The sequence below is a fragment of the Girardinichthys multiradiatus genome, chromosome 11, assembly GCF_021462225.1.
Source record: "Girardinichthys multiradiatus isolate DD_20200921_A chromosome 11, DD_fGirMul_XY1, whole genome shotgun sequence".
NCBI lineage: Eukaryota > Metazoa > Chordata > Actinopteri > Cyprinodontiformes > Goodeidae > Girardinichthys > Girardinichthys multiradiatus.
The window spans coordinates 17,558,799-17,680,694 of record NC_061804.1 but is presented as its reverse complement, the minus strand read 5'-3'; the positions used below and the strand labels follow the sequence as shown (position 1 = coordinate 17,680,694).

Here is a 121,896-nt window from a genome sequence, read left to right as displayed (position 1 = left end):
TTTCGTCTAGGATTACCCTGCATGTATCTCCATCTATCTTCCCATCAACACTGACCATCTTTTCTGCCCCTGATACAGAAATGCATCCCCACAGCATGATGCTACCTCCACCATGTTTCATGAAAATGATGTGTTCATGGTTATGTTTTCTGCTACCTATGGTAACTCCTCCAGAGTTGTCAGTTTGGTGGGTTAGCAGTTGTGCTATAGTCTGTCTATTTTTGGCTAATGATTGAGATATGATCTGTGGGATGCTCAAAGCTTGGGATATTGTTTTATAACCTAACCCTTCCTTTAAACTTCACAACAGCATCCCTCACCTGCCTGCCGTGTTCCTCTGTCTTCATGATGCTATTTGTTTACTGATGTTCTCTAACAAACCTCTGAAGGCTTCACAGAACAGATTTATTTTTACTGACAATAAATTACAAACACTGACTCTTTACTTGATCACTTGATTTTATTTAGCAGTGTTAGAGTAAAGGGGGCTGAATGCAAAATGCATGCCATACTTTTCAGATTTCATTTTGTTAAAACAAAAATGTCAAAACCATGTGTTCTGTTTCTTCCACTTCATAATTATGTCCTACTTTGTGTTGGTCTATCACATACGATCCCAATAAAATAAACTTTGTGGTTATAAGATTTCAAAATTCAAGGGAGTATGAATATTTAATGCAACGATGACACGCCTGCCTTTTCAGTGCTTGTCTGTAAAGTCTGTATTACACTAAAAAGAACCCCAGATGGCGCTATAGGTCAAAAAATAGACCTGACTGCTCTCTGATACAGATTGCGTTTGGGTGCTGTGAAACACCTTGTTTTTTTTTTTGGTTTTTTTTACATATAGAGCCTACGTATATATTTATTTCTAACTCTGTCAATTATTCAGAAAAATTATAGCCGGCATTTTGTGAATTATAAACAGTTTAAGTATCCATGCGGGGGATTTGTGATGCGAAAATCATTTTTTTCAAAAAGTAAAACATTTTTTCCCCTATTTTTAAACATTAGCTTTATTAAAAAGTACTGACTTTGCAATATGATACTCTCTTTTCCCATTAATATCAAACCGTTCCACCTTCCCAGCATGGAAGCTAGAATTTACGAGGCACTGTCAAAAGCAACATTAATTCGGCTTCCACTTTAACCAAACAAACAAGATCGGGGGATTAAATAGGCAAAACATCACTCTAACGGCCAGCACCTCCAGCGGTTGGGTGTAGCTCCACGGAGAAGAAGGGGCTGTGCTCGGATTAGGGGGTTGGGCTGCCTTGCTTGACGGAAAACTCGCAGCCAGACATCCAGCTTGTCCTCGGCGGCGCAGCGTTGGTTTCCCGCAGCAGAAGCAGCAGCGACACCGCAGCGCAGCCTCCAGCTTCACCTGCTCCCCAGAGCTCCATCCTCTGGTCCGCACTCAGAGCGCTGCCGCAGCACAGACAAGGACGAACAGCTGGAGGTAAGTGGCTTTTGCAGCACTTTTCCATCCTAAAACCAGGAAAGAGAATGTGTAGTATGATTTTATTCCAAATCAAAGATCTTGCGTAAAATGTACGTTTTTTTCTCTCTCCATATGATCGCAGACCCAGAATCATTTCTGCCTGTAAACAAATCCACAATTTGACACTATATCTGTTAATAAACTTATTTCTCTATGATTGTTCCGGATAGCATAAGATATATTGCTTTTGTTTCTGAATGGCTTCTGTTCCCAGGAGCAGCTCTTGAGGGAAATAAAGGGAGATAACAAGGCTGAAGATGGTCAAACTGGGGAGTAATCTTCAGGACAAAGGGGCCAAAGCTGTGAGTGTTGAGGACGGCTTTCAGAATGTGCCCCTCATCACTCCTCTGGATGTTGGCAGCCTCCAGAGCCAAGCACCTGACAAGGTGAGACACAGCCCACCAGCTCTGTAGGCTTCATCCATATTAGTGTGTGAGAGACTGCAGAGCCGGCCTGAGGTACAAGCAAACCTGGCGAGTGTTTAGGGGCCCCAAGAGAGATAATAAAAAAAAAAAAAACATGTTTACAAATGCATCAGCTGAAAACTAATAAAGCAAAGACGTTATATCAGCCGCAGAGGGAACAAAAAGGGCTGCGTTATGCTTCAACTGAATTGAAAATAAGATAATAATAAGATTATCACCAATTTATGTATTAAAGCATATGTTCCTAATCTGTATATGATTTTTTATTTTTTGCAACATTAACATGCTGTTGGTTGATACATTTAGGAATAGAAAGTGATGGGAGCTCTTACCTTTGATGCATTAAACAAAGGCGGCAACATATGTTATTGTAGTTTTTTTTTTTACAATAAACTTTAAAATAAACTTTAAAGAAATTGGACTTTAAAGCATAAAATAAATGTATAAAGTTCCACTTCCAGAATGACAAAGGCAAACTTAAAATGAAGCCTGTATTATTTATACGTTCACAAATAAATAAAGGCTGAGTATTCAGAATTTCATCTGTGCTGAAATAAAGATGGAAATATATGAACACACGCCTCAGTTCAGATATGAGTTGAACCCTGGAGGAAAATAAATCTGTGTACATGACACCCTTTGTTTAAAAGGTTATAATATGAAACCATGACTTACAAATGATTTTTGTTCATAAACTGTAAGTATTATTAGTTTTCTTGTTATAATTTGATCTATTTTAGTTATTAACATTAAACACACAATTAAATGTGATTAAAACAGAATGAAGAAACACTGATTTGGTTGGCTGGATAAAGTCTGCACATTATGTTAATCAATCAAACAAAACCTTACAGAGCTTTCAACCCCCTTAATATCAACTAAAATTACGCTTGTATTTTTGACCAATACAGGCTTTAAGAAGTTTGAAGAACTTTTATAAAACATTTGAAACTTTATCCCCTATGTTGCTATGTTGCAATAGCCCTAAACCTTTATCCTTTTTTAAAAAGTGCATCAAAGTGAATGCCATTGGTTAATACTTTCATTTATTGGAAATACTGGTATTTGGTAGACTTTATGCATTTAATGAAAAGAGGGGGGAAATATTAACATTTTTTATAGAATAACCTGCCTTAATGCACAAAGGGGGAAAACATAAAAGAAATAAAATACTGTCAATAAAAGGTAGGTTAGTAATGCTGGAGTGGCTGGTGGACTTAACCAGAAGTTGGCCTCCGAATGACATTCTACACAAGATCTCTTACAACTTGGGCCGGCCCTGTTTGAGAGTTTATGTCAGGTAGAGCTTTACTGGATCTGCATCTGTGTGTCTCCTTCTGTTGCCATTTACGTCGATGTTGTTGATCCATACCATCCTGAAACCCTCTTATCTAGAATAACCTCTTCCTCCAAAGTACACACACACACACACACACGCCTACAATGTTGGATTCATTCACTCATTCATTCATCTCAGCTGTCTCCCAGCTGTGTCCTTTGTTTTTCCAGCTGAGATTAGGAGACAGATTTGGTGCCAGACAGCCTGTCATTTATCATCCTGACATCCCATAGTAACTCCGCCGCCGCTCGTTAATCCAGTCACCATGGCGGTGGAACAGAGACGATTGTTGCATCTATTTGTGGGGTTGGGACAGAGAGCTATGCTGATTGGACATTATGGAAATGAAAGGAATGAGGCAATAGGCAAGCTCATTATCACTTCCAGCGCATTTGGGGGCTTTATTCATGAAATGTGTTCCAGTGTTTTGGCGTGTTTCTGTGCAGCAATTACAGCTCGATTATTTCATTTTTCTGATGCCTAAATCTATATTTTCACTTTTGTGCTACTCATCATTTAATTGAAGAAAATTCCTTTTCCAAGTTGAAAAAACATTAGAAGCCTTGGGGTTGGTTGCACTGATGAGTCAACACAGCATCATCATTATCACCTAAATATGAAGTCATCCTCAGCTTTAGGAGCATTTGGTTGACAGTTTAACTGTTTTTTTAACCAAATCACACAACATGCTCAACCATAAGGCTAAACCAGATCCAGCAACCTGCAAAAAAATTGGTCAACGTAAATAGTGGGGTTTTTGTGGGCCACATGGGCAGTTGCCAAGGGCAGCATTAGTTAGGGGTGACATATCTGTCTGTTGCCCATTGAACAGGTTTTCATGTTGCTTTCATGCGTATTCATTCAGTGGGCATCTTGTGTTTCCTGCAGGGTTTGATTCATTCAAGAACCACCACCGGTATCTTTTAGAGCTCAGCTAACTCATTTTCAAGTGTAACACATTGATGAGCTTATCAGAACAAGATCTTTCAGTCTTCTCTGGGAAAGGCCTTAAATAACAGCTAAATAACCACAAATTTGTATCAACAAAGTGATTCTAATTGTATGTCCAATATCAACAGTAAGCCAGCACTCCTGCAGAGCAAATAAAAACAATTTGTTTTCAGAGACCTTGTTTCTCAGTGTGTAGTGTACCCCTTTTTAGCCATGAAATTATGAACACAAACCCAATTTCAAGGAAATCTTGCTTTTGCAGACCAAAAGGTCATGACCTTCCAGTGCAATGGATCCAGGAAAGATGCATCAGGTTACTGTTCAATTGTGATTTTGACCCTGCTTCTAAAAAAGACGCATTTCACACGCTTATTTGATGGTTTTGCTGTCGACCAATAACAGCAACGTTATGAAGGTGTAAGAAACATTGGGATTAAACATCTAAATAAATCTGATGAATTTTGAAATAATGAAGTCAAACTACCTTTTGAGCATAATCAGGAAAGTTACAGCATGTTTAGAGATGATAGGGTGATGAGTTTCATAAACAGATTAGTGTTTCAGTTCGTAAGCACAGGGGTGAAAACATTCTCTGTTATCAATGCTAATCAAATAGCATTTAAATACAAAGGACATTTAAACAACACAGTTGACCCCAACATAAATAGAACTGCTAAAGTCTAACCTTGAGGTGATTCAAGTTGTCACGGGAGTGAGAATGGATGTCATTTGCAAACATGTCTGAGCTTTATCACTAGAACTCCCAGGGCCGTCAATTTGACGGTTTTGAAAGTTTGACATGCCATAACTCTGGTTTATTAAAACTCTTATCTTCCCGGCATCCTGACTTCATCTAAACTTGTGTCTTGTGTATTCCTATGTCTCTATTTTTAAAAAAATAACAAAGTAAATAAAAGATCTAAGTATTTCTACCTCTAACTACCACGCTATTTTGACGGCCCTATTATTTACATTGATATTTTTTTCCGAGGCTGAGTATATGCGTGATCGTTGCCTAGCAGCTGCCAATCTAGAACGCAGTCTGAGAAGGAGATTGTTGGCATCCTACAAATGGCTGCCAGATGGATATTTTCTGCTCAAGAGGCATGACATGCTTAAAAAATTACATGATTGTGATTCTAGGGTCGAGAGGTCAGTCAGTTCCATTGACAGCGGGTCAGAGAGTGAGCCGCTAAAAAACACGAGTCGTCCCATTAGCAGGAGGTTGTGGCGCATTATTTCAAGGTAGTAAAAGACTAGCCTATGTAACAATTTTATCATTTTAGGCTATAGTTTACAGATTAGTAAACTAATAATATATAAACTATTTATATAGCAACAGCGCCACAATCAGCGCAGGTTCAGAGATAGGGAGACGAGCCTGGTGCCCAGTGCCCAGCTATAACCCCAGCAATCCAGCTCACTGGCAGGAGAGAAACTACAAATCAAGGCACTGATAATGGAAAAAGAAATAAACAATAAGTTAGGTCATAGATATAGTAGCCCAGTAACAACAATCTATTCTGCACTTTCCAGACGAGCGCAGACCTGGGAAGGAGGAGATAGGAAAGGATGGGACTGTGTGGACAGTAGTAGGGGAGGAAGAAAGTAGAAGGAGGCGTCAGAGCCAGAATGCGTTGACAGAGCGCCAGATCCGAGATGCCCAGACCGCGTTCCTCTGCTTCGTGGACGTCGAAATGCTCATCCACGTTCAGGGCTGCGCCGTGGCTGAGGCCCACAGAGTTTTAGGGGATGATTCCTCCTGGGACATGAGCGTGGATGAGCTGAAGGCATTTTTAACACTAGTTTATGTCCGCGAAGTGAAAAGGGGTCGTAACATGGAACTGTCCAGCTTTTGGTCAGATTAGTAAAGCTTTTTTTTTTTTAAATGTACCCACTACTCTATTGTTTTTCAGTACTATATATAAATAACAATAAAACATAATAGGTTTTGATCAAATACTATTATTAATTCTTGTCAAAAACAAAATTTTATAGCGTTAATGCGATGACATCATCACCGCCCTCGCATCCAGAATGCCAAATTGACGGGCTTGGGAGTTCTAGTAGTGTTAGAGTTCTGGGAGTTCTAGTGTTAAAAAACAGCTCAGACATGCATTGACAAAAATATCAGTAAAATGTACCATCTTTCTCATTATTGTTTGAAAATCAAGCAAGTTCTGCTCTCAGGATATTCAAAATGAAAACTTTTTTTTTTTTTGCAGATTTGTCTAAACTTTAGCATTTTCCTCAAAGTACAATAAAAAACATAAAAGAGAATCAGTTTTGATTTTAATTTGTTATTTCTCTAAAAGTTGCTGTTTCGCAATTGCAGGTTTGTTATAATAACCTGAATGTTTGGGTAACAGATTTGCACATTATATATACTTACTGGGGCTGCACGGTGGCGCAGTTGGTAGCACTGTTTCCACTGTTGCAAGAAGGTCCTGGGTTCGATTCCCGGCCAGGGGTCTTTCTGCATGGAGTTTGCATGTTCTCCCTGTGCATGCGTGGGTTCTCACCGGGTACTCCGGCTTCCTCCCACAGTCCAAAGACATGCCTGTTAGGTTAATTGGTAACTCTAAATTGCCCTTAGGTGTATGAATGTGCATGGTTGTTTGTGTGTTGCCCTGCGACGGACTGGCGACCTGTCCAGGGTGTACCCCGCCTCTCGCCCATAGATTGCTGAAGATAGGCACCAGCTTCCCCACAACCCACTATGGAATAAGTGGTAGAAAATGACTGACTGACTGATATATACTTACTCTATTTCCACTGATCTGCCATAGCACAAACACATTTGCCATATTTTTCATATACTGGACTTTGAAGATGGATTCTTGGTATTTAAGTAATTCTGTAATCTTAACACAACATCATGGTGCTATTACTGCACATAGAAAGTCACAGCACAGTCTGAACCCACATTCATTCTGCATGGAAGGCAAGGGAGTCTCTTTCCATTTTATAAACTTGTTAAATGACTTGTCATTTAATGCACTTACACACATATACACACAAACCTGCGTTTTCATTCAGAACAGCGGTTGCTTGCATTCCAGCAGTGTGTATGTTCAGTGCAGGGTTGTGGATTCACACAAGCATGTGTGTGACTGGCATGTCAATCATGTCTGCGACAACCAGTTTGTGAAAGGACATAAGTCAAGCCGTCACTCATTTCCCGTTGATTAAATCAGTCTCAGCAGAAACAAGAACAGTGATACTGTAGCCAAAGCAGCCATTATAACCAGAGCATATATAGTAGCATAGAAACATGCAGGTTGATGTTTTACTGGATTTTTCTTCCTGCGAAGAATGCAGTTGCTTCCTGCTTGTGAATAAAGTTACTACCAGATATTGCATGCCTTTTCACTGCCTCACATAACTAAAACAACTGCAGTTCCAGACACTGCATGCTGATGCATACGGGCCAATTTGTTCTTGCACGGGACCCAATAAGAGTTGGAAAGGTTATTTGCCTTGTCAGCAGCTTTAATTGTTATTTGTGCTCCTGGCAGGAGGTGCATGAATGCAATTCAAGCAAAGAATAAAATAAAATCTGTAATTACACTAAGAAGTGAGATTCATGGCTAAGGTAAGGAGGAATACAAGTTCTTTGTTTATACCTTTTTCTTACAGAAACGTTGATTTCAAGCACATGGGCCATGTTCCATTTTTAAGGTATTCAAGAGCTTCACAAAGTCAGCTTAAAAACCACAGAAAAGTTTTGTTAAGATGCTTCCGCAATTTAGAATGTTTTAATTAAATCAGTCAGAAACTGTTTGCGTCTTCAACAAGCCACACAGTAGACCCCCACCTGTTGCTGCCACCTGTCAGTCAGCTGTGTATGATGATAGAAAGAGGAGAAACAACCTGACTTCTTCTTCTTCTTTAATATGAACAATACTACAAATAAAATGTCTTTGTGAGATTTGTATTGGAAGCAGTTGGAGAGGTTTAAAACAAATGTTTGCAGCATGGTATGAGACTTAGCATGTCTGTTGGTAAAATAAACAGGAGAATTGCAGAGAACAACTAATATTCTGAGCAACATTTGTTTTCTAATACTGTCATTTTTCATTGTTGTGTACATTTGTTTGAAAAAAAGTACTTTAGAACCGGTTCCTGGTTTTAGATGACGGCTGATTTAAAAAAAAAAAAAGAACAACTGCTGAAATGTGTGTTTGGTAATTTGGTGAAATGGAGGTATTTTCTACACATAATTATTTTGTTCCACCCCATTTCTGAAAAAAACAAAATTTGTTTACCTATTTTAACAATATACAGTGTTGCGAGAAAAGGATTTTCTGAGTCTTTAATACCGCTGTGGAGGAATTTTGGCCTACTCTTCTTTGAAGTATTATTTTATTTCAGCTACATTGGCGTTTTTCTAAACACAGACAGCTTGTTTTAGGTCATACCACATCATTTCAATTAGATTTAGGTTCAGACTTTTACTAGGCCACTCTAAAATCTTCATTTTGTTTTTTTTTTACCTTTATGAGGTGGACTTGTTGGTGTTCTTCAGATTGTTGTCATTCATAACCAGTGTAATCTTAAACTTAAGATATTCTTTTAGAGAGCAGGATTCATGATTCCGTCAATTACTGTAAGTTGTTTAAGTTCTGAATCAGCAAAGAACCTCCTGACCATCAAACCACCACCACCATGCTTGAATGTAGGATTGATGCTCTTTTTCTGAAATACTGTTAGTTTTAAGCCAGATGTAAGACCTTCAAATAAGTTCCACTTTTGTTTCATGAGACCATTAAATCTTTTCTTAATTTTTTTTTGCACAGAAAGAAACAGTTTTCAAAGCTTTGTTTAGTTAATCAAAAAATCAATTGTTTCATACGTGTTCTATTATTTTTTGCTGCACCGTAATAAAATAGAAATGTCTTTTAGTACATTTTACTTCTGTCAATTTCTTTCTCTATTGGAGCATTTTCGCTTTTTATTCTAATATCGCAAAGCCTGAACTTTTAAAGCTGCAATAGATGATTTTCCTGAACTCTGGGGTTGCGGCGGAAATGCTGTGAAAACAAAACTGCTATGTGCATTTTCTGCTATCTTTTATTGGCATTCGTGGCAAATGCAAATAATTTACAAACATCCAATACACATACTCACTATGCTTGGTTTTTTTCTTAAGTAGAATAAAAATATCAAACCTTTTTGGCATTAAGTACTAACCAGCTATACCTGCTAAAAAGGCATGTTTCACAGCAGGTTATGTGCAGTTTTTGAAAGCTTTTTTTTGGAACAAAGCTGCTAGATATAACATTGAAGCTGTGAGAAAAACCCCGAGCAGTAAACTCAGCAACCTGACTACATAAAGCCAATAGGAGGATGTTAGTTTTTAGAATTGCTTTTCAGTGTTATAATCATAACTTTATCTGACTTTGTTCTCAAATTAAATCCTTGGAATAATAATATCTGTATTGCTGAATTCAAAGTTCAGTCCAGTAAAAAGTTCAGTTAATCAGTTTTTATCTGCTCTACAAACTCTGATCTGAGACTGTTCTTTTAAATCTGCCCTCCAAAGCTTAAAGGGATGATTACTGGGTCATGTGATTAGTCCCAGACCTCATATCACCCTTTTGGTTCTGAGCAGCTTTACAGACATACAGGACAAACATGGCGGACTAAGTTGCAGCTGGACTATATATTCTCATGGTCACAGCGTTCTTTGTTTAGATACTGTGTAACCCGACTGAGCTGCTTTAAAAGCAACTCTTACTCTGTTGTTTTGCGGTGTACTTTTATTCTAGCTGTGTACTTACAGATTGATTAATGCCTCTGATATTGTAAGAAGGCAAACTGCGGCTTTTTTTTACCTGATGAAAAAAGGCTCAGCGGTGCTCACCCTGAGAAACCCAACAGTGCAGCAGGAAGCTTTTCTTTCTTTGAATGGGCAACGCTATTAGTCGGATTTAAAAATTTACAGCTCTTTACATTTATTGCCATTGCTGACAAAGATGTTTAAAAAGCTGTAAAAATAATTCATCTTTTACTGAAGTGGCTTAATCTCACACTGAAAGAATGAGTGTGCTGTGGAAATATTTTTCACTTGTGCCACAATCCTCCTCACTGTGCATAATGGCAACATAAATATGGGTTCTCGTCCTGTCTTCTTTGTCAGAGTCCTTTCAATTCCTTACAGTTATTTCTGCAACTGTAAATATAAGGGATTTTTAAATGAGTCAATGATTTATAGCCAATTCCTGACTTTTGAAGATCAACAAACACCTGCCTTACAGAAATTGCATGATTACTTCTGTCTTGTCCATTTTGAAAAGGGGCCAAGTAGAATGTACCTTTATGTCACATCATATTTATACCACAGGGAAACTGAAAGTATAAACAATAAAAAAATGCTTGCAGAAAATGCTACTTAAATTATCTTTAATAGAGCTGTTAGGGGTACTACAGTAATTGAAATACATAAAAAATAAATATAAAACGTGGGTATTTTTTTATTCCATGCTGAAAAACTATTTTTAAATTGAAGATAGAATTTTTCAATATGTTTCAATGTGAAATTATGCCACTGTAACAAAATATACTTAAGGCTTTTTAGCTTTTACAATCTTTATCATGAGTGCTAATAACTGCTGAGTAGGCTGTTTGCAAGAAAGCACAGTATTAAACTTTTAGAGTGAGAGATTAGGAGGGATGTTTTGCTTTTAAGGCTTCTAACTTTATTTATTTGTTATTTTTTTTTGTGGCAGCAGGTTGTTTGCAGCGTCCATATTCTCTATCTCTAACTGGCTACTAAATATGACTGCAAATCCAACATGAATGGATTTGCAATCATATAAAATAAAATGTGTTGAATTCAGGCCCCTTGTTCATATTTGCTCTACAACATGACGTGTTAATATTTACCCCAGCAATGTCTGTTTGTGGTTCTGATCAAATAAATATGACAAAACATAAAAAGAGCGACTGATTAGACATGTATCATCTTTGATTAAAATATCAGTTAATCCTCTTGGAACTTGTTTTGCAATATTTCAACAAAAGGAGAGACCCTTTTTTCTTCCTTTATTACACATGCTGTTTATTCCTTTATTCAAAAGAAAACAAAAGGATCCAAGATGCCTAGAAAAAAATTAAAGATTGTCTGCGGCGGCCTTCAACACTGAGCCGTGCCAAAAAACCTACACTCCCACAGTTTGCTCTCCAGGGATTACAGATAAAACCGCAATCACTGCTGCAGCAGTTTTAAGGAATAACACACTGGGAAAAAAAAAAAAAAAAAAACGCAGAAAGAGGAGTTCTGAAGGATTTTCTACAAGGTAGATCAAAACTGATATAAAGAATTACAGATAAAGCAAGAGTTCTCTTCCTATATGTATGCAGCATTTCTCTTCTTCATTTATTCAATTATAGAAATAATACATACAAGATATTTTAAAGAAACATCTAAAAGTTTTTTATTTGCTCACTGCATTAAAAAAGGAGCCTTGCAAATGTATTAATATAACTTGTACTTTTTCACATTTTGCAATGTTATAACCACAAACTTGAATCTATTTTAAGGGGATTTTATTTGATAGACAAATACAAAGTAGTGCATAATTGTTGAGAGAAAGAAAATCGATCCATGGTTTTTAATTGTTTTAAAAATAAATAAACAAAAACTACAGTGTGCATCTATATTCAGGCTCTCTCCCCATCCTTTGCAGAGTCACTTCTTGCAGAATGTACAGCTGCAAGTCTTTTGTGTCATCTCTACCAGCTTTGCAGATCCAGAGACTGAAAATTATTTTCCCCATTCTTCTTTGTTAATTAGCTTAAGCTCAGTCAGACTGGATGAAGAGCATTTGTGTCCCTCAGTTTTTAAGTCTTGCCACAGATCCTCTGAAATTGGATTGGATTTAGATCTGGACTTTGACTGGGCCGTTTTAACACATGAATAAGGTTAGTTGTTAGCCATTCCATTGTAGCTCTGGGTTTATGTTTAGTGCAGCTGTCTGCTTGAACGTCTCCATCCATCTTCCCATCAACTCTGACCATCTTTCCTGTTCATACAAAGGCTAACCAGTCCTCAGCATATAGCTGCCACTACCATGTTTCTCATTGGAAATTGTATTTTTGGGGCGATGTACGATGTTTATTTACCACAACACAACCCTTTTGGCCACATAGATAAAGTTTGGTCTAATCACAGCTTTTATATGTTTGCTGTGTCCCCTACATGGCATGGGTCAAGTTACAAATAGGTCTATGTGTTGCTTTCTTTCAATAGTGACTTTTGCCTTTCTATTCCTACATAAAGGCCAGATTTGTGGAGTGCATGGCAGATTCTTCAAAGTAAGCTGTGGATCTCTACAGCTCCTCCAGAGCTGCTACAGACCATTTTGGCTGCTTCTCTGACTAATACTGTCCTTGCCTGGCCTGTCAGTTTAAGTGGATGACCCTGCCCATCACTTAAAATGAGAAAGGATTACATTTATGTTTGTGGTTTGTGATTGTGGTTATGAACTGTTTTCAACGTCAAATATGCTTGCAGATGTTTTTGCTGTAAATTGTGTCTTTGTATGACAGACTGAAAACCAACTCCATTTCAGACATAGAAACATTCGAAGGTCACATGGTTTCAAGGTATCTAAAATAAAGATTACTCATGAATTTTCACTAAATAGATTCCCCAAGGCTGAAGCTTTGCCTGCCTTTTCTTGATGTTCGACAGTCTGTCAGTCTTGCTGGCAGAAAAGAAGGCTGATAGTAGGCAGTTGTGCAAGAGATGAAAAGACGGGTAGAATAATGCTTTGTAATGCAGCTGGTGTAAGCCAGCAACATCAAACAGGTGCAGTGGGTAAAAATGAGATGGGAAACATTGTTGTGATTGTTGTTTGATGGTGTAGGGATGACAAAAGTACAATTAACAAGCCGAGAAAGTGGTGAACATCTCTGAAGAAAATATGAATTTCAGATATTTTATTTGTCTTGACCATCTTGACACCTGATAACTACAGAATACCACATGTCCTTATTAGTGAAAGTGGGATAGGTTGTTTTTTGTCCTGTCGTTATCCACATTACATGTAATCACAGACAAGATCCACCTTTGATCCATGTGTTTGTTTGCTTTTCTTGCTTTCCATGACTCTTTTCTAATTGCTCTAAAAAAAAACCTTCTTTCAGTAATATGTTTATAGGCCAGCTTCTCAGGCAGACATCGCAGTCATGTCTTGAATAGTTTGATAGACTAGTCCTAATTAATCTAAGATGTTTTTCTGAAGGAACATTAACACTGCTCCCAGATTAAACTGAGTTTTTAATCCAGCTTCCCAGAAGGCAGGTTTAATATTAGATTAAATCAATTTTTTTTTTTAGAAGAAACACGATTTACTTAAGATTTTTCTGTGAAAATCAACAAATATCAGAAAGGTTGTTGGAGACAGCCTTGTAATGTTTTGATAAAAATAAGTTTTTGGAATTGTAGATTGTTTTTCAAAAGCATAAAGTAAATGCTGTTGGGATCAGCACCATTTGGAGCCACTGCTTTCATTGGTTCGTCTTTTCATCTTTCCTTAATAAAATGAATCCATTTTCTTTGATTCCAAAGGAGACATTAAACCTTAACTTTTTTTTAAATCATTAAACAATATTTTGGTATTTTTTTATTTACCCCTTTTTTATTTCCATTGTTTTTTGTGTCTAGTTTGAATTATATCTGAGCCTTTTAGGTTTAAGGTATATTCTATTTTATATTATTGACCTCTGGTCAGCCTAGCACGCATTGCCTAATTTGGTTTGCTTTTGTTAAGACTTCATTGTTCAGGCATTAGATTGTGTTTTTAGAAATACCTATTTTAAAATTAGATTTATGGTTCCAAATTAAAGGCTGAATTAAATTTCAATTTCTCTGTCTTGTCCATACAAAGCTATGAACAAGTTAAAATAAAACATCAGAGGACAGCTAAGCCCCTCCTCCAAACAAATAACGCAAAGAGAACTAATCTAAGAAGATACATCTAGGACCTGACCTTCAAAAGGTTTGCGTGTACAAAACCGCACGCAAACCTGTTTGCGTCAGCAACGCTGATCGTCAAACGAGGTGGGACTCGGATTGCGTGTTCAAAATCAGCAGTACTGCAGGCGCAAACATTTTAGTGTGTCTGCCTTCATGAATATGCAAAACATATGATAATAACCCAGACACGCAAATTTATGGAAGGAGGACATGCAAATGTCATCCCTTACCACCCGCAATGCGATTTTCAAAGCCCGAAATGGTTTGCAGGTGCAGTTTTTGCGTGTGGATTTAGCACGTTTGAAATGCAGGCGCTAACTGGGATGCAAAAATGTCTGCTGTCACTTTGGCCAGAAGGAGGCATAGAAAGAATGACAGATGATAGGGAGAGAGAATCTTCTGTACATGTGCCAACAGATTTGGGTTGTCAAAAATGAAAATAATAAAAATAGATGAGAATAAAGGATTCTATGTAGGATTATCTAAGCTTTGATTTGGAGCCAATCACAAACAAAAGCCATGATATTTCTCCTATGGTAAAACTCCTTGCAATACTTCATTCAACATCATTCCAGTCAGTGATCATCTGCTGAACGCGCACAAACCTGATCATAGCAAAATGTGCACATAACTGGTCAAGCGCGAACAGCCTGTAATCGCACATCATGCAAAAAGACCCACTGTGCTTTGATGCTGATAATATAATTAATAGGAAGGATCTAAAGACATTATAAGGCAGATTAAATCCTTCATTTACAAACTGGATGCTAAAATAACTTCTTAGCAGGTGAAACATCATGCACTTGAGAAGAACCACCTCAACTGCAACACTTCGCAGGGCAACTGGCGCTGGATCAGTTGGGTGTTTCAATGTGAACTTATGCCAGGGGAAGGTTTTGTTTATGCAGTAAAAATTACTTTGTGTCATCAAAAAACTATTTAAACAATCAAACAGGTTGTATATTGTTAAAATATTGGCAAAACAAACAAAACCAATTTAGTAAAATCATTGGGAAATAGTTTATCTTTACGTACATAAATGTTCGATTACATTTTTTTGCAGGACAGTTATGTGATGCCATGTTTTAAAATGAGCAAAGCTATAACATACAGATTGCCAACTCCTACAACAAACTATTTTTATGGTGCTAATATTACGTTCAGGCTTAAATATTGTGGCTGATTATGATAAACTCTGAACTCTTCAAACATATACTCTCAAAAAACAGCAGACCCCGGTGAGTCTCCGAAAAGAATTAAAAGATCAAGGGAGACAAATTAATTAACAGACATATTTGTCTTTTATATTGTTAATATGAATTGGCGAATTTGTTGCTAGGTACATCGAGCAAGAAAAGAGTAATAATCACATCAGGGCAGATGACAAACCTGCTGTGAGTAGCACAACAAAAGTGAACTAACTGTAACATTCCAGAAAAGCAAGGGCCGAACGGAATGGAAGGAAAAAAATCAACAACTGGATAATTTATAATGATGCAGCACAACAATCCCTGCATATTTCTAGCAACACAGCAGAGGATCTGTTTGCTTTTCCTCTTGTTTCAGCCAGTAGCACACGCAAATTACTCATTTGTACCTCTAGAACGAAATAGAAGAATGTTTTTCTGCAATAAAAATATGAGTTGACCTTCCTCTCCATTTTGCTACTTATGATTTGTTAGGTTTAGGCATGGGCTGGTATGTTTGCTTAGTATTTACACAAATATTATAAACTTAAATGATTTAATTAGGTGGTGGTCCTTTAGCTTTCACACCATGACTGTGGAAATGTTCCAGACAGCTTAATTTCTCTCTCTTGTAAGCAAAGAAAAAGTGACGCAACCTTTTCAGCCAGCTGACCGGCAGTGCACAGCAACAGGTAGAAGCCACGCTATTCTAACTGCATCTAATAAATTTAATAAAAATTTGACAAACAAAACAATATATTTTTTAAAATCTTGTCATAACTTGATACTGATAAGCATCCCATGCCTATACAGGACTGGTGTTGTTCTCTGGTTCTCTTTATGATTAAGTAATGGTGTTATAAACCTTCAGCATTTTATCAAATATGTTTGAAATAATACAGGTGAAACGTCTAATTAGCAGAACAGCTATATATATATTAATATCATCTTTGTTTTGATTTTTCCTTGTAATTCAGTTTAAGGTTTAATCTACATTATATGGCTTTGTCAGTGGTGTAGGAAGGCCTTACTTTGATCACTAGCTAAGCTATGCTAAAAACATTTTATTTTCTAAGATTTTTTTTAAATTAAAATTACTTAACTCAAACTTTTCTACACAGGTGGTTCACTCATCTCACTTGCTAGATGCTTGAACTGAACATGACCTATATAGACAAACTAATCTGAGTTAGTTGGTCTACTTTGTTTATTATACATTGTATAAACACACAGATTTTTTGAGGAATCCAAATGCCTTTTATGAAAAAACTTTAAATATCCTGTGAAAATCACAGTAATGAGGTATGGCATGTAATTAGACTTGTAAAACTACATGTGCAGAACATTATAACAAAGTCCTACAATGAGGCAGAAATAAAGCGTGTTCTTAGAAGAATTATCTTCACTTATAGACTTACCTGGACAAAGTTATTCTCCTGTAAAACATTCCTAATGTTCCTTACTCTAATTGGTTTGGTAAATCTACCAAAATTATTATTATGAATGTTAAGTTATCCTGTTAAATGCAAAAAGTGCCTGTAGCAATATTTACAGGTCAGTAGTATACCTCTGCTAAATGTATCTATATGTCTATATTTTTACCTCAGCATTATCAGTAAAATGTCTTCCTCAAAGGGGCACGATCAAAAGCATAACGAAAACCACATAAACATTAGTGCTCTGGGATGACCACAAGAAACATTTAATTTATAACTTCACATATGTTTTTGACAACCTGTTTTGAAAAGGATTGTGTTTATAAATTATTGGTTTTTAGAGCAGACTCTAATCAGAGATGGTGCTGCTGATGGCTAAAGGCACGTGAAAATGAATTAAAGTTGATTGATAGCCACTTCTCTGGGTAATAGGAAACAAAAGAGTGAGACATGGAGGTGGGAAAAATGTAATGAAACAACATAAACCCCGTTGTGTTTTAAACCTGGAGGCGCTGAACATTTTGTTGTGAAATAACTTCAAGAGTAAGAAAGTTGTGATAAAAAATGAGACATTAGTTATACCTAAATGGCAAAGCAAGGCGTCTTGTGCTGCTACACTGAGAGCCACGGGGCTTCTGCGCCTCAGGACTTCGATGAAATACGTTGTAGTCACCTACTGCAGCTTTCAGGTTTCAGATATGAGCTTTGTGGAGCCAAATTAAAGCTTTGTTGTTCAGATAGTGGAGTTGGATTGTGTGCACAGCAGTTTCTGGCTTTGTCTCAAAGTGACAGTGAGCCGCTTAGCAGCAGCACAGTCAGCCACAAGGACACTGAGACATTGGCCTTGTTTTTTTCTCTTCCATCTACTTTTCCTTTGCTGTGTTCAACATATTTTACCCTGAACTTTGGTGTGGATTACAATACACGGATTGCACAACAGTTTACACACTGTTGCCATTTCATGATGCTGAGGAGAAGTTTCATATTCAAGAAAACTACTCCGTAAATGAAAGGTATCAGCGTGATGTTAGGAAGAAGCTAAGAATAATCACTATATTTCTGCAAACTATACAATTAAAATGTTGTTCCTGAGTTTCACCCTCTATGTTGGCTGCTGCTCTCTTTTGTGCCCTAGTAATGTAAGATTATGAGTGTTTGACAGGACTATGTTGGTTGATGTTTTTATGTGTCGCCACAGGCATGATTTACATTTACATAGGTCCTCTTGTAGCTGATGTATATAAGAAACACTATGGCTTATTGACAATAGATGGAACGATCATCAGTCCTTCAGAGTAGACACACGACGAACAAGAACAATTATGCATGCACACTGATAATTAAGGGTAAGTTTAGAGTGGCCAATTAAGCTAAGAGTCATATTTTTTGACTGCAGACGGAAGTCGGAGTACCCAGAGAGAACCAATGCATGGGGAGAACATGCAAACTCTATGCAGAAAGACACCAGGCAGGGATTCAAACCCAGGACCTTCCAGCTCACCACTACTCCACCAAGCAGCCCATGGCTTATAGATGACTGATATTATTTACAATAAAGCAACTATAAGGAAATTTTTGGGTTTTATCTAAAGCCCAAACATTATGCTATGATGTTCATATTTTCTTGGTATTTTGGCATCATTTCTGTTTTCTAAGTAGGCGTTATGGCGTATGAAAAGCTTGAGAAAAATGACATCTTTGTGTTAAAATTTCACCTTTGCTTTTTTTCAAGGTGGTGGTGAAAACCCGTACGGAGTACCAGACAGAGAAGAAGCGGCTGAAGGTTCCCAAGGTGGAGGAGTTTACTATCAGCCTTACCGATGGGGTTTCTGAGAGACTGAAGGTAATAAACTTCCGTCTTTTCTTGTTTTTGATCATTTAGGATGCTAAAAACTATAGTGTGTTGTTTTCTCATCAAAGTCCTGTTTATTTAAAATAAGTTGAACTTCAGTTACTGGAATAACCAATAAATAATTCATTTGAGGTCTTTTAACCACTAAAAAACTATATATACAGTATATGAGGGTCTATGTACAGATGTTTCAACAAGCTGCAGCAAAACAGCTGGGTGTGCAAAAATCTTTTCATTGGAAGGAAACTGGTTTTGGTAAATTTGAAAAGTAAAGTCATGAAAGAACATCTTTCTGAAGGACTTTTATTCTAACTGAAGCCAAAAATGCGTTATCTCCTATTAATAATTAAATGCAATGGTTTAAACATTACAAGTTGACTGTGATAATTATGGTGTGATTTTTGGGTTTATAGTCTTTTCAATGTCACTGTCTTGAAATCTAATGTTATCTATAATAGGGAGGTTGATCATTGATAAATGTTCTTACATTTCAGTTTAAATCGGTTCCCCCATGCATGACTGTCCAGATTTGGGAAAAAGTTGATGACACATTGTAACCCATTTAGTTTAAGTCATTTCTAAGCGCTTACTGGTTATCGTGGTAATCTTAGCTTTTTAGGTAGAAATAACTATTTTTGAGGGAATCAGGCTTCTTTTAAAGCAGGCCCCTCTGCACCTTATGGTATTGTTTCTGTGTGTTGAGGGCAGTCGGGCGAGATGTTTATCAAGTGGGTGGATCAAATCCTGCTCTATCGAAGGAGTGATGTCATCTTTGTGCCCATCAAAGATGGGCTTTCTTTAGTGGCTTCTTTTCTGAATGTCCATTTTGTATTGATAAAATGTCAGTGTGCTGTCTAATGCAACCTCAAAGATACTGTCCACTTTCTCAGATGTCTCTCAGCTGGCGTTGAGGTCCAGGTGGTTGTCCTCAAAGCCTTCTGTGAAGAGTGAGACTATAATGTGATCGTCCAAGATGGAGTTATTGTCTTGAGTAGGGTAAGGATGGCTGTGTCATCAGAGTATTTTAGGTACTTTGTACCAGGTGATCGGTTAACAGTATGATCCGTGTTTAGTGTGTATAGAAATGAACTGAACACACAGCCCTGTGGTGCTCCGGTGTTGATGGTGAGAGCAGGAAAAGTGTTGTACTGAAGCCACTTGCTGAGGAAATTGTGAATGAGATGAATCAACCAGGTTGGGATGTTGAGGAGATGCAGCTTCTGGTGCAGCTAAATATGTTAACCCTTTATACCAAGAAAACAAGCTTTGTTATCTGGAGATAATGTGCATTTCTTCTCCTGGTTCCCCTGTACTTGCATGTTACCATTCTACAATTGTCTGCATCACCCATAACACTGTCTGTTAGGTCTTTCTGTTGTCACGGGAGACCAGAGAGATCTCGTGTTGTCATGGCAGCAAAGAAAACCGCCATGGCCACCCTGATAGAGAGCAAAGGAGGAACAGGAGTGTGTGAGCAGAAATGTGCAAATGTGTAAATGAAAAATGAAACTCACATCTGAAAAGAGTGCCTCAGAGACAGAGAGAAAACAGTTAGAAAGTGGTCATCAGATATATAAGGTTGCTGCTGTAATTACATAATATTTGTCTAGTTATGTTAAAATTAAAAGAATAATAAGAATATTGTCTGTATTTTTATAAAGCACTGCTTTTCTAGAAAATTAAGGCATGACAACATTAGAGAAACTGGTATGACCTGAAACCTTGACTCCTTGGAGAGCGTTTTACCATTTAGAAACCTTATACACTGCTCAAAAAAATAATAGGAACACTTAAAGAACACAATATATCTCCAAGTAAATCAAACTTCTGCGAAATCAAACTGTCCACGTAGGAAGCAACAGTGATTGACAATCAATTTCACAGCTGTTGTGCAAATGGAATAGACAACAGGGGAAATCTTTGGTGATTAGCAAGACACTCAATAAAGGAGTGGTTCTGCAGGTGGGGACCACAGACCACTTCTCAGTACCTATGCTTTCTGGCTGATGTTTTGGTCACTTTTGAATGTTGGTGGTGCTTTCACACTTGTGGTAGCATGAGACGGACTCTACAACCCACACTAGTGGCTCAGGTAGTGCAGCTCATCCAGGATGGCACATCAATGCGAGCTGTGGCAAGAAGGTTTGCTGTGTCTGTCAGCGTAGTGTCCAGAGCCTGGAGGCGCTACCAGGAGACAGGCCAGTACATCAGGAGACGTGGAGGAGGCCGTAGGAGGGCAACAACCCAGCAGCAGGACCGCTACCTCCGCCTTTGTACAAGGAGGAACAGGAGCAGCACTGCCAGAACTCTGCAAAATGACCTCCAGCAGGCCACAAATGTGCATGTGTCTGCACAAACGGTTAGAAACCGACTCCATGAGGATGATACGAGGGCCCGACGTCCACAAATGGGGGTTGTGCTCACATCCCAACACCGTGCAGGATGCTTGGCATTTGCCAGAGAACACCAGGATTGGCAAATTTGCCACTGGTGCCCTGAGCTCTTCACAGATGAAAGCAGGTTCACACTGAGCACATGTGACAGACGTGACAGAGTCTGGAAACACTGTGGAGAGCGATCTGCTACCTGAACATCCTTCAGCATGACCGCTTTGGCAGTGGGTCAGTAATGGTGTGGGGTGGGTTGCCAGAGTGCTCGCCAGAGGTAGCCTGACTGTCATCAGGTACCGAGATGAGATCCTCAGACCCCTTGTGAGACCATATGCTGGTGCGGTTTGCCCTGGGTTCCTCCTAATGCAGGACAATGCTAGACCTCATGTGGCCGGAGTGTGTCAGCAGTTCCTGCAAGATGAAGACATTGAAGCTATGGACTGGCCCGCCCATTCCCCAGACCTGAATCCGATTGAGCACATCTGGGACATCATGTCTCGCTCCATCCACCAACGTCACGTTGCACTACAGACTGTCCAGGAGTTGGCGGATGCTTTACTCCAGGTCTGGGAGGAGATCCCTCAGGAGACCATCCGCCGTCTCATTAGGAGCATGCCCAGGCATTGTAGGGAGGTCATACATGCACGTGGAGGCCACACACAATACTGAGCCTCATTTTGACTTGTTTTAAAGACATTACATCAAAGTTGGATCAGCCTGTAGTGTGACTCCAAATCAAGGCCTCCATTGATTAATAAATTTGATTTCCATTGATGATTTTTGTGGGATTTTGTTGTCAGCACATTCAACTTTGTACAGAACAAAGTATTCAATGAGAATATTTCATTCATTCAGATCTAGGATGTGTTATTTGAGTGTTCCCTTAATTTTTTAAGCAGTGTATATTCCTCCATGTGCCTCCATGTGTCCTCTGGGCTAAGTATAGTATTATGAAAACCCTAACTCTGAAATAACAGCAGCAGATGCTCTTTTTTTATTAAGAGCCACATTACAAAGTAATAATGGTCATAAAGCACTATGAAGATTCTATTGTGTGACTCATTTGTTTGTGGTTCAACCTTAGTTCAAAACGTTTACCCAAAACAGTGCTTTTTAACCACAAACAGGGCTCAAGCTGCGACTAACCAACTGTGAATCCTGTGATACCTTTATCAGGTTTTTGAAGACTTGTAGCTATAGTATATTTGTGGGCCTAATAAACAACAGGAGGGACAGCAAGAAATATCAAATATCTTCTGTCAACAATTACTGCATGGAATTATTCCAGATTTTCCCAACTCCTGGAGGAAAAATTCTCTCCCTGTTTGTGAGTTTATTCCTTGTTAGATTTGGCCTAAATGCCGCGGTGGATTATGTTGTTTTCTCTTGTCGCACCAGCTACGTTTTTGTGTGACAGAAAAGCCTTTCAGTCTCTGTGATTTTGTGCAATGTCTCTTAGTTTTGGTTTGTTGAGCTGAACCGTTTCCTTCACTTGACAGACGGAGCTGATTCTGCAGGCACCAAAACTACTGCAGACGTAGGGCACAGAGCGCCGCTGCACCCTCCTGTGCCGAGCAAACATTTCTAGTCAAAATGCTTGCATGCACATCTCCTTCTTCAAAGCCGTGTGGATTGTGTTGATGGAAGAAGAGCTCAGATTGTGAAATGCTCTTTAGTCTGCCTTCCCTCACCGCCTTCTCCTCCCACATTTTACCCAGCTCCCGTGTATTTCTTTCCGCTCCTTTCATATCTCCACTGGCAGGACCTTTTTTTTTATCTCTTTGTATTTAAATACTTCCAAATAGGAAGTGTGGCAGCACAGATTTACTTATAATAACATGTCGTTTTTTCTGACATAAACCACATACTATAGCACAGTCATCTATGGCTGCCTTTAAACTAAAGAGATAAAAAAGAAAGTATGTCAAAATATTTCAGAAAGGCCATGCAGCTTTTTTCTTATTCATTTCACCAGATCCATGCATCCTCAGTTTCTCTGTTTTCACAGAAAGTCTTCCCTTTGTAGCGAGCCACGGTGTCATTGCTTAAAGAATCCATACTTGCTACCTTCTCCCTCCCTTCTTCTTATGATCCATAAGGGAGGACAGTCTCCTTGATTCGTCCCTTGCCGTCTGTCTCTCTACTCTGTTTTCCCCTCATCCTCTCTTCTTCCCTCATTACTCCCTGCAGGTAGGAGCTACAGTCTTTTACCTCCAGGTATTTTTTGTTCCATATAAAGCTTTGGAGAGCAAGTTGTTAAGAAACAAATATTTTAATTGAATGTTTCTGAATTTTCCAGGATTCAGATGAAGCAGCACCTTGAGAGATCCTTTCTAGATGATACATGCAGGACAAACCACATGCCCTGAAAGATTATAATGACAGACGTTTTAAACAGTGTAAAGCAGATATTTAACACACTATTTAATATTAAAGATAACCTATTTTTTTCACCGACATTAAATAAGATTGAACATTTCCTATTTTAGGTCAAGCAAAAAAAAAAAAGAAAGAAAAATCAAACACACTGTCTATATATCAGAATAAAGTAAGTATTCATGACTACATTAAATTCACAGTACATTCGTCACACATTGAGTGATATAAATAACACTCAGCCAGTAGTTTTACACGGAAGAAAGACTTTTGTTCTACATCACGGATGCAATTTAAACATTTTCCGGCCATGTTCTCAGTTTCTAGTCTGTTGCTGAGGAAATGTTCTGCTAAACTCAGTAATGCCCTACATTGTAACATGATGACTTTCCCTTCGAGGGATGCCCATAAAAATTTAACTCTTAACAACCTGATGTGTTGGACAAAATTCACCACAAATACACACACACACACACACGAATACAAGATCTTACACATTCACACTTCAAATCAAATTTCAACACACACATGACCACCAAATCAGGCACCCTGTGTTCCAACAGAAATTAGTGGAGCTTTGCAAGTAGTTGAGACAGCCATCTTCCAAAACAATTATCCTATTATTACTTTAATTTTTGCCTTCAGATAAAAGCTTTGCAGCAGCCTGCCGCCTCCACAGGCGGCCTGCATTCTTCATCAGGTTGAAAGTAATTACCGCTGTAGGTTGGAAACCGTACACATTCTCCAGCTCCACGTATCATTCCTGCCTGCTTTCTGTGGATGACTAACAGTACAGTTCAAAGCCTTCATCGGATTTCAAACCCCCACACTGATGCACACATATACACTCTGAAATGAACAATAAAGTAAAACAACACTACAAGTATTACTGGGATTCAAATTGTTCAAGCAAAAACTAAATGTATCAGGACTTCGGAGGATCAACGGGATGCGTTTGTTTTGGTAACGTGAGAGTAACCATGCACGTAAAAATATTTTATATGTTTTAAAGCCTACAGTTTTTAATACGTTTTGCTAAAGGCTTAGTTTTTACTGATTCTGCTCCAGATTTGCCTCCCTAAATGAGAAAAAAATATTTGAATATTTGCAGGTTTTTGTAAAGATAAAAATGATGCAGTTCCATAACAATTTGGACAAGATTATTTCTTGAATCTTGCATTTGTAGGTTTAAAAAAAAAATAAAATAAAAAGAATAAGGAAGGGCTAAAGAAAGTTTATGCTTATTTTAAGATCTGATTTATACTGTGGTCACACAATTGTGTATTTCACTTACATATGAAGAATTGCTGCTTAAAGTTAGCAGTCCAGGACTGCCCTTTTACACATCTCTTGATAACTATATACCTTCACAAGATATAATATGTCATTGCTACAAAATGTCTAGACATCATACTCAAATATTGCAGCAATGACCCGATTCTACCATCACATAGTGTTCTGCTATACTATGCAGGGGCTCAGTTTACACTGATAAAGATTCACTCACCAATACCATCTGCTTGAAGTGGCTGCAGTGGCAGGACAGCCTGATCTATTTTTAATTAATTTAGCTAATAATTATTTGACCACTTAAGGACTGTGTGTAGAATTTTAATTTTCCTCAGATGGTTAGGTGGTCATTAGGTATGGATAAAAAAAACAAAGCAAAATGAGACAGAGATCTTAGCAAAAGTAACATATCCTGTTCTGGCGCAGTAGCAGACTGTACATTTTATTATAAAATAAATTGTTTTCAAATGATTTTACCAAAATTGTTTTGTTGTTTTGGGCTGCACGGTGGCACAGTTGGTAGCACTGTTGCCTTGCAGCAAGAATGTCCTGGGCATGGAGTTTGCATGTTCTCCCCGTGCATGCGTGGGTTCTCACCGGGTACTCCGGCTTCCTCCCACAGTCCAAAGACATGCCTGTTAGGTTAACTGATCTCTCTAAATTCTCCTTAGGTGTGCTAATGAGTGTGTGCTTGGTTGTTTGTGTGTTGCCCTGCGATGGACTGGCGACCTGTCCAGGGTGTACCCCGCCTCTCGCCCATAGACTGCTGGAGATAGGCATCAGCTCCCCCGCAACCCACTATGGAATAAGCGGTGGAAAATGACTGACTGACTGACGGTTTTGTTGTTTTGCCAATATTTTAATGATATACAACATTTTTCATTGTTTAAATAGTTTTTTGGTGACACAAAATTGACACAAAATAATTTTTAACTGCATAAACAAAACCACATTTAAACAACGTAATCAAACTGATCCATCTCCGATTGCCCTGCAATGACACAATGTAACTGTAAATAATGCAATGTGTTTTGTTTAGTGACAAGGTTAAAGCATACAGTCTTTGTCACCGTATGGAAAAGCTGCCTTAAAATGGTGATTTTTCACCTGCTAAGAAGTGATTTTAGCATCCAGTTTGCAAATGAAGGATTTAATCTGCCTGGAGTTTTACCATAGAAGAAATATCATGGCTTTTGTTTGTGATTGGCTCCAAATCAGAGCTTAGATAATCCTACATAGAATCCTCCATTCTCATCTATTTTTAATATTTTCCTTTTTGACAACCCAAATCTGTCATCTGTCATTCTATCTATGCCTCCTTCTGGCCAAAGTGACAGCAGACATTTTTACATCCCAGTTAGCACCTGCTTTTCAAACGTGCTAAATCCACACGCAAATATTGTGTCCGCAAACTGTTTCAGGCTTTGAAAATCACATTGCGGGTGGTAAGGGATGACATTTGCATATCCTCCTCCCATGAATTTGTGCGTTTGGGTCATTATTATATGTTTTTCATATTCATGAAGGCAGACATGCTAAAAAGTTTGCGCCTGCAGTACCACTGATTTTGCACACGCAATACAATTCCCACCTCGTTTGTAGATCAGCTTTGCTGATGCAAAGAGGTTTGCATCCCTTTGAAGATTAGGCCCTTAGAGTCAAACCAGCAGCCGAGAAAGGAAAACAAAAAGGATGATTGTTTAGAATAAAATCCTGTAAATGTAACCTGATTTTATGCGGCTGATTTAGAAATAGTATGAATATGAACAAAAACATGTTGGCATGTTTGGCTTCCACACATGTATGCTCTTAATGGATTTTATCCAGTATTTGTTTTGGTTTGGGGCCTTTTTTCAGGTAAAGTTCTCTTTTTATGTGTGATACTTGTCTCATCTGGAATGAAATATCCACTGAAGATGCAATCACAGTCTTTTTTAAATTAACTGTTGCAAAAGCCTTCAGTTTGGAAGTTTTTAAATAATCTTTTTGAGCACATTGAAGGGCTTCATGGAAGCCATACCCTTTTTAAATATTTCTTTGATCAGACAGCGTGGCATTGTTTTAAGTAATTTGACCCTACATTAACTTGCATTCTACGTAGCTTCTCTTTATCTCACTGTCTGCACAAAAGTCCAGGCTTACAGCCACAAATGTGATTTTCATCACTTTCACTGCACAGTAACTTCTACATTAATTTCTACTGTCCATATTCTTTTTTAAAACTGCTTTAGAGTCTTAAAATTGTTTAGAGTCTTCGTGAAAACGTCTCCTTTGAAATGTGATGATGCAGGGAAGATTTTGATTGGATCTCCACACCTCCTCCACAGTTACTCGGGGCTTCTTGGCTGCTTCTCCTTGCCTGACCTGTCCTTTTAGGTAGTCAGTTATGCCTTGGTAGGTTTGCAGTTATGCCTTACTCATTCCATTTTCTGATGATTAAAACGCTTTGAACTTAGGAAATTGTTTTATAACTTTACCCTGTTTAGAACCTTTCCACAACCTCCTACTTGACCTGTCTGCCGTGTTCCTTGGTCTTTGTGGTGCTGTTTGTCACTAATGTTCTCTAACAGACCTCTGACGCCTTTGCAGAACAGCCGCATTCAGAGCTGCAATTGGTTGCACTGGATTGTATTTAGAGGTAACAGAGTCACAGAGGCTGAATACCAATGCATGCCACACTTTTCATATTATTTGCATGCCACACTTTTCATATTATTGTTTTATTTCTAAAAACACCAATAAAATACAAATTGTCACTGTAATGTGACAAAATGCCAATTCAATTCAGTTTATGCATATAGCACCAATTCACAACACATCATCTCATGAAACTTCTCAAGGCAATATAAACTTCAAAATGTGAAAAGTTAATAATGCTCTGATCATTTTTGCAAACCACTGTATGAAGAAAATTAATTATTTGTGTAAAACAAAGAGGAAAAACAGAGCTTGTTAACAATACCATCAGCCAGTGTTGACTGAGATGGTGCTGCTGTTCAAATGTCTCCATGTTTGCTGAACCAAACACTGCCATTCTCAGGTGACTCTGCTATATTGAAGGTAACAAAGTCTGAGTTAATTGTCACTGCAAAGAGTTCCTCTGCCTTATGAGCGACTGACAAACAGACTGCAGAGGTTAATGTCATGATTGTTGCAGAGAACACCAGGTAAAAACAGGGGCAGGCCTTACAGCTGTGAAGGGTATTTGGGTCTATTGAGTGGTTCAGCTGCCTTCTGTTCGGCTTTACTTCTCATTTCAGTGCCAAAATGAAGGGCTACTTCAAGGGACAGAGTACTTTAATCACTGCCTCCGTATCAATATCAACAGATGTGAAAGCATAAGCATGAATCATCTCGCTTACACAGCCGATGTATAAGAAACAATTGAATAAAATGTCACTTACACACTGTATTTTTGCTGAAAGGTCACGGCAAAGAGAAAATCTTTAAAACATTGCTAAAACATCTCCATGTTTCTGGACATTAATATTTTTTTCTTACTTTGAAAACTAACATAATATCCCAAAAACAAAAGATGAAGCAAAATTATTCAGCAACAAATTCAGCACAAATTTAGGCTATTACCTGTTCTGATTGTGATGTATAGTTATTTCATAGAAAAGATTTTTATTGCAATGATTTGCATTAAATCAAAATAATGTGCCATGAAAATACCAAGTATGCAGTGCCTTGCTAAACTGTCCATACGCCTTAAATTTTTGTCATCATTTTGGTAAATACAACCTCAAACTACAGAGGATTTTAAATTAATTTATGTGACACAATTGTGACGTGGCAGGAAAATGAGGCATGGTTTTTAATACGTTTTTAGTAATAAGTCTATCTGAAAAGTGTGGAGTGCATTTGTATGCAGCATGCTTTAATCTGATACCCCTAAAAAAAAATCCGCTTTATATGAGTCACAGGGGTGGCAGACTTAGTAGAGACACCCAGACTTCCCTTTCCCCTGACACCTCCTCCAGCCAGCTCCTCCGGGGGGAACCCAAAGTGTTCCCAGGCCAGCCGAGAGACTTAGTCCCTGTATGTAGAAGACACAACAAACATTGTACTCTTGTCAATTGACAACAAAATGGAACATGTGGGCCTGCAAGCAAAACATTATGGGTGGCAGAAAATACACACACCACATAACCCTGAAAAAAAAAGAACCCTATGGTGAAGCATAGTGGTGGCAGCATCATGCTGTGAGAATGCTGCTCTACAACAGGGAATGGGTAGCTAGTAAGAGCTAATAGGAGGGTGGATAGAGCTAAATACTGAAAGAAACCCTGTTAGATACTACAATAGATAAAAGGTTCATGGATACATTTGTAAAATGCTGTAGATATTTAACAAATACATGATGTTTCCCAATGTTGACCACATAGTTTTTATCCTCTCATCTAAGCAAGCTCCTAGGAAGCATATGAGAAATGTATGCATTTGGAAGGGCAAAATGCTCCTGATTCAGAACTTTCAAAGATGTTTCTGCTAAATATTTGAAATATTATTGTGGAAACATAAGGAACTAAGGCGTGGCTTTAAAAATTCAGTGTTGAAACAGATAAAATAAAGGAACAAAATGAGAGGTCACGGTGCCCCCATTCCTCCTCCTAAGTCTTTCACTTTGCTGCTCCTGTTCTGACAAGCTGAGCCATGGCAGCAATTAGGAAACAGGGCGACTGCAGAGGACTGGTCTGACCTGCCACGTCTTACTCCTCTGTTGTTCCCTCTCACTTTAACATTTGTCCTCACAATTGCCTCCTCCTCCTGTAGGTCTGCTCCCAAGCTGCAGACATCAGATGTGTACGTTTTTCAGCGGAGAAATCAAGATGAGTTTTAAAGCCAAATAGTCACTTCTTCAGCTTTCATTTGATCATCAGTTAAAACGGGAGATTATGCAGTATTTTCTGTTAGGAAACATTCTTTTATGTGTGTGTGGACATTGAGGGTCTCAACATTCCTCGTTTTCAACTAATTCTGAAAAAGATTCTGTTGGGTATTAGTGCAGTTGGCTGCTTACAGTATAATCTTAAAAAAATGCTAAAACTAAAGCCTATTTTAGGAGAACAGTTTTCTATATGTATATTTTATTAAAGAACGTAATAAAATGTTTGGAAGCAACACAGTGCAAGGACACGCTTTCCAGTGAAGGTCTGAGTACAACTTTATTCTCAGGAGTTTCTCCATCTAGCAGAAATAACCCTGTGTAGGTGTGTTGCATAATTTCCATCAGTTAATCTTTTCTGCAATTTCTCCATGCAGTTTCAGGATTTCCAGAACATATAGCATATTTTATGACTGTTGCAATTGATATAGCTTTTTTTGTTATATTTATGTACTGTGTTGCAGCACTGTTTGTCCAAGATAAAATTCTCCTATGGGAAACTAATTAAGAAACCTCTGACCTTGCAAAATTCAGCAACTGTGTTTCAAAGATGTTTTGAGGGGTTTATTCTGAAAACAAGCCCTCTTTTTTGCCAAGGTTCACAGCTACTGGTGACTGACAACTGTAAATAATTTCTCATGTATCTGTAATCTGGCTATAAGCCAGAGGTTTCCAAACAAAAAGCATCAAGTTGAAATTACAGAAGACAAAAATCGTAAAAAAAAAAAAGTTTTAATTGTTTTAAGTGTCACTGTAAAATAATGGACTTCGACTTTGTTTGGGAAATTTCCTTTTACTGTCAGATTGATGTGCTGCATCAGTGGCTTTTGCTGATGTCTTTACTTCTTGGCATCGTGTTAACATACTCCTAACATGTTGTCATATTTCCTGATGAGTAGCTGATCAAGTTTATTTACAAAGCAGCATTTCGTGCTAGGTTCCTGGTGACAGAAAGGTGGTACTTACTTTTTCCCAAAGGTTTATTGGCTGTATCATGTTTTTGGGCTCCAATCGAGTGGCCAGTTATGACCCCTAATCCAGAGAGATTTCAAATTGAGATGAAATGTACAGGTTCAGTCTCTGAAGGGTCTCTAAATCTTATAATTCACCCTCTCCACCTCCTACCTTCTAAACTTTGAAGATTTTCTCACGATCTACTGTCTCAGACCAGAAATATCTGTCTCTGTCTGTCACCTCTACTTTTTTTTGTCATTTGTCATTGCTAAGCAGTTCTCTGTTTTGAAACTATTCTGACTCAGCTGTAGAGCTGTCAGTGCTCAGTGGATTAAAAGGCAACTTTCTGAAACGGTTTGCTGAAAAAGCAAAGGAGGTTTGTGCCGAATAAGCATAATATTAAAAATTACAGTTGAAAGGGACAATTCTACTTAACAAAGTGACAGGGAAACAGGGAAGCAGTTAAGAATTATTGGTTGAAAAAAAAATCACAGTATGGTAATCAGCGTATATGATTTAAAAAGGACTGGGTATGTATGAAAAGAGAAAATAGAGTCTGGTAATAGATAGTTTTCTAACTTATTTCCCTGTCCTGTTGTCTAAATGTTTTATCCTTCCTTTCTCCCTTCCTTCCTTCCTTCCTTTCTCCCTTCCTTTTTATCCTTTGTTTTTCCTTCTTTCATTACTTCCTTCCTTTTTTAATATAGGCATTAGTTTTCTTTTTATTCAATCATTTTAACTTAAGAATATGTTTTATGAACCACTGAACATCTTAGTGTTTGAGAGAAAAGAGCAGATTTCTGTGGTTTGTCGGTGTTTGACCTTTAATCGTTTTGCAACTGTTTGTGCGTCTTTGTCTCTTTAACATTTCCTGATTTGTACTTCTCTCTCATTTTTTCCGCCCACCTACTGCTTGATAGTTTACCCAAAGAGCACATTTTCCTTGAAGCAGAGTCTCTAAATAATGTGATATTGTAAACTGACACAACCTTTGAAGTTTACTCTCCATAGAGACCTAAGTCAATTGGGTACATTAGCATAATTAGCAGCTATCTTCTGCTGAGCCTGCGATGTATTATTTGAACATGTATATTTCAGGAAACCCATGAACATTATGTTGCAGTATTTGGCTATATATTAACGTTCACACACCAGTCATTCCCACAATTTATCAAAAATCTAAAGGAAGGATGAATTTTTAACTGTTCCTCTGAGCAAGCTTTATCACATATTTGAAGAATCAGGGGATTTCTTTATATTTCTCAGAATTAAGATTGATTTAAAATCCATACTAAAATTGAAACCTTCAACTCAAGATTATAAGAAAAATCTTTGAGAGCTAAGATTTTCACGCAGTGAAACAAGAATCTCATTCATGTTTGATTAAACTGGTATGTATTTGCTAATGATGAAACTGAGTTTAAGAAACCTACAAACAAATGAAAAACCAAAGATCCCACTCAAATTCAACTCAATAACTACAGATTAAAGGGATGTTTAATCTGTAGTTGTCCTCTCTTTGACTCGGCCAGAAAACAAATAGACAAAAGGTTCAGACAGTGAATGCCTTTTTTAAAGCCACCTTCACCACATGGAGCAACTTTCCTATCATTCAACTAAAAATGCTTGCATCAAACATTCCTAAACACATTTTTTGAAATATTCTACAAGAACAATGGAGCTTCTCCCTACTGAGTGCTTTTCGACACAATCAATTCAGCTTTGTCTTTTTGAAGAGGGGAGTATTGATATTGTGTTAAACTCTTGATCAGCTGATGAACAGCCTGTTTAAATGAAGTTTTAAATACACTGTCCTCTAAAATGTTTTTCTCCTGCTTCCATGTCTTCTTTTTGTAATTTTGAAGCCAAACGTGTCTCCATGGCTTTTCACTGATGTTAATATTTTGATGCGGAGAGTATTTTAAAATCTCGGTACATCCTATGACTGGAATAAAAGTGTTTTTTTGGCTAGACCTTAAATCCAGTGAGGACCGTTTGAAGGATAAAAGCAGTTCTTGTAGGGAAAAGGTCAGATCAAATGTAATGGTGTGCACTATACTATTGCTCTTATAAAAGTCTAATATTCACTAAAATACAAAATATAATCCCAACTTTTTCTTAAAATTTGTTTTTGGGATTATATGAAGGTTGTGTAAATCCCCAAGAAAAATAGGCGAAATCACCGTGTTTTCCTCTGGAATTTCGATCTCCCTGCACAGCATGAGCCAGTGGATTTTGTTAGACATTGCATCATATATCTTTCATTATTTTTATTTATTTATTTTTTTTAGATATTTTTTTAGCACTAGTGGCCTTTATTTTTATTTTGACAGTAGGCAGACAGGAAAGAGGGGTAGAGAGAGGGGGAGACATTCGGCACATGTCGTCGGACTCGAACCCGGGACGGCCGCTTCGAGGACTGTAGCCTCCGTATATGTTTGCGTGCTTAACCCCTACACCATCAGTGCTGCGCCATGCATCTTTCATTTTTATGAGACAAATTGACTAATATAGATGAGCATAACTCAGTTCTTACATATGAGAAGTTCTTTTTACAGACATAAGAACTTTGAAACGCTTCTATGTTGTGTTATTTCAGTATAATCTGTAAAATCCAAAACCCTTACTCTGTAGAAAGCCTGGTCAGATTAAAAAGAAAATCCAGCCATTTTATCTGCTGTCATTGCAAAGTGGTGGAGGATGTTCAAGTGGAAAAGGTTTGCAAATTCTGGATATGCATAGTCAGAGTGAGGAAGATTATATTTGTTCATACCTGACAGAATTCAGGCTTTTTCTTACCTTAAACCCAGAGTTTAGTGATCCAAGACGGTTTTTTATCAGCACACAGTTCCAAATATCGTCACTGAAGGGGTTTACTGCATCCTTTGATGTTTGTGCATTAAATAAATGGTTCTATATGAGAAAAATGTATTTAGACACAGTAAAAATATTTTTTTCTTGTTTTCGGCCTAAGTAGAGTGGCCAATTGACTTCAAACAAATCTGACCTCTTGTGCCCTCCTCTCTGACCTTATATCCAAACAGAATCTCGACTTTTCTCAAGTTGACATTTTAACCAATCCGTGTTTTTATCAGAGACACAATGCATCGCGACAGCAGAGTGTTTGTACTTGGCTGCCTGACTATTGTAGCCGTGCTTGTCAACCGGATAAGCTGTCCTCGAGAGCCCAAATCCCTCTCCACAGTCTCCTTGACATCCCCGCAGCCTGTCAGAGATACTCTGCTCAGAGGCAGCCGACTACCAGAACACTGTCTGCTTTGAGACTTGTCTTTGTTTCACTGAGGGAAAACCAAACAGAAATTCTTTCTTTGCTGAGATTGTTTGGGTGGAATAAAATCCTCAAACACAGTGGAGGAAAAGAAAATCAATAAATGACAGAAACCTCAGGGGTTCATGCACAGTCTTATAAATACGTCTGAAAAAGTATAGATATATATTTTCTTTAAGCATATTCCACATCTGGATTGCTATGGAAAAAGGGAAATTGAGCATAGAAAATCTGATTTCCAGGAGCTGTTTTCTCATCTTTATTGTTCTAAAAGACAAAAGTCCAATAATATCTTAATAAATGTAATTGTATTTCCAATTATTTTTATTGAAATTACATGTTCTATCGTTAAGTTGCCACATCACCCCTTGATTTTCACATTAGTATTTTGGTTTTTGACTTACTGATATTAAAAAATCTGAAAGAAAAAGTTCCTTTTTAGAAAACCTATCAGCCTTTCCACAGTCTTAAAACCAGACAGGTAATTGTAAAGATACCTTTCTCACATAATATTAGCCAGAGTCTGTTTATTATAATTCTGGTATATTCTGTTCCTTTTTGCTTTCTAATACAGCTGGAACAACAACAAATCAAATCCCTCCTAAAAAACTTTACCTATGCTCTTATCACAATAGTAGGTTTAAAATAAAGTGATTAAGCAACAAACATACTTGCAAAGCAAAGGGACTAAACTGCTGTAATTTACAAATAAAATAAAAATGTGTTACCACATGGTGACAGCATTATTTTGGCACTCATATCCATATGTTGACTTGTATGTTTTGACCCGGAACATTAACAAGCATTTTGACCATCCTAGGCATCAGCAGAATAAACAGCAGTGTTTATTTCCATGTTAGTAGCAACTATAAAAGCATCTAAACTAAAAAACACTTTTTGACACATCACTGTCTTGATTTCGCTCTTTCAGGGCGCCACTCACATCTTTGCAAATATGAATGACCATTAACACCTCAGAACAAGATAATCATATAAAATTGTGTTAAAATGCTTATGAAAATTGTTCTGGGACTACATCTCATCAATACAACCACAATTATCCAGACAAGGGTGATTGTCAGTGATGAATTGATCACAAAGCTAAACTAGGTCTGATTGCTGTAATTATCTTTAAAAGGGGCATTGTCCTTATAGACGGTCTGCTTTTAGATGTTGAGTCAGAATGACACGCTGACCTTTGCCGTAACCTGATCAGTGACATTTAAGCTCTTTAGTTTCATTTGTTACAGGGACACCTCTTACTTTATAGTGACTGACCATTATATTCCCAATTTGTTTCATTTCACATCCAAGCAAGACATATTTAACATCTCCCAGTTTTACACCTATGCAGTACTTTGCTAAAGTTTTCATGTCTCTTGAACTTTTCCTCTTTTCGTACAGTTTTTCATTGGCATTTTATGTAATTCAGAAACACAAAGTAGGGTATTGTGGGAAAGTATAATGCTAAATGTTTACTACATTTTTATCCTTTTTCAAATAAAAATCTGAAAAGTGTACTATGCTTTTGTATTAATAAAAAATTCTCCATCAGCTTTGCATATCTATATATTGACATTTTTACCCATTCGTCTTTGCAAAATGACCCAAGCTTAGCTAGATTGGCTGGAGAGCATCTCTGAACATCAGTGTTTAAGTCTTTCCACAGATTCTCACCTGGATGTTGGTTTAGACTTTGACTAGGTCATAAATATCATACTTTAATTAACTCTTTTGAAACCTCTAGCAAAAGTTGTTCCAGGATTTGCTTATACTGTATTTATTGGCATGCCTGCTGATCACTACAGCATGACGCTGCCACCGCCATGCTTTACAGTAAGGATGATGTTTTTTAGGGTGATATGCAAAGTTTTCTGTCACAGCTTTATGCATGTGGGCCAGGAGGTCCAGTTTTGGTCGGGTCCCCTACATGGTTTGTGTCAAATTGCAAACAGGACTTCTTATGGTTTTCTTTCAGTAGTTGTTTCATTTTAGCCTCTATCACAAGGCCCTAAATTGTGGATTATCAGTTGTCCGATTAACATATTCTCTATCACCTGAGCTGTGGGTCTCTGCAGCTCTTCCAGAGTAACTTTGGGTCTCTTGGCTGCTTTTCTGATTAATGCCCTCCTACTTGTCATCCAAGGTTGATGGCCATATCTCGGTAGATCTGCAGTTTTACCATAAGATTTGCATTATTCACTGATGGAATGAACAATGCTACATGAGGTTGCTGCAGGGTTATTGCCCTGCTTTTAACTTCTCCATAACCTGATATAGGACCTGTCTGCTGTGTTTACTAGTCTTCATGATGCTGTTTGTTCACTAATGCTCTTTAAACAAACTTCTAAAACCTTCACAGGACAGTTGCATTAATACACAGTTCATAATACACACAGTGTACTTGATTTGACTTTGATTGCACTGAATTTTATTCAGGGGTATCAAAATAAAGGGGTGTGAATACAAATGCATGTCACTTCACAGATTTATATCTGTAAAGCATTTGGAAAGCTTTATGTTTTCTTTTCACATTAATGGGCTTCCTTTAGTTGGTCTATTAAATAATGTAACGGGGTATTAATGCTTTCACGGGTTCTTCTATTTTAATATTTATTTTTTGTTTTTTGGTTGGATAGGATTTTACATTGGGGTATCATAGTAAAACAGGGCTAAATAAAAATGCTTGGAACACCTTTCACATTTCAAAATCATGTATGATTTTCCTTCTACTACATAATTATGCACTACTTTGTGTTGATTGATCACAGAAATATACAAAAATACACAAGGTTGTTTTTGTAACGTGGCAAAATGTGAAAACGTTCGGAGTGCTAGTACCTGTGCAAGGCACTGTTAAAAGGCTTTCTGCTTGGTACATAATGTTCTAATGTATGCTACTGTAAAATACATGTTATTTTTATTGTAAATATTAAATAGAATGAAAAAAACCTATCTTTTTTCCACTTTTAAGCTTGTTATGCTTTTTATATTTACTTTGCAGTTCACAGACTCTAACTGCAGAACATTTCTCTAGTATATTTATAGCTGCCAAAGAAGTACATTTAAGAGTTGAAGGGTAAATAATTTTTTTAAAAAGTGGATGAATTAGCTTTTTTGTGCAGCCTCTGAAAAGGTGTTTGAAGGGCTATAAGAGAATAAATCGAAATCTTTCTTTGCCTCTCTCATTGATATATCATGATTTCCCTCTTGCTTGACTCTCTGTCTGTCCACCTCTCACAGATGCTACCAAGAGAGGAAGGATTCTTCATCTACTCCTGGATCTCTCATACTCTCTCTGTCTGCCTTTCACTTTTGGTTTATTGTCTTTGTCACCTCCTCTTTTATACCTCAATTTGCCTCCTCTGTCACTCAGTTTATCAAATAAGTTACTCTCTACTGTCACACCCCCACCTTTCTTTTCCCCCTTTGCACAGGCACACACACCTTGTTCCTCGTGCAAATATGAGGAGGTGTCTGCTCCTCCATATGGCCTGTCAACTTGCAGCGGTGAAAGCGTGGGTGGCGGTTGCCTTCTAACAAAACACAATGTTAAAAAAAGGGGGAAGGCACACCATATGTGAAATGCTGGTGAAAACAGGCTGTGAAGAAGCCATTTAGAAAATACATTTGAACCTTTAATGTATAATGAAGCTACAAATAATTAAAGCAGAATGTATTTGGTTGACAATACAACACTCAGAAATATTTTAAAAACTCCAGATTTACAAACCTGCAATAAACAAGCCATTACCAGGTAGTTTCAGAGCAAAAAGGCAGGTAGTGAGTGTTATAATCTATTTGAAGAAATACTTGACTGATGGGTAATCTACAGTCTGGAGAAGCAAGAAAACAAAATAATGTTAATAGACCTTTTATATACTGCTTTAATTATTACAACTTGATGGTATGCAGATTTAAATGTGTTTATTTATTTATGGTTAACAATCCATAAGGTTACATCAGCTGATAGTGAAATGGTTCAATATGACCTTTTCGTTCCATGGCATTTGAAATACACATTGAATATGGAAAATTAGTTAATTCACAGCAATTCACATGCAATTCATACCATATGCAGATAACAACCCAAATAATCTACACGTTAAAAAAATTTAATAAATCACTCCATCAATCAAGTTATGCATAATAAAGGAGATGGACACAGGGAACGAGTATTAAAAACATGAACAAATTCAAATGGAAACAAGCATAAAAATAAATGAAAATAGCTGAAATCTGCAAGTTTTTTAAAAGCAGTCTGAAACGGCTTTCTCAAATCCTTTTTTTAACCAAAGTGTTTCTACAGTTACTAATGGCATTGGTCACAGACATATTTCAAAACCTAGCACCTTTGGGACAATAATCCAGTAGTGGAAAGAAGATAATTTTCCAAAAACCAGCCATGACCACGTCCTACTTGCGGGATATCTGAGAGAGAAGTAAAAAAATAATAATTATAAGCGTTTTCCATGAGCCACGGACCACTTGCAGAGAGAGTTTACAAATACCTGGAATTAGGTGTGGTCAACCACGACAACCTCAATAAATGCTGAATGCAAAAGACTCCACTCCTGAAGAAAAATCATTTTGGATCTTGTTTCAAGCTTGCTGGAGAACATTAGGACAAGCAAGTGGATAGCATACTGAGAGAATGTAGTCCAGTTAGATCATGTCATTATTTAATACTTTGGATGTCGTTACCATATTTAGCGGGGGGGTTAACATTGGGGACATTATGATAGAGCACATGGTTCTGGCAGACTAACAGATAAGAATCTGATGAAAGATTGGAAACATTTTTAGAAAAAGACAATAATTTCTAACACAGAATCATGAAAAAACTCAAAAGGTTTCGAACGAAAATACATAATTACATACTATACAGTCAGTCCAACCGAAACCCTTTTTAATGGATACATTGTTCTTTTTCTAAAGTGTGATTACATTCTGTGCTTCCACATACATCCAAGACAAACTGTTAACTGAGATGCTCAGTAAGCAGGTTGTGTTCGTGGTGATAGACACCATAGTGCACTCGTGATGGTATAGTGATTGCATAGACTTTACCATGGAGATTGTTTGATAAATCTGATGTGGGCATTTTCCTTCGACAGTTTTTGGTATACCGTTGGGTTTTGCTCCTTTATATGGTTTCTGCTTGTTTGTACTAAATGTTTCTGCACACTTCAGGTTAACCCATTATCAGAGCTTTATTTTATCCTGAAGAATAAAACATGGGACTTGAAGAATAATACCATCTCATACGTAGAGAAAATAATCTCAACTGTGCTGCTACACTGAAGGCCTCCTTAGGTTTGCAGCTGAGTTCAGACAGGTTATGAATAATAGAGAAAGGTCACATTTTTTATGGATTTGTGCTCCACATGACCACAGCACCATCAATAGGGAATTTTGAGCAACTATTTAATACAAGTGGTGGAGTATGTATTTGTCTGGAGTGCTGCTTCGACTATATGTTAAAAGGTACAGTTAAGGTGAACATTGATTTTTAATACTTAATAAACGTCATAGTCTTCTATCTTCAAATGCCATTACACAGTAAAAAAAGGTAAGATGGTTTTGTTTGCATTGCTTGTATAATATGTTGTATGTTTAAATTAAGGTACAGAAGTATGATTCGACAATAACTGGTAACTGTCTCAAAGAAAAGTTTAAGATAACCTCCTCAAACCAGGACTTTTACTAATGGTAAAATGATACACTTTGGGTTTTTTTCTTTGTCATTCCTGATTTAGTGCAATTTATTACTGTAACATTCATCAGTCATTCAGCTATTAGTTATTTATGATGCTCCATTTTAATTTACACAGAAACAGTAACTGCATAATAAATTGTTGCAGTACATGGAAAATAAACAGTAAGGTAAAAGTTATTAATGTGTCATTATGTTCGAAAATAGCTCGGCCCACATACAGAGAACACTCAGGAGGAGGAAGTAAAATAAAGGTTGTTTATTGAAGATATAGTCAGGAACGGAACGGACAAAATATCTCACTGTAAGGAGAGAAGTGAAGAGAATGGATGAGTACAGGTAACGGAGGCAAAAACGAAACTAAGAGCAAATAGTTACTTTGATACTGAGATCGGCTTACTGAGTTATGATGGTCAGGTCGCCAGGGGGAATGAGATTCAGGATCCAGGTCTTAAGCAGGTATATCCGTAGAGAGTTCACTTGGTGCTGTTCTGTGGAGCTCAGGTTACCGTAAACAAGTTCGATGTGCGGTAGCTTATGTTGGAGGGTGGACAGGGTACACTTGTGGCTTGGCACAGGAGACAAAGAGGACAGGAAGCTGCCAGCTAGATGCGAATCCAAATGAAGGTAGATCACAGGATAGGAATCCTCAGAACGAAGACAGGCTTGATCACCCAGAGTAACTTTCAGAAAAGTAGTCCAGAAAACTCAGTGACATAGATCCAAAGCTTAGGCTTTCAAAATCTGCAGAGGAGCAAAAAACAAAGTTAAACAAGGGTGAAGAACAATGCATAACTTGGAGTGTAGCTCGAGTTTGTACCACTGTGGCAAAACACTCTCGCATTGAAGTGCTGGCATCCTCCTGCTTAAGTACTCCTCCTGGCAATCAGTGGAATAAGTTGCACCTGTCACCCAGCACACCTGAGAGCTCCAGCACCACCTAAGAATGAGCACATGTAGCAAGCACAAAAACACAAACCCAGATCCTGACATAATGTTGATGTTAAAGGCACTGATAGAGTATTTTAAAGTGGTGTCAGCTATTAGCTGTCAAACTTGGTATGTTTCTTTATTTCAAAAAATGTCAGGGAAAATAAATTGTCATTTATAAATGAGTAAATATGCAATAATAATTAAACAAAAATAACCAAACATACATACTGTTACATTAGACAGCTCAAAGCCATGTCCAAAATGAGTTAGGAAGAAATAAAGAACCTTAAATCTGCCTATTCCAGTTTGTTTCAATTAAAATCGTCCTAGATCAGCTATTGTATTATTACATAGTCTTTTAATTATAAATACATTAACTCTTATTACTAAACAAGTAATATTTAGGTTAAAATGTATTATTTCTAGGGTATTAAAAAGCGTCAAAATAAACAAAAAAGTAAAACAACCAACTGACATAAAGTTGAATTTGGATAGCAAAATTCATACTCAATTTTTAACACTGTATAAAATCTTGCCTTTCTATATTGACTTTATGACCAAGTCTTTGGTCAAAATATTAAATTTGTATATAGCAAGCATTCGCTAAAGCTGCGTTTTTTTGTAAATAACCATAAATGCTGGTGTCAGGTAGTGCTCAGGTGACCACAGAAATTGGCTTTGAAAGGAAGACCCACCCACCTGTTCTCTGGTCATACGTTGGTCCTTTCATGTGACAAACTGTGATAGCCTCCGATCGTCAGCCTTCCTTCACCTCAGGTACCATAAGGGCTGTCTCTCTTTTCTCTCTGCCATCATGGTTACGTCTCTGGTCCATTTGTAACAGCAATTCCTTTCTGAATCTGTTGTCAGTGCTCTGGGTATTACTAGAGCAAACTGCATGCTTCTGTCTACTCACTGCCAGTTCTTTGCTGTATTTGGGTTTATCCAGCACACAACATAGACACATCTATTTCAGTAGACAGACAGAACTGTAAACGTTTATAGTTTTTGCATGAACATATATGAAATTTTTTACTTTACTGAACAAGTCCAAACCTCTGTTTCTCCAATCTGAAACCACTTTGAAAACTGTCTCAGATACTGACTGCTAATACTCTAAAGTCAAAACATTCAAGTTTTACCAGTCTAAGAATTTTAGATTTTGAGCTGTGTTGTGATTATTAAATATTTAATATTAATACTTTAATATTTTATTAAATAATATTTTGGTCTGTTAAGGGTTGTCCTGTGAATACCAGCCCAATAAGGTGGTGGTATTAGGACAAAATTGAAAGGGATGAGCCTTAATGAACAGCAAAACTCTGTACACACAGAATGAATTCACACAATTTCTTGAAATACCAGAATTTATTAACAAAAATAAGTCAATCAAAGTCAAACATATTTCAATCAAAAACTCTTTACTATGCTAAAACAACCCTACTAAACTACCAAGCAAAATGAAAGAATAAGGAGGACTAATAGGCTATGTACAATATAAACAAGTTAGTCAAAGATGGTTGAAAACCACGGCTGAAAGAGTGATGCAACATTACCATGCAATGCTATTTAAGTTTGAGAACCAAGGATTAACTTGAAGACACTGGAAATGAAGTTAGGTTAGTATTGGAACTAAATTAGACAATAATTGGTATACCTTGGTATACCTTGATACCACGTTAGGCTCCTTGAGTGGCAGCGATGCGGCGGGGTAGCCCTTGCTATCTGGATGTACACGCAGAAAGGTGTGTGATGCGGTCCCAGCCTTTTTTTGCAGGCTGTGGGGGAAATCCGCTTCTATTAGTGGTTCTTCTGGAGTCTAGTACTTCTTTGTCACCCCTGATGGAATGGTGCCCTGGGCAGCGAGCCATATTACCCATGTCAGAAAACGTCACTGCTTCGGACAATGATTTAATTAGGGGTGAATAAATGTTTTTTTGTTGTATTAAAAACATATGAAAATATAGTTGTGACTGATAAGATTAAATTATGAATATTACCTAATTATTAACTAAAATACTATATTCAAGTTAGTTTTTTATTAAATAATGCCTATACTATATATAGCCTTGGGATAAGAGGTATTAGGCAAGTTCGGACTACTGACACATTAGCTACTCTTTTTTTTTTTTTTTACACAAAGTCAAATGTACCTTTTTGTTAAGTAGTACCGTCGTTTAGTAATTGTCCATTAGACATAAACACAAAAAATGCATAGATGAAGTCGGATTACACTTAATCTGTTGTAGTTGTACATGAAAGTTAAAAATCCCCTCATTCATTTACAGCTGGAGTCTTAATATTATGTGTCTAAGCAAAGTACACAGATAGTAAACACTTAAGCTGCTTCGTCAGTGATCTGAGAGGCTTTACTGTAATCCCTCTTCTTAATAAGATGTCTCATTTCCATCACTATTGATCGATTCAAAAGAAGCTGTTCAGCGGATCTTAATCAGTCACTTACTGTCTGCTGCAGTTTCAAATGGCGGGTCACAGTGACTTTGAATGTATCCTTTTAATGTATGGCACTGTGTGATGTGGGGAGATGTAATTTAGCAGAAGTGTCAGAAGCAACCATGGGTGAGAGCTGTGTCCCTCAGTTGACACTGGGTAAACAGTCACTTAGCGTGTGTGTCCGTGTCCACCCTCATAACACTGCTGGAGACTGATGATATCACTTCTGTAATTGCTCTGACATCTCGCTGTGACAGATTGTGTTCAGAGCAGTAATCCGAAATGGCTTCAGCACAAGCCAAGAATGGAAAACAGGACATCCGAAATATTCATCCTGCATGGAAAATTAGATTTATCAGCTGTCTGATGACCAAAAATCTGATGTCGCATTTTATTTTTGAGCATATGAGAAGATGCAGTCATACACCAGCACTACACTCATACCTAAAGCTGTCTTTTGAACTTGATTTGCGTAATTCTAATTAGAGGCTTACTCTAAATTGCTAAATCAGGATGTCAAGTTGGAAATGTAAAGGCAAGGCAAGTTTATTTATATAGCACATCTCAGTAGTAAGACAATTCAAAGTGCTTCACATGAAGGAAAAAAAATAAATAAGAAACATAATAGGCAAAGTACATTACAGTAATTAAAAAATATATAGAGAATTGAATGATGGATAAGAAAATGAAAGGAAAGTTGGACTGAAAACTTAACTAATAATGTTTAGATAGCACAGTCAAAGACCATTCTAAACAAATACGTTTTTAATCTTGATTTGAAGCAACTTAGGGTTTCGGCGCTTTTACAGTTTTTTGGGAGTCTATTCCAGATTAGTGGAGCATAAGAGCTAAAAGCTGCTTCTCCATGTTTGGTTCTGGTTCTGGGTGTGCAGAGTAGATTTCAGCCAGAAGACCTGAGAGGTCTGGGTGGTTGATACACTGACAACAAGTCTGTAATGTATTTTGGTGCTAAGCCATTTAGTGATTTATAGACTAACAGACATATTTTAAAGTCTATTCTCTGAGCTACACTGAACCAGTGTAGGGACTTTAGAACTGGGGTGATGTGCTCCACTTTCTTAGTTTTAGTGAGGATGCGGGCAATAGCGTTCTGGATCAACTGCAGTTGTCTGATTGACTTTTTAGGCAGACCTGTGAAGACACCATTGGAGTAATCAATTCTACTAAAGATGAACACATGAACCCTTTAATCCTTGAGATGTTCTTTAGGTGATAGAAGGCTGACCTTCTTACTGTCTTTATGTGCCTCTTAAGATTCAGGTCTGAGTCACTACACCCAGATTTCAAACCTGATTGGTGGTTTCTAGCTGTATTAACTGAAGCTGTGTGCTAACTTTTAAACTATCTTCCTTTTGTCCAAAGATTATTACTTCAGTTTTGTTTTGATTCAGCTGAAGAAAAGTTTGGCCCATCCATGTATTGATTTCTTCTAAGCATTTACCCAGCGTTGAAAGGGTTTATAGTCACCTGGTGACATCGTAACGTATAGCTGTGTGTCGTCTGCAAAGTTATGATAACTTACGTTGTTTATTAAAATCAGAGTTAAGGGGAGCATGTAGATATTGAATGGGAGGGGCCCTAAGATGGACCCTTGGGGGACGCCACATGCAATTCTTTTGGACTCAGATGTAAAGTTACCTACTGACACAAAAAAGTCCCTGTCCTTCAAATAGGATTTAAACAAATCGAGTGCTGTACCAGAAAGGCCGACCCAGTTTTAATAAAATGGAGTGATCAACAGTGTCCAGTAATACCAGCACTGTGGTTCTTCCACAGTCTGCATTTATACAGATGTCATTGAACACCTTGACAAGAGCAGTCTCTGTACTGTGGTGAGCAGGAAGCCTGACTGGAAGACATCGAAGTGGTTGTTCATTGTTAGAAAGTTGTTTAACTGCTGAAATTAAGCTTTTTCAATAATCTTACTGATGAAGGGGAGGTTTGATATAGGCCTGTAGTTCTGCAGTAGCAGCTTGTCCAAGTTGCTCTTTTTCAATAGAGGTTTGAGAATTGCTGTTTTTAGGGCCTGAGGGAAAACACCTGACAAAAGGGATGTGCGACCCCTCCACCTTTTCTTTGCTGCCTGCTGTTACAAAGAAAATTATAGTTTGGAGGTGTCGATTCAGGTATCAGGTATTGGAGGTATCAGAATGGGTGCTTCATTACATTCATGTGACCATGTTTCTGTTAAAAACATGAAATCAAGATTGTGGTCAGTAATGAAGTCCTTGATTCAATTCAGTTTTATTTATATAGCGCCAATTCACAACACATGTCGTCTCAAGGCACTTCACAAAAGTGAGGTACATACATTCCAATTAATCCTAATCATTGAACAGTGCAGTCAGATTCAGTTATTTATTCAAATTGGATAAAAGGTTTTTCTGCTGGAAACCCAGCAGATTGCATCCAGTCAGTGACTTGCAGCATTCCCTCCTCCTGGATGAGCATGTAGAGGCAGTGGACAGTCACTGGCGTTGACTTTGCAGCAATTCCTCATACTTAGCATGCATGTAGCGACAGTGGAGAGGAAAAACTCTCTTTAACAGGAAGAAACCTCCAGCAGAACCAGAACCAGGCTCAGTGTGAGCGGCCATCTGCCACGACCGACTGGGGGTTTGAGAGAACAGAGCAGAGACACAAAGAGAACAAAGAAGCACTGATCCAGGAGTACTTTCTATGGGAAGGAAAAGTAAATGTTAATGGATGTAGCTCCTTTAGTTGTTTCACCTAGAAAGAAAGAACAGATAAACTCTGAGCCAGTTTTCAAGGTTAGAGTCTGAAAGAGAGCACATATAATTAGTTACTGTAAAAGCTCAGTCAATTGCCATGTCTAGGAGAGAGAAAGGGTTAAACACTAAAAGACAGGGCTATGTGGATCATCGGTAGAGGGTGAGCATTAAGTTGTTGCCAGCAGAAGCTTGGACGATGCCCCTCTCCAGAAAGGTGTCACAGGTAGACACAGAGTCAGGCCAGGTGTAGCTTCTAGGAAGAGAAAAGAGAGAGAACATAAAGTTAAAAGCTGAAATAACAGCAAATAATGCAAAATTGGAGAGTAGTGTGAGAATGTAGCGAAGAGGGTGAAAGTGGTCATTATGTCCTCCAGCAGCCTAAGCCTATAGCAGCATAACTACAGAGATAGCTCAGGATAACCTAAGCCACTCTAACTATAAAATGATTTTCCTGACAGAGATCTAATGTTCAATAATGCCAGTTTATATGACTTAGTTGCTGATATTAACTCTGTGTCTGGTTGTTTCTGACAGTTTATGGCTTTTAAGTTTGAGTTTTTATTACTGTCTCTTATCCTATTGGCTTTGTTCTTTCTGTCACGTATAAGCACAGATATTTTACAACTATCTCCTATTAGTGCCCAAGTTTTTCCTGGACATGATCATTTCTGATAGAGTTACCACTGGGGCCCAGACTGTATCACAGACAAGTGATTTGAAGGTCCTGATTTGAAGGAGATAGATTAGGAGGTGGTGGGGCTCTGCGGCTTCTGGAAGATGTTGGTTTAGTAGCAGGTCTTCGGCCACGGGGGTGTTGAATGGAGAAGATGTCAGAGCCATTTGGGTCCCGATCTTAAGAGCTCCTTTCCAGTTATCAGAATCCAGCAAAGAAAAAACTGGGCTCAGTGGGGAGATGGGAGAGTTCTGTGCAGTCCGGGTCAGGGTCTGGGGTGAGGGGGGTTTAACGGGGGGGTCCACCTCTCCTGTGGAATTCAGCAGGGAGACCTTTTGTGATGACCTCTCTCCCTCAGCTAACTGCCTGGTTGTCTCAGCTGGAGCTGTTGGTGGCAGTGTCATCATTGTTGTTGACACTCTATGTTTTCTGCTGAAGGTCAAAGCTGCTGGCGGATTATTTACTGAATTCGATTCAATTCAGTTTTATTTATATAGCGCCTATTCACAACACATGTCGTCTCAAGGCACTTCACAACAGTCAGGTACATACATTCCAATTAATCCTAACCATTGAACAGTGCAGTCAGAGTTAGCTTTTTATTCAAATTGGATAAAAAGTTTTTCTGTCTAAGGAAACCCAGCAGATTGCATCCAGTCAGTGACTTGCAGCATTCCCTCCTCCCGGATGAGCATGTAGAGACAGTGGACAGTCACCGGCGTTGACTTTGCAGCAATCACTCATACTGAGCATGCATGTAGCAACAGTGGAGAGGAAAAACTCCCTTTTAACAGGAAGAAACCTCCATCAGAACCAGGCTCAGTGTGAGCGGCCATCTGCCAGGACCGACTGGGGGTTTGAGAGAACAGAGCAGAGACACAAAAAGAACACAGAAGCACTGATCCAGGAGTACTTTCTATGGGAAGGAAAAGTAAATGTTAATGGATGTAGCTCCTTTAGTCTTTTCACCTAGAAACCTAGAATAGAAGAGATTAGATGTGAGACGTTTGGCTCCCGGCTTATTCAAACAGAGACCACCTTGCTTGAAGCGTCTTTTTTCCCAAAAAATATTGAAGTTGTTGATGAAGTTCACAGATGCTTTTTTCAACCATTTATTGATCATCCGAAGTCTCAAAAAAATCTCTTCTCCACAGAAAATTGGTGCAAAGGGTCCGCTGAGAAACACCTTGATATTGAGACCTCCAACAATATTCAGCTGACGAATGAAATCCTCCTTCAATACTTCTGACTTTTTCTTAGCCACGTCATCCATGGCTCCACAGTGTATGAGAAGGTTTTCTAGAGACGGCCTCTTTTCTGTGATTGCCAGAATATTCTCTGAGATATCGTACACCATATTACTGGTACCAATCATAACTTCTGTGTTTTTCTTGTTGCAGAAGTTTTTAATCCCATCCACAGCTGTGTTGCCCACTATTAGGGTTCCTGGTCCGGTGGGGCGCTCTTTCTCTGGCAGCTTAGGAGAAGACTGTTTACAGTGAAGGTTGTTCTCAAACCTTTTATTGTTCTCAGAAGATGGATAATTTCCCTGGTTTTCATTCTGTAGTAGAGCAAATCTGTTTTGGAGGGGAATTCCATTATTTCCAGCTGGATCACTCCTATCTGTTATTTTGACAACAGCTCGCTGTCTCCTTTTCCCAGGGGAAACGGGGACATTTCTCGGTCATTCTGGCCATTCTAATTTATTTAATTGTTGGGATCTTCCAGTGAGAAAGCTTCTACCTTGATTTTTTGGGCATACGCCTAAAACATGCCAGGGGGGTCTGCCGGTAGGTTTATTCTCAGTGTTCTGATTGCCGGCTGAGTCGTTGAGCTGGCTGTCACTGTTTGGGATCATAGAGTTGAATCATTGCTGTACCCCATATTCACCTCCACATTCACTTCTAGTCGATGGATTTTCATCTCCAAAATAGCCAATTTCTGTAAAAGTTTGTCGAAGTCCTCTGTGGTGAAGGGAGGCATTTTGTGCTGATTAGCTGGCATCAACTTGCCCTTCTTTTGAGTTCAATTATAAAAACATCAAAATCCTTTAGAATAAATTTAAATAATAATAATCCTTGGGAGTCGCTGGTAAGAAGTAGTTTTAGTTTTTAAGAGATAAAAAGTTAGGAGTAAAAGAATGCAAGCAAGCAGTGAGTTTAGGAGAAAAGCATCTAAGCAGGCAGAGAGGCGAATGCGGAAGAAACATTCCCTTGTTTATGTTAATATAGCCAACAGCAGCATTGTCTTGCCTGCCATGGAAATAAATATTTTTCTAAACTTCAACTACATTTGCATCATACAGAAATAAATGCATTTCCATAATTTTTTCATTTAGCTTTGCTTGATGTTGATTTTTCTAATCAGCTCAAGAGATTTGATGAATTTTAGTTATAATGACTGATAGGAACATTTTAGTTTGTGACAGTTTTTGTAAATGACTAACAGTGATACACTTCACTGTGGTTTGGTTCTGGTAGCTATAACATTTTCTAATCCTAACATTTATTTGTACTAAATGCATGCCCAGATTGTGCAGAAAACCTCATAATTGTGTCCAAAATCGTGGTTTACTGATTATTACCCAAAATGTAAAACATGAAAAATTAAAACAGAGAGGTAACCTGACTTATAAATTAAGTAGTATCATCCTCACTGCCCATAGCTGTCTAAATTGTACATACAGTACTTTATTTCAAAATGAATTGTCCAGAAATTGTGACTAGGAAACAGCTGCAATATTGTAATCACAAAGAAATGCTTAGATGCAATAATTTCTAGGATGTCTTATGTGCCATACATGCAATTCAAAGGGCTTGATGTACACCCTTTATGTATATTCTCAGAGTTTTAGATGCTAAAGTTAGAGTGGAGGGACCTTGTGATGGAGAAAAGGAAAGTGGGTTAATTGCAACATTCAGTGAAAGTTTCATTATTATACGCTTTATTGATATTGTACAGCCTAAGAAGGTAAGGTAAGGTAAGGTAAGGTAAGGTAAGGTAATGTAAGGTAAGTTTAACGAGACACAGCGCTGTACATACAATTACAATGCAATCACAAAGAAAATAAACACAGATACAGACAGAAAAACAAATCAAATGATACTACAATCCTTCTAAGAAATCTAAAAATCTATGAATCCTCCTGAGAAATCTAATAGTCTCATCATTCCACTAAATTCTAATTAGGGAAGCTGAGTCACTGGTACAAAACAGCTTTAATCCACATTTTCAGGTGCTAATGATATATTGCTTTTACTGGTACTGAAGTTGAACTAAGTAATAACAGTCCATTGTAGTCTAATTAAGAAAGCTGGGTCATTGGTGTAAGAGCAGCTAAAGTCCATATTACTAATAATATTTGGTTTTCGCTGGTAATCCTTCTGATAAAACTAAAAATCAATGAAATACTAATAATAATTGGCTTTTGCTGGTAATCCTTCTGAGAAATCTGAAAATCTATGAAAAGTAATGAAATCACACATTTAGGTAAAGTAAGATAGGAGGGGAAAAAAATCATATTTCAGACTCTATTCTTAGCAGAATAGTCTGAAATAGTACATAAAACTTTAGCAGGGGTAAGCAACACACACATAAGTAAAGATTCAGCAAGGGTACGGTGGAATCTTGAGGGTGCGAATGTAAGTCGGAGTGTGTTTGCAAGAATTAGACTGTCAACACTGATAGAAGGTCCATTGTCCTTGAGAAGAGAGGTGGAAGATTTATTCATCGGCCGCATAGTCCTATCAGCACACAGCTGGTAGGGGAGTGCTTGGGAAGAGCGTCGTGTTTATATAACATCCAGGAGATATTTTGTCGATAACCAGTTAGCAGAAGTTGCCAAGGCCACGTTGGGGAGCCAGATTTAGGAAAACAATAAATGTTGTGGTTCAGGCAGTTGTGAATTTCCAACTACCTTAAGAGTTTTACTGGTATGTCTCAATTGCGAATCCAAGTAGCCAAATTTCTGGTACTTTCCGCAGATCTCGAGCGTACAATTTCTCCAAGTTTATATCCTTTAACCTCTGAGACCAACCACTGTCAGGCTGCGATTCTGTTCAAGAATCGTGTCCAGCTTGCGATTCTGCTCTCTTAACATTTCAGTCTGAGTGTTGATCGCTCTACAGACTCCATCCAACATCGCAGGAAGCTTTGGAAAGCTTTGAACAGCTGCCCACGTTTTGCGAATCACTCGATAAACCAGGTAACCACAAACTCCAAAAAGCAGAAATCCTGTTATCAAAAGTCCAAATATGTACACATCTTCTACCTCGACCGACATCGTAGTTAGGTACACAATCTTCCACTGCTGCCAAGAATCCATTGTGTATCTAGAGAAGAACGTCCCGCCTGGACAAGAGAGTTCTCCTTTACCATGTCTTCCCATTGAAAAGAAAAAAAAATTTGATCAATTACGTTGAGAGTCCAGCTGACCAAATCCATAATTTAAAAGTTTGGAGGATATGCAAAGCGAGGCTCTGAGAAAAATACAGACAAAAAGCAGAAGCAGGGATTAGCAGCGCTTAATGAAAAGTATGTTTAATACCTGCTAAAAGATTGTCATTTACCAAAGAAACTCTTATTCTGACAAACAAGCCTCATTGCAACAGATATTGGTATTTATTGAATATGACTGTTTCGTTTTGAGATTTTATGAAAGTTTATTAAATAATCTCTTCCCAGTTTTCGTTTCTTTTTTTTGCAGTCTAATGAGGCGTATGTCTTTTAAGTCAGTCTTATGTCTTATAGTGAGAATTTAATAATTTAAGTGAGTATCTTAAGAAGCTCATCTTTATTTATCTAATTTTGGTCTAAACTAGGCTGTTAGAATCACATTCCAGGTGTGATTGGCGTGAAAAGAGGAATGAATATGTACAGAAGCAACCTCTGTCCAGCTGGAGGATGTGTGATGCTTTGTGTTTTACAAAAGCTCTGACAACCTAGTTAGAGGACATGACATCATTACCTCTTTGGAATAACAGCAGATATAAATAACAATCCGGTGGCCTGTACCAGAAAGCTTGGGTCAGTTCCTAAGGTAACCTAAAGCAATACATGAATATGACAAGATTATTGATTTCCCAGATGAAACAGTCAAGTAATAAATCATGTTTAAAGGTAGTTGATAGTCACTGAAAGCACATGCAGTGTTTGTAGATATACAGAAAAAGCCTGCATTGTGTGAATGCAAATAAATCTGACAAATACAAACAAAATCAAAACTGGAGCATTAAACAAGATATAACCTATCCTTCTGATTCACCTCAGTGATTCAATACTATTATTTCTTTAAACCATGTTGCATTGTATTAATAGAAACAAGGTAGTTTCAAACCGTGTTCCATCTTGAAACATCCATCATGCAACTCAACGGAACACCTTGCCTCGAGGAGCCATTGACCTCAGTCAGCAGCATCTTACAATTTATTATGACAACATACAGACACACTCCGGTGCACACACTCCATCTTTCTCACTGTCTGTGCACTAACCCCGCATCGCATAAGTACACAAAATCCTCCATTGACCATGTGTTTGTTCCCCCTCCAGGTGACAATTCTGATCATCCTGGCCTTGGCCTTTCTCGCCTGCATTGTGTTCCTGGTGGTTTATAAAGCTTTCACTTATGACCACGCCTGCCCAGATGGATTCATTTATAAGGTAAGAGCTTTATATGACCCATATTTCAGTTTATGCCTCAACATTACATTTATCCAGAGCTGATCCAAGTCAGGCGATTAACTTATTCAATTTTGACAGTAAACTCCTTAGGAAAATTATGTCTGCGGACATGTGCATGCAACCCAGATTTTTGGGTCCGCTTTTTCTTGCCATGCTGGTAGGGACAATAATAACCTCAGTACAAGGGTGACGCCAATCAGATGAAAACAAATATGGTCAGATCTTTAGGAGAAGAAGAAAAACAACAGCAAAGCTTGTTTTAAATAAATACAATGAGGAGAGCTCTATTGTTCGCTCGCAGTGAATAATTTGTTGAACAAGAATAAAAACTGCATTCATATTCTGGTGTGAAATCAAGTTATTTGTTCTGTTCAGTTCTATTTGCCTTCTCCTCTTCAGTGTATATACTATGGCTTTTATCCCCCTAAGAGTGAAAACTGAATATCTCGACTCGGAGTGGAAAGTGGTGGTTCAGCTGAGCTAAAAATATTCTGAATAGGAACACATGCTTGTCTGCGAGGTATGTCAAGCCATTAGGTCTAAAGGACTCTGGGAAGGTTGTAAAACTGAAACATCTAGATAGACCAAATAATACATGAAATCAACATACCTCGACAATAAAATGTAGCACAACATTTTTTCTTTGTTCAAACATGCCTTAAAAGTCATTTAAGCTATGGTAATTTCTCAAATTGTACACTACCAGGGACATTGCCTGCAGGAGTGTCCCTGAGCAAGGCCCTCAATTCTCTGTGCCCTTGACTTTCTCCATCTTTTTTTGCCACCTATCTAAATAAAGAAAAAAAGGGTGAGTTCAGTCCCTTACGGGAGCAGATAAAGCTATTCCTGACCTACTTCTAATTTAAAGGAGGAGGCTCTTGTGGTTTTATAGGGAATTATCAACAATGTAATGAAATCAGGTGTAATTTGCTAAACATCCAAAGGAACACACTATTAAATCTGCAGTTAGACGTTTTTAGCTTTGCTAACAAGCTAGCTTCTATGGAGAGATTAGAAAAAATATAGCCCTTTAGATGTTTTATAATCACCACCATATAATGTTTGATTCCCACAAGGCTGAGTTCATAAAAGAAAATAGCTCTCAGATTCATCCCTATTCCACAATCTGCTGTTGTAAATATTGTGGTTTCACGGTATACAAACGAATCTTCCTCTCTTGGCTCCTCTGAATTTTAAAGTTTCTGTGGCATGGAGGAGGTCATCTTGAAAGTCTCTCAACATATCCTGGCTTTAATGTGGAAAACGTCAAGTTTCAGTTTTCCACATCCTCTGCAGAAACTTTAACTGCAGCCTGCAGGTATATAACCTTTGTCACAGAGACAAAGATGGGAAACAACCTCATACAGATTCTTTCTTAATCAGTATGGCACCTCCACTAAATATTAAGTTTTCTAGTTACCAAAAACTGCCAACTGCATCAGGAATTGCACTGTTTCTAGGGTTTTAGTTGTCACAAAAAGGTTCCACAAAAACATTCTTATCCATTTGCACTGAATGCTTAATGTAAACATGTCCAAGTTCCAAGTAAAAAAATTCAACAGAGAGGCCCTTTAAAGTCATAATTCCAAGAGGGAAACATGGAGGTATCTACCCCGACCTCAGTGCCCAACATTGCTGCCACGTGTTTAAAAAAAGCGATAGCTACAGAAAAAGCAGTACTACTTTAAGTCTTTCCTAAACAAAGATGCATGTACATGTACCTTTGAAAATATTGCATTAGGGATTGAATGCGTAACATGCAGAGACACATAGTGCTATTAGCTTATGTTGCTAACAGCAATTAGCCTGGTTATTGAGTACAACGACTGGTAAACAGTACTGATTCTGACCTGCTTCTGGAACATGTTTAAAGTTGTGCTGTTCCTAAATCCAGCTTTTGACCTCAGGGTTATTGAAGGTATCATTTATTCTTGGTTCACTTTCTTGGGTCTTCTTGAAATATTCTGGGCTGATTTTTTTCCTCTGAGTATTAAATGTTTGAAAAAAAGATAATGTACACAAACAGCTTATCTTTCTGACTGTTTGGGCTTAGAGGCTGTAGATTACACCTACGTTCTTCATGTATACCTTGTAAATAACAAGCAAACGTTCCTCTGAGTACCACTACAGGCAGACTAAGTAAACTGACTTACAATAGAGGAAAAACACTACAGTACAACTAGTTGATCCTGGCATGCTAATTCCTTAAAAATGACAATAGAACTGATGCAGAGGGGTAAAGTAAGTGCAGGTAAGATATGCTACAGTTTGTTGTAAGACTAAAACAATGCATAAATCTCATGCTTCTTCTTCTCACAGCACAAGCGTTGCATCCCTGCATCACTTGAGGCCTACTATGCCGCTCAAGATGCCAATTCAAGGGGTCGTTTCTACACAGTGATCAGCCACTACAGCATGGCCAAGCAGACCACCTCCCACTCTGTCTCTCCCTGGCTCCCCGGAGGGGCGGCGGGGCACGAAGCTAGACCTCCGAATGGCGAGGGCCACTGAGTTCAGTGAACGGTTACCCAATTTAAACACACAACACATAAACATAAACACGTGACAAAGTGAATAAATATAAAAGTAGATCAGGATGCAGAAACACACAGATAGAATATTTAGAACCATAGACTAAAGAAACAAAACATATATAGAGCAAAATCATGCATGCAGACATTAGGTCAGCGTAGATTTTAGGTCATCATGGTCATTGCAGGAGCAGTGCTTGAACAGATGATAACTGAACTTCTTCTTTTGGTTCTTGGAGATATTTACCTTTCTCGTCTAAACAGAGTGCTGGGGAGTTCAGTTGCCTTTAATTTAAGTTTTGTGGACATGCAGAGAGGGACATGAGCACATGCTAGGGCATAATCTGAATATGTTGTCTGCCCATCTGTATCCTCATTTTCATTAAAAATTAACGTCAACGGCTAGTTTAAGTTCTCACACATACGCACATGCTGCTCACTCAATCTTTTTACCATTACTTCTTATTTATTACTTATTGTCTGTTTCTTTTTTACTGTAATTTATAAATGTTTTTGTAAGTGATTGCAAATCTTTGTATAAAACCACTAGTTAGCAAAATGTTGTTTCCTTTAGTTCAGATTCTTTCTAGCTATCGATTCTCAAGTGTTTCAGGTGTTGAGGGCTTAGAATTCGTCAGTCTGGTTTCTATCTTTCTGTGACCTTGTATTTTACAATCATGTCTTGAACTCACAATTTTCTGTCTTTAACTGCTTTTGAAAAAAATCTCTCTAGCCAATCCACCTTTAGTTCCACATCCATACCTGCTCTGGTTTAAGACCATTTATCCATCTATTGTTGCTGTTTTATAACTTATATACCTAAATCATTTCAGTGTGCTGTGCCATAAACCCAGATATCCCCCTAGTCACCTAAGCTGTACAAACGGTTTTGCATTAAGGCTAGCTTTGTGTGTATGTACCGTAGTAGCAGGTTTCCCTTCACATCTTTTGATTAGATTTCCAAACATTTTGCTTCTGCTGCCAGCCTTGTAGCTTTCTGACACATATCGTTGATGTTTTAAAAAAAACAAGATGTTCTGTACATCACTGTCTCTCGCCAAGACTGCGTTCATAGATGGGCTTCAACTGCAGCTATATTTTGTTTGTGTATTGCTTTTTTCCCCCGTAATTTGTAATGTTGGATATGTTGTCAAAAGCACTTCAGTATGATATTGCAATGTTGTTAAATGTGTTGATACCTGCCGTAATTTCTGTGTGCGACCTTGTCCCTGCTCTCTTTGTTTGAATTGAGAATTAAACAAGCTGTGACCTGTGCTGAGCGTCTGTCAGTCTCACTTAACGTTTGGTTTCCAATGTAGCCCTGAGGAAGTTCAAGTTGATCAACGATGACGGTTTGTTTTTGTTTTTTCTTTCTCTCTCTGACATGTTGTATTTAGATAGTCATACTCTGAAATCAAATTCCTCCTACGTCTCTGCTGTCCACAATAATGAGGATCTGTTACTGACAGCACAGAAAGAACAGTGAAAAATACATGTGTGCTTAATGTCTGCTGGATGTTTTATTCATTCATATAATTCTCTGGGAATACAAGATAAGGCCTTTTTTCTCTACTTTCTTAATTAGACAGATTAATCCGTCAGTTCTCTGTAGATTTGACTATGGTGCAGTAAAGCAGCAAGAGGTTTGACAGCTTTTAGAGAGAAAAACAAATACAGCAAAGCAAAAAGGACCTGTTTTTGACACTGTACTAATGCAAACACATTCTCCTCACTTTAGCATGTTTTAAACAGCATTACCATTATTAATGGAAGCACAAGTAGTGAGTAGGAGTCTTTCTCATTTTTGTTTGGGCCATAACATGAGCGTAACATTTCTTTGTTAAAAATCCCTTTTTAACTGGTTTCATCTATTTTATTCAATTCAGTTCAGTTTTATTTATATAGCGCCAATTCACAGCGCATGTTGTCTCAAGGCACTTCACACAGGGTTTGGAATGGTGCGGGGTTGATGGGGAGGTTAGAATAAACTACTGAGTGTTAGAGTTTGGCCATTTTAGAATGGGCTATGTGTAGGGGTACCAAGTAAAATAATAAACTGATAAAGTTTGTTGATCTGGAGCCCACTAGTGGCCATTGTTATACTGAGAAGCACAAGGGTCGGGGGTACCTGTGTGTTTGCACCTCAACCAAAACTGAGCTGGTTTAGGATAAACCTGACTCCCCCTTCCTCCATCCAACAGGGAGGGACGAAGGCAGAGGTAAAAATAATTGGAGTGTTGTTTCCTGTTGCATTGTGTGAAAAGTGGGTAACTTTAAAATGGGCTAAATCAATTCAATCGAATCATATAGATTTTAAGTCAGGTACATACATTCCAATTAATCCTAACTATCGAACAGTGCAGTCATATTCAGTTATTTATTCAAATTGGTTAAAACATTTTTCTGTCTAAGGAAACCCAGCAGATTCAGCGAATCATCGAATCAGCGACTTGCAGCATTCACTCCTCCTGGATGAGCCTGTAGCGACAGTGGACAGTCACTGGCATTGACTTTGCAGCAATCCCTCATACTGAGCATGCATGTAGCGACAGTGGAGAGGAAAAACTCCCTTTTAACAGGAAGAAACCTCCAGCAGAACCAGGCTCTGTGTGAGCGGCCATCTGCCACGACCAACTGGGGGTTTGAGAGAACAGAGCAGAGACACAAAGAGAACACAGAAGCAGTGATCCAGGAGTACTTTCTATGGGAAGGAAAAGTAAATGTTAATAGATGTAGCCAGTTTTCAAGTTTAGAGTATGTAAGAGAGCACATGCAGTTAGTCACAGTAAAAGCTCAGTCAGTAGCTACGTCTAGGAGAAAATAGGGTTAAACACTGAAAGACAAGGCCAAGTGTATCATCGGTAGAAGATGAGCATTAAGCTGTTGGCAGCAAACAATCTAATTAAATCTTCTGAGAAACAGAATTTTATGTTTTATGTTTAATATAAAACTTAGCAGAAAGCAATGAAATTAATAACTGTTGTAATAATGTTTGACTTAGAGCTACAGTAAAGACCAAACGTTTGGATACACCTTCTCATTCAAAGAGTTTTCTTTATCTTCATGACTATTAATATTGTAGCTTCACACTGAAGGCTTCAAAACTATGAATTAACACATGCGGAATTATATACTGAACAAAAAAGTGTGAAACAACTGAAAATATGTCTTATATTCTAGGTTCTTCAAAGTAGCCACCTTTTGCTTTGATTACTTCTCCGCACACTCTTGGCATTCTGTTGATGAGCTTCAAGAAGTAGTCACCTGAAATGGTTTTCCAACAGTCTTGAAGGAGTTCCCAGAGATGCTTAGCACTTGTTGGCCCTTTTGCCTTCACTCTGCGGTCCAGCTCACCCCAAACCATCTTAATTGGGTTCAGGTCCGGTGACTGTGGAGGCCAGGTCATCTGGCGCAGCCCCCTATCATTCTCCTTCTTGGTCAAATAGCCCTTACACAGCCTGGAGGTGTGTTTGGGGTCATTGTCCTGTTGAAAAATAAATGATGGTTCAACTAAACGCAAACCGGATGGAATAGCATGCCGCTGCAAGATGCTGTGATAGCCATGCTGGTTCAGTATGCCTTCAATTTTGAATAAATCCCCAACAGTGTCATCAGCAAAGCACCCCCACACCATCACACCTCCTCCTCCATGTTTCATGGTGGGAACCAGGCATGTAGAGTCCATCCGTTCACCTCTTCTGCGCTGCACAAAGACACGGTGGTTGGAAACAAAGATCTCAAACTTGGACTCATCAGACCAAAGCACAGATTTCCACTGGTCTAATGTCCATTCCTTGTGTTCTTTAGCCCAAAGTATCTTCTGCTTGTTGCCTGTCCTCAGCAGTGGTTTCCTAGCAGCTATTTTACCATGAAGACCTGATTCACACAGTCTCCTCTTAACAGTTGTTCTAGAGATGTGTCTGCTGCTAGAACTCTGTGTGGCAATAACCTGTTCTCTAATCTGAGCTGCTGTTAACCTGTGATTTCTGAGGCTGGTGACTCAGATGAGCTTATTGTCCGCAGCAGAGGTGACTCTTGGTCTTCCTTTCCTGGGGCGGTCCTCATGTGAGCCAGTTTCTTTGTAGCGCTTGATGGTTTTTGCGACTGCACTTGGGGACACTTTCAAAGGTTTCCCAATTGTTCGGACTGACTGACCTTCATTTCTTAAAGTAATGATGGCCACTCGTTTTTCTTTACTTAGCTGCTTTTTTCTTGCCATAATACAAATTCTAACAGTCTATTCAGTAGGACTATCAGCTGTGTACTGTATCCACCTCCTGCACAACTCAACTGATGGTCCCAACCCCATTTATAAGGCTTGAATTCCCACTTATTAAACCTGACAGGGCACACCTGTGAAGTGAAAACCATTTCAGGTGACTACCTCTTGAAGCTCATCAACAGAATGCCAAGAGTGTGCGGAGCAGTAATCAAAGCAAAAGGTAGCTACTTTGAAGAACCTAGAATGGAAGACTTATTTTCAGTTGTTTCACACTTTTTTGTTCAGTATATAATTTCACATGTGTTAATTCATAGTTTTGAAGCTTTCATTGTGAAGCTACAATATTCATAGTCATGAAAATAAAGAAAACTCTTTGAATGAGAAGGTGTGTCCAAACTTTTCGTGTGTACTGTATATTGAGAAAAAAGGCGCCATGTGTTTCTCCAGCAAACAGAAAATACTATGTGACATTAAATCTAAGGAAACTAGTGACACCATTCACAGGCTAAATTAAAGGTGTCTCTCAGTGGAGATATTCTAAACCATTAAAATAACAGAAAGCTTTCTCTTGATTTTCAGCAACATTGAAAAGTATTTGTTTCAGTTGCCTTTTTCCCTGATATTCATAGTTTAACAGCCACACAGGCTACCAAACAAGCCTGACTGTGTCTTGATAAATTGGACAGATGGTTGCTTAGGCAGGCGTTACACAACCTAAGCAACATGGTGACTTGTAATGACTTAAGAGGGTCAGGTGAAGAAAAACAGCTGGGGGTTTTGTTTATGCAAAACAAGGAAAATAGCAGTTTTCCCCCCCTTCTTTTGATGGAAAGGTTGGCAGTGTTTACACTAAATAACAGCTGTGAATCTCTACACTTCAGATATTAGTGAAACAGAAGCTAATTCCCTGCAGAATATAACTAACTGCAAATCTCTAAACAATATATTTTCAAAATTTTTCAAGGCTTATGCAAACATTCATTTTACTGACATAACAGTCTAGTTTACTAATGCCTTGTTCACACGGCAAGGTAATTATCCAGATTTTTGACCCGATCTTCCCCTTCCGACAGTCTTAAGGATGCCCCGATTATCGTGATGGCTCTAAAGATAATCAATGAGATATTCCTGCTGTGTGTGGTGTGTTAAGAGTGGGGACATTCAACATGTTGGATTGTCTTGGCCCGATATCCTAGTGTGTGGGGTGTTCCCTGAGGACAAACAAGCAGGTTGAATGTGGCATGTAGCCAATCAGAAAGCGAGGTGACGGAAACAGGGATGGGAATGCAAAATGGGGGAAAGCTAAAAAAAAATACCAGAACAGAGAACAATCTAAACACGGTGTAAAACAACGTTCCAGGGAGAAAAGAAAAAACACAACTCTCCTCCTTATTACATATTTTATATTACATATTTTCTTTTTGTAATGTTTTTTTTCTCTGTTATAATAAGTCCAGAAACTATCACAATTATTTATTCCTCGTCTGCCATGTTTATTTCCTCTTAAGTTAGGTTTGATTTTGAAACGTTTTGCAACATATCCCGTCTGACATCTGATTGTTCGTGAGTGAAATCTGTTTGTGTGTGTCATGTTGTACTTGCCATCTGGCTGTACACCACACACTGTACGACCAAACTTGTTATATCTACGATTTTATATCGTCATGTGTGGAGTCTCTCAGGTTATAAAAACCAACCGATAACTTAAAAATCTTGCTTTGCAAATCAGACATTACAAGGAAATACTGGAAAAGAGAGAAGCTTTATCCAGCCTTTCCTTTAAAATTATATTGCATATATTTTCTTCATCTAATGCATGTTGTTATTTATGGTTGTGGAAAATTAAATGAAAATTTTAATAAAAATAAAATAAAATCAAAGACAAACAGAAAGGTTGGTATGGTGTTACCATAAACATGATTCACCTTTCTACCAGCAGCTGTTCAACTCTCTGTGACTAAATGCTTGATTAGTATCTGTTTCATTAAATAATTTCCCTTAATATTTGAATGCATGTAAATATTTTCCGGTAAATGCGTTCGTTTTGGTGTGAAGAGAGACTTTAAAAGTAACAGACAACAACCCCTCCAACAATAAAAGAAAAAAACACACATATGGCCTTCGGTGTGGCTGACTACCTCCTTCTCTCCCCTCAGCTGTCTCCCCTGCTGTCAGTGAAAAGGCTGCCTCCCAGCAGTCAGCCCCCCCAAGGGGATGAAGGAAAAACAGAGGAGGAAAGAGGAGAGAAATAGCATGCTTCTACTTCCCTGTGGGAAGTAGAAGCATGGGGAGGGGGAGTCAGGTAAACAGCGCAGTGAGGAGTTTCATGAAAGCTGCTCTACAGCAACCACGTAAGGATAGTTTTTCATTCAGCCTCAGTTTGAGCTTTTAAGCCATCACATCAAATGTTCACACTGTATATACAAATAGGTGGGGGATGGGTGAATGCACAGGGTTTTACTTCAGGGCTCCTTTTATTATTGCATATTTATGGGAGGGTGGGGCTGGGCTTTACACAGTAAATCGAAGAGAAATTTGGTGATATTCTTTATTTCTATTTTATGAATTATTCTTTGAGTTTTGATGCCTTGACAAACTAAAGGCTTGGGAAGCTAACACTTACAAAGCCATTTTTTCGAACATCAAAATTTGTCATTTCAAACCTTTGTTATCACATATTCTACACAGTTAACCTTTAATAATAAACAAATGTGTTAGGAGTCAAATCTTAATAAATAAAAACATCTATAATGACCTTATTGAACAAGTAGAAACACCCCTGAATGTTTTGTAAAAGCATATTTTGGCCCAGTTTCAGTGATCTGGCTTCTATCAAGTCTACCTGCATCCCACTTCTTGAATTGGCTAAATGATTCACTCTACTTTGCAAAAGTAAAAAAAAATCTATGAAACTCTGAGGAAATCTGGAGATTTTCGGTCAGCTTTAGTTCTACATTTGTGTGCGCACACTTGGCAAAAAAAGCTGATTATGATTCTGATTCTAAAATGGAGCTATTTCTGCAACACTTAATAATTTCAACCATGTCCATAAAAACCAAACCAAAGTTCCAGCTGAACAAATATAGTACCCCACAGCATGGTGATGCCACCACCATGTTTTACTACTGTTGGCTTCCCAACAGCTACCCTGATCGGTTTCCATCTTGTCTTTTCTTGTCTGCTTAGAAAAGCATTCAGTTTTTGTGCTGTCACTTTTGTCTCTTAGTCCACGTTTTAATGATATTCTTAACTCTACCGAGTTGTAAATAGTATTTATGTGTGTTAATGTACAATTTCATTATAGCCTTCTTTTGACTGATAACTTAGAATAATGAGTTCCTTTCAATCTCTTGTAACCTTTCCGAAACCGTAGCGGTATAATGAAAATATGTAAATAAGAACATGTCAGGAAAATCCTTAAAGGAGTGATGGTTAACCTTATTCTCTCGTTGAGAACCCAAGAAAACTGGGTGCTGAAAGTGAATCTAAAGGCTCTTCAACAAGGTATTGTTAAAGGTTGTGCATACTTGTCCAATCAGGTTATTGTTCTGTTGCATTTTGAGCAGGATGCCATATCTCTGGTGGAAAATGTTTGGAAATGAATCACTACTGTCCTTTTTTTTATATTTCCCAAAAACGTAGCAATTTTTACAAGGGTAAGATCAACTGATCACATATGCTTGAATCTAAAACAGAACATACTGTAACTACATAAATTCATGCACTAATTTACAGGAAGGGATGTGAAAGATGGAAGTGTATCAGTAAGAGTATCAGTAATAGTAATAATTTAGTCTCTAGAAGTAGAACGGGAGGCAGATCCTTTAGTTATCAGGCTCCTCTCCTGTCGAACCAGCTCCCAGTTTTAGTCTGTGAGGCAGACAACTTGTCTACTTTTAAGGCTAGGCTTAAAACTTTCCTTTTTGATAAAGCTTATAGTTAGAGTGGCTTAGGTTATCCTGAACTATCTCTGTAGTTATGCTGCTATAGGCTTCGGCTGCTGGGGGACATAATGACCACTTTCACTCTCTTCGCTACATTCTCATACAACTCTCCAATTTTGCACTATTTGCAACCCTTTCTCTCTCCTACTGACTGAGCTGTTACTGTGACTAACTGTATGTGCTCTCTTTCAGACTCTAACCTTGAAAACTGGCTCAGAGTTTATCTGTTCTTTCTTCCTAGATGAAACCACTAAAGTACATCCTCTAACATTTACTTTTCCTTCCCATAGAAAGTACTCCTGGATCACTGCTTCTGTGTTATTTTTGTGTCTCTGCTCTGTTCTCTCAAACCCCCAGTAGGTCGTGGCAGATGGCCGCTCACACAGAGCCTGGTTCTGCTGGAGGTTTCTTCCTGTTAAAAGGGAGTTTTTCCTCTCCACTGTCGCTACATGCATGCTCAGTATGAGGGATTGCTGCAAAGTCAACGCCAGTGACTGTCCACTGTCTCTACATGCTCATCCAGGAGGAGTGAATGCTACAAGTCACTGACTGGATGCAATCTGCTGGGTTTCCTTAGATAGAAAAACTTTTGATCCAATTTGAATAAATAACTGAATCTGACTGCACTGTTCAATGGTTAGTTATTAATTGGAATGCATGTGCCTGACTTGAAATCTATATGATTCGATTTAATTGACTTAGCCCATTTTAAAGTTACCCACTTTTCACACAATGCAACAAGAAACAACACTCCAATTTTTTTTACAGGCAGGTGCCTGTTACCTGTGCAACCCCTTCTCTTTTCCAATGGTTAGAATCAGTCTGACAGAGAGAAGTACCCCCAATCGTTGTGGTTTTTAGTATAACAATGGCCACCAGTAGGTTCTACATGGACACAATTTATCAGTGTATTATTTTACTTAGTACCGTTACACATAGCCCATTCTAAAATGTCCAAACTCTGACACTCAGTAGTTTAATCTAACCTCCCCAACAACCCTATACCATTCCAAACCCCTTGTGAAGTGCCTTGAGACGACATGTGTTGTCTCAAGGAACAGACATTCCCAGCAGACCCTCACTATGCGCTTGGAACTGCCAAGTCTGTCAGGCTTTCTCCTCCAGCGGATCCAACTTACCACCAGGTGGTGATCAGTGGACAGCTCAGCCCCTCTCTTCACCCGAGTGTCCAAAACATGCTGCCGAAGGTCTGATGATACGACAACAAAGTCGATCATTGACCTCCTGCCTAGGGTGTCCTGGTGCCAAGTGCACTGATGGACACCCTTATGTTTGAACATGGTATTCATTATGGACAATCCGTGACTAGCACAGAAGTCCAATAACAAAGCACCACTCGGATTCAGATCGGGGAGGCCCCAGGAGTGGCACTATCCAGCACTCCTGACAGGGACACCAAGAAGGCCGGGTACTCCGCACTACTGCTCGGCCCGTAGGCCGCAACGACAGTCAGAGACCTCGTGTCTCTCGTTCGGGCTTGGCCCAGCCGGGTCCCGCGAGGAGCAATCCGGCCAACTGGCGCTCTCCGATGAGTCCCGACCCCAGGCCTGGCTCCAGGGTGGGAGCCCGGCTCCACTGTACTGGGCAACGTCACGTGCCTCGATGTACTAGTCCTCCTGAAGGATTCTTGTCTGACCCGTCACATAGAGCCTTTTTGCCTGGGAGACCCTACCAGGGGCATTTAATCCCCAGAAAACGTAGCCTCTAGGATCATTTGAGCACTCAAACCCCTCCACCATGTTAAGGTGGCGGTTCAAGGAGGAGGACTAAAATCTTACACGTCGAAAAGTGTTAGTTGTTTGGGCACAGTCAGGCTCAGTTGGACTTTCAAGTCCTCAATTGCAAAAATCTGTGACGGTGAGTTCCTTTGTGTCTTCAGTCAATTCCAATCCAACTAAAACATCTGGACTGGGCATAAAATGTTACTGGTATTAACTGCAACCATATAGTTTACCACCCTTAGTATGTATAGTCCCATCTATCTATCTATCTATCTATCTATCTATCTATCTATCTATCTATCTATCTATCTATCTATCTATCTATCTATCTATCTATCTATCTATCTATCTATCTATCTATCTATCTATCTATCTATCTATCTATCTATCTATCTATCTATCTATCTATCTATCTATCTATCTATCTATCTATCTATCTATCTATCTATCTATCTATCTATCTATCTATCTATCTATCTATCTATCTATCTATCTATCTATCTATCTATCTATCTATCTATCTATCTATCTATCTATCTATCTATCTATCTATCTATCTATCTATCTATCTATCTATCTATCTATCTATCTATCTATCTATCTATCTATCTATCTATCTATCTATCTATCTATCTATCTATCTATCTATCTATCTATCTATCTATCTATCTATCTATCTATCTATCTATCTATCTATCTATCTATCTATCTATCTCCATTAAAATATTTTATTTCATAAATAGTCATATAATATTCTATTTATTTAATCAAAAATCTGCCAAATAATACTTTGACTCCTTGAGTTAATGTCCACCTACTTGAAAGTGAAATGAAGTTTTTCCAAACTAACGGCAGTGTTGTGAGTCATCATGACCCTATAGAATTCATACAGACAATCAACTCCACACTTTCTTTGTAACAGTGCATGCAAATGCATTCTTATGTAGGTTCAGTCCTTTATGTACCCCCACCAGTGTTTTCCAACAACCTTTAAACATTTAGATGTGACAGACTGGTTGATGGTATCAGAATGAATTTCATTCCACATATTCAGACTTTCATTATATTTTTCAACCTTTCATAAATTATATTCACATTTTATTCAGAATGTATTCAATGTTTGGATCTAGCGGTGTTTTTGGATGATAGATGGTGCAACTCTAGACATTTAACTCTTAAAGTGACACTCTGCAGTAAGGACATTGAGCTGTAAGCTGTTTGCGTGAAGTCATATTATTTGCAACTGGAGTTCACACATGTTATTGGGATAATGGTATATGTCCCCTCTTCTGCTAATATGGCAGGTGCCTGTTATGTCATCCACACTGTCACCAGCAGACTACAAACACAGCAGGCCTTTTTCCTAATATCTGGGGATTTTATTCATGTGTCCCTGCCCTCCACTCTTCCTACCTTCACCCAGTTTGTAACCTGCTACATCATAGACAATAAAACACTGGATTTGTTGTATGCCAACACCAAGGAGACATACAGCACATCACTTCTCCCTCCCCTGAGGGACTCAGATTACAGTCTAGGTTCATCTCCAGTCTGTGTATAAACCCCTTGTACACAGAGGACAACCTTTGCACAGTGCACATTGAGGAGATGGTCTGAGAAGAGCCATTAGATCAGGAAACAAGAAGGAGCTGAGAAGAAAGAATGGGATGGAAAAAAACATTACCAGGAAGAATCTTGGGGACCAGCTGCAGCAGAACACCAGTGGGGTTTGGAAGAGCCTGAAAAGAATTTCAGGTCACAAACTCATAGGCTGTAGGAGATTTAGGGTGGGTGAATGATCTGAATCAGTAAACTGAGGAATGCTATTTTTTTCCACTCGTCAGCACAGGATGAGAAATTTTCCTACATTTTACCAAAACCATGTAATTGTTGACAACCATGAAGAAGTTAAACACAATGATTGTACTTCAACATTTTCATATCATAACATCCCTAATAAGGATTAATGGAATAGATCATAGATTACTGCGTTTAGAATGGTTAAGCATATATTAAAAAAAACATTACAAAGGACTTTGGTAGGCGCACAGATCTAATAAAAAAATATGCCAGTTCTTATATTAATTAAACATTACTGACTCTAAAATCATGCTGAGTTTAAATGTTTTTCTCTGTGACAGCGGAGAGTTAGCTCAATTAAATTAACAAATAAATATTCAAAGTTAATGCATCTCTAAGTGTGTGGGGCACTGCTGAACACTTCTTTCTGCCCTAGTTTTTCCCCCTAAATTAGGACTATGTCAGTTTATGAACACTTCCTGTTGTCCGAGTGCTCCTGCTGGGTTGGGTACATATAATATTGAACACAGTGAGCATAGTTCAACTATTAGCAATAAAACGTCTGGGTTAAAGGATGAAATGTCATGGTGCCTGGTCTCATTGTGCAACTGCTACGAAAATATTTTTTTACTATAGAGGATAAACATTCTGTCTTATTCTGTCAAGGATTTATTGAGTCACACATTTGTAAATAATATCATGTCTACTTTGGTTATCTTGGAACATCTTTATATAGGCAGACAGCCAGTACGTAAAAAGAGACACTAAAGCTGCTCTTAAGCACATAAACAGATGCAGCCATAGACAATTATAAATGGGAAAGGATATGTTCACATGCATTCATTAAAGAAAAAAAAAAAAAACACAAGTGATTTAAACGTTCCAGCTGCTTCATTTAAACCATAACCACTGTGACCTTTATACAGCCTTTTTATCACAGTGCTCCCTGATCACCAATCTAACTAAAACTGGGTCAGTGGGTCTAATCCCTCTTTGGATGTCAGTCAGATTTTATAGTTAACACAGTATATGCTGCGGGCACCAAATTGTGTTCTAAAAACAGGCATTACTAACAGATTAAAAACCAGCCAGGATTTATCCATTAGATGTGCACTGGTCTTAACATGTGCTCATTTAGCTACTTATGATTTTGTTTCATGATTGTTTGTTGCATAATTGGTCCGCAGCTCTCAGAACCTAGAAATGATGAACAGAAAACTAAATGTGAGGAAAGCAGCATTTATCAGCTGAATTAGCTCTGGGTAATGCTGCTTGGTTGTATGTGCCATCATTGCTAAAATGCTGATTGCAAACTGCTTTTTATTATTTACTCAGGTTTTCTTTGTCTGATACTAAAACTTGTTTATTGATCTGAAAAACCTAGGTGTTAAAAAGCAAAAACAGTAGAAATCAGTAATAGGAAAAAATACTTTTTTACAGCATTGTCTACACCCCGGGGAAACAGAAAGTCATGATATACTAAATAAAAGCTCGTGGACACAGATAATCTAAAAAAAAGTAAAGCACTGATTCATAAAATACTTAGACTTTCAGACCATCAGATTAAAAGTAGGATGTTTCTATATTTTTCCTTGTGTGATTATGCTACTGCACTAAAAGACGTGTTTATTTTAAGGCTTTTTACATATCTTTATGAAACATCCCAACAAATGTACAGGAAGTTGTAGTATTTACTATATTCTACATGGTTAATTATTATATATAGAATCCATTGTAAAGTAAATCCCTTTGAATTCTAGTAGTTCTAATGTATTTCTACCTGTTTAGAGTTAAAATCTTAGACTTAACAACGGATGTACTTTCTTTGTACCAGGACTCTTTGCATTTATACAATTACTAAATCCATTTACTTGAAACAGTAACTTATAAATCATCCTACAACATCTTCAATATTATTTTAATGGTTTGTTTCTGCAGTGCATATTTTGTTTGCAACGCAGACATTTTAAGGATGTTACGTAGCTTCACAACTCAATCAAAAGTCAATAAGTCAAATCGCCATGACTTTTAAGTCTTTCATAAATCATCCTCCTTGACTGGTTTCTGTCAAAGCTGATTTATACTCATTTTCATGATATCAAATAAATTAGGCTTTTTGCAGCGCCTCTCGTCTCGGTTCTCAACAAAAGTCAAAAGAGCAGTGTTAATTCCAAGACCGTATTCAAAACTTTCCTCACCTTTCCTCTTCCCTGTTCTTTTCTTTTCTTTTCAATCTCTGCTCTAATTATCCAGAAATAGGGCCTTTGTTCACCAGCATATCAGTCTCATTACACAGACAGACAGAAATGGAGCCTAATCAGAGGCAAAAAGGGACAGAGAGAAATAGCCTAGCTGGTTATCTCTGATGCCACACTGCTAAACCTCATGCAGCCTGCTGGTTTGTATTTCAGCTCACAATTTTGCAAAAATACTGTGAATATTGCATGAGACTCATAAATGACGCAACATTTTTGGTTACACTTTCTCCCATTGGTAAAAAAAAAAAAAATCAGGACGAGTTCAGTGAAAGGATGATGCCAGAAGGAGATGGGAGAACAAAACATATGGTGCATTACAGAGCAATATCAGGACGATGTGACTCACAGAAACACAGAGAGTTGCCTAAAAAAAACCCAAAACTAAAAAGCGAAAAGGTCCCATTTCTGAGGTAAGGAAAATAGGAAAGCTCTCTTGGTAATGAGAAGGTGTCGCACTAAACATATGTCTTCATGGCGACTAGCGTGGACTGCTGAATGTTAATGAAGCAATGATCTTCAAAGCATAGTGTTGTGTTTAAAAGTCGGACCTCTGGTTAGGTCAATCAAGCAAAAATCAACAAAGTACTACATTAATAAATGCTGCTATACAGTGATGAAAGAGTAAAAATTGGAAATGATCACTTCTTGGTTTTATTCTAAGGGTTTAAATAGGTCTTTTGAGGTAGTAGATTTTCCTGTTCTTTTTTAATCAAGTATGTAACAAAGCACCAGCACATCAGATGTGAACTCTAATTTACTTATTTGTCTTTTTGCTGGTAACTTCAAATGACCTTGTAGGACCATAAATTTAGCAAACTGGCATTTCAAATCGCAAGGTGCATCATTGTGATTTGTCTACCTGATTATCTGACAGCACCTGTGAAGATCTCTCTGTAAGTGAGCCGGAGCAAAGAGTTTCTTTAAGGTTAAAATTCATGTTCAATTTTGAAACCCACAAAGATTTAAAATAATCCCCCCTTAACTTTAAATGCCAATACTGATTGTTGATTGTATCAAACTTTGAATTAGTCTGTTAGTTTGTTGTGTTTCTCCCCCTGTTTCTCTTGTTTAAGTTAATTAGCAGTGAGTAGATTTTGGTTGATAATAAATAAGTAAAAGGATGGCAATTAGAAAAGTTTTAATGATATGTGATTACACGGTTATTTCTTTGGCGCTCTGACCTGGGCAGAAAACATGAATGCTGAGAATGTCATGAGCTAAGATGTGCATTTTCTTTTAAGGTTTAGATTTAGAGATGCCTTCCCCCCGATCCGACACTGGTGGTGGATTGGTGGCCAGTTAGCGAGGAGATGGGAAGGAAGATGGTGGAGATGGGGTGGAGGAGGTGTTGTGATTATGAATCTGAGCATATTATTTAATATTTAATATTAATATTTTAATATTTTATCAAATAATATTTCGGTCTGTTAAGGGTTATCCTGTGAATACCAGCCCAGTAAGGCGATGGTATTAGGACAAAATAGAAAGGTGTGAGACGAGCTCTGACATTATTGAACAGCATAAACTCTGCACATATATGGAATGAATTCACACAATTTCTTAAAATACAAGAATTTATTAACAAAAATAAGTCAACTCAAAGTCAAACATATTTCAATCAACAAACTCTTTACTATGCTAAAACAATCCAACTAAACTACAAAGCAGAATTAAAGAATCAGGAAGACTAACAGGCTATGTATAATATAAACAAGTTGATTGAATATGGCTGAAATCATGACCAAAAGAATGATGCAACATTACCATTCAATGTTTATGTTTGAGAACCAAGGATTATCTTGAAGAACCTGGAAGTGAAGTTAAGTTAGTCTTGGAACCAACTTAGACAATAATCAGCAAACCTTTAGACAACCGTTCACAATGCAAGATCAGATAAAATATTATTTTAATAAAATAATATTTTAAGAATGATCTGCTGAATAAAACCAACCTTCTGGATGACTAATTCTCAAGGGGGTCCCATTAGCTGCTTTTATTTATTAAAATAATATTTAAAGAAATATTATTAAAGGAAATGGTAAAATATTTAAGGAAATATTTTGGAAAAGAGCCAAATCTTTCTGGAGAAATGGGGCTTAATCAGAATCAGCTTTATTGCCAAGTTCGTACATACAGGAATGACAAATTCCTATTACTGATACTCTTACTGATACACTTCCATCTTTCACATCCCTTCCTGTAAATCAGTGCATGAATTTATGTAGTTACAGTATGTTCTGTTTTCGATTCAATAAAGGAATTTGACTCCAGTACACTTTACTCTTTGGTTTTGTTTTTGCATAACAGAATATACATATTTACAATGTACAATATTCACATATATAAATAAAAAGGTGCATTTGCAACATCTGTATGCTGTTGTTCTGTACTCTATTGAATGTTCATCAGAGAAACAGCCTGGGGGAAGAAACTGTCTCTGTGGCGGCTGGTTTTAGTGAACAGTGCTCTGTAGCGGCGGCCTGAAGGTAAAACTCTAAACAGTTTATGTGCAGGGTGTGTGGGGTCTGCAGAGATTTTAGCAGCTCTTTTCCTGACCCTAGACCTGTATAAGTCCTGGAAGGAGGGAAGGTCAGCCCTGATTATTCTCTCTGCATTCCTGATTATTCGTTGCAGTCTGGACCTGTCCTGTTTTGTGGATGAGCCAAACCACACTGAGATGGATGAAGACAGGACAGATTGAATGATGGCAGTGTAGAAGATGACGAGCAGCTCCTGTGGAAGGTTGAACTTCTTGAGTTGCCTCAGGAAGTACAGTCTCTGCTGGGCCTTCTTTTGAACAGTGTCTATGTATGAGGACACGTGTTTCCCACACAAGCTGTGCATATCTACGAGTCTCCTGCATGGAGAGATTCTCTGTTATGCAATGCATGGTCACTTCATACTGCACACTAACGTGGAGGTTGTGAAGAAACAAAGACTTAAAAGTGTGGTTTTCTTCAAGACATAACATCCCTGAAAATAAGCTGTCTTCAAACGGTGGAAATATTCTCGGGGAGGTTCATCTTGTTTTTACAAAACTGTCAAAGCATTAATAGTGGCAGCGGCTTCATCTCTGTAAACATAGTACTCTTCTCTAAGAGCCTGACAGAGAGCTGGATTGCTGTCACTAATTTTGGGAGGAAGAGTTTTTATGAACACATGAACACTCTTAGCTGTTGTTTTCCAAATAAGTCTCAGCTTCTCATGATCAGAAGGAAAATGCAAGTCAAGAAGACAATGTTCAACCTCAAACAGGTAAGCATCAATATTTGACTCCTGGCTACCTGGATCAAAAACTTCTATGTCCTTAGCAAGTGATTCAAGCTGTTTGAAACAGACACCATGCTCCCAAGGTGGACCACGTCCGTCTGAGAAGTCACGCTGGTTAGGTTCATGAAATGGTGGAAGATCTTGATCTAACCTCTGGGGAAGAAAACAAGTTTTCTCATGCTTTAAATGAGAGCTTTCTAATGAATGGACCTGTGCAAGTGGTGGTGGGTCAGGTTGGATTGAGTCACCTGAGAACCATGTGCGTCTGTCCTGGACCCTAGGGGTCGACACAGAGTCAGAAGGGAGAGGGGTGCCGATCAGGCTGGAAGGGTGCTCCTCCCACCCAATTGGACCACTTGTGCACGCTGAGTCCGGCACTTGGTCATCTTGGTGGTTGTTCACTGCAATGGGATTTGGCAGGACACCACTGGAGACCATCTGACTTCCAACATTTCTGTTAAGTTCTGTGGAAGTAAGTTGAACACTTTGACTAAATTTAGGAAGGGAAGACTCTGACCTAGGTGCTGGATGACTGCTGTCTGAGTCTGGCCCCTGCTGCAGCTGCTGTGAGTGAAAATGCAAATCAGGTACCTGAAAGTGGGGGTCTGTTCCCCCCTTTGGGTTGAAGTTTTCTTGAGCTCATCTGCCTTCAGGTCCACTAACTTTGCTTCAGCTTTCTCCATCCTCTCCTCAGTTTTTGAGAGCTCAAGCTTTGCAACATTCTCTCTTTGAAGAGCCATCTGGTGGTCAGTCTGTAACTGAAGATATCTTTTAGCTTCCAGGTGTGTTTTCGTCTGATACAACAAGGTAAGCTGACAAAGAACATCTGAAATCAGAGCATCTCTGGTCGGATACTTAATGAAGTTTACCAACTTCTGAATCCTCTCATCACAGGTGGCAAGGTCAAACTGATTTAAAGCATCCCGCTCATCTGGGGACAAACGGATGAGATCAGCAACAACAACCTTTTGCATCTCCACATCTGCTGAATTCATAATGGAGTTTGATTCCATCATTTTGGCAGACACAAACATAACAACAAAGTTATGAGAACATTGCTAAAAGCAACATCTAACAAATGTATGTCCAGCTATATATGTATATTTGACTATACATATATTGGAAACATTTGATTGTAAAATGGGCACATGTCTGTTTACCAGCAAAGAGACATTAGCGTGCTGGGCCTCCCCTATCGCGGTCCCGCGGAGGAGCAGTGGAAGAGATCGGACCACTGGGGGAAGTGGGGTTTTATGTGGACAGTGGCATCATGGGAAGTTCGCTGTTACCCCCAATTCCTAAGTTGTGCTGGAAGTAGGTTAATGCAATTTATTTTGAAAGTTCCAGAAAAGTCCGTACCGCATTTCCTGTTGTAACTCATGGCTGTGGGTCCCAACAGAGGGATGAGCTCAGCTGACAAGCGAGGATGAACATGGCTGAAGGTCCTTAAGAGTAAGGCGTCGGAAAGTGATTGGATGGAGAATCAGGCGGACAGGATGCTGATTGGATGGCAGGGAGATGCACAGAAGAGTCATTGGAAGGAGCAGGCGGTGAAGGTGAGTCTTTCATTCTGAATTTTCGTCAAAACTCCATTTGTTTCGTGATTTTATTTGTTATAATCTCTTATCAATTTTGTGTGTCAAATTTTATGTGGATTTAGAATACATTTTGAAAACTATATTAAAATCTGTATTTGGAAAATACAGACATATCCTCCAGTGTATTTCAGTGCAAGTCAAGTAGCTCCCTGGAAAGGAAAACTATTTACTCCTCAGATTGATTTTGAGTATTAGCCCTATTGAATCATAAACTTTGATATAATCTAATGTGGTTTTAACTTCATTACAAGGGGTCTTGATTTGACATTTGAGGCCAAAATTAATTATATCTGGGTGATATTCTTTTAGCCAGAGACCCAACTTCAATCTGACAGAGAATCTGTGGAGAGAGCTAAAGATTAGAGTGATGGCAAGGAGGACTTCGAACCTCAAAGACCTGGAGCTCATCTCCAAAGACAAATTGTTAAAATACCATTGGAAACATTCAAAAATCATACAATCAATTCTAAAAACAGTTTTATTGCTGTAATGTCAATAAGGATTTTTTATTGATTACTGAGAAGGCTTTACATCATTTTCAACATGACGTTTTTTGATAAAATGTTTGTTCAAACAATTCGTTTTTTTCTTATCTAGATACTCGTTTTATATTAGTTTATTGTCCTTTTAGAGATCCCTGTTTAATTTCCTATCAGAAACAAACGTCTTGGTTGAATGAAATAACATAAAATCTAAATCTTCCAGAAGCGTAGATAATTTGTGGCTTGACTGTAACAGTACTATAGTTGGTATGTTTAGCTACACCAGATTGTCCCATCTTCATTTGTGAATAAGGAAGTTCATGTTAACTTCCTATGATTCTAGTTCTGGTCCCTTTGTGTTAATCCTCATCTAAGCACTCAGTCTATCCATTTTTTGTTCTTCCCACACTGAGTGATCTTGAGCATTCATCTGACTCATCTGTCCCCTCACCTTCAAGTAAGCATGAGAAGAATAATCAATGTCATTACCACTGTCATCTCCCTCTTCCATTGAGCTTCACCCATTCTCCTAATTTTGCTGACACTGACCCTCTTAGAACTTATTTGCTGACAACTTGGTTTCCAGACTCACTTCCTTGTTGCTGTGTACTTAAACTGCCCAAGGATACAATTCAAACTGGTTTCAGACAGCACTGGTTCAAACTTTCAGCTTGCATTAGCAGCCTCCTTTGAATGTGTCAAAGGTGAGTTTTAAGAAACAGAATATTCTTATGAAAATGAGTGACTAAAGTAACATAAAATTTTGAAAGGTCAACAACACAATGCAGTCTACAGTGCTTGCCCAGGAGGAGTGAATGCTTCAAGTCTGCAACTCAATGTCACGGAGTGACATTTTGGACTTTGTTTTATGGTTTGTTGTGAGGTTTATTTTGTCTAGATGTTTCTATTAAGTTTATTAATTTGTTTTGCTCCCTCTACTGCCTCCTGGTGTTTTGTTGTTCTCCTCCCTCATTAAGTTATTTTATGGTTGTTTTCTTATTACTTGGTATGATTTATTATTATTATTATTATTATTGTAATTATTATAGTTCTTGGTCTTCCCTGGATTCTCTAGTTTTATTTCACTTTAGTATCTTTGTGTTTAATTGTGTTTTATTATTTGTTCATTTACACTCTTCTTGTTTACTAGTTTATTTTCTGTTTCCTTTCCAGTAATTCAGTCAGTGTGATTAGGTTTGTTTACTTTTTGTATTCAGGTTTTCTTTATGGGTTCTTTGTTTGTTCTTAGGTTGTTATTGTTGTTCCTATGTTCCCTCTAGTTTCTCTGTTTACTTTAGTCATGATTATTCTAGTTTTCTTATTCCCCATTTGATTATTTATCTTTGTCTATAGGTTTGCTTGGTCTGTGTTTCTGTTTATTGTTTATTAGTTACTTTGCCCATCCTCAGTCTTTGTATTTGTTTTACCTGTTCCTTCTACCTCCCTGCCTCCTTGTCACACCTGTTCCCTGTTCCGTTGATTATCTTCCTTTGTTATCTCACAGTATATAAGTTGGTTTTGTGTCTTTGTTCGTTGCTTGTTCCTTGTGTTTGTCATACTTTGTTCTCGCCCATGTTCATTCTACGTCATGCCTTGTTACCTGCAGTGATTTTGTGAGTTTCTTGCAATTGGACTCTGGTTCAGTCCTGCAGTATTTTTTGCTATGTTTTTTTTAAATCTTGTAAATAAACCAATTAATCATAAAGATGATCCAGCCGAGCTCTTGTCTGCAATTTGGTCCGATCCAAAACCACACCGTGACACTTGAAGCAATCTGCTGGATTTCCTTAGATAGTAATTGACTTGGAATCTGTCTGTAGGAGTGATTACATGTTTTGTGTAAAGTGCCTCGAGACAACATGAGTTATAAATTGGCACAATATAAATACACTAGATTGAATTGAATCGAGAAAAGCCTGGTAAAAAGGTAAACAAATAGCAGTCTCTGTATCAAATATAAGGAGGAATACACTGGAGATGTGGCATGTTATGTATTATTCAATAAATTGAAGATGAATATGATGTTGAATGGACAATATTATTGTTTATAGTGAATCATTAATCCAAACTTATGAAAGGTTTTCACTGCACCCTATTTAACAATTATTAGATCAAGATAAATATATCAGTTACTGTTCCAATATGAGTTTGTTTGATAGATAAATCAGTCCATCCTGATGCTGCATGACAGGCTTTCTCCATCAAACCTTCCCCTGACAGTGAAAGCAGCAGGCAGTGCCTGCAGATACATTCTGATTTGCACACCAAGTCTACTCAGTCTCTCTGACTGAAGCCTGTCTCTCCTCTCTGTCTGTCGTGCGCACAAAAACAAATACAGCAGACACACATGAAATGTAACTGTTTGTCTCCTAGTCTTTGAGACTTGTTACTGGCTGGAGCAATGCTTCAAAAACAAACATGTTGAAATGTATTTTTCTCCTGAATCATCAGGGGGCAGAAATATGGAAATGCATTGTTTTATTACTACACTTTCTGAAATGCTGATACAATCTATTCTGTTGACTTCTTTGTGTTTTTTTATGCAAGAATAATTGAAAGAAAGAGCAATCAGCACAATCCTCCTTGTCCTTGAATCCCAGTATAACTGGCCAGACATTCCTGGAAGTGCTGGAAGTTTACCACATTTACTCTCTCAAATGCTAGCGCTTTTCTTGTTGTGCGAAATGTCACAGAATTGAGGACAGACAATCTCACAGAGGTCAAGACATTTTTAGAAACTAACAGAGCCAAACACTTTCACCAACACAAGCGCAATTCTCTTCTCATTACTCTGAAAATGTCAAGAAACTGGAGGATATGCTCACCCAGCTCTCCAGATACACAAACTATCCTCAGAGGGCTTGGTGGAATATTACAGTATATGTCTCCGTTTAAAAACCGTGGATTAATTGTGGACAGGATTTCTGCTTTCTATCATATAATTGTGTCCCTGATAATGTTCACAAGTATCTTTATGAATCCAGCTGAGAACAGACGTGACTATCAATTTATTTTGCCGGGCATATCTCGACTCACCATAACAAAAATACACTTGAGAGGGCCCCTGATGTTCTGAGGTTGACATAATTCTGGTATGTTGGTGCATGAATGTGATTGCGAGTGGTATCACGTTCTCAGAGGATCTTTGTTGGAGGGTGTGGCCGACACCTGCATGTCTCACACCTGCTGGCAATTCCATCATCTGGCTGCTGGTGAATTAAGGTGCTGCAGAACAGTCACATTTCACCTGATGCTCAGCCTTTTTGGTAGACCTCGAACCAACTCTGTCTTCTAGAGACTAATCAAGGTGCCTATTTTTATGCATTTTCTTATCGCCTTCCAAGCAGATTCCTTGTATATCTTTTGCTTGCCGCACTAAGCCTGTGCCAAACAAGCAAACTCTCCATATTTGAACCTTTTGGAGATCCTGCTACACTTGTCTCCTGCTGCCCCAGTGTCATCAGCAGCCACCTGCCAGCCTGCTCTCCAACTGCCTCAAGCCAAAATATGCTCAAACCTCAGAGATCCACCTCTATGCATAATGGGTACCACACCTCACTCTGGCTCTGTCGCTCCTAGATTACCTCCAGGGTCCTGATGTATTCCCCGCAGAAAATATCTTCAACCATCACAGAAAGTGGAAGTTTTTCCACTTCCTATTCAAAAAAATCAACATTGAACATCTCCTCTGGTCTAAATGTCACTCTCTTCCTCCAGATGCCACAGATCCATTAAGCCCCAACCCCCAGTATCTCCTTTCAGCACTTACTCTGTAAATAAATTATTTTACTTCCAAAAGACTCTGATTCTATGAGAGATTTCTGCATATGAAAGATTCCTAGAGTCATGACAAAGATGGCTTCTATAGTAAAGTGTATCCAAAAGAAAACTTCAGTCTCTACACTTTTGCTAAAGTGTCTAACTAAAGAAGGGAGGGGATTGTATAAACCTGTATGTTGTTGTGCTTTTACAGTATATTTTCTAAAGCTCGTACTCGTACTCGTCATCTTCCGCTTTATCCGGGAACGGTTTGCGGGGGCAGCAGACTCAGCAGAGACGCCCAGACGTCCCTCTCCCCAGACACCTCTTCCAGCTCCTCCGGGGGGAGCCCAAGGCGTTCCCATTTTCTAAAGCTATTGCTTTTAATTCTATGTATGTCTAAAGGTTAAACAATTTGAAACCTGTCAGTGCAAAGGTTTGCACTGTATACGAGAGCTTTGAACATATTCTTGGCAATCATTCAATGTTTTAATATATTTTCTCAAACATTTTATGCAATATGGCATTAAAGCTCCTGTCACACAGTTTTCTATCTTGCTGGTGTTTTGAAAAACAATTGTTACTTGGGTCTAAATGTGAGTAAATGAAGGGATATTGTTGAAGTCCTGTCATATTGTTGAAGCATGTGTGATGCTTTTGATGCGCCCTGTACAGTGTAGAGCCCGTACTTGGAACAATGAGGAAAATTCAGTGTTCTGCTGCGTAATGACTGTGTACTTATACCAATAACACAGTCTTGTTTTATTAAATTTTTTATATTAATGGATCAACTGACCATTTAAGAATGATATTCTAGTGGTCTATGAGCACCCCCAAGTTATCAGATAATTATTAGCCTGACTTAATTACAGAAAAGGAAGCCTTGAATTTCATTTTTCAGTCTGAAACCTCTGCCCTTGTCAGATGAGTGAAGCATCTGTATAGGTTAGCTTTCGATTATGTAATGCTATTATTGGGTCATTGCTGTGATGACTGAGTCACATTTGCATTGATTTTGTTGCAGTGTTGCACATGTGCTGTGCTAATAGCAGAATTTTCAGCATGCCCAAACACATCTGTAGCAGCCTGTTTTTTGATCAGATGGTATTAAATGCATAGTAAGGTGATGTAAGAGCCTTATTTTCTTATTGCATCATACCTTTCAATGGCCTTTACATGAAAAGTTGATAAGCAAGCGAGTCTAGGGTATATGGTTAGGTTTGAAGGCGAGTTGAAGTTGGTCCCTGCAGTTGATGCAGTGATGTTCTGTTTTTTTTTTTAATTGGTACCATTTGGACTTGTATTGTTACAGTCTTAGCAGGTTTCTAATATAAATAGATGCTCACAGCACTGTCACAAGTTATTTTGTCAATTTAAAGGGGGTCATGCAGAATTTCCTCCCCCTTAATGTAAAGAAAGAACTCATAATTTGTTTGTCCCAAAAATGGAGGATCGTTATCAGTGCTCAACAAGACTCAAAGACCATAGAGCATGGTCTTCTAGGTGACGTTTTGGACTCGTATTTAAAGTTTGACAATAATATAAAGTCTGTGAATAAATCAGCTTACTATCATCATAACAACCTTGTCTTAATAGTTTTCTTGTCAAAACAAGAAACAGAAATACTTGTGCATTTCTTATTTCAGTAGGTTAGATGTGTCTTCATAGGTCTCTGTAAAATTCAATCAGGCAGTGGCGGCTCATCCTGACAAACACCAGGAAAAGGAATCATATCACACCAGTTGAGGAATCACTGCACTGGTTCCCTGTTTGTCAAAGAATAGATTTTACAAAAACACATATCTGAGTATCTTGTGAGGTATGAACCATGCAGACCTCTGAGGTCTTCATAGATCCCCCAGGACCAAACATAAACACGATGAGGCAGATTTTAGTTTCTTTTCTCCTCAGCTCTTGAACAAACTCTCTAAGATGCACATAAACAGTTGGTTCCCTTAAATCAGGACTGAAAACATGTTTGGTTGCTGCAGCTTTTGATCAAAGAATCTGACTAATGTTGGACACATTTGTTTCTTTTATGTCTTTAATACTTTTAACATAATTTTCGTTAATGCAATGCTTTTATGCTTATGCTTTGTAATTTTTCTGTCTTGCCTTTGAAGTCCTGTAAAGCCCTTTGGATTGCCTCATATGAATGGTGCTATATAAATAAACTTGCCTTGCTTTGAAAATTACGCATCATCTTTGGAACAGGCCGCCATTATGCCAAAATCTTTTCATCTTTATAATGTGGCACGTTCCATATTTTCTTGCACAATGCATAACATTGGTAGAAAATGACTCTTCGGGATTAAGGTTAGGTCGCAGCAGCTGTTTGTGATTTTGTCAAAAAGGCCCTCAACTGAAAATGGAACCTTTCATTGCTCCAGTTGACAGGTCAGTACCTTGACTGGCAGGTGAAAAGTGTAAGGATGAGACATGAACTGTAAAGTGCCTTGCCTTTGTTGGAGTAAATGAAATGTAACCTGCAGCTGATTTTTTACCAACACTCTTTGGGTACAGCATGCTTTTCAGGAATTTACAGCCAATCACCTTAAAACTGGATGAAAAGCCAGGGCTCTTTTCCAAGCATTACATTAGGTTTGGATGAGTTCTGTAAAACCCATGCTTGTGTGCCCTGGAAGCAAAAAACAAGCTTTTTATAATCCTTTTAATCTGTTTACTGCTTGTCTATGGAGAATAAATGTAAGGACAATTCTGCCTCACATAATCTTTATGCTTAATGTCGACATCCACAGGGTCCTCTTAGAAACGGTAATTGGACTGTAGATAAACCTAATCTCTCTTAAAAAAAAAAAAAACTGAATGTGTGAATGAAATATTTGAGGAACTGGATTTGAAAATACAATTGCAGGGTAATGGTTAAGACATAAAGATGCATTCTAATTTTGCACAACACACAGCATGATTATTTTTAAGATTTTAATTTTATAGAGTAAAAACACAGCACCTTACAATTACTATCCATTGAACGTTTACTTTTTATTGATATTTGATGTGATGGACCAATTCAAGGTAGTGCAGACTTGTGAAAAGGAAGGAAAAGGAAACACGGTTTACACATTTTCTTTATAAATGAAAATCTGTAAAGTGTTTCATATATTTGTATTTATCCCACTTGACACTGATATCCCTAAATAAAATCCAGTGCAACAATATGTCTCAAAGTTCCCTAATTAGTAAATATAATCAACATGTGATTATGAATATGAATATATTATTCTATATGTAATATTAATACTTTAATAATTTATTAAATAATATTTCGGTGTGTTAAGGGTTGTCCTGTGAATACCAGCCCAATAAAGCAGTAGTATTAGGACAAAATTGAAAGGGATGAGCCAAGCTCTGGCATTATTGAACAGCAAAACTCTGCACACACACAGAATGAATTCACACAATTTCTTAAAATACAAGAATTTACTAACAAAAATAAGTCAACTCAAGTCAAACATATTTCAATCAACAAACTCTTTAGTATGCTAAAACAATCCAACTAAAAAGAATAAGGAAGACCAATGAGCTAGAATATAAATATATAAAGTTGATCAAAGATCAAGGATTATCTTGAAGGGAAAATATTATTTCCTAGATTGGAAGCTAACAACCTTTTTGGTAAATGATCTTCAGCTGACTCAAGTAGGCAAGCATGTGTTCTTAGCTGTTAGCGGTTGGGGCTAACAAAAGAAACTTGTAGCTTATCATCAGAATCAAACACATACCTTTGGAATACCACTGATAAAAGGGTTAGAATGCATAAGCGTGGACGGCCGATCTTCTGTGTTTAAAAATCACCCTTTAAATAAAGTTTGTCTTAACTTTAAAAACACAGAACACATAAACTGAGCACATATGCTGAGCAGCTAATCTGCTAGCACTAAGATAGCTGAGTTCTCAACACAAACAAACCCAAACGTCAATAAAACGAACGTTTTGATTATTTTATTCTAAACTAATCTTCTCTGCCCAAACACTACCTCTTACGTGAACCGGGCTGAGGAGAAGTTGTCTGGGGCGACGAAGTTGAAGAAACATCCAAGAGTGGGTAAACAAAGGGTTAACTTGCAGCTAACCTCTGTAGCTGTGGGAAAGGGCTTTAGCTGGATGCAGGTTCGGCTCCTTGAGTGGCTGCGATGCAGCAGGGTAGCTCTCGCTACCTGGTTGTACATGCAGGAAGGCATGTGATGCGGTCCCAGCCTTCTTTTCCAGGCCGTGGGGGAAATCTGCTTCGATTAGGGCTGCTTCTGGAGGCCTCAGAAGAAAAATTAAGTTAAGCTTGTCTCTTTACACCCTTTATATGAATGAATGCCGGATACTCGAACAGCAAATAATTACTTAACTTTGTTGCATGTTCTTGTAGTCACTCTGAATCCAGTTTGAAAAGTTATGTCTGTTTGCCAGCAAAGAGACATTAGCACGCTGTGTCTCTCCTTCCAGCTCCACTGGGGACCTGTGTGGAAGAGGTCTGTCTGTTTTGACGCGGGGTTTAAATTCAAACAGTGACATCACTGTTACTCCTCTTGTTCCTGTTCCTGTTTGAGCTGGAAGTAGGTTAATGGGATTTATTTTGAAAGTTCCAGAAAAGAGTTGTACTGGCCTTTAATGTTGGAACCCATGGCTGGGGTCCCAACACACATATGTGTGTAAATGAATCTCAGCAGTGATTTGCTGTCATCATGAGAAGTAAAATACTAGCAATGATAAGAGAAAATCAATTGGTCCACTTGACTTTTCTGTAAATTTGTTTCCTGTATGATTTTAAAAATGTATGGTCAAAATCGCTAAATTCAAATACATGGGAGAAAGTCAAGTTGAGGCAGTGAATAGCTGAGCTTCACCACTGATGGCGCTGTGTCACATACACTGATTGGTGCAGGCAGTTGGTGCATGCCCATTGCTGTCTCTCTTTATGACTATAATATACATGCTGGATTACACAACATGCTGACTTTTCACAATATAGTTAATGAATGTGTGTGACATATTTAATCAGCCATACATATGCAGTGAAAATGGAAAGGATGAGGCAAAAAGTACTGTGCCGCACTGATAGGGGGCAGTGCTGTGCCCCATGCGCTCACACAGCTACCAGCACGTTGCTACATACTCTTCAGCTACGCAGAGGGCAGGGGTGTTTTCACCGACGAGTCCTGTAACGTCACATTTATTTAAATTTGTTTTTGCCAAAATAGAAGGTTACTTCTCAACATTGGAAAATGTTTTCTTCTAAACTGGATTTTCAGTCAAAACAGGAAGTTTTAGAGAACATTAGCGTCCACAACACGAAGGTGAGGGAGAATCGGGAGATTTTAAAAAACTGCTTGTATGGACTTCAAATACAAACAAAGCTAAGATCATACACAACTTCCAGTTTTATTAAAAAACAGACAGATTAGCCTAAATGAAAAAATAATTTAAATAATCAAATTTGACCTCATATAAAACATTATTTTTGTTTTTCTTGCTATTGTTTTGTTGAACAGAGTGGAACTGATTAAAGCATAATTAAAAGCTTTTAAAATAATTAAATGTTTCAATTAAGGTCAAAGATCAAGTATATACCTCTATTTTGGGTTCATACATCCAACTCCAGAGGAGTCTGTGCCTCACCAGCCATGAACCCCATCACACGTCACTGAATCTCAGAGTAAATCCAGTTGTTTAGTGAAGATTTCAGAGGTTTGTTAGAGAGCATTAGTGAACAAACAGCATCATGATGACCAAGGAACACAGCCGACAGGTCAGCGGGAAAAGGTTCTGGAGATGTTGGAAGCAGTGGGTTTTAAAACAATATAAAGCTTTGAACGTCTAATGAAACCCTGTTAAATCCATCATTGAGAAATAGAAATAGAATGGCACAATTGCAAGCACACCAAAATACGACTGTCTTTGGGAATTTTCTGACAATTTTTAGTTGTGTATTTTACAACCCTGACCTTTATGCAAGAGTGACAAAAAGAAAGCTTTAGTTGCTGTCTGAACATAACTCTGTAGAAGACACAGCAAACATGTGGAAGAAGGTGATCAAGTCAGGTACCGAGATTAACGTTTTAGTTGCCTTTGTGACAAACAATGCTGCACATCATCCAGAAAACAGCATTCAAGTATTCTGGTGACAGCCTGGTGCATTCACACCGAAAGCGGTTTCTGCGATAGGACCGGCAAATTTACATGTTATCTCTATGTAGAGACGTGTTCAGGAGCGGAGCGGCACGAGGCGGCGCAAAGGAGACGATGGGCGCGGTTTGAAAGGCGCGTGAAGCGAGAGCAATGGACGAGTTGAAAAATATTAACTTTTTTCTAAATTCACATCACATCAACCAATCAGGGACTGGATGTGGCTGTGACGTAGGGTGAAGCACCGCAGCGGAGAAGAAGTGGTTGTCAGTGAAGATGGAGGACCAGATCATAGTGGCGGTGTGCGGCAAGCCAGAGTTGTTTGACTCAACTAATTACTTTTACCGAGAGCGGGTATACAGCGCCGGTAGTTGGTGTCTCGGAGGCTGATTCGTCTCCCAACGCGGCACAGCAGATCTTCGAACTGGGTCCTGGATAGACGGATGTACCGCTGAAATCGACTATTATCCAGACGCAGCTCCTGGAGTAGGTGGTGGTACTCTCCGAACTGTTCCCGTCCCTGAAGAATCTCGTGAACCCAGAGACGTCAACGGCGTTTTTCGGCTCTCCACAGGTAAAACACCGTAATTAGGTCTGTGAAATCCATGCCCGCCATGTTCAGTTGAAACCAGCAAGCAGCAGATGGAAGCTCGTCCTATTTGATGACGCGGCGAAGCGTTGCCGTTTGTTGGCATTTGGCAACGTGGAGTTCACGTGGAATGTCAAGCGAGCAACAGCACACAAATGACGCGAAATATTCGCAGAATCCGCGTCCGGTGTGAACGCACCATTAGGCTGTGGGGAAAGCTTTTCTTCAGCTGCATCAGGGACGCTGGTCAGAATTGATGGAAGATAAATACAGGGCATTACTGCAAGAGGTCCATTTAGATGCTACAAGAGACTTTGAACTGGGATGGAGGTTCATCTCCCACTTGGACAATACATCTAAATATACAGCAAGAGCTTCAGTGGAATAGTGTAGATTAGGGGTTTTCAGGCTCCACCCTCTGACATGGTTTAGACGTGTGTGTGTGTGTGTGTGTGTGTGTGCTCCAGCACCTTGATTCAAATGGATACCTCCTCAGCATGCCATGTGTTTTATTTAAGTCAGGTGTGTGGCAGCAAAGGAACGCCTAGCACATGCAAATCAGTGGTTCCTGAGGACCAGGATTGAGAACCACTGGTTTATATTACAGGATATGTATGTTATAATGGCCCAGTACACTACAATAAAAGCTGGTTTCGCAAACTATAGACTTGGATGGCCAAATAAAAAAGCATATCACACTTTTCATATAATCATTTATAGTCAGTCAGTCATTTTCTACCGCTTATTCCATAGTGGGTCACGGGGTAGCTGGTCCCTATCTCCAGCAGTCTATGGGCGAGAGGCGGGGTACACCCTGGACAGGTCGCCAGTCCATCGCAGGGCAACACACAAACAACCATGCACACACTCATTCATACACCTAAGGACAATTTAGAGTGACCAATTAACCTAACAGGCATGTCTTTGAACTGTGGGAGGAAGCCGGAGTACTCGGTGAGAACCCACGCATGCACAGGGAGAACATGCAAACTCCATGCAGAAAGACCCCCGGTTGGGAATCGAACCCAGGACCTTCTTGCTGCGAGGCAACAGTGCTACCAACTTATGTGTGTCACATAAAATCACAAATGAAAAAATAATTTATGTTAAATCATGTTAATGTTGAAGAGTTCAAGAGTTATGAAAACTTCATTGTATATGTGAATATGGGCACTGTCCCTTGTATTTGCAAAATTACGAGCATGCATACTTTTTTTTTTAATCTACTCTCTGTTCTCCCAAAGGACGCATTGAATAATTGTTACTTAAACTGGGACTTATTTTAAATCTTTACATTTGAACGTGTATTCACTTTAATCTCATGGCGTGTTTATGTTGCTTCCCCAAGTTACTATGCAACTAAAAAAAAAAAATTAAGTACACGTTATTAATTATTCACTGGAAATCTTGCAAAAACTCAACCTCAACCGTCAACCTCTTATGGTAATAATTTTGCCCATTTCAGATCTTTATGTCAATCAATAAGCACAAAAGACTGTAACTAATGAGGACAAATAAGAGGACAACTGGAACAGGTAACTGGCTGTGTTTGGTTTGGTTTGATTTTAATTCTACGTGAGTAACAAGCAGAAAATGGCTTTTTATCAGAGAAATTGGTGGTTCCTTTTTAGCGGGTATTGTCTAAATCTGCACTTGTAAACAGCATAATTAGCCTGAAAGAAGAAAACCTTATGGCCTAATGCAGAGGACTGATAATAAAATCTCCATCTTTCACTCATTCACACGCACTGAAATGAAAAGGTATCGCAATAATCATTGACCTCACCTTCATGTTCTCTCTGGCACATGGCGCCTGGCAACATTTGCCTCTATCAGAGCTTTCTGTAAGATATCTATTATCTATAACAGCCGCCTAATGAGAGCTCTGCATCTAAAATGATGTTGTGACATTTCTGGTCTTAAAATGTCAGCTGTGACTTCATGAAACGTCACTCAAGAAAAGCCTAAACCTTTTATATTAGTGACAATTGGGGTAGATAAAATGATATGGTAATGCTGCCACTTCTAGAATAAGAAAAAAACAGATAAAGTTTGCTTGAAGAACTAAATTATGTCTGATTTTGATTGAGAACTTTGTCCTTCGAAATGTATTTAATTAACTGAGAAGCTGTTTCATTTTGAGGGTTACGGAACCTCTGAAACATTGTGAATCAGCCAGCTGTCACTGCAGGTACTAAAGTTAAATGTAGGTGATATTACATCTCTTCAGCTGACAGCTTTGTTCAAGGAGACGATATTTGATATTTCAAACAGAAACCTTTATTTGAAACCTTAAATGAAAAATTCAGTTAAATTAAAATGAGGTTATGTGGTGTTATAAGCAATCAGAATCAGATTGGATCGAATCTGTTTTTGTTGTGAAGTCCATTGAGATGACACTTCTTGTTAATTGGAGCTATATACTGTAGATAAAATTAAATGAATAACCCTCAAGTTTTATGCGTGTTCTACTTAGAAGTTTCTTTCTAGATCTGGATTACTAAATAATTTTGGTTTAGCCTCACCAACAAATTAAGTGGGACGGCACATCCTGTTGAAACACGTAACTTGTGGGGAAGTTAAGTATAAGTAATTATATGCCTTGAGAAAACATTTCATCTCTACAAATCCTTTTCAATTAGATTAAGCATTTCTAAATGTTATGATAGGATGATTCACAACAATGTTATTTTAATCTATTTTATGTTGAATATTTTTACCATGCTACATTTCTAATATCAGAATCAGAATCAGAATCAGAAAAGCTTTATTGCCAAGTACGTTTTTGGACATACAAGGAATTTGTTTTGGCGTAGTCGGTGCAATACAGTACAAATTAAACAGTATAAACATATCTACAATATAATATAAATATATGTGCACAGTTTTAAGTGAGTGAGAGTAAATATAGAGCAGTATAAGATGCAAGAGCAATACAACAGTGCAGGTGATCATTGTGCAAGTAAAGCAGTGCAAGTAAGCAGGAGTCCAAGCTGAGCGTTAATGTAACGCATAGAGTTACAGGTTACAAGTGTCCTGTCAGCAAAAAAAGGGGGGGTGTGGGGGAAAGGGGGAATGTCAGGGTGGTTTCCGGGCTTTGTTAACCAGGCTGGTGGCAGATGGGAAAAAACTGTTCTTGTGGCGTGAGGTTTTGGTCCGGATGGACCGCAGCCTCCTGCCAGAGGGGAGAGTCTCAAAGAGTCTGTGACCGGGGTGGGAGGGATCAGCCAGAATCTTCCCTGCCCGCTTCAGGGTCCTGGAGGTGTACAGTTCCTGGAGCGACAGTAGACTGCAGCCAATCACCTTCTCAGCAGACCGAATGACACGCTGCAGCCTGCCCTTATCCTTGGCTGTAGCAGCGGCGTACCAGATGGTGATGGAGGAGGTGAGGATGGACTCAATGATGGCTGTGTAGAAGTGCACCATCATAGTCTTTGGCAGGTTGAATTTCTTCAGCTGCCGCAGGAAGAACATCCTCTGCTGGGCTTTCTTGATGAGGGAGCTGATGTTTGGCTCCCACTTGAGATCCTGGGAGATGATGGTTCCCAGGAAGCGGAAAGATTCCACAGTGTCAATTGTGGAGTCACAGAGGGTGATGGGGGCAGGTGGGGCTGGGTTCACATAGTACTTCATTATTTGGGATAGAAAGCTGGCTTTGATTAATGGCTTGGACTTTTGAACACTTTGCCTCAAAGAACCTTTATACCCTTCCTTCACTGTTGTTCCACATTAATCTAGACTTTTATTCATCACAGTAAATGGTTCGGTATCAACAAAATTCAATTCAATTCAGTTTATTTATATAGCGCCAATTCACAACACATGTCGTCTCAAGGCACTTCACAAAAGTCAGGTTCATACATTCCAATTAATCCTAACCATTGAACAGTGCAGTCAGATTCAGTTATTTATTCAAACTGGATAAAAAGTTTTTCTGTCTAAGGAAACCCAGCAGATTGCAGCATTCCCTCCTCCCGGATGAGCATGTAGAGACAGTGGACAGTCACTGGCGTTGACTTCGCAGCAATCCCTCATACTGAGCATGCATGTGGCGACAGTGGAGAGGAAAAACTCCCTTTTAACAGGAAGAAACCTCCAGCAGAACCAGGCTCAGTGTGAGCGGCCATCTGCCACGACCAACTAGGGGTTTGAGAGAACAGAGCAGAGACACAAAGAGAACAAAGAAGCACTGATCTAGGAGTACTTTCTATGGGAAGGAAAAGTAAATGTTAATGGATGTAGCTCTTTAGTCGTTTCACCTAGAAAGAAAGAACAGATAAACTCTGAGCCAGTTTTCAAGGTTAGAGTCTGAAAGAGAGCACATATAATTAGTTACAGTAAAAGCTCAGTCAATTGCCATGTCTAGGAGAGAGAAAGGGTTAAACACTGAAAGACAGGGCTATGTGGATCATTGGTAGAGGGTGAGCATTAAGTTGTTGCCAGCAGAAGCTTGGATGATGCCCCTCTCCAGAAAGGTGTCACAGGTAGACACAGAGTCAGGCCAGGTGTAGCTTCTAGGAAGAGAAAAGAGAGAGAACATAAAGTTAAAAGCTGAAATAACAGCAAATAATGCAAAATTGGAGAGTAGTGTGAGAATGTAGCGAAGAGGGTGAAAGTGGTCATTATGTCCTCCAGCAGCCTAAGCCTATAGCAGCATAACTACAGAGATAGCTCAGGATAACCTAAGCCACTCTAACTATAAGCTTTATCAAAAAAGAAAGTTTTAAGCCTAGCCTTAAAAGACGACAGTTTGTCCAACTAGAGCCCACTGATGGCCTTTGTCAGATTGACCATAACCATTGGAAAAGAGAGGGGGTCATACAGGTAGCAGAAATGGAGGATGTGTTTGCACCTCAACCGTAACTGAGCCGGTTTAGGCTAAACCTGACTCCCCCTTACTCCAACCAACAGGAAGGGAAGAAGACGGAGGTAAAAAATGTGGAAGATAGCTCAGGATAACCTAAGCCACTCTAACTATAAGCTTTATCAAAAAGGAAAGTTTTCAGCCTAGCCTTAAAAGTAGACAGGGTGTCTGCCTCACGGACTAAAACTGGGAGCTGGTTCCACAGGAGAGGAGCCTGATAACTTAAGGATCTGCCTCCCATTCTACTTCTAGAGACTCTAGGAACCACCAGTAAACCTGCAGTCTGAGAACGCAGTGCTCTGAACGTATGGAACAATCAGATCTCTGATGTATGATGGAGCTAGATCATTAACGGCTTAGTATGTGAGGAGGAGAATTTTAAATTCTATTCTGGATTTAACAGGGAGCCAATATGATTTCTCTTTTTAATTTTCGTCAGAACTCTTGCTGCAGCATTTTGAATCAGCTGAAGGCTTTTAACTGCATTTTGTGGACATCCTGATAGTAACGAATTACAATAGTCCAGCCTTGAAGTAACAAATGCATGGACTAGTTTTTCCGCATCACTCCTGGACAAGATATTTCTGATTTTGGCAATGTTACGGAGATGAAAGAAGGAAATCCTAGAAACCTGTTTAATATGGGATTTAAATGACATGTCCTGGTCAAAAATAACACCCAGGTCAATTTAATGCCATTCAGGTTAAGTGATTGACTAAGCAGTTGTTTTTTTTTTTAAAGACTCCGGTCCAAAGACGACAACTTCTGTCTTGTCTGAATTTAGAAGCTGAAAATTTAAAGTCATCCAAGCTTTTGTGTCTTCAAGACATGCTTGTAGTCTATCTAACTGGTTGGGTTCATCAAGATTCATGGATAAGTAAAGCTGAGTGACATCAGCGTAACAGTGAAAATTTATTCTATGCTGCCTGATAATTTGACCTATTGGAAGCATACATATAGTAAAGAGAATTGGCCCAAGTACTGAACCCTGTGGTACTCCACAATTAACCCTGGAGTTTAAAGATGATTTATCATTTCAATGAACAAACTGGAATCTGTCAGACAGATAAGATTTAAACCAGCCTAGCGCTGTTCCCCTGATCCCTACAGCATATTCCAGCCTTTCTAAGATAATATTGTGATCAACTGTATCAAATGCAGCACTGAGATCTAACAGGACAAGTACAGACACAAGTCTATTATCTGAAGCCATAAGAATATCATTAGTGACTATCAGCAGAGCTGTTTCAGTGCTATGATGAGCTCTGAAACCTGACTGAAACTCTTCAAACAGGTCATTGGTGTGTAAATGCTCACACATTTGATTAGCAACTATTTTCTCAAGAATTTTAAATAAGAATGGAAGATTGGATATAGGTCTGTAATTTATTAAGTCATCTCGATCAAGCGAAGGTTTCTTGAGCAAAGGTTTAATTACAGCTACCATAAAAGCTTGTGGTACATATCCATTTGCTATGGTTAAATTAATCATATCTAAAATGGGGCTGGTAATCAGAGGGAACACTTCCTTAAATAATTTGGTTGGGATTGGGTCTAACATACAAGTTGAAGGTTTAGATGAAGCTAATATTTCTGATAACTCAGGAAGCTCTGCAGGATCAAAGCAGTCCAAACACAGATCAGGTTCTACAGTTACTTCCAATGTTGTCTCACTTGCTGAGGATGAAGTAATCATCTTCGTGAGTATGTCAAAGATTTTCTTTTTAATAGAATCAATTTTATTTTGGAAGAATCCCATAAAGTCATGAGTGCCGAGAGCTAACTGAATGGATGGCTCAACAGAGCTATGACTGTGTATAAGTTTAGAAACAGTACTAAAGAGAAACCTAGGATTATTCTTGTTCTCTTCTATTAATGATGAGAAATAAGCTGTTGTAGCTGAATGAAGACAAAGGTGGGTAGGTTTGTTAATGTTTTGAGCAAAGCCAATTGAGTCTAAGAGAGCATTAAAGGCTATTTTAAGCTATCACTTTCAGTGTCAACATGAATGTTAAAATCCCCCACTATAATAACTGTATCTGTATTTAACACTAAATCAGATAAAAGGTCTGAAAACTGATCTAAAAATTGAGAGTAAGGGCCTGGTGGACAGTACAAAACAACTGTTGGGATTATGAATCTGAGAATATTATTTTGAGTGCTCGAATGATCCTAGAGGCTATGTTGTCTGGGTCTCCCATGGCAAACAGGCTCTAGGTGACGGGTCAGACAAAGAGCGGTTCGAGAATCCCTCATGATGACTACAGAATCGAGGCACGTGACGTCGCCCGGTACGGCGGAGCCGGGGTCCTACCCTGGAGCCAGGCCTGGGGTCGGGACTCGTCGAAGAGCGCTCCTCGCGGGAACCGGCCGGGCCAAGCCCGAACGAGAGACGCGAGACCATCCCCCAGTGGGCCCACCACCTGCAGGGGGAACCGTGAGGGACCGGTGCAAAGAGGATTGGGCGGCAGACAAAGGTGGAGACCTCGGCGGCCCGATCCCCGGATGCTTAGGCTGGCTCTAGGGACGTGGAATGTCACCTCGCTGTGGGGGAAGGAGCCTGAGCTGGTGCGGGAGGTCGAGAGATATCGACTAGAAATAGTCGGGCTCGCCTCCACGCACAGCGTGGGCTCTGGAACCCATCTCCTTGAGAGGGGCTGGACTCTCTTCTACTCTGGAGTGGGGAGAGGTGGCGGGCTGGTGTGGGTCTGCTTGTTGCCCCCCAGCTCAGCCGTCTCGTGTTGGGGTTTACCCCAGTGGATGAGAGGGTCGCACCCTGCGCCTTCGGGTTGGGGAGAGGTCTCTGACTATCATTTCGGCCTACGGGCCGAGTGGTAGTGTGGAATACCTGGCCTTCTTGGCATCCCTGTCGGGGGTGCTGGATAGTGCCCCTCCTGGGGACTCCATTATTCTGCTGGGGGACTTCAACGCCCACATGGGAAACGACAGTGACACCTGGAGAGGCGTGATTGGGAGGAATGGCCTCCCCGATCTGAATCCAAGCGGTGTTTTGTTATTGGACTTTTGTGCTAGTTACGGATTGTCCATAATGAACACCATGTTCAAACATAAGGGTGTCCATCAGTGCACTTGGCACCAGGACACCTTAGGCAGGAGGTCAATGATCGACTTTGTTGTCGTATCATCAGACCTTCGGCCGCATGTTTTGGACACTCGGGTGAAGAGAGGGGCTGAGCTGTCCAGTGATCACCACCAGGTGGTGAGTTGGATCCGCTGGAGGAGGAGAAAGCCGGACAGACTTGGCAGGCCCAAGCGCATAGTGAGGGTCTGCTGGGAAGGTCTGGCAGAGCCCTCGGCCAGGGATGTATTCAACTCTCACCTCCAGGAGAGCTTTGACCAGATTCCGAGGGATGTTGGAGACATAGAGTCTGAATGGACCATGTTCTCCACATCTATTGTCGATGCTGCTGCCCGTAGCTGTGGCCGTAAGGTCTGCGGTGCCTGTCGCGGCGGCAATCCCCGAACCTGGTGGTGGACAAAGGCAGTAAGGGACGCTGTCAAGCTGAAGAAGGAGTCCTATCGGCTGTTGTTGGCTTGTGGGACTCCCGAGGCGGCTGACGGGTACCGTGGGGCCAAGCGTGCCGCGGCCCGGGTGGTGGCAGAGGCAAAAACTCGGACCTGGGAGGAGTTCGGTGAGGCCATGGAGAAGGACTACCGGTTGGCCCCGAAGCGATTCTGGTAAACCGTCCGGCGCCTCAGGAGGGGGAAGCAGTGCTTCGCCAACACTGTTTACAGTGGGGGTGGGGAGCTGCTGACCTCGACTGGGGACATTATCGGCCGGTGGAAGGAGTACTTCGAGGATCTCCTCAATCCTGCCATCACGCATTCCCTGGTGGAAACAGAGGCTGGGGACTCGGGGTTGGAGTCTTTCATCACCCAGGCTGAAGTCACTGAGGTGGTTAAAAAGCTCCACGGTGGCAAGGCTTCGGGGTTGGATGAGATCCGCCCTGAGTACCTCAAGTCTTTGGATGTTGTGGGGCTGTCATGGTTGACACGCCTCTTCAACATTGCGTGGCGGACGGGGACAGTGCCTTTGGATTGGCAGACTGGGGTGGTGGTCCCCCTTCATAAGAAGGGTGACTGGAGGGTGTGTTCCAACTACACAGGGATCACACTCCTCAGCCTCCATGGTAAGGCCTACGCCATGGTATTGGAGAGGAGAGTCCGGCCGATAGTCGAACCCCGGCTTCAGGAGGAGCAGTGTGGTTTTCGTCCCGGCAGTGGGACACTGGACCAGCTCTATACCCTCTACAGGGTACTCGGGGGTTCATGGGAGTTTGCCCAACCGGTCCACATGTGTTTTGTGGACCTGGAGAAAGCATTTGACTGTGTCCCTCGTGATGCCCTGTGGGGGGTGCTCCAGGAGTATGGAATCGGTGGCTCTTTACTAGGGGCCATCTGGTCTCTGTACAAGCGGAGCAGGAGTTTGGTTCGCATTGCCGGCACTAAGTCGGACCTGTTCCCGGTGCATGTTGGACTCCGGCAGGGCTGCCCTTTGTCACCGGTCCTGTTCATAATTTTTATAATTTCTATGTCCTTAGCAAGTGATTCAAGCTGTTTGAAACGGACACCATGCTCCCAAGGTGGACCACGTCCACCTGAGAAGTCACGCTGGTTAGGTTCATGAAATGGTGGAAGATCTTGATCTAACCTCTGGGGGAGAAAACAAGTTTTCTCATGCTTTAAATAAGAGCTTTCTAATGAATGGACTTGTGCAAGTGGTGGTGGGTCAGGTTGGATTGAGTCACCTGAGAACCATGTGCGTCTGTCCTGGTCCCTAGGGGTCGACACAGAGTCAAAAGGGAGAGGGGTGCCGATCAGGCTGGAAGGGTGCTCCTCCCACCCAATTGGACCACTTGTGCACGCTGAGTCCGGCACTTGGTCATCTTGGTGGTTGTTCACTGCAATGGGATTTGGCAGGACACCACTGGAGACCATCTGACTTCCAACATTTCTGTTAAGTTCTGTGGAAGTAAGTTGAACACTTTGACTAAATTTAGGAAGGGGAGACTCTGACCTAGGTGCTGGATGCCTGCTGTCTGAGTCTGGCCCCTGCTGCAGCTGCCGTGAGTGAAAATGCCTATCAGGTACCTGAAAGTGGGGGTCTGTTCCCCCCTTTGGGCTGAAGTTTTCTTGAGCTCATCTGCCTTCAGGTCCACTAACTTTGCTTCAGCTTTCTCCATCCTCTCCTCAGTTTTTGAGATCTCAAGCTTTGCAGCATTCTCTCTTCGGAGGGTAATCTGATGGGCAGTCTGTAACTGAAGATATCTGTTAGCTTCCAGGTGTGTTTTCGTCTGATACAACAAGGTAAGCTGACAAAGAACATCTGAAATCAGAGCATCTCTGGTCAGATACTTAATGAAGTTTACCAACTCCTGAATCCTCTCATCACATGTGGCAAGGTCAAACTGATTTAAAGCATCCTGCTCATCTGGAGACAAACGGATGAGATCAGCAACAACAACCTTTTGCATCTCCACATCTGCTGAATTCATAATGGAGTTTGATTCCATCATTTTGGCAGACACTACAAAACAACAACAAAGTTATGAGAACATTGCTAAAAGCAACAACATGTTGTAACTATGGCTGTGGGTCCCAACACAACAAACAGAAGTGGTTTTAGTGCTTTGCAATTTGGATGAGGAAAACTAAGGATTAAATATTCAAAAGAGTTGTAGGTATTGATTGGTCTGCGACTAGTCAATAAATTGGACTGAACGATGGTTGCTACTCCTCCTCCTCGCCCAGTATTTCGAGGAATGTGAAAATTTTTATAATTAGTAAGAGTTGACTCATTTATAGTAACATAATCCTCTTGCTGCAGCCAGGTTTCTGTGAGGCAAAATAAATCAATCTGATTGTCACAAATCAGGTCACTAACTAGCAAAGTCTTTGAAGAGAGAGATCTTATATTCAGTAAGCCACATTTAAATGTTTTATTTTTCTTTTTAGTCTGAGTTGTGATTATTTTTATTTAGATTTTCTTGATTTCCTCGTTTGAGATTATTTTTTAATCTATTCAATTTTGGCCGTGGGCGAGACACTGTCTTAATAGGGTAATGGCTGGGTAGCAGTACAGAAGCTGCAGAGAGGAGAGTTAAACTACAACCTTGCTTCCTGGTCGGAACCCTGGGTTGTCAGAGGTTTGGAGAACTAATAATTTCGGCCAGATTCTTAGAAAGAAGAGCTGCTCCATCCAAAGTGGGATGGATGCCGTCTCTCCGGATCAGACCAGGTTTTCCCCAAAATGTTCGCCAGTTATCAATGTAGCCCACATCGTTTTCTGGACACCACCTAGACAACCGGCGGTTGAATGACAGCATGCGGCTAAACATGTCGTCACTGGTCAGATCAGGGAGGGGACCAGAGAAAATTACGGAGTCTGACATTGTTTTGGCAAACTCACACACCGAAGCAACACTAACTTTGGTGACGACCGATTGACTTAACCGGGTGTCATTACCGCCAGGGTGAATAACAATCTTACTGTATTTATGCTTATCCTTAGCCAGCAGTTTCAGGTAGGATTTGATGTCGCCCGTTCTGGCCCCTGGCAGACATTTGACTATGGTCGCTGGTGTCTCTAGTGCCACGTTTCTGACTATGGAGCTGCCAATTACCAGAGTTGGCTTCTCAGCGGGTGTGTCGCTGAGCGGGGAAAATCTGTTAGAAACGCAGACAGGTTGGTGGTGACCTGTGGGCTGGGATTTAGGACTATGCTTTCTACGTACCGTCACCCAGCCGGCCTGAGGCCCCAGCTGTGTACCGGGCTCTGCTGAAGGACTGCTGCGGGGGAGCTACCCTCGGTGGACTCACCTCACCACCCTCACCTCCAAAGCTACAAAATGCTACATTTATTTCACGTACCATTATCACTAGGAGGCAGAGGAGTAACTGAACATCTGACAGAGAGAGCAGGAGCAAAAAGATAAATGTTATAACCCCAATACTCTTAATTGCAAAATAATCTATATTTGGAAACTGCTAAGATTGTCCTCTGGGACATACGGGTTCACGTTTTATTTATCGCTAGTACAAAAGTGACACATGGACATATTTTTAATCCTACCAAACACAATAAATCCAATGCAAAATTAGGGAATCTAATACTTTTATATTTTTGAGGACAACAATTTTTTCTGCTTTAGTTTCTCCAGCATCCAGTGCTGCTATAATTTGGTAAAACATGTGGGTGTGCTAATTACAAGGTGCCAAACAACAACCGTGTTTAGTCTGTAACTAAACATGGACAACAGCTTAAATTGCCTGTTACTTTCCTGCTGCTTCCTGACGAAGCCACATAATAATAACCCTCAAGGACGCCCACCTATTCTTCTTCACTTGCGGTGCTTCCCTCTCTTTTTCCTTTCCTTTTACATCTACCAAGGTTGTCTCTTTCTCTTCTTGTTCAGTAGTTTCTTCCAGAAAAGTTGGAAAAAGCAATGCTGTTCATCACACCCATGCTGCCGAGGCATCCATCCAAGGATCAAACAGGAATGAAGGAACTCCAAAATGAAAAAGTGATGCTGGTCCTATTCTTTGATTGTTATCTGTTGATATGAAGTAGATTTACTCTCTCCATGCGACCAAGGCCACATTTATTATAGATAAATAATGCAGCTCTAGTGAATCATGCAACACAGGTTCATTGCAACAATTTCTCGTAAAGAAACTAAAGATCAATGAAATCTTAATCTCATAAAAATAGAGTTCTAGAAAACAACATAAAATTGAAAATGAGTCTTTTGGGAGCTAAGAGGAATTGGACAATATACACTATGACAAGAATAGATGTGGTGTAGTCACTATTCGAAAGGTAATATTTCACAAATGTATTTCACGAAAGTGTTTTGACAGTTTTTCCTTAATCTTTGTTGTGGAAGAAAATATAATAATCCAAACACTGTTATGGTAAGAATTAATCAGTGAGGTTTATCTTGCTAGATGAGAGCAAAGGTACTTAAATAGTCTCAGAGTGTTTGCTCTGTTACTCTAAGTTACACATCTCTCAGGACAGAGGGGTGTGAAAATATTTACAGACAGACTGTGACAAAATTGGACTGGCCTATAGGCAAAATGTAATGTGTGGTGAAGAACCAACACCACACATCACCCCGACCACACCTTCTCCCATGGTGAAACATGATGGTGGCAGTATCATGCATTGGGCTAAGTTGTTGATGGGAAGATGGATGGAGGAACATACTAGAAGGAAAATATTAAAAACTGCAAAAAGACTTGGGCGAGGGTTTAGTTTCCAGAAACAAAGTGGCCCCACACATAGAATAATAATATTCATGTGTTGGAATGCCTCAGTCAGTGTCCAGACCCAAATCTAATTTAGAATATGTGGCGTTGTTGAAAAGTGTCATTCACAGATGCTCCCTATCCATTCTGACTGACCGTCAACCTTTCTGCAGAAACGAATAAAAAGAATATATTGGTTTATACTTTAACTTTTCCTTCTCTCTTGTTTAATATTGTATGGCTGACCAGTATTTGAGTAAGATTGAACAGTCCCAGTGTTTTCTTACAACTACCACTACAACCCCTCTAGGAAATAAGGCTTTAAATTTGTTTTTAAATACGAATGTTGTTTTTTTTTACCCCTTTATGCGTATTAGAGTTAATGTGATTATTTTTTAGCTCCCCTTTTCCTTAACATCCAAACTATGTCTTATGAGTATTTTATATATACACAGGAAGTAAATTCTCTTATAATGGACATTTTGATATAAAGTGACAGCTTTTGTGTGCCAACCTAAAATATCTCTGTCTATAAAATTTAGTATTGAAAATTTAGGTATGAAACTTTGGGCTCTGGAAATCCTCGTTCCCTACAGGGAGTGTACCTGACCTTTATAAGTATAACTTATTCAATATACACACAAACTATGTAAAAACAAATTCAATAAAAATATAATTAATTTGTAAAGAAATAAAATTGGCCAATACTATAGTTTGAAAAAAGTATACAACTACATATCACAGCTTAAGCAATCTGTGCTTCTGATGCACACAAAAATATGATAATTTTAATAAGAAGAGCACATCACAGTTGGGCTGTTTCATCTACGAAGATCTTTCTTGATCAAATTTTAGTTTTTGCGTGAAGGATTCCTTTATTTGAGCTAGGTTAAACCCTGAAAAAAGAGAGCAGGAGGAGCAGAGGAGATGAAAGTTATAGCAGACAAATAGGTCTACAGCAGATTAGTAGAGGTGAAGTGGGTATAGATAAGCCACCATCTTATCAAATTTTGTCATGGTTTAAAGAACACTCTTGTCACTCTCACTCTTTGGGAACAGAAATGAAGACCTTACAAATTAAAATGTTGGTAATTACGTTTCTTACTTGTTATGGTTTAAAAAGTACAAAAATCGGATCCAACAGATTTTTACATGAATAGGAAAAAAAATATTAGCTTTTAAATTGTTTCTCCTTGAGTTTCTTTCTTATCTCTTGCAACTGCATTTTTGTCTCTGCACATCTGAGGAAGAGTCTTTGAACAAGAAGAATACTTTCTGTTGTTTGTATATTAATCCTCCTGGCTATTTCTAAGCAGGATTAGGTACAACTGCATTCAATTTCAGATCTACAAATTTAGTTGAAAGTTTCCCCTCTCTGTGCAGCACAGGGAAAACAAATATTCTGAGCCAGAGGGTGTTGTCCTCTACATCCCTCACTCTCTCAACATTCATTATTTGTTGTATGCTGCAGTGTCACAGAATATGGATTCTCCTCAGAATAAGGTAGCCTTCATGTCTGCCCCCATGTGCTGCCTCTTCAGTTTAAGCTCCATTTACCTTAATACGGCCGTATGAAGCCACCTGTGTTTATTTTTTCTATTTGCTTTTCAGTTTTATGCCGCTTAAAGTTTTAGGATTTAATATATTTTTGGTTGGTTTCTAAGAAAGAAGGAGAACCAGACTGAAACTTCAGGCAAACTCTTTTATAATAAAATTTGTACCAATTTGTAGATTTAAATTACAGGAATGTTAAATAATGACAATAAATACGCCATCACTCCATCTTGAAATAAAATAGGCTGCTGCTCTTGACACATTTGGGGCCTTTTCACTTTAATTCCGGGTTTTATCTGTTCCTATCTATCTGTTTATGCGCAGTGTCCTTTTAATTCAATCATTCATAACAGGGAGAGAACCATTTGCATCAGCCATTTATCTTCCTTACTTTGGAACCTGATTTTTCTGGTAAATGGTCAATATTTTATATTATTGCATCCAAAAGTTAACATAAAGTGCATTTTAAAATAATTTGAAGGAAATTGTGTTTCTTAATTTTGGAAACAATCTCACTTTAACATTTTAGCTAGCTAACGTTAGCATAGCCAAGCTCCAAACCGAACGTGTTGCCGACGACACAATTGCCTCTGCAGCCTTTGTATTATCGTAGCCCCACAATGGTTTGTGCATATTTGAACGGTTTTTGAAAGTGGAAAAATTGCACCTTACTGTCAATGTTATGTCATTACAAAATCAGTCCACCGGAAAATCCGGAGGTCCACCACTGTGTTCCAGCATCTGGTTGACATTGCTTTGACAAATGTCTTTGTCATCTACAAAGATCAATGTCCCAGCATGCAAAAGCCAAAGACCCATCAGCGTTTACAGGAGAAACTTGTTGCACATATCCTTGGAGTTACTCTAATGGAGCCTCAAAAAGAAAAGGTGATAAACACCTACCTGTCCTCATCTGCAGTGAACAGTCCAAAGCTCTGAGAGCCAGGATACGGAGACGGTGTTTATGATACAAAATCTGTTCTTCATGTTCATTTGCACTGTTGTATTTTCAATAAAGCTCTTAAATCAGATTTCATTTTTCTGTTTTTCTTCAATTGAAATTGTTCATATTTTATAAAATACTGTCAGATATTGAAATGTCCATGTCTTGTGGAAAAAATAGCTAAAGCATTTACTTTTTTTTTTTTTACCATTTTATAATTTAAAAAAAGAAATAAATACCAGGTGGACATTTTTTGGCTTAGGTGTTAATGGTTAATTAGTAGCTGGCAAAGTGTTATGTTCTAGTTGTACAAAATTATACCTATGTTTTCTGTTGTACAGCTAAGTAGACGGTTTAGCAAAGGGAGCTGGCCCATATTTGCAGATCAGATAAAAAGTAGTTTTACCAGTCTGTTTTGAATTTGTGCTTCAGATATAATGTTTTTTATCTGTGTCAGAACTGCCACCAGTAATGCGCTCTATGTGGTTCTTGCCCTACACTCCTCTGTTGGTTTCAGCTACCGCAGCCTTCCCTGACCCGTCAGGCTGGAATGAAAACTATTAAAAAATTAGTTCTGCTAAGTACTGACCTGTGTAGATGTAGTCTTTATGTGTTAGAATGTTGACATATTTGGATCCACATTTTCTGCGGAGCATTATTAATGAAATAATCCCATATAAATTAAAAATGAGTTATAAGTGTTCATATACCAAAAACATATGAACACAATCAGTTCATACTGAAGTGTAAGCACATGAATAGGAAAGCTTTAAATATTTCACAGTTTGAACTGCTTCTACTCACTTTGATGGTGTTGCGAGGATACATTTTCCCCAGCCCCCCACATTACCTTTAAGGTTAAGAGACTCTAGGGGTTTGAGGGTTCATAGTCTGCACTAAAGTTGATTACTACATCCAAATCCACTATTTTTCCGAAGAGTATGGAGGGTAAAAATGAGTCTTCTGCATGCTCACTGGGAAACAGACAGCTATATTGATCTGCCTAATTAAGAGGAATGATGCAGACGGAATCAGAATTAGGCAATAGCTTTTGCTTTTTCAGCTTTCCTCCAAGGCTAACACAGCTGTTTTCATGCATTTTTAGCTAATTTTGTCTTTTTGCTGTGATCTAGGAGTCAAAATTAAACCAAACATAACAAAATCTCTCCCCACCTTAATACAAATGTTTTGCAAAGCAAACTTTTTCTGTTGCATTAATAAACTGAGATTTTTAAATGAGCTTTTCAAGTAAATTTTTTTAAGCTGAGATTTGAAGGTATGATGATGTAGAAGTCTACTAAAGACAAAGTCACAATGCTTTTTCTGCTAGAAACCACAACAACAGCAACAGACAACTTCAAGATGTGCAATGATTCTGTACGAATTGGACTGTGGTCATGTCCTGAAATAGTTAAATGCGGAGAGAAAATGATAAATATCAGACAAAAACAATTGTCGTGGAATAGCAGGATTTACTTTTAATGTTCTGTCTTTATATTTTGATGTGCTGAATATTAGAGGGCGAGCTCATTGGAAAGTACAAACCGTTTTTGTTTTGGTGTATTATTAGCCTGTTGTAGCATTAATGAGGTGAATCTGCTGTGATTTGAGCTAAATGCCTGGTGAAACTCTAGTTTGAAAGATATTTTGTTTACAGTGTAGGTAAAGTATAAAGTAATACACAAAAAAACATAACAAACAAGGGGAAGTCAATGCATTCCTTCTTAGAATATCTTTAAAATAACTTGTCTTCTTTTCACAGTGAACCTCCACAGCAGAGAGTGTTACTATTCTCGTGACCCGGTGACGCTAATTTGTGGTGTGTTTAATATTGGATTTTTTGTTTTTCAATGTGCTGTCAATGATCAGGGCCGAACGAGGGTAAAACCGATTCTTGTTCCCAGATGATTTCTTGGTGTATACCTGGAAAACAGCTGTGGATTAATGAGTTACTAGAAAATAGGCATGCATTGAACACAGGCAGGAAAGCTGGTCGGCGGTAAGGTTAGAAGATTTAAATTTAGAGGAGGATGTCTTTAAATTCAATTTATCTACTTCAGTTTTTAATACAACAAACATGTCAAAGAAAAAGAATGAGCTGTTTGCATAAAATGGTGCACATGCTGGGAAAGCAAAGCTGACGAGGTTCATGAAGTCAAATACTCAACAACAATTATGTTCAGCTTTCTGTCAGAAAAAAAGTCATTTGGAAAAAAAAAACCAAACAACTGAAATATGTTTTTATTCCTGCAGGATTGCTTAGGGCAGTTTTGTGGTAGGAGCTATTGACCTTTTGCACATTACATCATGTCAAACTATCCTCAGTAGCTTCCTGTGGCGCTCTGCCATCATCAGTTACCTGTGCCTGAGGATGCATGGAAATTAGTCCTATTACATAGCTTTTGTTTTAGTCGAATTAAACAATAACGAAAATTAAGCTTTAGGCCTGACCTCTACGACACATGCCACATTATTTTGCAGACAGTGACAATTAAAATAACTAATGTATAATGTAACTAATAATAATTTAGTTACATTATTTCACAGTTAAGATCTTAAAATGACACAAATAATCATCAACAGCCTTAGAGAAAAAACTTTGTGTCTGTTTCCGCTGATGCCTGAGGTTCTATCCTTCATATAAACTTCTTTGTGTTAATTGTTCACATCTACAAAGACATAAGGAACATGCTTCATTAGTTCTTGAAAAGACATACTCTAAACACAAGCTATAAACAGCGTACACCTTTATCTACCCTTGAGATTAAACAGTATTAAAATGTATTATGATTATGTTGTTTCTTTATGCCTCTATGTCTTAAACTTATACTTTTATCTAATTTTAGACATTGTTTGAAGAGCTTGACAAAATAAATTAATCTATGTGTAATGCATAGGAGTGTTTGAGGTATGAAAATGGCTTTAGTTTTGGATCTTTGTCTCTAATGTATTTAAAGCCACAGTTTTAAATGTGTCTTCATCATACTATATCAAAACATACAATATGTTTCAAAAGTATTTTTACCCATTAAACTTTTTCACATTTGGTTACAACTGCAAACTTTTACTTGGATTTTTTTTGATAGACCAACACAATGCATTGCATAATCGCGAAGTGGAAGAAAAAAGGATATATGGTTGTCAATATTTTTAGTGTTCAGCCACCTGATTTTATAGTTTTTGGAGCTACCTTTCAGTACAAATACAGCTGCAAGTCTTTTGGGTCTCTACCAACAGAGACTAAAATCTCTCCCCATCTTACTTTACAATACAGTTCAACATCAGTCAGACAGATGATCCCTGTCCATGATGAGTGAGAACATCCCCACTACTATCTTTTTTCACATTGTACAGTGTTAGTTTTCCTCCCCTCATGGTGTTTTGAATGCAGACCGAACAGTTAATTTTGGTTTCATCTGACTAGAGCAAATTCTTCCACTTGTTTGCCATTTTCTCGAAACGAGTTGCAAGATGCAAACAGGATGTCTTTCTTCAGCAACTGTCTCCTTGCCACTCTTCCATACAAGCCAGATTTGTGAAGTGCACAACTAATAGCTAACTTATTCTCCAACTTGAATTGTGAATCCCTGCTGCTCCTCCAAAGTTACCATGGGCCTTTTGGCTGTTTCTCTGATTACTGATCTCCTTAACAAGTGCGTCAGTTTAGGTGGACTACCATATCATGGCAGGTGTTTAGCTGTGTCATACTTTTTCCACTTTTACATGATGGAATGAACTGTTCTCCATGAGATGTTCGAAACATAGGGCTATGGACAAATCCTTTAAATGTCTGCACAACTTTATTCCCAACCAGTCTGTTGTTTTCCTTGGTCTTCATGATGTTATTGCTTAATAATGTTCTTCACCTGCAAATAAATTACACATAGGTGAACCATATATACAAATCAGGGTCATACTGAAAGCAATTGGTTGCACTGAATTTTATTTGGGGTTATTAGATTAAATCAGCGCTAAATACAAATGCAACCTTTGCATACCCAGATTTTTATTTGCAGAACATTTTGAAAACCATTCATCCTTTTCCTTCAGCTTCACAGACATGTGCAACTTCGTGCTGATCCAATACATAAGATCCCAATATTATGCCCACCCAAGTTTGTGGTTTATTGTAACAAAACATAAGGAAATTAGATTGAAATTAACACTTTTACGAAGCACTTCATTTTTTTGTGAAATGATTGGCAGTGTATGATGAGTTTTTCTACCTCAGCTTTAGTTAATATAATTGTGAAAAATATTTTTGTAAAACATACTGTACTTGCACACTGGTCAGACAGAAATGCAAACAGAAAAAAAGAAAAAACAAAAAAACTCTCTTGTGAGCAGTGAAATGTCGGCATCTGTCAAGGTCAGTGCATCGTCATGAATGTGAAGATACCTCCTTATTCCCCCAAAGATTTCTCTCACCCTCAATGAGGGAAATGAACAGGAGGCGGAGACCTAAAACAGGACAATGGATCTTAAGACAGCTGATATATGTTAGACAATACGTGTATGTTAATCCACTTAGAATTATAAATATTTGATAACTCTAAAAAATATTGCAGAATATTTGTAAAATTTTCCTCACGGGTTTGGATTTTACAGACAAGAGTTTTACTAATGAACTGAATAGATAGCTACAGAAGCAACACTGAGTCATAACATCTGTGAAATGCATTTTTCTTTAAAATGTGATTTGTTGGATGTTAAAGCCTCTCAATCCACCAATAATGAGGGGTCTCTCCACTCTGGATACAGAGTTGCTGACACAAAGCTTCAGAGGGATGCATGGCTTATGAGTGTGTGACTAATAAAAATAGAGGGATAATCCCTTTCACTGCTTGGGTCTGCAACTGACTGGATTTTGAGAGAAGATGATACACTGCCTTTCATTACAAGGACACAGGATGAGAGGAATGTAAGACAGGGCAAAGGAATAAAAAATGCAAATATTCAGTGTCACATTTAAATCTCAGGTACTTTATAATGCTAGAAAGCATCTTAAAGAGAGAGCATGGCAGTTAAGAGCTGCTCTATGTTGATGTTAAATGCAAAAGTAAAAACATACCCACTATTAAGGCCCCCTTCCCAATGGGTTAAAACAGCACCATGAAATTAATGTATTGATCATTTTGACACCTGCTCCTATGTGCATGGAGTCCAGTCACTGTTCTTGTTGCACCCAGAAGGATATCAGCAAGCAGCTGAAACAAACCATCTATGCTCTTACAAATGGCTCAGAGCCCTGGCACAGTGCACAATTTGGAGGTGTGTGCACATCTGTGGGATGCCTGCTACCTTCTAAATTGTCAGGTTAATAGCAGACAATGGGTTGTTGTAGGTAATTTAGGTTGCAGTTCTGGTCCAAAATGAATCTGTCAGGCTGTCAAAGATAACCCTTGACCTTTTATTTAGTGGTACAAATAATGGAAGGTGAGCTAAAAACTGCAAGCAGCTGCTCATGATTTTTATAACATAATTCCATAATAATTGCAGTGCATCATTTAAAAGCAGCTTTGGGCCTTTGAGCATGGATATGCAGCCAGAACACCTGGGGAAGGTTAAACTTATTGAGTAAAAAGACAAGTTTGGGGAACGTACAAGAGCACAGCAGCATCACGCTTGCCTTCACCCAGAAATGAGGTGAAATGTGAATGGAACATTCCTCAAGAAAGACACTTCATCTGCAAACATGGGTAGTTGACCTTCATGTTCTTATCTTTCTGCTAAAGAATTCGGAGTGCCTTATCCAAGTAATGCAAAATAATTCAGGTGATGTTTTTCTGGGCAGAAAAACTCCAACTTGAATGCATGGCGGTGAAAATACAGAAGTAAGCAGGTATATAAAAATAGGGAGGTAACCAGAGCTATAGCCAGCATGTTCAATATTTTCTCTTAGTTCTACTAACTTTGTCAGTTGTTCCAGCTGTGGCTCTTATAAGCACATTTACTTGTTGCCTAGCGCTGTGACCTGCTAAAGCTTTGTTTAGGTTTACAACAGGATGCAATTTTTAAACTTTATTTTGTTATAATCATTCAATAAATATTAATTTACAAATAAGTCTAAAGTAAGAATTCATTTGCTAGTGCTATCAATAAAATCAGTTTTGGCTCAAAACAAATTGATTAGTACAATGAGCACCAAAGATTCGGTGTGGGTTTAAATAAGCATAATTTTGTGTCTTTTTGTATTGTGGTTTGTGTCCAGAATCAAAAGGCTTCAGTAAACAGACATTTATGGTGGCATTCTGAGTATGACACTAAACATCCAGTTTATTGAGTCTGTTGTTTCTGTCCGTTGCTTCATAAAAGCCTCTCTTAGCTGCTCTGGTTCTGTTTGCAGCAACCTATTAAAAGGCTGTCTCGAGGCAGAGGGAGTTATGTCTTCTCAGATTGCCTTTGGCTCTGTGGCAGTAAGTCTGTAAGAAAGGGACTATGCATGTGAGTATATTAGAAACAGGGATGGAGGTTCAAACAAAGGGATTTAGAGACCTGTTGGGAGTCTGAGGAGATGAGGTAAGGGAAGTTCCTTTGATCAGTAAGTCACAAAGACATCCAATAATTAAACTACATTCAGATCATCTTACTGCGACAGAAACATTAAAACATTCCCTCTTTTTTTTCTACATGTATGGTGCGCCTATATAAAGGAATTCAGCTCTAAGACGTCCCTTGATTATGTGTTTCATGGATGTACACAAACAAAAAAAAGTATATTTCAGCATTTCTGTATTTTAGCAACTATTATAATCTACATACACCATCAGTACAGCTTCAAATATCGACTACTCTAGTTGTAGCTGTTGTTGTAAATATGAATCTGAGAACATTATTTAATATTTAATATTAATATTTTAATATTTTATCAAATAATATTTCGGTCTGTTAAGGATTGTCCTGTGAATACCAGCCCAATAAGGCGATGGTATTAGGACAGAATAGAAAGGCGTGAGACGAGCTCTGGCATTATTGAACAGCATAAACTCTGCACATATATGGAATGAATTCACACAATTTCTTAAAATACAAGAATTTATTAACAAAAATAAGTCAACTCAAAGTCAAACATATTTCAGTCAACAAACTCTTTACTATGCTAAAACAATCCAACTAAACTACAAAGCAAAATTAAAGAATAACGAAGACTTATAGGCTATGTACAATATAAACAAGTTGATTAAAGATGATTGGAAATCATGACCAAAAAGAGTGATGCAACATTACCATGCAATGTTTATGTTTGAGAACCAAGGATTATCTTGAAGAATCTGGAAGTGAAGTTAAGTTAGTCTTAGGAACTTAGGAAATAATCAGCAAACGTTTAGACAACCCTTCACAAAGCAAGATCAGATAAAATATTATTTTAATAAAATAATGTTTTAAATAATGATCTGCTGAATAAAACCAACCTCCTGGATAACTAATTCTCAACGGAATCTAATTAACTGCCTTTATTTATTGAAATAATATTTGAAGAAATATTATTAGGGAGTATTTTGGAAAAGAGACAAATCTTTCTGGAGAAATGAAGCTTAATGGTGTTTACTTAGTTATCAAATCTAGTAAATGATGTTCAGGGACTATTATTCACTAGCTTGAAAACCAACAACCTTTCTTTTGAATAGTCTTTAGTAGCACATGTTCTCTACCGGTTAGCCGTTAAGCTAACAAAGAAGATTAGCACCAGAATCAACACATACCTTTAAAATACCAGGATTAATAAAAGGGTTAAAATGCATGAGCGCGGACGGCGCGTTATGAACAATGTTCTGGTTAAAACCACCCTTTAAATAAAGTTGATCTTAACTTTAAAACATACAAAGAACACAGAACCGGCGCGTGTGCTACAGATGGCATGCTACAGATAGCATGCTAGCACAAAGATAGCCGGGTTCCACAAAACAAACTTTATAACATGAAAACGTTTAGATCATTTCATCCTAAACCTATCTGTTAATCTGCCCAAACCTAACCTCTGACCATGTTGAGGGAATGTTGTCCAAGGGCGAAGTTTGAAGAAGGTATCCAGTCAACAAGCGGTTGGCTCGGTAGCTAACCTCTGCGTTCGCTCTGTGAACAAAAGAGTTAGCTCCGGAGAGCTGGCGGCTCAGCTTGTCCGCTGCCCAGCTGTTCGTTACCGTAACACGGTTGTGCAGGCCGTAGTAACTTCCTTCAGACTCGGCTTGTAGAAACAGCTTCTCTGCCAGGGATCTCTCTGCGACACAGTTTTGCTTCTGTGGGGCTTCGGAGAGAAAGGTAAGCAACTCTTACACCTTAATTTCCCCGTTCATGAATGAAAATACTGAAGAGAAAGACTTGTGGAAAGGTGGGGGCTTATATGCGGGCAGTGTCATCGTGGGAAGTCCTCTGCTACCCCCCTTCCCCCTTCGGAGTTGTGCTTTTATTTGGGTAATGGCGCCACCGGAAGTCCGCACTTATCCCCTTTTCTGGCTGTGCCGGAAGAAGGTTAATGCACTTTATTTTGAAAAGTTCCAGGAATGTCCGTACCAGAGTTTTAGTGTTGAAATCCATGGCTGTAGGTCCCAACATCCCCCCTTTTTAGTTCCGAAGAATGGGCTGAAGTCCAGTCTTTGGGGCTAACAATCCATCCTCAGCCATGAGAAAGAGTCACTGGGTTCCTGTAGCAAGGCAGAGTTCAACAGCTCATTTTTGGTTCAGGGGTTAGTGTTTGGACAGGAGTGAGGTAGGCTTGGGCAGAGACTAATACTAATAAAATGTCTTAAAGAGAAAAAACAAAACAAGAACAAAAGTCATGTAATAATTTTCACACCATAATAATACTGCTTTTAAACCTTACTTTCTGAAGTTCAAACCATAAGAAAGAAAAAGATTAAAACAGAATATAGGGTGTTGGAAATCATTTACCATCTTCCTACCTTGTTTGATAGATTTCACAGGGTTGATTTTGGACTGCAACGGCTTGCCATGTCTTTTAGGAACGCTGTTACCACAGTTATAACGCGCCTGCAGATCATCTCAAACTTCTCCTCTGTGATGACATCTTTGGAGTGGCTACACTCTTTACCACCAACCTTACAGTTCGATGTTGCACTGTGAAAACGTGTTTCTCACACAAGCTGTGCATATCTACGAGTCTCCTGCATAGAGAGATTCTCTGTTATGCAATGCATGGTCACGTCATACTGCACGCTAACGTGGAGGTTGTGAAGAAACAAAGACTTAAAAGTGTGGTCTTCTTCAAGACCTGGAGCATAACATCCCTGAAAATAAATAAGCTGTCTTCAAACGGTGGAAATATTCTCTGGGAGGTTCGAACTGTTTTTGCAAAACTGTCAAAGCATTAATAGTGGCAGCGGCTTCATCTCTGTAAACATAGTACTCCTCTCTAAGAGCCTGGCAGAGAGCTGGATAACTGTCATTAATTTCTGGAGGAAGCGTTTTTATGAACACATGAACACTCTTAGCTGTTGTTTTCCAAATAAGTCTCAGCTTCTCACGATCAGAAGGAAAATGCAAGTCAAGAAGACAATGTTCAACCTCAAGCAGGTAAGCCTCAATATTTGACTCCTGGCTACCTGGATCAAAAACTTCTATGTCCTTAGCAAGTGATTCAAGCTGTTTGAAACGGACACCATGCTCCCAAGGTGGACCACGTCCATCTGAGAAGTCATGCTGGCTAAGTTCATGAAATGGTGGAAGATCCTGACCTAACCTCTGGGGAAGAAGACAAGTCTTCTCATGCTTTAAATGAGAGCTTTCTAATGAATGGACTCGTGCAAGTGGTGGTTAGTCAGGTTGGATTGAGTCACCTGAGAACCATGTGCTTCTCTCCTGGTCCGTAGGGGTCGACACAGAGTCAGAAAGGAGAGGGGTGCCAATCAGGCTGGAAGGGTGCTCCTCCCACTGAATCGGGCCACTTGTGCACGCTGAGTCCGGCACTTGGTCATCTTGGTGGTTGTTCACTGCAGTGGGATTTGACAGGAAACCAATGGAGACCATCTGACTTCCAACATTTCTGTTAAGGTCTGTGGAAGTAAGTTGGAGACTTTGGCTAAATTTAGGAAGGGGAGACTCTGACCTAGGTGCTGGATGCCTGCTGTCTGGTTCTGCCCCCTGCTGTGGCTGCTGCAGCTGCTGTGAGTGAAAATGCAAATCAGGTACCTGAGAGGTGGGGGTTTGTTCCCCCCTTTGGGATGAAGCTTTCTTGAGCTCATCTGCCTTCAGGTCCACTTACTTTCCTTCAGCTTTCTCCATCCTCTCCTCAACTTTTAACAGAGTTAAAGCTTTGCAGCATTCTCCCTTTGATGAGTCATCTGATGGTCAGCCTGTAACAGAGAATATCTTTTAGCTTCCAGTTGTGATTTCTGCTGATACAACAAGGTAAGCCTACCAACAACATCTGAAATCAGAATCTCTCTAGTTGGATTTTCAATTAGGTCAAGTAATTCTTGAATCTGTTTATCACAAGCAGCAAGGTCAAACTGATTTAAAGCATCCCGCTCATCTGGAGACAAACGGATGAGATCAGCAACCACCACTTTCTGCATCTCCACGTCTGCTGAATTCATAATGGAGTGTGATTCCATCATTCTGGCAGACACTACAAAACAACAACAAAGTTATGAGAATGTTGCTAAAAGCAACAACATCTAACAAATGTATGTCCAGCTATATATGTATATCTGACTATACTGAAACATTTGACTGTAAAATGGGTGCACCAGTTGATTATTCAACCTGTGACTTATGACAACACTATGGTCTCAGTGTTACAATGCTACTCCTTCCTCTAAGGATATTTGTGATTTTAGAGTAAATGTTTGACCTTTCTTGGGAGGAGCTAGTGATTAGACACTACTCTTAACCTTTAAGGGAATTTTGTTTAAAATGCAAAAGGAAAAGAAAATTGCTACACCTCCTACGTGTAATAATTGCCCCCCCCCCCCGTATTGGCAGGCAGGCTGATTAGATTAAATTTGGCATTTAATCTGGCAAAAATCCTGTTTTTTCAAACTATAAACAAACTATAAAGTTCCTGAATGGATACATGCATCAAAATTAGGTCAGATACTAAACTAACTGCAAAGTTAATTTAGTTTCAAATTGTGGTCTTACACAACACACAGCCTCTGGATACAGATGTGCAGCAACTGTCTGGACAGTGAGGTTAACTAAAGTTAAACCAAGTCTCAAGTTATTGCTTACACAGAAGAAACCAGACTGAGTCAGAACATCTAAAATTTTGCTTATATTGCAGAGTTGATTGTTACTAGCACGGATATATTGGAGTTATTAATTTTGACAAAAGTCTAAATTTGTGAACTCCTGGAGTGTCACGAGTTATAATTTTCTCCTAAATATAATCAGTGACATCTGATGTTAGAACTCTGATGTTTTGAGTCCTATTGTGACCAGTGACAGCTGGTTTTAAGCTAATCACTTGGTACATCAATAATGTGCAGTTGTGGTTTATTCATTCACATTTATGTACAGTGCAAGCTGTTCATAATAATGCCCACCCAGGGACGCCACTATGTTGTAAATATGAATCTGAGAATATTATTTAATATTTAATATTCATATTTTAATAATATTTTAATAAATTGAAAAATTATTGAATTGGCTTTCTTAATATTTTTGTCAGAGATGAAAGTAGAATGGCATGGATAAATTAATTTCAGCTTTGGATAGAAGGGTTCGTCCAAAAATAGTCAGATCTCTAGTTAACCAACGGTTCAAGGATCTCTTCATATCATCCAAGCATCTTCCAGTGTTTTCCTCCTCTCTTCTAATAGTATTTTTTAAAATCAATATTCCCAGATATTTAACTTCGGACTTAACTGTTATGGAGGCAACAGACTCGACAGAGCTGGAATGGATCGGCAGAAGTTCACATTTATTAACATTAAGAGACAGACCAGACGCTCCGGAAAACATTAAAATGGATTTTAGTGCGATGTCTACCATAGTCATATCTCTGAGAAACATTGTTGTATCGTCCGCAAATTGACTTATCTTGAATTCCTTATCAAAAATTTTAATATCATGCAAGTTAGAATTTTTCATAATAAGTAAGGAAAGCATTTGAGTTGTTAATATAAATAATTTTGGTGACATAGAGAAACTAGGGGGTCATACTTGTTCCCAGGGAAACTGAGCTACTTATGTCATTATAAAATAATATGATTATATTACAAAATTTCTCCCCAAAGCCAAAATATTTTAAGGTTTTTATTATAAAGCAGTGTTCCAGTGAGTCAAAAGCCTTAAAGAAATCCAAGAATAAAATAAAACTGTCACTATCAATAAAGCTACGATAATCAATCATATCAAAAATCAGTCTAGTACGATGATCGATATTTCTTCCCTTTAAAAATGCTGATTGGCACTCAGTAATAATCATTCCTAATCCACTGTTTAAACGATTGTCATAAACAAGAGCTAAAACTTTGTAATCTGTACATAAAAGAGTGATGGGTCACCAATTGTCTAGTAATAAAGGATCTTTGTTGGCTTTGGGTATCAGAGTAATCAGACCTCGTTTCATGGTGGAAGAGAGGCTATTGTTTGAAATGCATTCCAGCAGGGTCTCAAATAATAGTTTTTGTAAATCTTTCCAGAAGAAAATATAAAATTCAGTGGTTAACCCATCTAGGCCTGGAGATTTACCCTTTGCCATTTGCTGTATTGCTATGTCAAGCTCTCCGATTATTAAGTCATCTTCCATAAGATTTCTAAAATCAAGATTAATTTTTTCAACAAATTCCTGAATTTCATCAAAAAAAGACTGGCAATTGGATTCCGAATACTTAGAACAATAAAGATCACTATAAAAATGTCTAATTGCTGTATGTATTAAAACCGGGTCTTCAGTGACACTACCATTAATGATTAGTTTCCCAATCTTCTTTTTGGACTGTCTCTGCCTCTCTAAACTGAAAAAAATATGAAGAGTTCTTTTCGCCGTCCTCAATCCAGCGAGCTCTGGAGCAAATGAAAGCCCCCCTTGCTTTGTCCAAAAGAACATCGTTTAGTTGAGATTTGAAAACATCCCGCTGACCCAGCTCTTCATATGATAAAAATGATTTTGAACATAGAAAATTAATATTGCCAGTAAGTTGGGATTGTTTCTGTCTCCTCAACTTTGAAGCAAGTTTGCCTGTCTTTATTGCAGTTATCCTAACATTAAATTTAAACCACTCCCACCTATTTAAGGGAGACAAATCCATTACTGAAATATCCTTAATGAGGTTCAGAACTTCTGAACAGAAAGTTTTATTATTCAGCAGATTACTATTAAACTTCCAAGCAAAGTTTGAAGACAATTTAGATTTATTCAGAGAGAGAAACAAAGTAACTGAACAATGATATGTAAGAGGAGCCGCTGAGATTTCACAACTTGAAATTTTATTTACCAGATTATCAGCGATTAACCAGTAATCTAGCCTAGAACATTGACCATTTCCGGAAGGACTGAACCAGGAGTATTGTCTGGTATTAGGATTTCTAATTCTCCAGCAGTCTGTCAAATTTGTATTAGAAATTAAGTTAACAAAAACACCGTTATAATTATGGTGCTGCCCTTGAGAGGGGAGACGATCAATCGATCTGGATTTACATTAAAATCTCCTCCTAAAATAACCTGATCAGAGGAATATTTTATTTTCCATTGTTTTATCATCACTCCGAGGTCAGCAAAAAATATACTATTCATTGTTTTATTATTATATCCATATACACACACCAAATTTATCTTATTTCCATCAATCTCCACTACTATAGTTACCCAGTGGCCATTTGCATCACTGATATGCTCCAACAAAGAACCTGGGAATTTATAAAACATAATCATAACCCCAGCTGAATGCGACGTACCATGACTAAAATAAATTGGATCACCCCATTGAAGTCTCCAGAATTTAGCCTCTTCACTTGATGAATGAGTTTCTTGCAGAAAACAACAATTTACCTTTTGCTCCTTGCAATAAAGAAAAATAGCCTTACGTTTAACAATATTTTTTAAACCCCTAGTATTAAGTGAAAGTAATGACAACATGAAATAAACACAGTAGTTGTGCAAAAACTAATCTCAGGAACAATGAGCAGGAATGAGATAACATAGCCAGTAACAGCAATATGGAATAATGCGATAGCCCTTTAAACAAATACAAACATAATATATACCATACCAGTGGGAGTAAAAAGAACCTGGCGGTGTAATTAGTCAGGGACCACTCTTCTATTATCGATCAGGGCGAAACCTTCTTTCAGGTATGCGCGTTTGCCTCAGCTCCTGGCTTCCTGAACCAGGGGCCACAGCTTAGCCCGGGCGATCCTGTCCTCCTTAGAAAAGTCCTCCTTGAAGCTGATGTGCATTTCTTTACAAACATTAGCATCTTTGGATTTCCTCTAGACCTCATCCCGCATGGTTCGCATCCCGAATTGAATGTTCACGGCTCTGGGATGGTTGTTGGCCGAAGCGGCATCGGCTTTTTTCCCCAATCTGTGAACGCTGTCGACCATATCACGCAGCCGATCCACTGAGACAGGAATAATCCTAGTGAGGATCCCGATCATGGATTCCCGTAGGTTCTCGTCGTCTTTCTCAGGCAGTCCGATCACCCTCAGGTTCCAACGTCTCTTGTAACGAGCATGGTCTTCACAGGAAATCCTCGGCGCTGTGTTTTCTTTTTTGAGAAGGTTAACTGAAGCTTGAAGCTCTGAAATGGCTGTCTTATTAACCTCAATGGCGACAGTATTAGCTTCGATACGTTTTTCAATGCTTTTCAAAATATTAGTCTGATTATCCATCTTTGTGTTAAGTTCTCCTATTGCACGAAGAATGGCATTACCTGTGTCCTCCTTACATTCAGGCTCCTGTAGGTTCATTTTCTTCTTGCTTTTGTTCTTAATAGCTGTGTGATCCCAGTTCACTTTCTGTTCTTTACAAGAAGGATCAGACGTGACCCCAACCAACTCAATTTCTTCAATAATATCTTCGTCGCAAGCCTCTTGAAGAGCCAGCCGATTGTAATCGTGGTCTGACATGCTAGCCTCCGTAGATAAACTCCCAGCCGGCAAAAAGAACAAAAAGGCTGAAAAAGTTTCAAAAAGTTATTAAACTAAGAAAAAAAAAAGCCTAAGACGCTTTAAAACGGGGCTAAAGCATACAAATTGGATTAAATCTAGGCTAAACATTAACTGCATGCGGAGAGCCTGCAAAAACAACACCTCTCACTCCGCCATCTTGGGACCTCCAATATTTGAAGGATTTGTGAATTGGGAAAGCCTTCGTCGCCGCGCTGTGACGTAATCGGCCTACAAATACGGCCTTCGAAGGATGCAGCCTCTGAATTGGGACACACCCACTATGAGTGCAACCATTATCATTTCCGGGTTAACATCAGAGTTGGTACATTCCCTTTCTGGTTGATTTTGTCAAATGTAAATTTGTTTCAGTACTTGTAAAAGTGTTTCACACCTTGTTAAATTGTTTTCTGAAATGTTAATTTGTCTTTAGGTTTGTAAAAGTGTTTTAGATTTTGTAATGTTGGTTTGCACCCGCCGGCCACCGTACCTACTGTCAGTTTGTGCACCAAAAGCAAAGCTTAAGCAGGTTTAAAGTATTGCAGTGAATGTTATTATACATTATTTACAGGGAATAATACTCAATAATACCCAAAAACCAGGACAAACAAAAAATGTAAGTATACTATTTTGAGTAGCTCAGATGTCATGAAATAAATAAATGAGAACCGCTGTTCAGGCGGAAAACAGGCGCCTGTAATTAACACAATGGGTAATTAAATTGTAGTTTACCAAAGCGCTGAACTGTTTCATCTGTCAGTGTTGAAAGCTTTTCAGATTTATCAAAGAACAGAACAAAGGAAAACCAAACTCAGAGACCAGACTCTCCAATGAAAATACATAATGAAAGAAATGGAACAGAAACATAAAGAAAGAAAAGAAAATTATGATCAGTTTTTTTTTTTTTTTTTTACCAGTCTTTGAATGACATTTACCAATGTGATGGGTGGCAACATTTATCCTGATAACAAAATGCTTGGAAGGCAATCAGATATCTGACATCAACTTGCAATTCTCTTCATTTCCGAACTATATTCTAAGTTTAGGGAATTTAGTTGATGTTGATGTTGAACATTTCGACATTTCACCCTCTTTATTTTTCAGGAACATTACCACTGATGTGTTGATATCTTTGCACACAAAGTAATGTAATTAATCTAATTGGTAAAATGTGCTATTTGTTTTTTAGAGAGAAAAGTTTCCCGAATTACATATTTGCAGCGCAGTAGTTCATAACACCCATGTGTGTGTCTTATTAAGATCAATTAATTCTGCTCAAATGAAGCCTTGCATCAGGTTTGCAGGCAAAGTAAACATTTAAAGCACAAACCTTGATTGTTTGCAGCATTGACATAGTTAAATCACCTGTTTACAAAAACTAGCATAAATTTAACACTTATGACATGAATGCTATGATTTAATCTAGGGATGTGTCTCAATAAGAAATAATACTGTGGCCAAATTAATTTGTTAAAGTAACTGATTTCAAAAGATAAAACTCAAACTACACTGCTCAAAAAAATAAATAAATAAAGGGAACACTTAAACAACACAATATATCTCAGAGTAAATCAAACTTCTGTGAAATCAAACTGTCCACTTAGGAAGCAACACTGATTGACAATCAATTTCACATGCTGTTGTGCAAATGGAATAGACAACAGGGGGAAATCTTTGGCGATTAGCAAGACACACTCAATAAAGGAGTGGTTCTGCAGGTGGGGACCACAGACCACTTCTCAGTACCTATGGTTTCTGGCTGATGTTTTGGTCACTTTTGAATGTTGGTGGTGCTTTCACACTCGTGGTAGCATGAAACGGACTCTACAACCAACACAAGTGGCTCAAGTAGTGAAGCTCATCCAGGATGGCACATTGACGCGAGCTGTGGCAAGAAGGTTTGCTGTGTCTGTCAGCGTAGTGTCCAGAGCCTGGAGGCGCTACCAGGAGACAGGCCACTACAACAGGAGACGTGGAGGAGGCCATAGGAGGGCAACAACCCAGCAGCAGGACCGCTACCTCCGCCTTTGTACAAGGAGGAACAGGAGGAGCACTGCCAGAGCCCTGCAAGATGACCTCCAGCAGGCCACGAATGTGCATGTGTCTGCACAAACGGTTAGAAATCGATTCCATGAGGATGATACGAGGGCCCGATGTCCACAAATGGGGGTTGTGGTCACAGCCCAACACCATGCAGGACGCTTGGCATTTGCCAGAGAACACCAGGATTGGCAAATTTGCCACTGGTGCCCTGTGCTCTTCACAGATGAAAGCAGGTTCACACTGAGCACATGTGACAAACGTGACAGAGTCTGGAGACGCCGTGGAGAGCGATCTGCTGTCTGAACATCCTTCAGCATGACCGCTTTGGCAGTGGGTCAGTAATAGTGTGGGGTGGCATTTCTTTGGAGGACCGCATGGTCCTCCATGTGCTTGCCAGAGGTAGCCTGACTGCCTTTAGGTACCGAGATGAGATCCTCAGACCCCTTGTGAGACCATATGCTGGTGCGGTTTGCCCTGGGTTCCTCCTAATGCAGGACAATGCTAGACCTCATGTGGCTGGAGTGTGTCAGCAGTTCCTGCAAGATGAAGACATTGAAGCTATGGACTGGTCCGCCCATTCTCCAGACCTGAATCTGATTGAGCACATCTGGGACATCATGTCTCGCTCCATCCACCAACGTCACGTTGCACATGGAGGCCACACACAATACTGAGCCTCATTTTGATTTGATTTAAGGACATTACATCAAAGTTGGATCAGCCTGTAGTGTGTTTTTCCACTTTAATTTTGTGTGTGACTCCAAATCCAGGCCTCCATTGGTTAATAAATTTGATTTGCATTGATGATTTTTGTGTGATTTTGTTGTCAGCACATTCAACTTTGTACAGCACACAGTGTTCAATTAGAATATTTCATTCATTCAGATCTAGAATTTGTTATTTGAGTGTTCCCTTTATTTTTTTGAGCAGTGTATATAGATGCATTTGATACAGAGTGATAATGTTATTATTTGATGGATTTGATGAATATGACATACAGCTAATGAACACACAAAATTCAAGTTTCTCAGAAATTTTAATATTATATAAGACCAATAAAAAAGAGCTTTAATACACAAATGTTATATTATGGCCTTCACAAGCATCATTGACACCTTCCATAATGAGGGTAAGCCACAAACTTTAATTTCTAATTAAGCAAGCTGTTCACAAAGTGCTGTATCATAGCATATTACAGGAAAATTGAGTCCAAGGAAAGAGTTTTGTAGAAAAAGAGGCATAAGCAACAGGGATAACAACATTCTTTAGGAGACTGAGAACCCTAGAGAGTCTATAGACACCAGATCCAACAATGCTGTTGAGCTGATAGTTGTTGATTAAAGCCACCTAGGTTACCTCAACCCCTCAGTAGGTGGACATAAGACCTTAAAAAAGGTCGTATTAAACTGAATTTGTTTTGGGGTTTTTTTTTTACTTCAACCCTTATTGATAAATAATGGGAAAAAAAACTATTGCACTGTTGAAATACATCATGTGAAATACAAGTTTTTATTATTTGAATTAAATTACAACAAAAATAACCCTAACTTTTAGTTGATTCATCAAGATGTGCTTGTACATAATAGGGCAATTAATAAAAGATTCAACTGTTTCTGTCATAATGGATAGTTTTAAGACTCTGATAAACACAATCACGAGGAAACCAGGACAGCGCTTAAACAGTTTATTTATTCACAAACGTAAGTTCGTTCTGGAATCCGGACTGGGTCAGTGGACAGGATTGGGATCTCACAGAGGGAGAAGAAAAGCGTTTGAGAAAAGGTGGATCCTCATTCTTCTGACTTTGTGTTTTACTCCATTCAGCGGGCCCCATGGGAAAACGATGATCCGTGGGAGGGTGGACAGGCAGGTGGATGGTTCTCAGAAGCTTGATAAAAAGTACTCGTACTCGTCGTCTTCCGCTTTATCCGGGACCGGGTCGCAGGGGCAGCAGACTCAGCAGAGACACCCAGACGTCCCTCTCCCCAGACACCTCCTCCAGCTCCTCCAGGGGGAGCCCATGGGGTTCCCAGGCCAGCCGAGAGACATAGTCCCTCCAGTGTGTCCTGGGCCGTCCTGTGGGCCTCCTCCCGGTGGGACGTGCCTGGAACACCTCCCGAGGAAGGCGTCCAGGACGCATCCGGTATAGATTCCCGAGCCACCTCAACTGGCTCCTCTCGATGTGGAGGAGCAGCAGCTCTACTCCGAGCCCCTCCCGGATGGCCGAGCTCCTCACCCTATCTCTAAGGCAGCCCTTGGCTGGAGGGGGCTGGGTTTGGTAAAATGCCAGAAATCCTTTCCATAAAAGTTATGACCAGGACCGGTGACAAAGGGCAGCCGTGCCCGAGTCCAACATGCACCGGGAACAGGTCCGACTTAGTGCCGGCAATGCGGGCCAAACTCCTGTTCCGCTTGTACAGAGACCGGATTGCCCTTAATAAAGGGCCCCCGATTCCATACTCCTGGAGCACCCCCCAAAAGCCACTACGAGGGACACAGTCGAATTCTTTCTCCAGGTCCACAAAACACATGTGGACCCGCTGGGCAAACTCCCATGAACCCTCGAGTTCCCTGTAGAGTTATTTCTAGAAGCCTGGGTCCAGGAGGAGAGGCAGAAAGGAGACTTACAGCCAACGTTCTTTGAGGCTTGAATTTCCACATTCATCTGAACATGGCAGGAGACATTAAGCCCACAGAAACTCCAGTAGAAACATTTCCTAGAGCCACAGGAAACAAAACAAGTTGATCAGAGAAAAAGTAGAAAACAGGGCTGCAACAGCAGAGGTCGGGCTGTTTACCACACTTGTGAGACAACGAGCTGACGCCTCCTTCTGGATCTCCACTCCTTTTGAGGTTGATTGCTCGCTGATGAACAACAGCTGTGCCGCAGCACCTGCCGGTCACACCCTGAGTAGGTGGAAATAACACTGCACAAACACACAGACTGCACCCAGCCTGCATACAACCACCATGGATATGACAGTTTCTGCATTTTGCATGCTCAATTCCCGACAAATTCTAACTGTGCATATTTCAATACAATGAAGGTTTTTGCGATACATTACATGCATTTCCTCTAAGCATGACTGTTATAAAACTATCTGAGACAGGCCGTTGTTATCTTACTGAGAATTTAGTAGCTTTGAGACAAACAAACAACAATTACGGCTCCCTGAGGGTGTGAGTAATGTTCCTGCTGGCATTAATCTAAAAGCGAGAAAAGACAAATTACATCCGGATCTTTAATAAAGCCGATAAATTGCTAAGTGTTAGAATTGGCTTAAAAACATCTTCAGAGTTTAGAAATGCTTCAAAGCTTCAAATCTGATGAATAATCTCAAATAAAACACACATCCATATTGAAAATAAATACTGTTGAGCATGCAAATAGAGATATGATGCAAACCTTTTCTTTAATACTTAGTAAAATGTAGCTACAATGAATAATGGGCTTTTGGTTAATTTAATTATTATATTTAAGGTTCTGCACTCATCTAAGAAAAGAAACATTTTGTTTTGTATAAATGCTAATTTTATGGTATAAATCTGCATGAATGGCCAGTTGCTGCTCTTGTAAGGCATATATAAAGCAGGCTCTTACTTTCTTGTGAACCCTTGCTAAGGCAAGATCCTGTTCAGTGCTGTTCAGGTTTGACTGTCTTTCATCCGTTGTCATCTTTATCTGTAAGATAAAAATTATATTTCTGAACCGGTGTGCTGTATTTGCAATAAGCAAACCAGTTTGGAAAAATTAATTCAATATTTCCTACATTACATTTAAACATCCTGGATATCTCTTCTTTTGGTCTAAGTGTATCTTTTAATCCCTGGTAGGAATTACATTTTAATTCATTTCTTTATTTTTGTTTATATACAGTTGACACTAGATATTTAAATACACAGTATACAAAGACAACCTTTTTTAATCACTGCCTGACCTTAAATCAGAGTGAAGAATATTTTTAGAGAACTGTTATTGCTTTTGTCCAATTAAAAATTTGCATTCACTCCATGCCTTTAAAAAATGCTGGGAAGCCGGGATGATTATGTCATAGTTTCACAAGTGTCTAACATATTTTCAGAACATTTGAGAATATGGACCTCCACAAGTCTAATACTTACCTGAGTACAATTCACAGATTCCTGAACGTGCCATGCTCATCTGTTCAAGCCTTCATAATGTCCAGCCATAACGTTCAGAAAGGAGGTAGGTTCTGGGTCCCAGAGAGGAATGTATTTGGTGCAAAATGTGTGCATCAAGGCCAATACAAAAGCAAAATAAGTTTTGGTTAAAGCTAGTAAAGGTGTCACTATCCACATTGAAACAAATCCTTTACAGAAATAGGTTGAAAGGCCACTCAGAGAGGAAGAAGCCATCACTCCAAAAGCAACCTAAAACACAACTGCTGTTTGCAAATGTACTCATGGATGAAGACATTCAATTTTGGCGACCCACAGTCAGCCCATTTTTATTTCTTGTGTTCTAATGAAGCCAACATTGAAATGTGTGGTCATAATATCCATTAGGGGGAATAAAGGGGTAAACTTGAAAGCCTCAGAACATCATCCCAACTGTGGATTACGGGGGTGACAGCATCAAATGTGTGTGTTTTGCCACAGGAGGTACTGGTGCTCTTCCCAAAATACATGTTATTATGAGGAAAGACCATTATGTGGAAATAATGAAGACATCTAAGGAAAACCTTTGTTCAGTATGTTACAGCTTGGTCACAAATGAAAAC

General features: G+C 38.9%; 1 protein-coding gene across 1 annotated transcript; it reads left to right on the top strand.

The window, feature by feature from the left end:
* Positions 1-1,317: 1,317 nt before the first annotated feature.
* nsg2 (neuronal vesicle trafficking associated 2) lies at positions 1,318-55,879 on the top strand. Its single transcript, XM_047378284.1, has 5 exons — positions 1,318-1,459; positions 1,716-1,887; positions 18,557-18,667; positions 51,943-52,053; positions 54,394-55,879. Exons 2-5 carry the CDS (start codon positions 1,759-1,761, stop codon positions 54,583-54,585), a joined length of 543 nt encoding a protein of 180 aa, XP_047234240.1. The 5' UTR covers positions 1,318-1,459; positions 1,716-1,758; the 3' UTR covers positions 54,586-55,879.
* The last annotated feature ends 66,017 nt before the right edge of the window (positions 55,880-121,896 follow it).

Bases quoted from the DNA above. Each gene is read 5' to 3' on its own strand.
- nsg2 (XM_047378284.1), top strand. From the start codon at position 1,759: ATGGTCAAACTGGGGAGTAATCTTCAGGACAAAGGGGCCAAAGCTGTG. The intron at 1,888-18,556 runs GTGAGACACAGC...CTTTTTTTCAAG, and splicing joins AGAGCCAAGCACCTGACAAG to GTGGTGGTGAAAACCCGTAC. The intron at 52,054-54,393 runs GTAAGAGCTTTA...TTCTTCTCACAG, and splicing joins CAGATGGATTCATTTATAAG to CACAAGCGTTGCATCCCTGC.